The 144,179-nt window shown below is 35.3% G+C and overlaps 5 protein-coding genes and 2 long non-coding RNA genes across 7 annotated transcripts in view; 4 read left to right on the top strand and 3 right to left on the bottom strand.

Moving 5' to 3' along the window:
• The window catches only part of LOC110008367 (uncharacterized), a 2,577-nt gene extending 624 nt beyond the window's left edge, over positions 1-1,953 (top strand). Inside the window, exon 2 of the long non-coding RNA XR_002283206.2 lies at positions 1,730-1,953. This is a non-coding gene — a long non-coding RNA (uncharacterized LOC110008367). The remainder of the gene's footprint in view (positions 1-1,729) is intronic.
• Positions 1,954-20,236: 18,283 nt separating this feature from the next.
• Positions 20,237-20,876, bottom strand: LOC148779593 (uncharacterized). The gene is made up of 2 exons (XR_016045863.1): positions 20,794-20,876; positions 20,237-20,608 (listed from the first exon to the last, which is right to left on the bottom strand). It is a non-coding gene; the product is annotated as an uncharacterized LOC148779593 (long non-coding RNA).
• Positions 20,877-30,866: 9,990 nt separating this feature from the next.
• Positions 30,867-32,639, bottom strand: LOC105421652 (uncharacterized). The gene is made up of 2 exons (XM_011629771.1): positions 31,900-32,639; positions 30,867-31,779 (listed from the first exon to the last, which is right to left on the bottom strand). Exons 1-2 carry the CDS (start codon positions 32,637-32,639, stop codon positions 30,867-30,869), a joined length of 1,653 nt encoding a protein of 550 aa, XP_011628073.1.
• Positions 32,640-34,384: 1,745 nt separating this feature from the next.
• Positions 34,385-46,728, bottom strand: SDF2 (stromal cell-derived factor 2-like protein precursor). The gene is made up of 6 exons (XM_006857114.4): positions 46,353-46,728; positions 45,614-45,754; positions 37,441-37,581; positions 35,473-35,522; positions 34,985-35,114; positions 34,385-34,870 (listed from the first exon to the last, which is right to left on the bottom strand). Exons 1-6 carry the CDS (start codon positions 46,452-46,454, stop codon positions 34,784-34,786), a joined length of 651 nt encoding a protein of 216 aa, XP_006857176.1. The 5' UTR covers positions 46,455-46,728; the 3' UTR covers positions 34,385-34,783.
• An 8,746-nt stretch (positions 46,729-55,474) lies between these two features.
• On the top strand, positions 55,475-74,098 carry ALDH11A3 (aldehyde dehydrogenase 11A3). Its single transcript, XM_088853810.1, has 10 exons — positions 55,475-55,725; positions 56,383-56,576; positions 57,142-57,270; positions 64,002-64,121; positions 64,858-64,994; positions 65,307-65,462; positions 71,780-72,158; positions 72,391-72,507; positions 73,461-73,590; positions 73,738-74,098. Exons 1-9 carry the CDS (start codon positions 55,581-55,583, stop codon positions 73,572-73,574), a joined length of 1,491 nt encoding a protein of 496 aa, XP_088709936.1. The 5' UTR covers positions 55,475-55,580; the 3' UTR covers positions 73,575-73,590; positions 73,738-74,098.
• A 26,329-nt stretch (positions 74,099-100,427) lies between these two features.
• On the top strand, positions 100,428-115,639 carry LOC18447010 (sister chromatid cohesion protein PDS5 homolog D). The gene is made up of 14 exons (XM_006857112.4): positions 100,428-100,598; positions 102,453-102,656; positions 102,793-102,974; positions 104,781-104,907; positions 104,992-105,162; positions 106,745-106,807; positions 106,949-107,788; positions 107,904-108,008; positions 108,861-108,943; positions 112,536-112,587; positions 112,674-112,760; positions 112,855-112,898; positions 114,142-114,216; positions 114,667-115,639. The coding sequence occupies exons 1-14, from the start codon at positions 100,497-100,499 to the stop codon at positions 115,226-115,228; spliced, it is 2,697 nt and encodes an 898-aa protein (XP_006857174.1). The 5' UTR covers positions 100,428-100,496; the 3' UTR covers positions 115,229-115,639.
• A 16,902-nt stretch (positions 115,640-132,541) lies between these two features.
• On the top strand, positions 132,542-139,060 carry LOC18447009 (uncharacterized). Its single transcript, XM_011629742.3, has 4 exons — positions 132,542-132,702; positions 134,546-134,787; positions 135,974-136,507; positions 137,666-139,060. Exons 2-4 carry the CDS (start codon positions 134,605-134,607, stop codon positions 138,707-138,709), a joined length of 1,761 nt encoding a protein of 586 aa, XP_011628044.1. The 5' UTR covers positions 132,542-132,702; positions 134,546-134,604; the 3' UTR covers positions 138,710-139,060.
• The last annotated feature ends 5,119 nt before the right edge of the window (positions 139,061-144,179 follow it).

Raw genomic sequence — 144,179 nt, 5'->3', positions numbered from 1 at the left:
GATTTGTTTTATGCATATATGTCACTGTTAGCAGGCCGTGATAATTTCCAAAAATACTACTTCTGTTGTACTGCGAGTTTGACTAAGCAATTGGAATCCAAATGGCGCAAACCCACCACCATTGGAAAGATTTATGAGTCTATTTCAATGTTCATGTTTACATCTTTCCATGATTCTACATGTATGTAGAGTTATATCTTTTAAAAATGTCAGTAATTCTCTGTAGACAATTTTGGTAAAAATACAGCACTGATGTCTCAGATGTCAAGTGTTTTGACCAAACAATTGAGGTCTGTTTTCATATAAACCACTTCCTTTTGAAAGAGTTTTTAGTAAGCTTTCACGTGTTTAGCACTTTTCGAAATTCTCCTTAATTTGAGAGTTATATGATTAATCGTAACAATATGTCACTATGGACAGCTTTTACAAGACTCAAAATTTATGCCTTTGTCGCCACGGATTTTGACTGATAAAAAGGGGGTCCATTTTCTTCCAAACTATTATCATTTGAATGGTTCATAAGTAATCTTCAATTCACATGTTGAGCACTTTTCAAAATTCCTTCTTGACTGTGAGTTATTGAGTAAATTTTAAAGACATGTCACTGCCTGAAATTTCAGGAAGTGTGACATCGACACTGAGACTCTGATAATGTATGATGTTGATACTGTTACTCTGTGACATTAATTTTCTGTGATATTGATGACATTATCATATGTTACTGATACCGTTACCCTGTGATTGTGATAATGTGATTTTGTTATATGAATAATGAATACTGTAAAATGTCATATGACTGCTACGCAATGGGTCCTCCATTGGTAGTAGACCTTATGTTTCTGTTATATGAATATTGATATCTAACTGCTATGCAATGGGTCCTCTATTGGTAGTAGATCTTTTGTTTTTGTTATATGAATACTGATATCTGACTGCTACACAATGGGTCCTCCATTGGTAGTAGACCTTTTGTTTCTGTTATATGAATACTGAAATCTGACTGCTACGCAATGGGTCCTCCGTTGGTAGTAGTCCTTCTGTTTATGTTATAAGAAAATTGATATTTGACTGCTATGCAATCGGTCCTCCATTGGTACTGGGTATATTGTACCTCGACTCCTATGATAGGAGTGGAGTCGAGATGTAACTGTAAATAACTGGGAGGGTTGTGCCCCCCCAATTTTCATAGGCACTATGTATTAGGTCCTCTAATGGTAGTGTAACGCTTTCTCGCTTGAGGGCATAAGAAGAGGGTTATGTCTTGCAAGGCCGCAGCCTATCGAAAACCCCAAAGCACACTCGGGATTGTGTGCGTGAGTGAGGGCATTATGCAGTGGAGTCTTCACTTATCATTGTCTTCCCTCCTGAATGAGGGTAGAAGTTTCAAGTTCATTAATTGCTTAGCCTGATCGATGTGGCTTCTACTTCAGGAGTAACTTAATCTGTTCTGCTTGTCTGAATTCTGTATTTTGTAAGAACATCTGACTATAACTGTAATATGCATAAAGGTTGGTGTCATCTCGAGAGCAAGTAATGCTCTATTAACTGATTCATACCCTCTTTATACAACATTCATATGTACTCTGATATGTGACCAGACCCTTTGAGATAAATGCGATTTCAGATGAACTATGGGCATGCTATTATGTATTTACTGATAGTCAGGAATGCAAGGGTAGTGATCTACTTACTGGGCTTATTGCTCACTTTGCTTATTTCATCTGTGTAGAGTGACAGTGCTTGACCACGTGAAACGAGCAGCTGATCGGTGATAGCAGGCATTTGGGGTTCTGACAGGTTCAGGATTTCCCTTTTTGTCATTCTCGGTGTTTGGTGGCATTGCCACGTGTTGTTCTATTTGATGTAATGCTTTGGGTTTAACGTTAGGCTTGTAAGCCTTAAACTTTATTGTAAAGTTTTTGGAAATTGAATGAAAGTCATGGTTTTAATTTATTCAGTTTTATTTTGTTCTTGGTGGGTGAGTTTTTATTTTCTCGTGGCTTGCTTTGATTTTGCGTTTTTAACACGTGTTGATGTCACTCCCACCTAAGTACGTGACCTCCGGTCGCGATCCCACACTCTATCACCCTTCGATATGGGACGGTAGGGGTCAGGGGGCAGGGTCGTTATATGGGGACTGGGCAAAAAGGGGATGGTGGTTGGATTATTGCCCTGAAGTTTATTTTATTGCTAATGGTAGGGTGGCTTTCCTGTTGCGATCTGACTATGATGTCTCCAATGCTTTTCGAGAAAAGTTCTATAGAGTTTGAGGTTCTTTGAGGACTTTGGTAGCTTGGAACCCCTTTGTATATTCTTCATGTGTTCAGAAATTTGAATGTTGGGTTCGTTTATGGGGTATACCTCTGTATGCTTGGGATGTGGCCCTTTTCAGAAAATTTATCAGTTCCTTTGGAGAATTTTGTGAAGTGGACATGTGTGTACTCACTGTGACATGAATAATATAGTGGCTAAAATTAAGATTAAGAGATTTGTTGGAGTTCTTTGTCCAAGTAAAGTTGACTTCAAATGGGAACGGATGTTTTCATTGTTGATATCGATTTTGAAGTCCCTCAAGGTGTGCCGACTGTTAAATCTAACTCACATGTAGTACTAAATCCTTAGTTAGTAGACCAAGAGGGAGCTTGGACTCGTGTAGAAGAAGAAAGCAGTTGACAGTACGATGCACATCCATGATGAAACTTCTCATGATTGGAAGCAAGGGGATTTTTCAGGCGACGGTATACAGAAGAGACATTCCCATTGGCAGCATAGGTTCTATCGTTCTCGCAACAGGAATTCAATTTTTAAAATTAAGAAAATGTGGATTCTGGTGGGGCGATTTCTGGAAGTACCACAAGGCCAGTCAAAGGAGGTTCAATATTCAAATTTGGATATGTTGGTAGAGAGAAGAGGTGCGGTTTATAGTGGCAATCGTGATCATGTGGGTTCACCTACTCTTTTGCCTACGGTTTAAGCATTGTCTACACGTGGTATAGAGGAATTTCTGACGAATCCAACGATGCAGGTCTTGAGAAGGAAGAGTAATGATGATCTTCGTTCTGGAAAGGACCATATCCCTGCTGTGAAGGTGATGGAAGCAAATTTCTGCCTCTCTCCTTCATTCCCCTGGCTTCGCCATGTTTCCTCTGTAATCTCTTCTAGTCTCCTCCTTCGTTCTCCCTAGCAAGTTAAGGGACTCAAGGCTAAGTGCTCGGTTTCGTATTTGTTGTACCTTTTCTTTGACTCAGTTGTGATAATGAGGTTCCTACCCTGCCAGAGAGTAGCCAAGAAGAAAATTGTACCTAGTGAGAGGCCAACTTTCTATCCATTGCTAGTGGATTGTTTGGCCATCGTTCCTATGATGGACTCTGATGAGGAAGGTTTGGATGGAGAGATGGAGCCGTTGTTTCTTCCTGATGAGAGCCATGAGCATCTTCCATCTGATTCTGAGTTGGCTATAATGATAATAAAAGACCCTCCTTTGAATGTAGTTTATAATGAAGAAGAAATTCTCGTAATTGCAACCACTGTGGGAGAGATTCTGGTAATGGTTTCCTCTAAGGTTCGGGGATTTGCAAAGGTTGATGTCAAGGAGAGGAAAATGTGGTTATAGTGGAGCATATGGGGCTGGATTACAATGTCCCTATTGTTGTGATCCTAGAGGAGTTTAGAAAGAAGAAAAAGGCTTAGAAAATAGTGAAGGCACAAGATAGTTTGACTCCTACTGTGGTAGAACCTTCTCGTAAGATTGCTTATAAGAAGACAATTGTGAGCTCTGAGAAGATGCCATTGTACTCAGGGTCTAAGAAAGTCAAAGATAAAGTGTTTGCTCCTAGTTGGTCCTCTGCTAGATTGGCCTTTAGGGGCCCTGGTGTGGTTATCAATCGGCCAGGGTGACTGAATCTATTCCAATGGAGGATCAGTAGTGGTGATGCAGACTCATATTCTATATCTTCTTCCAATGCGTCATCTTTGGGGATTGCTATGATGTTGGAGCAGCATTACCTAAGGCCACCACTCGATGGTTTAGGTTCGACTTCCTCTCCCCCTCCATGATTATTCTTAACTGGAATGTAAGGGGTCTAGGCGATTACAGTAGGAAAATGGATATTTTGTTTTTAGTTTGGAAGTTTAAACCTGATGTTTTAATTATGCAAGAAACCAAGCTTCCTAGACCTATTGTTACTAGAATTAGAGAAGTTTGAAGGGCTTAGGGCGGTTTGTTTTAATGGTATTAACTCTGTGGGAGCATTGGGTGGCTTATGGGTGTTATGGAACCCTCGGGTCTTGCAAAGTTTTGAGGTAATCAAGGTGACAGGCTTTTTGGGGTTTTGTTCAATGGTCATGGGTTTTTTATTGGGGTTGTTAAATGTTAATGGACCTAACGTCGTTTCTTTAAATGAAGGTTTTCTTAATGACCTATCAGATATTCTTTCATTGTATGATATTCCTTTTTGTATTAGAGATGACTTTAACTTAATTTGATGGCCGGAGGATTAATCCTATAGATGTGTTATCAACTCTTCGATGAAGATCTTTAACAAATTTATTGAAAATAATAGTCTTTTTTAATATCAATGTTGGGAGCATTGTATACATAGACGAATAATTCTATTTCTGATCTGATTATGACAAAAATCGATAGATTTTTAGTGTCAAATGACTGGCTGGATTCTTTCCTACTATCTTTAGTTAAAGCAATGCCGAGGTTGTCCTCAAACCATTGCCCTCTCCTACTTTGTTCTAATAATTATTTGGGTGGACCTAAAATTCTTTTCAAATGGATATCTGTTGGTTAGAAGAGATTGGGGTAGTTGATTTAATTAGAAGTACTTGGGAAAACATTGTTACTTTTGGCTCTTTAGACTTTCAAATACATAAACAATGGCTTAATGTTAAGCATAAGCTGATTGAGAGGAAAAGTTCAAACAAATATTAGTTAAAATGCAAAGCAAATAGGTGTTTTGAGGATATCAGATCCTCGATCAGGCTATCCAGGAGGATGGAGCCGTCACTAATGCTGTGATGATAACTAGAAAGAAGAAGGTAGATACTCTTAATGAGTGCCGCTGACTTGAAGAAGTTTACTGGCGCCAACGATCACGAGTGAAATAGCTAAAAGAGGGAGATTTAAACACCAAATTTTTTTCATGTCATTGCAAGCGCTCACAAGAGACAGAATGATATATTTGGCTTGACAATTCAAGGGGTTGAGGTAGACGATAGGGATGGAACTGACCATGCTATTATTGACCATTTTCAGAAAGCTTTTACTTCTGAGGTGCGTTTCACTCCTAGTATGGATCGTATTCCTTTTAGGGTGTTGTCTTCGAATGTGATGGCTCAGTTAGAAGAAGTTGTGACTATGGATGAACTAAAAATGTTGGTTTTTGCATTAGCAGGGGACAAAGCACCAGACTTGGATGGCTTTCCTATTTGTTTTTTTCATAAATGTTAGAATATTCTTTCTAGGGAACTTTAAGAGATGGTCAAAAGTTTTATGGTGCATGATGAGTTTTTTAAGGGGGTTAATTTCAACATTTATTAATTTAATCCTGAAAAAGTTTGTACTTGTCGAGCTTAGTGATATTAGACCTATTAGTCTACTGACTAATCTCTACAAGATTGTAGCTAAAGTTTTAGCAAAGAGACTTAAGGAAGTGCTGGATTTTATTATATCAAGCCCCCAAGCAGTGTTTATCCAAAATCAAATTGTAACTAACAATGTTTTGGTTGCCCAGGATTGCATTCACTCTAGGGTTGAGAGTGGGGAGCCAGGACTGGTGCTTAAGTTAGCTATGGAAAAGGCCTATGACAGGGTTGAGTAGAACATCATGTTTGAGATTTTCAAGAGAATGGAATTGGGTGCAAACTAGAGGAAAATGATTTTTAGGTGTCGTTCCTCGACCCATTTCTCAGTCTTGATCAATGGTTGCCTCAAAGGCTTTTTCAGAGCATTGAGAGCATATAGACAAGATGACCCTTTATCACCATTCATGTTCACAAAGTATGCTGAATGCTTTTGCCTTATGATGTACAATGTGGTGAGTAGGGAAAATTTCCATGGCTTTAGGATTGCTCAAGCAGGATCGATTATATCTCATCTTCAATATGCGGATGACACCCTTATCTTCTGTGAGGTGGATAAGGATTAAATCCCAAACATTGGGAGGTTCCTAACTTGTTGTGAGGTGACAGTTGGATTAAATGTAAATTTTGTAAAGACATAAATTGCAATGAGAAGTTGGTTAGTGAATTGGCTGGTCTCTTGGATGTAAGGTGGATGTTTTTCCTATCACCTATATGGGTATGCCCATACCAGATACTCGACTAACCATCTCAATTTGGGATAGGGTGATCCAGCGGGCTCAAATGAAACTTGACTTATGGAAGCCGAAATACTTTTCCTTGGGTGGTACGGATACTTTGTTGAGGTCATATATGGCTAACTTACCAGTTTATCAAATGTCCCTTTTAAAATGCCTAATGGTGTTATTAAGATACTAGAGAAGACGATGCAAGATTTCCTATAAGGAACTGATGGAGATGAGAAAAAGTTTCATCTATTGAGATAAGATAGAGTGTACATGCCAAAAGAAGAGGGGGGTCTGGGTATTAGGAAAATCTCAATTATAAATGAGGCATTACTGTGCAAATGGTGGTGGCTCAGTCTATTGTTTAACGATCACTTGTGGTGCAAAGGTTTTTTGGCTAAGTATGGTATAGACAGATTTGGCATGTGGCTAGGAGGGGGGAAAGATAGCTTATCTAGATTAGTGTTTTGGAAGGACATCTATTTATGCAGGCCTTATATGTGTGGGATTATAAGGTGATGCATCGGAAATGGTTCATCAATCTCTTTTTGGTATCATAAGTGGCTAGGGGATAATCCACTGAAGTATTTGTACCCGATCTCTTCTCTAAAGTTTCTTATCCTCAAGCTATTGTGGCGGAAATTTATGATCGGGTGCATCAACAGTTGCACTGGAATATACGTTTACCATACAATAGAGTCCAGGTTGATGTGCTTTCTCAACCGATCTCTCTTTTGTCTAAGCTAGAAGATATGTGTATTGCACGAGATATAGATGATGAGCTGGTATGGGATCTAAACGTGATGGCTTCTTTTCGGCAAAAGAAATGTATTCCCTTTTGTTCAATGATTGCTAGATTGTAAAAGTTTGGAAGTGGCCAATACCACATAAAGTCCAATGTTTTATCTGGTTAGTGGGAGATTAAGATTCTGACAATTGACAACTTAAGAAAAAGGGGAAAAATTATGCCTAATGTATGCTTGATGTACAAAAAGGATGGAGAGTTGATAGCACATCTTTTAGTTCATAGCAATTTTGTTGCAAAATTGTGGGAATTCTTTTTGAGTCAGTTAAGATAGAGTATTGCTCTTCCTCAAGAATGTTTGGGACTTATCACACAGCTGGCCTTTCTTTTGTTACCAAAAGTAGGAAAGATTATGTGGAAAATTATTAGTGGGGCAATATTATGGGAAGTATGGAAGGAGCGTAACAAAAGCGTGTTTGAAGGTAAGGTTTTACCCACATAAATTGTTCTAAGTAATATCTTGCATAGCTGTTGGAGCTGGCTATCCATTACTAAGGAAGGACGTGGTATTGCTAAGGTGGATGTAAGACTAAATCTTACTAATTTATTTTTTTCACATATTGCCAAGCAAAGATCAGTTGGGCGTTGGAATCCACCCGCTCAGGGCTGCTTCAAATTGAATTTTAATGGCAACTCTATAGGTAACCCTAGTGCTGTAGGTATAAGAGGCGTGGTTAGGGATTGGAATGGTGCAGTGATTTTTTGTTATGCAAGTTTGATTGGTGTGGCAACTGCTAACCTTACCGAATTTAAGGCCTTACTTCATGGACTCTGCTTTTTTGTTGCTAAGAATCTAGACACACTTTGTATGGTGTAAGTGGACTCAATGAATGTGGTGAGATGGTGCAGGAATGAGCAACGAGTCCCATGGGAGTACTGTACAATTTGGTATCAGATCGGGGACATGGTGGGTGATTTGACGATATCTTTTTACCACATGAATAGGGAGGCCAACTCATTGGCAGACGGACTTGTTAAAAGAGGAGTCAATCGGGAGTTTGTTTGTTGTATTGGTGATGTTAATCTTTCATAACCGTCTTTAGCAATAAAATCCGATAATTTTTATCAAAAAAAGTCTTTCAAAAGAGAATGAAGTTTCTATAGGGCCTTTGATTTATGAAAACGAAATAAAGCCTCACTTCAAATCTTTGTTTGGAAAGCACTTTCGGCAACGGAAATCTCTATGATGAATCTAAATCAATTTCCAGCACCGATTATAAAATTTGACACTAAAAAAATAGTACATATCTATAAACACTTAATTTTATGGTGAAATGGATGGTCTAGATAATTTGTTACAAAATACACGATTTTTAGAGCTTAAAATCCTAAATTGTTTTCACAATAATATATGCAAGCCGAGATGATCGATGCAAAACTTTTCCGATGCTTGGACTATAATTTTTTGTAAATTATGAGGCGAAACTTTACTTATTTTGTGGGGCCACAGCCATATCAAAGCGTTTTCCTTCAAAAGAATAGGCTAATCCATGTTTTATTTGTTTGGTAAAGTTTTGCCATTCAGAAAGCTTGATTCTAAGAGGTCAACTGCTTGGAAAGTGTTATCAGCCGTATAATTGGACGTTTGCTTTATTGACAAAAGATATCACTGTCCATTTACACTATCGGGTAAAAATCCAGGAAACGGTTTCTACGCGGCCAGCTCGCATAGTGTAGAAATGCAGGCTTCGCAATAAATATATTTTTTAAATATAATTTGATTTTAATTTTTATATAATATATAATCGTTAACATGAAAACCATGAATATGCAACAAAAAAAATTTGAAAACTAAAAATAATAATTAGATTAAAAAAACATTTGGACCGTTAATTACAATTGTTTTTAGATGGACCACCTATTTGCATCGATATTTAATATGGATGCTTTATACCACTGGACTGCATGTTGTAGAAAAGCGGTCGAGCCCGATATAAATCAATTTCCAAAAATCCATATAGGATTTATTTTAGGACTTAGTTTCTACTCGGCGAAGCCCACATATATAGAAATGCATGCCTCTTAATAAATCTATTTTTGAGATGGATTTTAAGACTTAATTTTTAAAGATATGTAATCTCTAACATGGAGATCATGAATATGAAAAAATAAATAAATTTTAAAAACTAGAAATAATGATTCTAGTAAGAAAATATTTGGACCGTTAGTTTCCATTGTTTTTAGATGGAACACCAACTTGCATCCATCTTTAAAATGGATGCTTTACACTTTCTGTACTGCATATGTAGAAATGAGGTCCAGCATGCAAAAAACAATTTTTTTTTACTTTACGACCACAAATTTTAGAATATCTACTAACCATATGTTAACCTCAATAAAAAAAATTTCCTCATCGTCAATAACTTTCAAAAAAATTGTCTCAAGATTGAATAGAGACAATCCAAGTTTTAGAGGTTGAGATCTAAATGTAAGAAAACTCAAGATTTAATTTTTTTTCTTTTGAGAATAATTATATTTCCAAAATTTCAAATTGAAAAATCCTCCCACGTAAGTCTTTCGACTGAGGAAGTAGATGTACACTATGCTCCCACATGAGCATAGCACATGCACTACCATTGAAGTTAAAATCAAGCGGTCTAAGCGGTAACCGCAAATCGGCCACTAGCCGGTTCTGGTTCGGCCAGTTTTGGTGACAGGCCAAGTATTTAAAAAAAAAAATTTATATCAAATCCTAACAAATAAGAGATTTTATTTGTAATATATTTTTTAATATTTTTCATCATTATGGTAAATATTGGAAATTGTTTTGGCCATTAATACTTATTTCTATATTTTTTTCCTATTTTTTGAAAAATTTCAAAAAACCCCTTGGCACATTTTGAACTTCATTTGGATATGCTTTGTTTGTTTAATCATTCTTTAAAGGGAAAAGTTTATATAGATCCTAAGCTGTAAACAATCAAATTAGAGCCTACCTAAAAAAATTTACTAGAAGAGGTTGTTTTTATGACCAAATATACTCAAATTGATCATCTCGACATCAAGATGCATGGACATGAGAAAAAAATAGATTTCAAGTTTTGGAAATAGTACATCTTGTAACATATTTTAGGACCTTCAATTTTCAAGATTTTTCAAGTGTTCTTAGATCTGCTCGATATATAGTATTTTTTAAGCTTTAAATTTTATAATGAAAATATATTTTAAGGCTATCACAAAGATTTTCAATATTGAAACCATATTTCTCAATACTATTTGAAGGTGGGTTCTAATTTGATTGATTAGAGACTCGACTCTATATAAACCGCACCCTTCTTTAAACACACTTTTCATATTTTATTAGATTTTAAAAAAAAAAGTTATGTTTTTGATACTTATTTTACCGCCCAGCCAAATTAAAACAGCTGAACCAGCCTATTCATCGGTGAGGCCAGTTGAACCGCGTCTAGGCGATATCTGGTTAACCGTCCGGTTAGATTTTTCCTGCAGTGCGCACTATTCTTTATTTCACCATCGAGAGTGACTTAATGCTTTAAGTGGGGAACCACTATGCCCACAATCCCCAAAAATCAAACATGCTCAAAGTCAAAAGTTGCTTGGAATTCAGTCGAGTCGTGTGTAGAGACAGACCTAGAGGGGTGACCTACATGGAAACGAGTGGCACACATTTGATAATCTAGGAAGAAATTTAAGAAGGAAAATGTGTAGGCTTTGTAAGAAAAGAAAAAGAAAAGAATCTCACCGAAAATTGCAGTTTTGTTGCAGGGATACCTTCCAATCAATCATATCGACCTTCACGATGTAGAAAATAAATAAGAATTTCAAATTTTAAAAATAGTGTATGTTAACCCCGTCATCTAAACCATCTATTTTGAAGTATTCACATATCTACTAGATTTGTACCTCGTTTTTTTAACAAATTTTGTCAATGAAAATATATTTTAAAGCCATAAAGGGGGGTTACCTATGTCTGAAGTGTTTTCTAAACCTTAATTTTAAGGTTGAAGCTTTACTTTTTTTTCTCATAATACTTGGGCCTTATAGAAACCACATCCACTTACATCATTTTTCTCACGTAAATGGATGCGATTTCTGATTATGCCTAGACTTCAAAGAACGATTTGGCAATTTTCTTTTGTGATTTGTGGCATTTCAAAGGGGTATCAATTCACGGATCCATTTACATGGGAAGACCCGTTTTGGAGGCTCTCGTGGCACAATCCCGGCCTTATCTTTGCTTGCCTTTATATTTATAGGAATACTTCAATCGAGGCATCGGAAAAATGGCCAAAATAAATTTAAAATAAAGCAGTGAAAATGGTTATAATCTCTGCTATTTTCAGCTGGTAGCAGTAAAAGATCTCTTTTTTAAATTGCTTTTACCATTTTATTGTTCTTGATAAAAATCTTTACTCAGCATTCTGCAGGTACATGGGATTCTTCCTAAAGTTAGCTAGATTCTTTCTAAAGTTAGCCTCATGGATAGGAGCGTTTCAAACCAGCCACCGCACCCCACCCAATCAGATCTATTTACTAAGGCGATTACGGCCCTCCCCTGAACCTCTCCAAGATGCTATTGGATTAGAGTGATTTACATACGGAACCTAAATTTTTTATTAAAATACGAAGTGCTCTATTTATAGAAAAAAACTACAAAGCTCTATTTATAGAAAAAAACTACAAAGAAGACCGGTCAACCCGTATTATTTTTTAAAAAGTTGTCCTTCGGTCCAACGATATAATCCTCGGAACGAATTTTGATTTTAATTTTTTTAGTTTTTTCTCTAATTTTAATTTTAGTTTTAGTTTTCCTACTAACAAAAATACTAAAACAAAAAAGAAATGGAGGAAATTTTGGAAAAAATTTTACAAAAAAAAGTTGACCAACATTCTTTGTAATTTCTATCTATAAATACAACGTTACATATTTTAGGAAACAAATTAGAGTCCGTACATAAATCACTCATTGAATTATATGCAATATCAACACTGAAATCCAAATAGCTTGATCAATATCTGAATCTTATTTGTTTATTTACATTATTAGCAAATAGTAAATACATAGTATCTTGCTTCTAAGATGCCCAGACATACAAATCAAAATTTACGCTTTTATAAATCACAACCTTAAACAATCTAATTAAGGCACACCTCCAAAAACGGTTAAAATCAAGTAGAGATATAAATAAACGTATGAAAATATTGAAAACGACGGTCTAGATAATATATTACAATATGCACTATTTGTAGGACTCAAAATCATTGTTTTTTCATATTCATACATCTCAAAGTAGGGATGATCAATTAAAGGTTATTTCAATATTAAAACAACCTTTAGTTGTGCATAAATGAGGAGTTCTTTGAGATTCAACTATTTGAAGATAGAGGTGCTCAACCACCAAAGCAAGTTGGGAAAACCGTAATGGATGTGAAAGGAAGAGTTAATTTGACTGGGAACTTTTTTTTCCGGCAAGAACAAGTCGAGATGGAATTAGTACCAGAGAAGGAATTTGAAATTTCAAAAAGATGTAACTCCTAAAGTTAGGAAATGGTGGATATCGATTGGCAGGTTTCCAGATTCGTCACAAGGTTTTTTGGAACGTCTGTTTTCTCGTCAGTGTGATTCATCTGACGTTGACAACATGACCATTATTCCCGGCGAATTTATTTCGGATAGCCTTAAAGATAACCGTGGGGTCAACGTTGTGTGTTATGGTCTGATGGTTGCACCGTTTCCCATCAATCACAGTTTTTCGAAAGGCTTGGCGGCGGGCGAATGTTTCCAAGGGAAAAGCTTCCATGTAGGTTTTTCTGATAGGAATGGTTGAGCGGCTCATTATGAGGTCTTGCCCAAACTTTTCCCTTGGAAAGTGGACGACCTTAAAAGGAAACTGATGGCGGTAACTACTATAGTTTCTTTTCTTTGTTTTCTTGCACAGAAGAAGTTCTCGGCGTAGAGTTTGCAACTGCATTTGGTGGTGGTGATCTTGGCTCTCCTGTCGAAAATCAATATGCACGTCCTTCCTTTTCGCTGTGGTGCAATAAGTGAGTTGAGAAGGAGATCAAGATCTCGCTTTGATCCTCTCTTGATCAACCCTCTTGCTTTGCTGGTGATAGATGATGAGGACGTCTCGGTGATCCATGCACCTCAGGCGGAGGAGATTGTTGTTGTGAATGGAAGATTGTTGTGAATGAGGAGATTGTTGTTGTGAATGAGGAGATTGCAGTGCATGAGGAGCTTGCTATTGTGGATATATCGGATGGGGTTGAATTTGTTCTCTCTGAGTCTCCGGAGGCTGTCCCTTTGGTCGCCTTCCCTCAAGAGGAACAGTTGCCACTGTTACTCACTGGACCTACTTCTGTGATGCTTCCTCAGTCGACTATGGTGCTTGATGATACGATCTTGGTGGGGAAGATGATTGAGCATATGGGTATGGATGATGTGCCCCTAAGTGCGGTGATGGTGGAAATTCAAACTAGGCGTAAGGCGAAAACTGCTGTAGCGAATTGTGACTATTTCTGACCCTCTGTCCCCAGCAAAGTCCCAAATTTGTGTAAAGAATAGTAAGAAGTTGGAGTTGGGTACTTGCTCTAGTGAGAAAAAGAAGAAGAAGGTGGAGTCGAGCACTCGTTCTTCTGCTTGGCTCCAAGGTCGAGGTATCATCAAAGTAGTTCCTGCGGCTACTGCAATCAGGTTTCATGACCCTGCTCTGGTAGAGGTAGAGTCGTCTTCCAGCAATGATGAAGGTTCTGCTGTACTGTGACTAGAAGATCATTTTCCTAGCGGTGGTCCAGAAGGACCACATTCTTCTTTGCCTCCTCCTGTTCCCTTTTAATGAATATGATTTCATGGAATGTTAGGGGTTTAGGTAACCTCAACAGAAGACGGGATGTGTTATTTTTGGTTTTGAAATTTAGACCTATGCTTTTAGTTCTGCAAGAAACAAAACTCCTTAGCCCTACTATTTCAGGGGTTCGGGAGGTTTGGGGTAATGAGTCTGTAGGTTTTTGTGGTGTCGAAGTGTGGGGGGCGTCTGGTGGGCTGTGGGTCCTCTGGGATCCTATGGTTTTCCAAAATTTTGACTGTGTTAGTAAGGATAACTTTTTATTGGTTGGTTTTTTTGGGCCTAATTCAGATTTTAAGTGGGATTTTGTGAACGTTTATGAGCCTTCTGTTCTTTCTTTAAAATAAGCTTTTATTTCGAAGTTGAATGATGTCATCCATTCTTTCTCTTATCATGTGGTAGTTGGTGGTGACTTCAATCTTATTCGGTGGCCTGATGTCACACCCCATGAATTTACAATACTATTATTCCTGATATGTGACGGACAAAACATATATACATCTATTGATAGGACAAATTTACAGTGGCGAGGTCTTACATAGTAAATAAAGAAAGCTAGCACAACAACAGTATCTTCCAAGGTTGATCTTGACTAACACTCAAAATGAATCCGTAGTTATCCTGAAAAAAATGTTTACCATAGTTTGATGAGTTTGGCTACTCAGTAAGTGATCATCATAATCCTAAAAATAATCATGATTGAAAGATATCAATATTTTCCAAAATGAGATCTATTAAAAGAAATGCATCAACAGTTTCACTTTCAATAAATGCATAATTAAGTATAATCCGAGTAATTGAAATGCTTATAACACCTTTAACGGCAGTACATAATTCAAAGGATTTCACAAAATACCCTACTGGCGTCCCAAGTAGGTCACCTATATACCCCATCAGCGTCCTGATGGGTCCACTTAATCCCTATAGGCGTCCCAGATAGGTCCACTTAATCCCTGCAGGTCCACTTATACCTCACCGACGTACCGGATGAGTCCACTTAATCCCTACCGGCGTCCCAGATAGGTCCACTTATACCTCACCGGCGAACCGGATGAGTCCACTTGCATACTTAAATTATTTCTAAATCTCTTTAAACATTCGAAAGCCGCAATATCATGTACTCAACATATCACTGAAACCATTAATATGAATTTCACTTAAACCATTAATAACAGTCACTCTCTATAATATTTCAAAAATAACCAATCAAATATTTTGGGCTCAAATTTAGAAAGGTGGCAGTTTGTAAAGGCATTCTAGCATAATTGCCAATTTAATATGTATAGAAAAACTCTTATAAAAATTCAAGAATACCGAATTATCACAATTTATGGAATATCAATTCACAAATAAACATTTCACAACAATACTATAATCAATTGCAAAAATGTCAATTTTTAAATAATAAGGCAGTCATTTGCACATAAATTTTACAATGTCTAAATATTCAAAACAGTAGAAAGAAATATCACAATTTTACTAAAAGCAGAAATATCACATTTATTTCTAACAATAGACAAGAAAAATAAATAAATTTATTTTTCTAATTTACAGCATTCAAAATTTCTAACATAGATAAAATATCACAATTTTTATTAAAAAGATTATTTTTCAAGATAATGAGGTCACGTGCGCATAAAATTTATCACGCCTAAAATTCATGATAATAAGCAGAAATAATTATTTCATTTCATTTTTAAAAAGAATGGATTATTTTTCGAGACAATGAGGTCACTTACACACAAAACTGATAAAATAAAGATCCTAGACGGAAATATCACTATTTATTAAAAATAGACTATTTTTTAGAAAGACGATGTCACTTACCCACAATTATTTGAGAGGGAGCTTCCGATAAAAAGATTCGGTTCGAGAGAGAAGTTCACTGTGTTTCGACCAGAGAGAGAGATCTCAAAATTTTGTTTTAGGGTGGGAGTGCTCACATCCCCTATTTAAATTCTTATAACGTATTATTATATTGTTTTAATACGCTCTACCTCATACCTGAGGTGTCGCGTTAAAAGCAGACTTTTATCGTACGAAAACCACGTCCGCTAAAGGACGTTGCCAGCTGCAAGCAGCAGGAGGCAAAAGAAAAAAAGTAAAGGCAAAGGCAAATCTTTTGAAAATAGTGATGGTCCTCAAGGACCATCATATTCAAAAAGAACATCACCTATTTAAAAGCATATTTTCTCCTCTTTTTTTTTTTTTTTTTTTTTTTTTGAAATTTTAGGATTGTTACATTCTTCCCTCCTTAAAGAAATTTAGTCCTCTAAATTTGTGTACCTGATTACTGAAAAAGATAGGGGTATTTTTCTCTGATTTCGTCTTCTCGTTCCCAAGTCGACTCTTCTCTTGAATGGTACTGCCATAATACACGGACTAAAGGAATCTCCTTGTTACGCAACACTTGCACCCTTCTATCCAGTATCAAAATTGGCTGCTCAATGAAGGATAGGTCCTTCCTGATCGGTAAAGGTTCATATTTTAAGATATGGGACGGGTCGGGCTGATATTTTCGTAGTGAAGATACATGAAAGACATTATGGACATTTGCCAATTCGGGTGGTAAGGCAAGTCTATAAGCGACACCTCCGATTCTTTCCAGGATTTCAAATGGTCTGATGTAACGTGGGCTCAACTTTCCTTTCTTGCAGAATCTCATAATGCCCTTTATTGGTGAGATTTTTAGGAAAACTCGATCACCTTCCTCAAATTCAAGATCTCTCCTTCGGTTATCGGCATAACTCTTTTGCCGACACTGAGTTGTCCTGAGCCTTTCACGAATTAACGCTATTTTATCTGTGGTTATCTGGACAATTTCTGGCCCCAAAAGCTTTCTTTCACCAACCTCGTCCCAACATACGGGTGACCTGCATTTTCTTCCATACAGGGTTTCATATGGTGCCATTTGAATACTAGCTTGGAAGCTATTATTATAAGCAAACTCAATCAGGGGTAAATGATCATCCCAGCTTCCTGTAAGGTCAATAACACAGGCCCTCAGCATATCTTCCAAGGTTTGGATGGTCCTCTCCGATTGTCCATCAGTTTGGGGGTGAAAGGCAGTACTAAAGGCGAGTCTCGTCCCCATGGCTGACTATAGTCTAGCCCAAAATTTAGAAGTAAACCGAGTATCCCTGTCCGATACAATACTGACAGGAACTCCATGCAACCGCACTATTTCCTTAATGTACAGCTGAGCCAGTCGATCCAAAGTGTACGTCGTGCGAATCGGTAGAAAGTGGGCAGCTTTGGTTAACCGGTCCACAATGACCCAAATGCTATCATGTCCCGAATTTGTTCTAGGCAAGCCAGAGACAAAATCCATAGAGATGTGCTCCCATTTCCATTCTGGCACCGGTGAAGGCTGCAACAACCCAGCGGGCCTTTGATGTTCAGCTTTTACTTGCTGGCATGTTAGGCATGTAGACACAAATAGTGCTACCTCTTTTTTCATATTATTCCACCAAAAGGTTTTCTTTAGGTCCTGATACATTTTAATACTTCCAGGATGTATCGTGTAACGAGAATGATGTGCTTCTTCTAAGATAGCTTTCTTTACACTCTCATCATTCGGGACACAAATCCGACCTTTGAATCTTAGCAAATCCTCACTACATATAGAGAATTCATCTCTCTTTCCTTGCTTCACCTCTTCTATAATTGTTATAAACTGAGGGTCTTTCTTTTGTGCCAATCGAACCTGTTGAATTAATTGGGGTTCCGCCTTAATGTTGGCAATCATACTTACCACACCATTAATGGAAAGAGTTGGATGCCAATCCACTATTTCCTCTAACAATCGCATTTCTTGGATCATTAGATGAGCTAAGACTCCCGTAGATTTTCTACTTAGAGCGTCGGCCACAACGTTAGCTTTTCCTGAATGATAATGGATTGTACAATCATAATCTTTTAAGAAATCCATCCATCTTATCTGCCGCATATTTAAATCCTTCTGAGAGAAAAGGTATTTCAAACTCTTATGATCCGTGTATATTACGAATTGCTCACCATATAGATAATGCCTCCATATTTTCAAAGCGAATACTATTGCAGCTAGCTCCAAATCATGAATTGGATATTTTTTCTCATATTCTTTCAACTGTCTGGATGCATATGCCACTACTTTCCCATATTGCATTAATACACAGCCCAAACCTTTATGTGAAGCATCACTATAAATCACAAATCCCCCACTCCCCTCAGGAATAGTTAAAATAGGTGATGAAGTTAATCGAACTTTTAGTTCTTGAAAACTCTCCTCATATTCACTTGTCTACTCAAATTTGACATTTTTCTGTGTCAATCGAGTCAATGGGATTGCGATTCGAGAAAATCCTTCTACAAATTTTCTGTAATATCCTGTCAATCCCCAAAAGCTTCAAACTTCAGTCACATTACTTGGTTGTTTCCAATTAACAACGGCTTGAACCTTTGAAGGATCAATTGATAGACCTTCCTTTGATATGACATGTCCTAAAAATGTCACTTGTTCAAGCCAAACTTCACATTTACTAAGTTTGGCATACAACTTCTTCTCTCTTAATATTTGCAATACCTATCTTACATGCTGCTCATGTTCCTTCTGATTCTTGGAATAAATTAAAATATCATCGATGAATACCACAATAAATTTATCCAAAAAGGGCTTAAAGATCCGATTCATCAAATCCATAAATGCAGCTGGTGCATTGGTTAATCCAAAGGCATGACTAAAAATTCATAATGGCCATACCTTGTTCTGAAAGCTGTCTTGAGTACATCTTCACTTTTAATCTTAAGCTGATGGTATCCAGATCTAAGATCAATTTTTGAAAACACTTGTGATCCTTGTAATTGATCAAATAAATCATCAATTCTAGGTAAGGGATACTTATTTTTCACTGTCACTTGGTTCAACTGTCTATAATCAATACACAATCTCATAGTCCCATCTCTCTTTTTGACAAACAGTACTGGAGCATCCCAAGGTGACACACTGGGTCTGATAAAACCTTTATCTAATAATTCTTCCAATTGTTGTTTCAGTTCTTTAAGTTCTGCAGGAGCCATTTTGTAAGGTGCCTTAGAAATTGGTGCTACCCCTGGCAATAATTCAATGGAGAATTCAATTTCCCTGTCAGGCGGTAATCCTGGCAATTCTTCAGGAAAAACGTCGGGAAATTTTCGGATAACCGGAGTGGTATCCAAATTTATTTCTTCCTTCCTATCTTCTTTGATATATGCAAGAAAGCCTTGACACCCTTTTCGAAGGAGGCGATTAGCTCGAATACAAGAGATAAAATATGATGGGGAGTCTTCTTTGACACCATTGAAGTAAAATACTGGTTGATTCGGAATACTAAAGGTAACAATTTTCTTATAACAATCAATACTTGCATGGTATGCAGAGAGCCAATCCATGCCTAAGATTACATCAAAATCTTGAATTTCCAGGAGTATTAAATCAACCAACAGTTCCTTTTCTTCTATCTTTATTACACATGATTTGTACATTATATTGGTGTTAATTGAATCTCCCATCGGTGTGGCTACCTCTAGAATGTATTCTAATTGTTCTGGTTCTACCTTTAAGTGGCATGCGAAGTGTTGTGACACAAATGAATGAGTAGATCCAGGATCAATCAAAACATGAGCTACTTTTTGGAAGATAGTAAGCGTACCTTGGATCACTGATTTTGAGGCCTGAGCGTCTTGCTTGGTAATCGCAAATACTCTTCCCTTCATCTGAGGCTTCGGAGCTATCTCTCCCTGCTTTGGAAGCTGTTGTGTCTGTAAGCTAGGACATTGTTTAATCTGGTGTCCCAATTTTCCACATTTAAAACAGGCTCCGGTATTCCAATAAAAAGGGCTTGATCCATGATTTTTCCCACATTTTCTACATGGTTCTATTGGGTTTTGAAATGGCGAGGGCCTTGGCTTCTTGTTTGGCCTTTCAAACTGTTGTCGATTAGATGATGTAGGTCTAACATGACTATTCTGATTTTTCGTCTTTTGGTAATCTTCAAAATCTTTTTCGACAATTTGGGCACGATCCACTATTTCAGCATAAGTTCTTAATTTCAAGACTGATATTCTACTTCTAATAGCTGGCTTGAGACCCCTTTCAAATTTCTTCACCTTTCTTGCCTCATTATTAATCATATGTGGTACAAACCTAGCCAATTCAGTAAACTTGGCCCAGTAAACTTGGCCTCGTACTTTGCTACTGTCTTATTTCCTTGGATTAATTCTAGAAATTCCATTTCTTTTTGCTCTCGAATAAAATCTGGGAAATATTTTTCATTAAATGCCTCTAGAAATACTTCCCAAGTCAAGGTTTTATTTTCTTTGACCAATACTCCTTTTGCCATTCGCCACCAGTGTTGTGCCTCACCTTCTAACATAAAAATTACCAAGGCCACCTTCCTATCATCAGGTCATTCCATAACCTCGAATATTTTTTCCAGTTGCATAATCCATCCCTCGACTTCCAGTCGGTTTACAGCACCCTTAAAAGAAGGTGGGTTTAATTTTTTAAATTGTTCGATATTGCTCCCACCATTTCCTGTAACTGACTGCCTGGGTGGATTGTTGTTTTCCATCTGATGTTGCATTAGAGCAACCATATTTTCACAAGCTTTGTGAATTCCTTCCATATTGGCTTCAGCTATTCTGGATCCTGACTTTATCCCGGTCTGTACACACAATAAATGCGATTTTAAGTACATTCTTTTTAAATTTCCTAAGGATCTTAAACCTATTGCTCTGATACCATATTTGTCACACCCCATGAATTTACAATACTATTATTCCTGAGATGTGACGGACAAAACAAATATACATCTATTGATAGGACAAATTTACAGTGGCGAGGTCTTACATAGTAAATAAAGAAAGCTAGCACAACAACAGTATCTTCCAAGGTTGATCTTGACTAGCACTCAAAATGAATCCGTAGTTATCCTGAAAAAAATGTTTACCATAGTTTGATGAGTTTGGCTACTCAGTAAGTGATCATCATAATCCTAAAAATAATCATGATTGAAAGATATCAATATTTTCCAAAATGAGATCTATTAAAAGAAATGCATCAACAGTTTCACTTTCAATAAATGCATAATTAAGTATAATCCGAGTAATTGAAATGCTTATAACACCTTTAACGGCAGTACATAATTCAAAGGATTTCACAAAATACCCTACTGGCGTCCCAAGTAGGTCACCTATATACCCCATCAGCGTCCTGATGGGTCCACTTAATCCCTATCGGCGTCCCAGATAGGTCCACTTAATCCCTGCAGGTCCACTTATACCTCACCGACGTACCGGATGAGTCCACTTAATCCCTACCGGCGTCCCAGATAGGTCCACTTATACCTCACCGGCGAACCGGATGAGTCCACTTGCATACTTAAATTATTTCTAAATCTCTTTAAACATTCGAAAGCAGCAATATCATGTACTCAACATATCACTGAAACCATTAATATGAATTTCACTTACACCATTAATAACAGTCACTCTCTATAATATTTCAAAAATAACCAATCAAATATTTTGGGCTCAAATTTAGAAAGGTGGCAGTTTGTAAAGGCATTCTAGCATAATTGCCAATTTAATATGTATAGAAAAACTCTTATAAAAATTCAAGAATACCGAATTATCACAATTTATGGAATATCAATTCACAAATAAACATTTCACAACAATACTATAATCAATTGCAAAAATGTCAATTTTTAAATAATAAGGCAGTCATTTGCACATGAATTTTACAATGTCTAAATATTCAAAACAGTAGAAAGAAATATCACAATTTTACTAAAAGCAGAAATATCACATTTATTTCTAACAATAGACAAGAAAAATAAATAAATTTATTTTTCTAATTTACAGCATTCAAAATTTCTAACATAGATAAAATATCACAATTTTTATTAAAAAGATTATTTTTCAAGATAATGACGTCACGTGCGCATAAAATTTATCACGCCTAAAATTCATGATAATAAGCAGAAATAATTATTTCATTTCATTTTTAAAAAGAATGGATTATTTTTCGAGACAATGAGGTCACTTACACACAAAACTGATAAAATAAAGATCTTAGACGGAAATATCACTATTTATTAAAAATAGACTATTTTTCAGAAAGACGATGTCACTTACCCACAATTATTTGAGAGGGAGCTTCCGATAAAAAGATTCGGTTCGAGAGAGAAGTTCACTGTGTTTCGACCAGAGAGAGAGATCTCAAAATTTTGTTTTAGGGTGGGAGTGCTCACATCCCCTATTTAAATTCTTATAACGTATTATTATATTGTTTTATTACGCTCTACCTCATACCTCAGGTGTCGCGTTAAAAGCAGACTTTTATCGTACGAAAACCACGTCCGCTAAAGAACGTTGCCAGCTGCAAGCAGCAGGAGGCAAAAGCAGGCAAAAGAAAAAAAGTAAAGGCAAAGGCAAATCTTTTGAAAATAGTGATGGTCCTCAAGGACCATCATATTCAAACAGAACATCACCTATTTAAAAGCATATTTTCTCCTTTTTTCTTTTTCTTTTTTTTTTTTTTTGAAATTTTAGGATTGTTACGTTCTTCCCTCCTTAAAGAAATTTAGTCCTCTAAATTTGTGTACCTGATTACTGAAAAAGATAGGGGTATTTTTCTCTGATTTCGTCTTCTCGTTCCCAAGTCGACTCTTCTCTTGAATGGTACTGCCATAATACACGGACTAAAGGAATCTCCTTGTTACACAACACTTGCACCCTTCTATCCAGTATCAAAATTGGCTACTCAATGAAGGATAGGTCCTTCCTGATCGGTAAAGGTTCATATTTTAAGATATGGGACGGGTCGGGCTGATATTTTCGTAGTGAAGATACATGAAAGACATTATGGATATTTACCAATTCGGGTGGTAAGGCAAGTCTATAAGCGACACCTCCGATTCTTTCCAGGATTTCAAATGGTCCGATGTAACGTGGGCTCAACTTTCCTTTCTGCCGAATCTCATAATGCCCTTTATTGGTGAGATTTTTCGGAAAACTCGATCACCTTCCTCAAATTCAAGATCTCTCCTTCGGTTATCGGCATAACTCTTTTGTCGACACTGAGCTGTCCTGAGCCTTTTACGAATTAATGCTATTTTATCTGTGGTTATCTGGACAATTTCTGGCCCCAAAAGCTTTCTTTCACCAACCTCGTCCCAACATATGGGTGACCTGCATTTTCTTCCATACAGGGCTTCATATGGTGCCATTTGAATACTAGCTTGGAAGCTATTATTATAAGCAAACTCAATCAGGGGTAAATGGTCATCCCAGCTTCCTGTAAGGTCAATAACACAGGCCCTCAACATATCTTCCAAGGTTTGGATGGTCCTCTCCGATTGTCCATCAGTTTGGGGGGTGAAAGGCAGTACTAAAGGCGAGTCTCGTCCCCATGGCTGACTGTAGTCTAGCCCAAAATTTAGAAGTAAACCGAGTATCCCTGTCCGATACAATACTGACAGGAACTCCATGCAACCGCACTATTTCCTTAATGTATAGCTGAGCCAGTCGATCCAAAGTGTACGTCGTGCGAATCGGTAGAAAGTGGGCAGCTTTGGTTAACCGGTCCACAATGACCCAAATGCTATCATGTCCTGAATTTGTTCTAGGCAAGCCAGAGACAAAATCCATAGAGATGTGCTCCCATTTCCATTCTGGCACCGGTAAAGGCTGCAACAACCCAGTGGGCCTTTGATGTTCAGCTTTTACTTGCTGGCATGTTAGGCATGTAGACACAAATAGTGCTACCTCTTTTTTCATATTATTCCACCAAAAAGTTTTCTTATGGTCCTGATACATTTTAATACTTTCGGGATGTATCGTATAACGAGAATGATGTGCTTCTTCTAAGATAGCTTTCTTTACACTCTCATCCTTCGGGACACAAACCCGACCTTTGAATCTTAGCAAATCCTCACTACATATAGAGAATTCATCTCTCTTTCCTTGCTTCACCTCTTCTATAATTGTTATAAGCTGAGGGTCTTTCTTTTGTGCCAATCGAACCTGTTGAATTAATTGGGGTTCCGCCTTAATGTTGGCAATCATACTTACCACACCATTAATGGACAGAGTTGGATGTCAATCCACTATTTCCTCTAACAATCGCATTTCTTGGATCATTAGATGAGCTAAGACTCCCGTAGATTTTCTACTTAGAGCGTCGGCCACAACGTTAGCTTTTCCTGAATGATAATGGATTGTACAATCATAATTTTTTAAGAAATCCATCCATCTTATCTGCCGCATATTTAAATCCTTCTGAGAGAAAAGGTATTTCAAACTCTTATGATCCGTGTATATTACGAGTTGCTCACCATATAGATAATGCCTCCATATTTTCAAAGCGAATACTATTGCAGCTAGCTCCAAATCATGAATTGGATATTTTTTCTCATATTCTTTCAACTGTCTGGATGCATATGCCACTACTTTCCCCTATTGCATTAATACACAGCCCAAACCTTTATGTGAAGCATCACTATAAAGCACAAATCCCCCACTTCTGATCAGTGTCTTGTCGATTCTCATATTACTTACTCTATGAGATTGTTCAATGATTTTATTGAATCTAATTCTTTTTTTGACCCCCTATTGTCGGCAATAAGTTTACTTGGTCCAATAATAGTGTTGTTTTTCTGTCTATGTCCAAATTAGACAGATTTTTGCTCTCGACGGAGTGGTTGGAGGTGTTTTCCTTAGCTACAGTTAAGGCTCTACCTAGACTATCCTCGGATCACTGCCTAATTCTTTTGAATACTGGGGTGATTCGAGGAGGACCGAAACCTTTTAGGTTTGATATAGCTTGGCTGAAAGAAAGGGAGGTGTTTGAGTTGATCAAAATGACTTGGGTCAACACGGTGGCGGTGGCACCATAGATTTCTAGTTACATAAAAAACTCTTGAGCATTAAGCAGAAATTAATTGATTGGAAGAATGTGAATAAGTTTGTTATCAGGGCTAAGATTGATGGGGGTATTATCTGATATTAAATTCTTGGATCATAACACGCAAATGTCAGGGGTACTCTCTGAGCAACAAGTTTTGGATCAATGTGCTAAAGTGAAAGAATTGGAGGATTTGCGTAGGTCAAAGGAGGTTTATTGGAAGCGGCGTTTAGAATGAAATGGTTAAAAGAAGGGGATTTTAATACAAAGTTCTTTCATGCCATTGCCTTTGCGAGAAGGTGTCAAAATGATCTCTCTGGTTTGTCGATCTCTAGGATTGATCTTGACAATGATCACGAGATGGAAGCAGCAGTTATTAATCATTTTAAAAAGGCTTTCTCTTCTGAGGTGAATGAAGCTCACCCCCTCATTGAAGAGAGCCCCCTGTAAAGTTTTGTCAGTGGAGACTTGTTGAAAAGAGAGGTGTCCTGTGAAGAAGTACATAAGGCAGTGTTTGCCATGCCAGGGGATAAAGCGCCTGGTCCAAATGGTTTCCCTTTAGCTTTCTTTCAAAAATTTTGGGATGTAATGAAAGATGAACTCTTGGAGTTTGTGAAGAGCTTCATGAGGAGAGGTCATATCTTCAAAGGGGTAAATTCTACTTTTTTGGCCTTGATCCCAAAAAAAGTGATAATTTCTGGTCTTTCTGACATTAGACCTATTAGTTTGCTGACTAGCTTTTATAAGATTATTGCTAAAATTCTTGCTGATAGATTGAAAGAGGTACTTCCGTTTCTTATCTCTAGCACCCAATCAGCTTTCATCCAAGACCGTCAAATTACTGATAGTGTACTTATTGCCAAAGAATGTATTCATTCTCGTGTTTTAAGTAAAAGACCAGGTATTTTACTTAAGTTGGATATGGATAAGCCTTATGATCGGGTTGAATGAGGTATTCTTCTTGAAATCTTGAAAGAAATGGGTTTTGGTGATAGATAGCGAAGTTGAATATTTGGTTGTCTCTCTTCTGCACACTTTTTGATCCTCTTCCTATTAGCGTTTTCAATGCGTCTAGAGGATTACGCAAGAGCGATCCCTTGTCCACTTTTTTATTTACAGTTTATGCAGAGTGTTTCAACCTGATATTGAACAGAGTGGAGGGATTGGATCATTTTGCAGTTTTAAAATCTCAAATTCTGACCTGATTATTTCACATTTGTAATATGCTAATGATACTTTGATTTTTTGTGATGCTGAGCCATGCCAAGTCTTTAATATTGCTATATTCTTGGAAATTTGTGAAGTTACGCTCGGCCTTAAAGTAAATTTTCATAAATCTTCTGTGATTGGTATCAATTGTGATGAAAATTTGATGGTGAGTTGACAGAGGTCTTGGGCTGTAAGATTGGCTCTTTCCCTATCTCCTATCTGGGTCTCCCTATCTCTGATACGAGACTTATCATTGCAATTTGAACATAGTGCTTGAAAGAATTCAAATGAAATTAGATCTTTAGAAGCATAAGTACCTCTCTTTGGGTGGTCGGGTGACGTTGTTGCAATCTTGTTTATTCAATCTTCCAGTGTACCCAATGTCTTTAATCAATATGCATGTCTCTGTTGCACAAAAAATTGATCGTATGATACGGAATTTTTTGTGGGGTTCCAATGCTGAACAAAGGAAATTCCATCGTTTAAGGCGTGATAGAGTCTGTACCCCTAAACGTGAGGGTGGTTTGGGTATTAGGAGTATCATATTGGTTAACCAGGCTTTATTATGTAAATGGTGGTGGCGCAACTTTCATCTTAAAGATCGGCTTTGGTGCAAAGTTCTCTACGCCAATATGGGATGGACAGATTCGATCTTTGGCTTGGGGGTGGGAGGGGCAACGGTATATCGTCTGTATGGAGGGATATCTTCTCTTGCAAACAGATGATTTCGGGTTATTTTAGATGGAACATTGGAGGTGGTGGACGAGTGGCTTTTTGGCACCACAAATGGATTGGGGAATTATTGTTCCCTGATTTATTTGCTATTGTTGTTAATCCTAATTTGTTGGTATGTGAGGCAGTTGAGAAGAGGGGAATTCAAATTTCTTGGAATATACCATTGCCGTATTCTCGTTTAAACAGTGCGGTTTTTTGCCAATGGTGTTCTTTGATGGAATTACTGGATCTGTTTATATTTTGTCAAATGCTAAGGATGAAGTAGTTTGGGAGATTGAGGGTGATGAAAGGTTCTCAATTAAGTCTTGTTAATTGAGATGGTCATATCCTCCGGTAGTACAGGTATGGAAGTGGCCCATCCCTCTTAAGGTTCATTTCTTTATTTGTCTGGCAGCTTTGAACTAACTATTGATAATCTTATTAAAAGGGAAAATTTTGCCCAATGTTTGTCTTCTTTGTAAGAGTGATGGGGAATCGGGACCACACCTCTTTATTTATTGATGGCAGTTCTCTTGGTAGTCCTAGACCAGCTGGTATTTGTTGAGTGCTTCGAGATAGTTTGAGTAATGTCCTTTTTTCTTATGTTGGTCCTTTAAGTGTGAAGACTGCCAACATCGCTGAATTGAGTGCTTTATTGGGAGGGATTCTAATCTTCACTTATCGTAACCTGAGTTAGAATGCTTTGATTGAAAGAGATTATTTAAATGTGATTAAATGGTGTAAGAAGGAGCAAAGAGTCCCTTGGGAATTAAGATATCTTTGGTTGCAAGTGATGGATTGGACCAACGCATTAGTTGTCTCTTTCTCTCATGTTTACCGTGAGGCAAATGGGTTGGCTTATACACTGGCAAAGGGTGGTGTTTCGCTCCTTTCTCTTGTTATTTTCGATGATGTAATTTTTTTTTCTTAATTATCAATAAAAAGTCGTAACATTTGTCAAAAAAAAAAAAAAAAAAAATTAAAGCAACCTTTTTATATGGATTTTTTAGGTGCATCTAAAATTCTACATTTTAAGGTTGCAACCTTATATAAACTTTTTCCTTTATAAATTCAACAATTTGTGTCTTTTAAAACTTTCACAAGGAAATAAATTTCAACGGCCAATCTGAAAATTTCAAGTTGTTAAATAAAAACCCGACAATAAAATAGTCAAATAAAAGCCAACCTGATAGAGCTGCCAATTGACAATTTTCTTTCCTTTTTCTCAAACAGTGTTTTTCTCACATAATTTGGCTAGGGCTTCATCAGCGCGATCCAGGCAAGGCTACAGCTAGCCCTACAGGGACCAGGGCTGGGCTCATGCTGCCCATTGCCAGGGTTAGTACTTTACAAGTTAGCTCCTTATAAAATCTTTACATTTTTTAAATTGTTTATTTCAAATAAATTTTGAATTTTAACGCATAATTTCTCTTAAAAAAATATATTAAAACTTTGCATTAAAGGGCACAAAATTTACAAATAATGGCCCCCGCAGCTGAGGGGGACAACCCACTGAGGGTGGCCTGTGCACAAGGAGGCGACAGGCAATGTGTAGACAGGGCTGGAACGTAGTCCACGGTAAAATTTCAAGCATTATAAAATTAACTAGATAAATTGCATTGTCCCAAAATACCGTTTCAAATAACATTTTAAGTAGTATTATTGATTATTGTAAAATAATTCTAAAATATCCCATAGTGTTAGGCTTTTTATGACAAAATTCAATATTTGTTGATAATAAGCGGAATTACAAGATTGCAGCGATATCAGCAGAGGAAACAAAAGTAGCAAGATAGGTACCTTTTTTAGCTAAAGAATAAGCCAAATCACTGGCCCCCCCATATACATGTTGCAAGGAGCAGGTCAGAGAGGATAGAAGCTCAAAGATTTGAATCCCGATCCACTTGAATTTCCAGAGCACACATTGCTCTTTTTTACACCATTTAACCACATTCATCGAGTCTCCTTCTATGATGATACCTCCCACATAATTTCTTGCCAGTAATAATTTCAGACCATGAAGAATCACGAGCATTTCAATCCGGTTAGCCGTGGTAACTCCACACGGCCCAACAAAAGCAAGAATAACCTGACCTTGGCAATCTCGGATAGCTCCTCCAAAACCTGTTGAGCCTAGGCTACCCAACAAGCTTCCATCAAAGTTTAATTTTAGCACTCCTCGATCTGGTAATTTCCATCTGAGGCATGGTCTGATCTTTGGCACATCCAAAAAAAAGAGGTTGAAAAGGTTAATCATGGCATCAACCTTGACATGCCCCAGCCGTCCTCAGTCACCGACAACCATGACCATAGGAAAAGTTTGATTTTATTTAACACTATGTCAAAGCTACAAACTCTTCCTTCAAACGTTCTTCTGTTTCTCTCCAACCATACTTCCTACAAAATAACACCTTAAAGAATCTTCTAAATAGAATTCTCAATCTTCGGTAGAGGCACATCAAGTTGGGTTATCAAGTCTAAGACAAATTGTGGTAGGGTTAGGTTAAAGCCCAACAACTAAAAACACCACCACTAAATTCTGGATATAAACAAGCAATGAATAAACAAGTGTGGCCCACTCTCGCCATCTACCTTGCACATGAGACGCACATTAGTGATAATCTTTCCTCTCTTAATCAAGTTATCAACAGTTAAAATTTTGTCTTGGGCAGCTAACCAAATGAATACTTGAACTGTATGTGGAATAGACCATCTTCATATCTGCGAAATCTTTGGCAGAGTCCAACGAACCCTATCAAAGAACAGAAGATTATAGACAGACTTAACCAAAAATTGGCCATCATTTTCAATCTCCCACACCACTTCATCCTCATTATGTTGCGTAATAAAAGTAAGCTCAAATTCTCGTAACATATTAACAAACAGAAGGTAGATATGACTATGAATTCTATCATAAGGAAAAATGATATTCCAGCTAATCTTATCGCTTCTAAACTCCATCACATCTGCTACCGTTGCCTACGGCAAGTTGACCATTTTCATACAAAAGGGGAAAAACATATTTCAAAGGCTCATCTCCCAACCATTTGTGATGCCATAACAAAACCATTGTACCCGCACCCACCAACCATCGAGTGTTGCGATCAACTATCTATCTTCGGGCAAAAATATCTCTCCATAAAGGAGACGTACTTTTCCTACCCTCTCTTCTGCAAATCCACATACCAAAATTATCGACTCCGTACTTTGATAAGAGTACTTTGCACCATAGTTGTTCTTTGCATGTAAGCCTTCACCACCACTACTTACAAAGCAACACTTCATTCTCCTCACCCCTAAACCACCTTCTCTCTTTGGTGTGCAAACCTTATCCCACTGAATGAGGTGATATTTCCTCTCATCACCGAAAAAGCCCCGTAAAAAATTGCGCATCATACATTCGATACGTTTTGTCACAGCCCTCGGCATACGCAACAAAAACATTTGATATATTGGAAGGTTTGTTAAACAATAGTTGAATAAAGTAACTCGACCTCCCAAGGATAGGTACTTAGGCTTCTACAACTCCAGCTTTAATTATACCCTTTGAATGACACTGTCCCAAGCAGCAACCGGTATGTTTCCATCTGATATGGGCAAACCCAAGTACTTAAAGGGGAATTTTTCCACTACATCCAAACCTCAAAGCAAGGTCTCTAACCATATCCTCGTCACAATTAACCCCAATCATAGTCGTTTTCCTAAATTAACTTTTAACCCCATTAACACCTCATAGCAGATAAAAAACCTCTCAATACTATCAACTTGTTCTCTACTAGCATCACAAAAGAGCAATGTATCATTAACATATTGAAGGTGGGAAATTTCGGAGATTATTATGAGATACATTAAAGCCTGAAAATACCCTCTCCACAATTTTACATATCATTTTTACTAAAACATTCAGCATACAAAATAAATAGAAAGGGTGAAAAAGGGTCGCCCTGTCTTAAACCCCTAGATGCCCTAAAGAAGCCTTTTAGGCTTCCATTAATGAGAACATAAAAGTACGTCGTTGAAAGACAACCAAAGATCCAGCTTCTCCATCTATGTCCAAAACCCATTTGTTTCATAATCTTTAAGAATATGCATTATTCCACTTTGTCATAGGCTTTCTCCAAATCCAGTTTCATCAATACCCCCGGTTCTTTGCTTATCAATCTAGAGTGGATACACTCTTGAGCAATTAAAACACTGTCTGAAATCAACCTACTTTGAATAAAGGCCAACTGTGTATCCGAGATGAGCATAGGGAAAACTGTTTTCAGCCTTTCAAGAAGGATTTTAGCTACAATTTTATAAAGACTAGTGAGAAGGCTGATAGGTCTAATATCTGATAAAGTAGATATAACAAACATTTTTAGAGTTAAAGCAATAAAAGTGGCATTTACCCTTTTAAGAAACTCCCCAGTTGTCATAAACTCCCTCACCATCTTCAATAACTCTAGTTTAACCACCGGCCAAAATCTCTTAAAGAATGCCAAGGAGAAGCCATCTGGTCCTGGGGCCTTATCTCCAAGGAGTTTGAACACTGCTAGCTTAAACTCATCCGTCGAAACCTCTTTTTCCAAACTGTCAGCAATAGAAGAAGGGATAGTAAGAAAGGCCAGTCTGTTCAGATTAGGCTTGAAGGGGATTTCAAAAGAGAAAGCTTTATGGAAGTGAGCCAAGACATTGTTTTCCCAAGCTGTATTATCATCTTCAGCCACAACCGAGACCAGGAGACCAAACAAGTCATTATGTCTCTTACGTGCACTAGCAATAGCATGAAAAAACTTGGTATTACAGTCACCTTCTTTTAACCATTTTACCCTGGACCTCTGTTTCCAGTAGATCTCCTCAGCTCTATTAAAGGCATCCAAAGACGACAACAACTTGTTTCTCAACCCAACAGCAGCCTCATATATAAAGCTCATTTGTTGAATGTCCTGATCCCATCTCTGTAAGTCATCCAAGATATTGTCAATTTTAGTTTTGATTGAGTAGCAGTTCTCAGATCTCCAACTTCACAATTTATTTTTAACATTGAGAAGCTTTTTATGAAGCTAGAAATCCATTGACCTAAAGCTAATAGAATTCTCCCAAGTGAATTTGATCAAATCGGCAACACCCATTTCATCCAACCAAGCCAACTCCAATCTAAAAGGCTTTCTCCCATAATTACTTAAGATAGTATTAAGTAATAGCGGAATGTCATCAGATGAAAGTCCCAGCAATGCTTTGACTGTTGCCAGAGGAAAAGCTTTCACCCAATTCTCAGTCATCAAAAAACGATCAAGCTTGGACATAACTAGACAATTAGCATTGTTAATAGACCAAATAAAATTTAGACCCTGCGAGGGGCAAATCATAGAGCCGATGTCACTCAATAAAGGAATTAAACAATCGCATCGAATAGCAATATTCAACAAGGCCTCATCTGGCCAACGAATGAAGTTAAAGTCACCACCAAAACAAATTAACACATCATAAGCAAGCCAGACATCACCAAGATCATTAAGAAAGGCTTCTTTGAGCGAAAGTATCACAGGGCTATAAACGTTAACAATACCCCAAGAATTACCAAAAGTCGGCCCCTGTAAAAAGATAGTCACAAACATATCCCTTCTCTCCACACTCAAACAATGAAAAGAGAGGAAATCCCATAAACTCCAGAGCTCACCTGAGGCCCCTATAGCATCCACACTCTCAAATTTAACTGCCCCATGACCCCAAATATCCTTAATCAAAGCAAAATTTGGAACATCAGATTTAGTTTCTTGCAAGATTACAATATCAGGTTTATATTTCCTTACTAACAGTTTAATATCACTTTTTCGTCTGGTTTCTCCCAAACCTCTAACATTCCATGAAAGAACTATCATTAAGAGTGAGAAGTAGAACATGGCCCTTCCTCAAAGGGACCAGAGTCATCACCAGCAACATGAGGAGGAAATTCATCTTGGTTGTCGCTTGAAAACTGGCTGTTAAATTCTTTCACATGGTCCTCTTGAATTCTGATTCCTTGCACAAGCATGGTCCTTGGGCCCCTAGCAGCTAGATGTGTTGAGAACCTTACAGCACGGTTCTCCTTTTTCGTACAGACATTCTTGACAGGCATCGATGGCTAAGTTTTCCCTGCCTCCAGTTTGGCCTCCTTCACCAACTTCATTCTCTCCTTAGCAAGAGGGGCTTCAAAGGAGAGCCTGCAATCATCAATTAAGGATGACAAAAGATCATCCTCAGCACTATCATCAACCAAACCAACAGATGGAATAAGGACCTCTTGTGGATCTTCAGATACTAGGATCGGGCTTCCAACAACAAGGGTCACAGAAGAGTCCCCTACTCCATCAGTCATCATCTCCAAGCCTACAAATTCCCCAACACTAACAAAGTGGAGGAGCAGGGCTGAGGGAGCATCCCGATCGGCTGCTCCCAGCCTATTTCCACCATTGCCAAGCTATCTCCTTCTTGCAACCCTCTTTCAACCCTCAACAACTTCAGTGGACCCTCGAGAACAAATGCACATGTAGAGGATTGCTTTCCTTCCACCAAGATAGGAGATGAATAGAGATATTCAAAAAAATTGCTAAGACAGCGGCCTACCGGTATCCATCTCTTTTTTAATTTCAAACACTTGGTTTCTAAAAAAACTCCACGTGTGCTCCTCAACCGTGGAACCTGGTACTGACTCTGGTTCTGAATAGACGGGCCATCACCATTGATCGCCTCCTTTTTCTTTTTATGATCAACCACCGTCCACCCCTCATCGCATAAGCTACGGGTTGGGGTTATCTTTTCAGGGGTTGGGCATTTTTCTTCTATCACAGAGACGATCAAAAAAATATTTGTGCCAATCATCAGGTGAATCCTAAAAGAAAAGGGATTCTTCACCACACGCAACACCTTGACACAAACAAAATCCATTGGAGCCACCTTCAACAAATTCCAATCAACCTCACAGTACCCCACACACATTAGTCAGTTTCTGGAAGATAGCAAGTTTCCATGCATGTAGTGAGATACCCCAAAACCGTACCCAGACACATTCCTTTTCAGCAAACAAGCCATGGATTGAGGGCCGCCAAGCATCTAGAGACAAAAGTTTACCGTGGATCCTAGTGAATCTAGAGAGAGGGCAAAATTAACTTCATCCACAAATTTAAGAAAAAATAACACTTTGTTGTCTCCCAACTATCGAACTTCAGACTGATAAGAGACCCCATGCCCTTTTTGCCCAATCAACCAAGCCAAAAAATATCATTTGATGGTGGAGAGAATGAACCCACCACCACTGCACTAGTTCTACACCTAGTATCTTCCACAAGGTTACTGTCTACAAACAACAATGGCACAAGAACTGCCATATCCCACGATCATCTCCTATCTCCATCCTTGTATTTAGTTTTTTTTGGAGAGAGAATAGTACAAGAGAAATGAATGGGAAATTAATAGCATAGGAAGTGAGCGCGTAAATCCATTAAACCCTTTTCCTCCATCAAAAAACCCCTCCATTAAAGAACCGTGAGCTTTATCTCTCAATCTCCCCTCTTTTCCCCTTTCACCTAAACTCCTATGCAACTCTCTCTCCCTCTCTCAAAATGGAACCTAGATCTGCTGCTGCAAGTGAACCAAGAAACAACTCCTCTATCTACAATAAAAAAGCACTTGATCTTACAATAGTTGAGGTAGAGCCTGTACTCTCCCAACATAAAAATATCCTGAAACACCCTTAAGATGAGAGTACAATGAAGAATGGGAGTCATTAAGGGCTATTAACTTGCAAGTGTGCTTCAACTTTCAACACAAGTTTGCATGCATGGTAAGATACACGCGTGTGTGCACGCGTGAGAGAGAGAGAGAGCATGTTACCAAAACTGTGACAATTACCCCACCCATAATGGGTCATACAGAAGGATGATATCATGTAAAAATGGATCATTCTCTGACCACACTAAGATGTTATACCTGGAGACACCCTACCTGAACTGAGTTACAAATATAATGGAGAGAGCCACCACAAAAGTTAACTACTGTTTCCTGAAATAGGAAGGTAAACACCCTCAGCAGCCAACCAAACATTGTCGGGACGTTTTTCTTTGACGCCACACACCTGAAAAGAGTTGCCACCCAAAAAAGAAAAATAAATCACCAGGAAAATGGATTCCCAAAATAAGCAGGGAAAGTTACAACTGCCAAACTGGGTATTTGCTTATTCCATTCTCACCTCTTGTTGACCACCAGCTATTCGAGTGTACTTCTTATCGTGACTGTGCAAGTAGCCACCTGTATCCACGTGCTTCAGTCTTATCCTTTGATCCTGTCTCCAAGTCTTCCCACTCCCCTCAATTTCAACCCTATATAAGAAGCACAGCCATCAAAGAGAGAGGGGGGACGCGGTTAGCATGCGGCCAGCCCACATATTGTAGAAATATGGACTTGGCAATATATATATATTTTAAACCTAATTTTTAGAGAATATATAATCTTTAACATGGAGATCATGAATATGAAAAAAAAATGAAAACTAGAAATAATAATTATATTAAGAAAACATTTGGACCGTTAGTTACAATTGTCTTTAGATGGACCACCTATTTACATCAGATGGATGTTTTCTACCTCTGGACCGCATATTGTAGAAACCCGGTTCAGCCCGCATGAAACAATTGTTTGAGAGAGAGAGAGTTGTAATTAGAGGAATACTAGTATTACCTCCAATAGTCACCAGTATCAGATTCCCCAGGTCCTCCAAAGCAACTAACCTGCAACGGTGAACACAAGTGTTATCATGAAGCATAACTAAACTCCTAAATAGAAACAATGTAATTTCAAGTCGAAATAGGCGTGTGTCGAGACAGTGAAGGCTAGGTTTTCATAGTCTAATGTCTCAAGTTCCATTCCTATGTGTAACCTTGTCAAAAAAAAACAATGTAATTTCAAGATAAAGAGAACAACGAACTATACCTATGTGAGTGCCCACGAGGTTCACGAAGTGCAAGTAAGAACTTTATTCACATGACATAGAGTTTTAAAACATCATCATTGGAGCCATCGCAACCAGAAGCAGCAGGAACAACAGATATAAGACGTCAGCTTATTTATTTGAACGTGTATGGAGGGAGTACAAGCCCAATTAGTTATTCATCTGGACCATGTCATTAGAAACGGAATGTGGGATAAACCCCAAACTTCTCCAATGGGCTCTCCATAGGGTTCACCATATGCGTACATGGGCTCCAATCACAAAGATCTACCTCATTTTCAGGAGCACCACTTTCCTTAATTAACATGTCTCTTATTATAACTTAACTCAGTATATCTCATTCAGTCATCGAAACAAGATTCCAGGTTATTTAAATGGCATCAATATTATCTCCAAGAATGACTAGGTCCTAAAATCTAAATCCCTAAAGCAAGAAACAGAGCTGCAATCAATGCAATTTAACCAGATGCTGGACAAATAGCATTATCCACACATCAAAATTGATTTAGAAACTCCACTTTGTCACTTACAACCATAGGTCAATTTGATACAAAACAAGTGAAGAACATAATTTTTAGTATCTTGATCCTTGACTCCTAATCCAATCAGAAACTGCAAGGACCGTTAAATGGAGATCTCATGATATAATGATTATCATCCACATAACAGGATCATGATACTTGAATTAACTAACCTACCATAAGAGAAACAATGCAAATATTCAATTTGATGATAGTCAATTGGAAACTGATCACTGGGTCAGGAAGAAGCACACCATCAGTTACTAATTAGAAGAGGCTCTAATGCTGCATCATTTAAATCTTTTAGGATTTGTCACCAAAATGCAAACTTCGAATAGGGAATTTCCCTAAAACCTGGCTCCAAAAACCTTCAAAATGCCAAATCAGAACTATAGCATTAGGTTTCCCTCAGATCAGACTGACTTCAGAGGTAAGTTAATTTGAGAAAATATAATCCTTGAGATATACTAGTATGCAAAATGTGCCAATTCAGACATGCTATGTTACACTTACAATGCCACAATCGTTTGACGACCAAACTGATCCCTCACCTAATGGCCAAACTAAGTATGCAAATTCAGAAAAAATGAGCCCAGAAAAACACTGACAAGTATGAGAAGATAAGGTTTGGATGTGTTTACTACAAGTGAACATATCCAATGCATGCTACAAAACTTTGTAGCCACAAAATCAATTAACATATAGCATGGTAGTGGATTTGACCAGTGACCTCAAACCCGCTATCTATTGTGTCAGGTTATCCCCACAAATTTGGAGTGAAATGAGCATGTATTTAGATATCACTGTCATAGGATACACTCCATTTTCTTTTTAATTAGAATGGCTTCAGTAAACCCAAGCCAACATGAGAAAAGTTTAATTCTTTCATTAGAAAGGTCAATACACCATGTTACAGTTCATTTTCTTCAAAAAAATAATTACCCCATTATAGTTCAAGGAAATATAGAAATAATTCTGAAAAGGAATGAACCGTTCAAAACTTGCATATCTATAGAAGTATAGAACAAAAACAAGTACAGTATAATTTGCAATATAGCTTCATAATTGGAAGAATTTATGTACGAAGCCATATAGCATCATCAGGGAAGATAGACATCACAACTCAGCAACTCATAGAGACCAACATACAAGTCCACATTGTAAAAATCTACTAACCTCCATATTTCCAGATATTGGGGATCGATGCAAGTGACTATGCAACCATTTCTGAGTTTTCATGTGCTGCAACCTGATGATAGTTCCACTTTTTATAGGGTCTCCTTGCTTAGCTGATGTATCTGGTTCAGGTTTAACAATCTGCAGAATTTTAATGTCCATTAAGGCCAAACTATTAATTTATTCATTAGTGTAGGGAAAGAAAGCCAAAGAGTGGCATGCAAAGTCAAAAACATGCATGATATAAACATAAGCAAAGAAATATACATGAACAATTCAATGACTGATATAAACTCAATGAAAGCTTCAAATGTAAGAGTTTCGGCCCCAGTACTGCACAAGATACAGCAAAAGAATAGCTGAAGAATAATATGGTCTTTTAAGGGTGACATTCAATATTAAATTAAAAAAACTTTCATAATCCAAATTCTAGGATAATTTAAATTAAATCATCTGATCCCCAAACCTATCCAGATTACAAAGATAAGCCTCACAATAGACATGTCTGCAAATTATTGCTTGTTTACTATTATCCAATATCTGAAAAGAAAAAGCATAAAAAAAACAAAAAAGAGTCAAAAGTTGCCAATCCATCATAGGTTAATATGTCCAAGTGCATTAATCAATTATTTGATTTTGGCATGCAAGTATGGCAGAAAATCCAAGCATATAAATTTCATGCAATGCAGATTAAAACATATAAATTAAAGCATAGCACCACCCAATATTTCAAAACCAGGCTCGACTGGGAAAATTGGTTGTTCGGGAAACTGGTCAGGATTGATGAATCGACAAATACGGATCAGTGGATCGGCCAGCTCGAGCGAATCCGGCCCAAAATAATTTCTTCATCATCATCATCATTTAAGCCTTACCCCAATTATTTGGGGTCGGCAACGTGAATCTTGTTCCTCCATTATTCTCTATCAAGGGCCACACCCTCAGTAATGAGCATACAACATAGGTTCAGGATTCATGATAAGTTGTGGCAAAGTTTTACGATGGCTACCTACTTAATGAAACCCACCTCCTTTGCCCGGGCTTGGGATGGGTTAAGGGAAAGTTTAAGGTACTCACCTTTATAATACCGCCTAAAAAAATTTCAAAAGATCATTAAAATTTCTTAAAGTCTAGTTTTTTATGTTCCCCAAAAAAAAAGGAATATTGCACTATGGATTCATTATTTTACTTAAAATACATAAATACTAACAACCAGTTTCATACCTCAGTGTTTGTTGACCATTACATTCATTTAGATTTTGAGGTTGGTACATGTCATTTGCTCTTCTAGGTCTTTTTTTCTTTACTAAGAACCTGTTTTATGTCTCAGTGTTTGTTGACCATTAAATTCATTTATATTTTGAGGTTGGTATCTGCCATTTGCTCTGCTAGGTCTAATTTTTTATTAAACTGATATTGTTCTTGATGTGATGAGAGGAAAACTCATGGTTTTGAGATGGGTCTTTGATGTTTACTCTTATGGGTCCGCTTTCATGAATCATATGGTATTTATGGAATGACTTTTCATTTTTTCTGGGCTTTTTATCTTCTTAAGTTGGATCATTACTTGATATGCCATGAAATTTTTAATGATGTTGCATAGGTCTAAGGATCAAAGCCTTTTCTTTTCTTTTCTTTTTTTTCTGATTCTTTCCCATCTTTTTTTTGTGGAACTCCCCTTATTTGCTACATTACTCTGTTAATTGCTCTAATTTTACTTTTGTTTCATTTTAACTTGATCTTTACTTGTCCATAAGTAGCTGGTTAAAATGAAGCAAAATAAATTAGTCTTTCCTTTATTTTTTAAGTAGTTGATAAATGTGCCCCCTCATAACTTAATTTTTCCTTTTGCTTTGATTAAATTAAAAGGCATGGGTTTTCCACCTTCAAACATCCCCAATGTGGGAAAACCCTTGCTTTTATTAGTCCCACCTCAGGCACTTTTGTAGATTCCTTCTTTCTTTTTTTTTTGGTTGAAGTGCGGGGGGTTGTGTGTGTGTGTCTGTCTGTGCAAGGCAATAAAAGAGGGTCACGAGTGGTAGGCAGCCCAAGCATACATGGGTTTTGAGGCTGCCTAATTGCATGGAGAGGGGTGGGCCACTCTACCATCCTTCTTTCAATTAAAAAATAAATAATTGAAAATAAATAAAAACAATAAAAAAGGGAACTGGGCAGTCTCGTCGGGCCTAATGCCCCAATTCCCTGACAGAACCAACCGGTTCTACCAAAGAAGCGGTTGGTTCATTCTTGAACCGCTAGGTTCCCGATATTAAGGCAATCGGGCCAGTCCCAACGATTCTTAAGTCGAATCAAGCGATTTCGATCTGACCCAAAATTTCTTAAAACTCTGGTGCCGCCACATAAAATGCAACACCACCCTATTGCTAGGTGTTAAAAATTAAAAAAAATTAAAAATAAAAAAAGAATTTCAAATCAAGCATGTAATATTTGATAGCGTATTGCCACATTCCAATTTCAAGGGCGACTAGTAATAGGAAGAAAAATTCCAGGATAACAATGAAGAAGTACATTCTACATGATTGTTACCTAAAAAATAATTTGGATTCAATTTCTTTATGAAGTATAAAACACTAACACTACCACAGAAGACTTGGAAGAAACTTCAGAGTACGGAACATGCAAAATGTTAGACAACAAAATGTTAACTATCTTCTTTGTGTAACCCTATCCCAAACAACTACTGAACTCCTGACTGTAATAGGAGTAGGTCTTCCTTTTCCAAGCCAGACTTCTTCTTCCTAAGTCCCCATTGTTCTACCATTTGAACCACATTGTTTTCTAACTTGGCGAGTCCAACCTTGACTCCAGCTATTACTTGATCTCATGGTGCTGAGCCCAAAACTTGGAGGCAAATAAAAAAAAATTCCATTTTTACAAAAAACCTCATTTGAACCCAAATTTCTCCAATGGACTTGTTTACGTATATATTTCTATCAGATAACCCAAAATTGGGTAAAAACCATCAAGTTTGTTGGATTTGAGAGATCAAAAAAGCGGCCAAGTTTTGCAAATTCCAAAAAGTTGTGATTTCGTCAGAATAGATGGCCGATCTTTGATGAAATTTGTTCTCGAAGAACATTTATGTGATCTTCTAGCAAGCATAAGCATGTGTGCTTTACAAGAAAAGACAAAAAAATTAGTTTAGACAGATCTTAGTTTCAAATGTACTACTCATGCAAAAGTTTCAAGAGATCAGATCACCTAGATCCATAGAAGTTTTGATTGGGATTATCTAAGGAAGCTTTGATAAGGATTGATGGGATGAATTCACACTAAGCATGAAGATTGGGGATCGGCCTCAATATTCCAGGAAATTATCATTTTTGAAATGTAAATTCATATATTTAATTTATTTCAAGTCAATATCATTCATTTATAATTAATTTTGTATATACTTTTTATGTTTTCTTATTTATGATGATTTTTCTATTAATACTCATTTCTGAGGAACCGTTCTACAACCAATTTTCCATGTTTCTTATATTTCGTTTTTTTGTTTATCTTTTATATAATTTTCATGTTTCTCCTTTTTCGTTGTTTTGACTGTTTATTTCTAAATTTTACCAGGTCTTTAGGATGTTTCCTATTTTTTGGGTTTTCGTTAGCCTTTTGGGTGGCTTAGCATTGATTCAGGTGAGTCAACTCTAACTCCCCTGAGTAACTCAGCCAGGCCAGGGCCCAAGTTTCGAGGCTGAGCGAGTTTGAAAATATTGTTTAAACATGAGATCATGAAATCATTGACAAGGTTAAATTGCAAGGTCAGTAATCTCCTTTGAATTACTAAATTTCTGTGGGCTTTGTTGTACCGCCAGAAAATGTTTTTGCCTATATCAAATTGTTAGTTTTTGCCTATATCGAATTGTTAATCTCTGTCAAAGTTTCTTTTGATTTTTCAGTTTGTCAATATCTCTGCCGAAGTTATTATGAAATGAGATAATCTCATATTGATAAACTTTTGGGTATTGCTGTCATTAGATAATCTCATCATTTTCAATAGTCATTAGATAATCTCATCATTTTCAATAGTCATTAGATAATCTCATCATTTTCAATAATATTAAAAGGAATATGGAATAGTGCTACAAACAAAACGTTTATCAAGCCCTGAAAGGGGTCACATTAATTCTATCCAAGAGAAACAAGTGTCTAATTTGAAGTCATAGGACAATAATTATTTTAAAAAAAAAACAGCCATAGGAACCAATTTACTCAGGACATCTCCAATCTTTCAAATGCTTAAGGCTCCCATCCCTTTCCCTTCCCCTTCCCCTTCCCCTTCCCCTTCCCCTTCCCCATGAAGCCTTTTACAAGGCCTTCTTATAGTAATGATGGATACTTAGTAGTTCACATAATTAAAGACATAATACAACTTGTGATGGAGACTGAATCTAAGACCAAAACAGTGGCTCAAAGCAAAGCATGTCTGAGGCCCTCAACATTGTTCTCACCGCGCTTTGCACATGGAAAAATAACGCCTAACTTTTACTATGTCATTCCTACACCAAATGCCTTACCATGAAACATCTTTGATCTGCTCTTATGCAAGGACCCTCCATCTTTGATCGGCTCTTATGCAAGGACGATATCCCGAATACTAGAAACTTTAAATCTGTATTAGACATTGAATCTTATAATTTTGTCTATGTGAACATTGTCTAATAGTCCATTCCCCTCTTAATGTACTCCACCACTCAGATTTGTTTGCTGATATTTCTAAAAATGCAACCATTTCTCTCATTGTCTAATAGTCCATTCCCCTCTTAACGTACTCCACCACTCACATTTGCTTGCTGATATTTCTAAAAATGTGACCATTTCTCTCCCTCCACTAGGCTACAGTTAAGGCCTAGTGGCAACATCCTCAAAGAAGATAATCTAATTCAAGGAAAGCACCAAATGACCCCAAGCTACAAGCCTAAAAGTCCCTTTCATTCTCAAGAAGTGCATTAACAACGTTTCCATTATGAAGCCCTAGAGGAAATTTTATGGAGACAGTGGTCATATTGCCAATTTGGATTTTCTGCTATCAATCATTCAAATGCAACCATTAACCTTTTTTAGTTCTTTTAGGGGTTTCAGGAATTGGGGGGCGGGGGAGGGGGAGTGCTAGGGAGTCCCAAAACTATCCCCGCTTGCCACCAAGACCTCCCCTTGTCATTGGAACTACAGGAGAACACTCCCCTATGCTCACTAAGAGGAATCAGGACCACTTCTAGCAATGCGACCTTACTTTGCAATCCTTGACCTTCCTAATAACCCATCTACATCCATGATAAAGCATTTAGTCACCATTTCCTTCTCTCAAAAGAAACCATTGCACAAACCTTCCTATACAAACAGATTCGACCCACGATGTCTCAAAACACAGATCCAGGCACAGACTTGGGCAAGTACCAACCTGAGCCAGCCAGTTCGACTTAGTCAATTTTCAACACGACTCAGCTGAGCCTGCAAAAATAACAAAGAAGGGCCAAAAAAGTATGACTCAGGTGAGGCTTGATGCACTGGATCAGGATTTACCAGGGTCCTTAACCAAGCCGTCTCAGGTGAGGCCTAGGAAGGTTCAACAAGTTTTTAAACAATGACCTCAGACAACATTCGCAGATATCTTTTGTGAATAACCAATGCGATGCAATCTTTGAAATGGGTAAAACAACTCATTGTGTTCACGTATGTCTCAGTAATGCCCAACTCAAGGAAGCTTCAGTCTTTCTATCGGATTTTGTTTCCAACTTTTCATGCATTGTGGAAGGCCACACTTTTGTTTTGTATGATTGCGAGTGACCATGGCAAGATTGCAAGTGTCACCTAGATATTATACCGATTAGAAAATTATAATTTAATAATAAAGCTAAGCAGATTTTCAGGGCTAGCACATGACTAGTGTTTCAAAAAGCGCTAGGCGGCACCTAGGCAGCCGTGGGGGGTCTAGGCCGCCCAATGCCTAGGCGGGCGCCCAGAACCTGGGCTGCCCAATAGAAAGAAAAATGTTAGAATTTTGATATTCTAACCATAAATGAGGAGAATTTTGATATTCTTATCACAAATTTTAGAATTTTGATATTCTATCAGTAATCATATTTGATATTTCTATGAATGAGGAGAATTTTGATAGTCCATAATCCATATTTTCATACCATGCTAAAACCATACAAGCATACACTGATACACACAGAAGTTAGATAGTAGAAACCATTAAGTAAAAAAAAAAATATACAGTCTAGGACTCAATAGTCAACACTCAACAATCAAAACCAAGAGTCAAGCATCTTCAACTCTTCATTCTTCAGTCATCATCATCATCAGAAGGAGTAGGGTAAGCCTCATCATGTGCATCAAATTCGAGGCCATCATGATTAGAGTCATCTACCTCTTCAACATAATGCTCGTCTTCCTCTGTTTCTTCTGAATTTACCTCTTCCTCCTCTTCTTCTATCTCCATCTTACTCTATGAGGATGAAGCCCTAGGAGTCTTGGCTGCTCTACCCTTTTCGATCTTTTTGTGCTTCTCTAAAGTCAAATATTGTATAATTTTCTTCCTAGTAGCCTCAAGAACATTTTTACAAAGGGCAAAACCCCCCTTAATGCTAGCAAAGTGTTTTTTTAACCAATAAATACCCCCATTAGTATCCTTTCCACAATAATTATATTTACTACGATTTTTATCATTCTGATTCGGGTTATAACCATACTTCCAACCCGGATCACCACTTCTAGAAGAACCTGAACAAGATATTTCTATAGAACAAGGCTCATTTACAAAAATTACACCTTATACAATTTTTATCGTTTGGTTTCAGGTTATGACCCTACTTCCAACCCGGATCACTTCTTCTAGCAAAACTAGAAATAGACCTATCCGAATGACAAGGATTTTGTTCCTGTTTGAGTTTTACTAAACTCATATAATCCTCTCTAATAGCTTCAGGAACATTTTTACAAGGGGCAACATTCCCCTGAATACCGGCAAAATGTTTCTTAAACCGGTTTATGTCCCTTTTTGCACCTTTTCACAATAATTGCAGCTTATGCAATTTTTGTCATTCGGATTCGGGTTATATCAATATTTCCAACCCGGATCTCCACTTCGACTAGATACGGAAGAAGACATCTCAAAATAAAAAATAAAGTTCTGCACTTACTTTGATTGCTCGAACTCCCTATGAGATGTTTTCTGGTGCGAAAATATTCAAAAACACCCTCTAATAGGGCTAAAAAAAACTTCAGAACTAAATCTAATATTGATGGGTGATATTTGGATCCATTTCCCGTAACTTTGGGAAACACTTCAATTCAATGAAAATCACAAAATCTGAAAATCACAAAATCTAGTTTTTTTGAAGTTTCTCTCACTAAAATGGATTCTTGTGGGCTTAGGTTTCAAATGAACATAAAAACCACCTTTAAAAGCATTTTTTTTCAAAAAAATTGCAAAAAAACCCTAAAAAAATATTTTTTTCCACCCCTGGATGGGGCGCAGCGCGGCAGCCCCCACCGGTCGGCCTACCGCCCGCTTGGCCGCCCACCTAGTTGATGGCGCCTAGGCCTTCTAGACCGCCTAGGAGACCTCCTTGGCCACCCGCCTAGTTTGGCCACACCCAGGTCTTATGGCCTGCATTCGCGGCCTCCTAGGCACTAGGCGGTCCATTTTTTTACTCACTGCACATGACAAATGCAATTTAAACAATGCAAATGCACATTTTGGCAATGTCATTTGGCAGAAAATTATCGATGCCACGTTCTTGGCATAGTTGATCTGGAAGTCAAAGAGAGATTGAGACTAAAGTCGATTTACTCCCTCTTACCAGATTATCCTTTAAGACTTTGTTTGCTGTTTAATATGTTTTCTCCCAAACGTTTTATGTTTTGTGCTTGTATGTGCCTTGGGGTTTGACTAGGTATACCGTCTACATGCCCATCATAAGTGAAAAGCTAATTATCATAAAAAAATGAAATTTAAATAATTTATAAACCATGAAAACTTTTCTTATTGAATCATGCAACCATTCATAGATCAACTACAGTGAAGACGATGCATTAAACAATTTCAAGCTACCAATTACATGCCATAGATAGCCAATTGTTCAACAAAACAAAATATCGCATGCAGAAAAAATACAAACACCAACAAAACAGAGCAGTAACTACCTACCCAGTAACTATTTGAGTCATCAACGTTAGGAAAACCAGTAACAGACTGCTGCCCACTTCCAGACCCATACGGAACATCATGAGAATGAAGGCGGAATTTTGTCTTCTCGTGCGCCAGCTTCAAAACTGTTCCATAAGTTATCTGTGGCATTTCATAAAGAACAATCACATAAGAAAAATAAACCATGAAAAAGTCACAATTCAAACGAAAGAGCACTGAAAAGAAAAAACCAACTCATCACTGGTCGGTGGAGCCCAATGTAATCAGACAATTAAATAGGAGGGTAACTCCATTACCAAACCTAGAAAACCTTTAATTACCAGAAGAAGTGATTTTAAAGTCAATAACACCGAGAATAACACCTTGAAAACTTTGTATGTTTTCGTCAATTGCCAAAATGAACCCACGACAATCACTTGGATCTCATACAAATCCGGCCATAACTTTGCATGCTAAGGGATTTCATATATTGACGACTGTCAAGGTTAACCATGACAAGAAATAGATGAGAAATCCATGAGAATCACCAAATCAGACTACCTTTTAAACCTAAGCAAAAACTTAGCTAGTTTCAAATTCAAAAGGCAAAAACAAACTATCATCACATAACAAAGCAGACCTCGACCACCAAAAACACAAAAGAAAAAACCTTAAGAAAATGCTAAACCCAACAATTAACACAAGAACGAATCAAAACCCCTTCTCCAGAATTCACAGAAACAAAAAGGAATTCAAATACCTCAACACCTTCTTGCGCCGCAGAAGCAGGGAAAGGCGACCCCTCTTCGAGATCAAGCCCTAGCAACAGGAAAAGCGCTAGGGCAAAGAGAGAGAGAGCCATTAAAAAGAGAAGAATGAGAAACCAGGTTTGCTGCCAAAATGGAAGATCAAGGGGTAACCGATAAACGATCCTTGTTGAACCAGATTCAAAAGGAGATTCCTTAATCGATGATTGCGTATTTCTCCTTCTAGAGAGAGAGGGTGAAGAGACTCCTGCGCTTGAAGGAGCCACGTTGAAGTTTCCTGCAAAACCAGAGATGAAAACTAGGAGCTTGAAAGACACTTTCTCTCTCTACACTTGTTTCTCTCTCTCTTCAGATTTCGGAGACTGAAACGTGTATTTGGGGCTCTGGCGCGGGTTTTACAGGGAATTGCCGCCACGTTTCCGTAGTGGTCTAAGCCAATAAACAAGCGAAACGTGGCATTTTGCTTATGTGTCCTTCTCTCATTTGCTAAGACATAATACGAACCACACCCCCTTCCCCCTTCCCCCTTCCCCCTTCTCTCACGCTAATGGTGTTTCTACCACGCTTAGGGTAAAAATAAATGAAAACAAGAGAAATATCTATAGTGGCTTTAAAATCAATTTTCAACACCAAGAATTTTGAAGCTAAAAAATAGTATAGATCTTGGGAATTAGTTCATACTTATTTTTAGGGTCAAATTAGGTACAATACATAATATTTTAAGGGTTTAAAATTTTTCTTTTTTTTTTTACAATCATATCTGCCAAAGTCGATATGATCAAGGGGTTTTTATATCAAAAATGCATTTTTAGATGAGTTTTAAAGTGATGGTTTACTTATTTTGATAATAATGCGGTTTTTTATAAGGTCGAGGCCTTACATAAAAAAAAGTAAAACCTCACCTTAAAACTTTATCCAAAAAACATTTTGGGCATGAAAAATCTTGTGATGGCTCGAAAATCTATTTTTACTTTTGATAATGAACTTGTAGCTCAAAAAATGGTACACTTATTATAGGACTTGAAATTCTAATATTTGTTCATATTCAAAATGGTTAATATTGAGACGATTAATATGAATGTTACACGACTCCAAAACTATAATGTTCAGTGAGATTTGAGACATGGCTTTACTTTTTTTCATAATGCCTAAGCCGTATTTTTTATTTTTTCCATATATAAAAGAAGCAAAGAAATTAAAAGTGATTCTAGGAATTTTTTCAACAAAAATTGCTGACTTTCAAATCTTGATTCATCTCGAGTAATTTCAAAGGAAATTGATGAATTTTGAGTCACTGATGTGTATAGGTCAGGTTTTCACATGGATGAACAATCATCTGGATTTATCAAGCGCTGGTCCATATATAAGGAAGAATCAACACACAATGGCCTTATAAAAAACGATGAATCGGCAAAAAAAACATGTTAAAAAACAGTGAATCAGCCAAAAACTAATTCGAATCAATGAATCAGTGGTTTGGATAACCGTTTAACTATAGAGAATAATTGTTTTACTGTGCTGAACCATCGATTCTCTTCTAGACTCGATCATTTTCTTATATTTATGCAAAACCAGAGTGGGGGTGACCAATTACTAGATCGGACCGAGCGAATCCATACCAACATGCCATTGTTTCAACAACTGATTGCATGATTACATTCACTACATCTTTTTCAACAAAAATTTGTTTACCACACTCTGGCAACTTTAACCCTTGCAGCAAACACCACCTAAGCTTCATTTGTTGTCATTTGCTTAGCAACTCCATAAATATGTCTTGCATAATCCCCCCAACCTGAATTCCCATACAAACAACGATCACATTTAATTTGATAAACCTCATTTAAGGTGCCACCCAAGCATTCGAAATATGTCATTTTTCTTTTTTTAAGAGAAATTCATAGCTTTATTAATCAGTGATTAAAAGGAAATTCCGGAATCCGAGACCAAAGTCTCAGTTAAAGCAAAGGAAATCCGCCAATACATTGGCCTCACGAAAAACATGCACAAGGGAAAAAAGAAAAAGACTAGACATGTCCCAAATTTGTAGCAAAATGGACCAAAATTCCCAAGGCGATTTTGGTTTCCTATTACACCACTTGATGGCATTCTTTGAACTACCTTCCACAATAGAAGTTTTAAATCATTAAAAAGAGCCAAGAGTTCTGCACAGTTTGCAATTTTCTCTCCTAGAGGGCTTGCATAAGAAAAGACAACATATTCATTCCAATCCCTCACCACTCCTCCAAAATCAGCTAGACCCGGATTACCTAAGGAGCTACTATCGAAATTAAGTTTAAATATCCTTTCCAAATAAGGTACCCATCTCCCCTTAGGCCTACACTTAAAAGAGCCCAATTGGAAAATATTCGATAAGTTTCTCCTAACATCCACTTCCATAATATCTTTCCCAACTTTTGTAATTGAGCATCAGAGCCAAATAGAGTATAATATTTTCTTCAAAATTCTCTTAACAGACATACAAATTCCATCAAAAACTCTTCTATTTCTTTCCTTCCAAACTTCCTATAGTATCAGTCCTCTCTCAATTTGCTAAATCACCACTCCTATATGTGGAAGCATAGGTAATGCTAAGTTTGAGATTATCCTCTTAACTTCCAACGGCATAACTATACCAAACCCAAGTTGGTCAAAAAAACCATCGCCAAATTTTAAAAGTAGAAGAACAAAGGAAAAATAAGTAAGCACCTTTTTCAGCATCATTCTTATACATTACGCATATATTAGGCAAAATCTTACCTCTCTTAATAAGATTAACAACAGTGATAATCTTATCTTGCACTGCCAACCACAAGAGGGCTTGAATCTTAAGCGGCAGAGGCCATTCCCAAATAGTGGTAATTTCAAGCATAGACTCATAGAAAAGTAACTTATACATTGATTTCACCGAATATAAATCATCTGACTCAATCCCCCAAACAACCTTATCAAATGCATTCTGCGGAATATAAACTTCCTGAAGTAGTGTCAATAGTTCAATGTACTCCTCAAAATCTGGTTCAAAATTCTATTATAGGGGAGAAAAATATTCCATACAATCTGATTGTTCCTAATTTCAAAAATATTAGCAATAACGCCATTGGAATTATCCATACATCGAAAAAATAAAGGGAAGACGTATTTCAAAGGTTAAGAGCCAAACCACTTATGGTGCCAAAATGAGATATTACAGCCATCTCCCAAATTCCATCGAATGTCCATGCATATCAAATATTTACATGAGTTAATGGATCACCAACAATAGGGCATCCCCCTTGTACCATTTCTCAATCCAACCCACAATTTATATCTGTCATCTCCATACTTAGCAAAAATAACTTGATACCATAGCTGATCTTTGAAGTTTAAGCTTCTCCACCACCATTTACAGAGTAAAGCCTGATTTACAATTCTAATTTTCCTTATTTCCAATCGGCCTTCTTTCTTAGGAGTGCACGCTCTATCCCAACGAAGAAAATGGTACTTTTTTTAATTTTCAGAAGAGCCCCAGAGAAAATTCCTCATTAAAGATTCAATTTTCTTGGCAACTTGAGGAGGAATCTTCAATAAGTCATCTTTCTTTTTAGGAAAAAGTTTATATAAGGTGTCAACCTTATACGGTAGAAGTAAGGTGCACCTAAAAAACTATCGAAGAATGTTGGTTCATTACTAGAAAATTCTCCAATTGATCATCTTGTCCTCCATATATATGGATATGGGAAAAAAAATGAATCTTAAGTCTTAAAAATAATACATCTTACAATATATTATTTGGACCGACTATTTTTAAGATTTCCAAGTGTTCATAGATCATTACCATTTTTGAGCTTTCAATTTCATAAAAAGATGTGAAAAATAGACTCTTAGGCTATGATAAGAGTTTCTGCACCGAAAATACATCTTTTAATGAGATTTTGAGGCGCACCCTATCGTGATTGTTTAAGGTTGACACCTTATACAAACCTCACCCTACTTTTTATCCTAACCACCTATTTTAGATTATAGATCGAGATGATCAACTGGACGGTTTTCCAACTTTAGAATGCTTTTTCCTACTTAATTGAGAGAAAGTTGACTGCCCAAGATGGAGTGCAGGTTCACTATACTTTGAATAACATTCCCATATGAGAAATAGTTCCAAAGTACTGTATACAATGGGATTGTATATTATGCAACCCACCTACTTTTCGTACAAGGAAGCCGCAATTATTTTTAGCCATTGGATGTGAAATCTAATAGATTAGTGAATCACAACATTCGAGAATTTTGTTTTAGATTTTGTGCCCAATCAATTACACATCATCAACCACATGATTTTATATCCAACAGTTAATTATGATTGTCACCACCTTGTATCAAAAGCAGTGCTCGTAAAATCGAATTGGACCGATTAACTAGACATGGGGCTGCGAGCAGTTAAAACTAGAATCAGACTAATCGGGGGCGGTTAACTGGACTAACCGATCAAGTATATTTTTTTTAAAAAAAAAGGGTAAAAAACCCCCGAAAAAATAAAATAAAAATTTAAAAAATTGAAAAAATTAGATTAAGTGTATATGATCTTATTACATATATTTATCTTACAAAAAAAATTCAAACAAATTTTTATATAAATTAATATTTGAATACTATAGTCTTGTACAAGATCCCAAGCAGGTCACATAAATCTATTTGTTCCTAGAATGAAGTCTGATAACAAGTTTACAAAACCTTACCACATGTATATTACCCCAATGTAAATATGTACTCTAGATATTCAAGTGTTGTAAAAACATTACATTAATTTGTGCTTATTACTAAAAAATATAAGCACACATATCTGTTTACGCACTCCAGTTTCAAGTTTTACAACACTTCAAGATATTGTTGATCACAATTAGAAACAATTGAAAAGAAATTGATCCACCAACTTTTACATGTCCATATAAAATTTCATCGGTAAAAGACAAGATGCCCGATACATATAGATTTTGTCATATTAATCAAAACAACATATTTTTATCAAAATAAATAATTTTATTAAAAAATACTATTTTATTAAGAAAAATAGAAAAACACTTTCTATATTCATCAAAAATAATATTTTTATTAAGAAAAAATAAATTTATTTTGAAAAATTGATTTCTCAAAAACTTCTAAAATCGAGTAACATTTCAAGCAAGAAACGACCATCAATCTTCAGATAATCAAATAATCAACACACAAGTATTGTAAAAGCTTCGACCAAACTTTCAAATGCACCAAAAATCGTAAAAAAAAATATTTGGTATTTTTTTTTAATTGAAAATATCAGATTTGTGAAATTTATATAAAAATATTTACTCAATAATAAATAAGCATACATATTTTATGTGACAAATGAAGCCTTGATGATCAAAATACACAAATCATTTTGATAAAAAAAGATCTAAAGTCGGTTTTTTTGCATTGTTTTTCGAACAACAGCTTTTCGGGCCAAAATCAACCTCTAATATTTTGTTTTTTGAACAAATTGAAAGAGGTACATGGTAGATGATTTGATTAGGATTAAAAACCCTCAAATTTCAGCAAAAACCTTTGACTATTGAAGATGATATTGATGAAATGGCGGAAATTTCAAAAGGCGTGAAAATATGATAATTCAATCCACAAAATCTCTTGATTTTTCAATCTTGGATTCAAATTTGCTTGTTTTATAGAGAATAAATAGTGTTTTACAGCTATAAAGCATGAAAAAGGCCAAAAAATAACAAAAAAGAAAATAAAAAAGCTTGAAAAAATCAACCTGTGAATCCCTGCATCAAATAACAGCTTCAATTGAAAATAATTGGCGCTATTTTAACTGTAATGCTATTTTTTCATAAAACCCGTTAGATTCTCTTACCCGTCCGGTTAGCATAAAAACCAGTCGGTTAGGCCAAAACACGACCAGTTCGACCCCTAACTGGCCTATTTTGGGCCTCAAATTTTATGGGGTTGTACCCTAGGCTAGGAGATACCCAAACCGCCCCTAATCAGACTCGGAACCCTAGCGGTTCCGAGATAACCGGCTGGTTTTTCTAACAATGATCAAAAGTAAATGATACAACTAACCCTCCTACCATTATATACATTTTTTCAAAACGGGACCCTTTTTATATGCCACTACCATCTCTTAACCATCTAATTTGAATGGACAGCTATGATAGTTTCAGTCATAATGTCACAAGTAAGTCTTTGACTGTTTGATCTTAATCAGACAGCTCAGAGTATTTTATTTTTAATTTATTTTCTACAAATCGTTTGATCCTAAAATTCGAGGGATGTCATCCTCTCATAGAGCGCTATTAGAAAAATCTAAAAATGTATTCTTGACAAAACAAAATAACAAAACTACCCTTAAAAGTCTCAAGGATAATTTGGTTATTTTATTTTATCATGGGTATTTTGCTATATTTTTCTTAGACAAGCCCCTATTAGAGGATGGGACCCCCAAATTTGGTGTTGATATAATTTGTAGAAAATTAAAATAAAATAGTTTTTATGCATTACATTTTGATTGAGGCCATCTTGGCCACCTAATCAAATCGTATGGTTGGGAGAAAGTCGCATACATAATTTCCCAATACCAAGTGGCATATAAAAAAGTTCCCTTTTTAGCTCAATTTTTTAATAACATTCTGATAAATCGTCATTTATTTCTCTATTTTTTTATATAAAAACTTTGGACTATCTCTATTTATATCTATGTTCAAACAAAAAGAAAATTGAATAGTTTGATGCCTGAAAATTGTTCTAAGATAAATCATCATCATCCGAGCCCTATCTCAACTATTTGGGATCGGCTATATGAATCCAAATGCTCCAGAATCCAGACTAAATCCCGCTCAAAGATTAACTCCCCACTATTCCTATGAGAGTTTCACAAAAATGTTTGGTGAGTCGGCCAACTCACACTATTCTTGTGCAGTCTCTCTACAAAATATAGTTATAAATGTATTCTTAATCCAAAATTTTAGAGTTCAATAATCTCAACTATGACAATGATCTAAATTTAGAGTTTTTATTTTTCAAAATATAGAAATGTTATTTTTTTAATTCCTTTCTTCACCGTCCATTTTAACTTTTAATGGATGTTACATCCATCTTAGAGATGGACATTAGATAGACAAAAGATCGCATGTTAATAAATGAGTCTGCTGACTCACCAAAACCATATCCCAAGTGGGCCACCTTCCAGCACAAGATGTTATAAGTCTTCAGAAGTAACGTTACAACTACCATTAGAGGGACGTAGTCATAGCTCTACCGTCTCAACCACTGATCACTACTGGTAATTATGGTTCATCACGACCGTTCATTGTTGAACTTAGATGGTAGATAGCAATCCTGTGTATTTTAGACCTTCACTGTATCTATTACTGTATAGTTCCCTCAAATATAATATATCATTTGGAGGGAGAATCGGTCAATCTCTCTTTAAATGTCAATCCTATACTATTCCTCCGGTTTCATTCGTATGTAAATCTGATCCTTCTTTCGTGGTAATAGCTAGTGGACTTGCAGAGCGAGTAGGACTGGTGACTATACCTATAGATCTGGACTCAGCCTTTCCTTGATATTGTTAGTGCTTGGTGTTGCTATTGCAATAGATAAAAAGTGAGCTCTTACAATTCACGGACACCATAAGTTTTAAGATTTGATGGTGGATTGATTCCCCATCTTTATATAGTGTATCATACACATTATGTGTAAATGCCACGCTCTCCCAAAAAGATGTGTATACTAAGCCAGAGCAAAAAACCTAGCCGTGCGTTAGCCCGAGTACGGACTAAACCGTAAACCCTCCACCAGCTGGTCATGGGCGTGATAAGCTAACCAATAAGCACCCACCAGCAAAATAGAGAATGTTTTGTTTACTATGACTACTGGGAAGTTTGCTGCAGTAATACTAACCCCACCCAATAGTCACGGGATTGATTGACTGATTTTGTATTAATATCAGAGTAATTTTTTGTACGGACTTTAAATTTTTTTAAAACAATACGAAATAATTCATGTAAAGGTAGAAATTATAAAGAACTTTTGCTTATTTTTTTTCAAAAATGCCCCACGGTCTTAGGATTCTATCGAGGATTTTTTTTTTCGTTTAGTTTTTTGTTAGTAGGGAAATTAAAATTAAAATTAAAACTAACGAAAAAACACAAAAATTTAAAATTAAACTTTGGTCTGAGGGAGGATCCTCGGACTGAAGGGTAATATATATATATATATATATATATATATATATATATATATATAGGTTGACCTATCTTTTTTGTAATTTCTGCCTATAAACACAATATTTCGTATTTTAATAAAATTTTAGAGTCTATATGTAAATCACTCCTAATATTATCGATTCAGAACCCCCATTGAACCAGCTAGGGTTTTGGTATATCCAATATCGACTCGATTGCCTGTTGGTAGTCCAATTGGCTAGAACAAGGTCTTTTAAAAAATAGTAAAATAATAATCTAAAGTATGAAATATATTTTTAAAAAACATGTCTAATTTTTAAGCTCATTTGAGCCAATAAAAAAACTACTTCACCCTTAGTTTTCAAAAAATTATTTCACATCGGCTGGACCGCATTTCTACAATATGCAGTCTAGAGGTATAAACATTCATCTTAAAGATGGATTAAGATGGATTGAAATAGATGGTCCATCCAAAAGCAAATGTAACTAATGGTCCAAATGTTTTTTTAATATAATTACTATTTTTAATTCTCTCTAAAAGTTAAGATTAAATTATATTTAAAAAATATATTTATTATCAAACCCGCATTTTTACTCTGACTAGCCAAGATACAATCCAGCCAGGTCTTTGATAACATTACATACTTTTTGGGGGTGAGCAACACATCGCAACCTTCCCCTGTTCACATGTAGGGCTAGGATGATGCGATGGAGTTGTGGGAAACTCCACTGATATTTCTTACAGGAAGCAGATGCGAAGGGAATATTCCCCATTTACCCCTAGTCACTGACGCCACAAGCTAACCCATGCTTCATTTCTCTCACCTACAACGACTTATGATTGATGGCCCATTTCATCGGAGATGGGTGGCTCTCCTCTCTTTTTATAAATACCCTTCTCTTTCATGATCTCTACCATCTATTCAATACTCTCTCTCCTCTTCACTGAAACATTTCTTCTTCCTCTTCACTGAAATTCTATCACTTCTTCTTTGAAACCCTAACCCTAATTTAGCAGTAGTCATGGCGGGTACAGGTGTTTTTGCTGAGATTTTGGATGGAGATGTGTATAAATATTATGCAGAAGGGGAGTGGAAAAAGTCGAGTTCTGGTAAAACTGTTTCAATTATTAATCCCACTACTAGGAAGCCTCAGTATAAAGTTCAAGGTAAGATTACGGCTTTGCTTGTTTGCTCATTTTAAGTTTTTAACTGTAACTTTGCCCGTTTATTTTTTTCAAATTTTTCTGTAATTTTATCTCTTCCCTTTTTGGATTTAGCTCTGCTTCTTGTTTGAAAATTGAAGTGCTATGGAGCTTTTCTGAAGTGTTTGCAGAGTAAAGTTTTGTAATTTGATGAAAATTATGAATTGGGAGAAATGTTCACTTAATGTTTAATTGTTTATTACTCCTGCAATGCTGAAACTTATTTTGAATTTATTGTGATTTCTCTGGTGTTTTAGTTGAATTCAGTCTCTGATTTTAGCTCAATTTCGAACCAAAACTAAGATCCTTTTCCACTATTTACAGGAACTGGGAACTCTACTTATTTGCTTTAACAAAGCAGATGTTTAAGAAGATTTTGATCCTTAATTTTTACCTTCTGAAACTAACTGTATTTAGTCTATGTTTCAGAAGTTAAAATAGAAATCGATGAATTTTCGCATAATTAAAAGGTAAAAAATAGCTAAATAATTTTCTGCATAGGAAGTTCCTGAAAAATATAGAAAAAAAAGAAAAAGTAAACCTGGAGAAAACAAGTGAGAGAAAATAAACGAAACTTTTTGCTGGCAAATCTTACTTTTTCGTTTTTTTTGGTTTTTGAAGCTTGTACACAGGAGGAGGTAAACAAGGTAATGGACACAGCAAAGGGTGCTCAAAAATCATGGGCTAAAACTCCTCTTTGGAAAAGGGCAGAGCTTCTTCATAGAGCTGCCGCCATTTTAAAAGAGCACAAAGCTCCCATTGCTGAATGTCTCGTCAAAGAAATCGCCAAACCTGCAAAAGACTCTGTTACAGAGGTTGCATGCAATTACATCTCCATTATTACTTTCATTTCTGAGCAATAGATTTCAGGTCAAAGAAGAAATTCTTTTTTTTGGATATATAGAATGAAAATTCTCATGTTTTTCCTCCATTGTTTGCTCCATTTTAGAATAAACCCAAACTCCATTTTGGTTAAAAATAAAGAAAAATCATATATTTCCTCTAATGTTTGCTATATTTTAGGATATACCCAATTGAACAAAAAAAAAAAACGCCTCTTTTGGTTACAATTAAAAATAAAAAATAATAATCTTTTTGCTCTTTGATACCTGCTCTGAAGAATGAAGAACGCAAAAAATTGTTGTTCCAGAATTGAAGTTGAATCAAATGCCAGTATTTAGAAGATTCAATCAAATGCCAGTATTTAGAGGATTCTCTCAAAAAAACCAAATGCCAGTATTTAGAAGAAAAAACAGTAAATTTTTATGGTGATTTCATTGGCATGCTTTTCATTTTTTTATTTGTGGAATTCAGCTTATAGTATATTATGGTTTCATTGGGGTGATTTTTGTTTTTTTTCATGATTATTGGGTGAGGAAGGTTGTGAGATCAGGTGATCTGATTTCTTATTGTGCGGAAGATGGAGTGAGAATACTTGGAGAAGGGAAGTTCCTGGTTTCTGATAGCTTTCCTGGTAATGAGAGAAACAAGTACTGCCTTTCTTCTAAGGTAAATTTCCCCCTGTTCTTTCTCTTATGCTTTTTGAGCCTTTCAAAAGTTGGCGCACCTTAATCGAAAACCAAGCTCAGATCTAGGTCTCGGGTCGCCAGTGCAGGCCCGACCCCACCCTGCATAGGTCTGGCCTGGGCTGCCGGTGCAGGCGTGACCCTACTCCTTGTTGGAAGGTCTGGCCTGCGCCCGGCCAGGCCAAGGAGGCCCTCGTTCAAGCCCGGTCCAAGCCCTGGTCCTAGCCCTCTTAGGGCCAGGCTAAAAAAACAAGTATTGGCTCCGACTCTAGCCAATCCCTCTAGTCACATTTTTGTGGCCCAAAACCTAATTTTTTGGTCCAGGACGGGCCACCTGGCCCATTGCCACCCTTACTCAATTTAATAAGGTGGGATACTTTAAATGGAAATTAAGATTGCATCTTTTTTAAAAAAAATTGGAGCAATCCTATGTAAAAAAAAATGAAGCTCGAAGCACCTGAGAGACATTTTTCTTTCTTATTTGGTTGGTTGGAAGTCAAATTGCATATTTCAAGGGTAAGGGTAACGACTGAAAATCACCCAATTTTTTATTAAATGACTACAATACCAAAGGGCTTCGTTAACTATTAAATTACACCGACTTTTACGGTACATTTAGTACGCGTGAAAGAAGTTGCTCGTATACTTAGTTGTTGGAGTATTTTCGAGACCGATTAATCCCCGCATATAGCTTCACACCAAATGGCTACTTCGGATTCTACCCAGTATATGCCAAGTGTCACATCAGTAGTTGTATAATATGTACCCCTCTTGGTCCACGTTTCCAATGGTTTATGAATTAATTCATGCGTCATGGTTTATTTTTTTTTATTTTTTATTTTTCTGTTTCCCTCTTCTTTAGCATGCGGGCAAGCCACAAACGCGGGCTCGGCAATAAATATGTTTTTAAGAATCTGGTTCCTATATGGCCAAGCTCACATATGTAGTAATGCGGCCCTCTTAATAAATCTATTTTTGAGATGGATTTTAATAGTTAATTTTTAAGGACATGTATTCTCTAACATGGAGATTATGAATATGAAAAAATAAATAGATTTTAAGAACTAAAAATAACAATTCTAGAAATATAACATTTGGACCAATAGTTTCCATTGTTTTAGATGGAACACCTACTTGCATCTATTTTTAAGATGGATGCTTCACACTTTTTTGACCTCATATGTAGAAATGCGATCTAGCCCGTATGAAATAATTTTTTATTTTTTAAATATAATTTGATCTTAATTTTTAAATAATATATAATCTTTAACATGGAGATCATGAATATGAAATAAATAAATAAATTTTAAAAATTAGAAATAATAATTATATTAAAAAATATTTTGAGCTAGTATTAAAAAACAATTATTTTTAGATGGCCATGTATTTGCATCCATCTTTAAGATCGGATGCTTTATACCTCTGGACCACGTATTGTAGAAATGCCGTTTAGCCGTGCATGAAACAGTTGTCCTTTTCTCTTCTTTTGTTTTAAAGTAGTCTTGGCGTGCTCTTGCGAGAGCATGATGTATGTTTACTCCTTAGTTTGGTATCCCTATTTCTTTTATGCCTTATTCGGTTCCCGGTAAATGGATATTTTGGGGAGATACCTCCGTTGGAATTGGTATCTCCTAGAATTGACATCTCCGAAATTATAAATGTATGTTGTTTGGATAGCTTACGGTAAGAAGCCTGGAAATAGTTGTCTATTGTTTGGATTGTCCGGAAGATGTCTCTTGAAAATTATATAATATGATAGTTTATTATATATAATTAATTGTGATTATAATATAGATAATATAATTATATATAATTATTATATAGTAATTATATATATATATATATATATATATATATATATATATATATATTACAAAATGTTATTGATAGAGTAAATGACAAACTATGATTCATGTATCCGATTTCAAATAATTGAAAAAAAGTTGTGATGATGGTGATGATTTATATAGCTCTAGGGTTTGAAGTCCTTTTTATTGGGTGGGCCTCAACCAACTCTATAAAATATAACTTACACAAGTTTTTGGGGCCCATTGCTCTCTTTCAATCTCCTGGAAATATTAATTCTACTTATTTTGATGGAATTGATATTTCCACAAAAAAAATACTTAAAAACGTCCAAATCAGTCTCAACGTATAAATGGGAGGGCATCCGAACAACCTATATGAGGTGATTCCATGGAAATGGGTCTACCTATCTCCATGGAACCAAACGGCCCCTTAAAAAAAAAAAAAAATTGAACTTTTGAGTTCCAAATACTCAAGGCAAAAAGTTTATATATGTTGTCACGTTTGTACTGTAGAAGTAACTGTAGAAGTAAGGTGTACCTCAAAAACCACAAAAATGCATACTTTGGTTCTAGAAATCAATCTAATCGATCATCTAGATCTCGATGTGCATGGATATGAAAAGACAAAAAAATGATTTTAGGTCATGAAATAGTGCAACTAATAATATATATTATTTATACTGCTCATTTTCAATATTTTTAAGTATTTATAAATTTGTTTAATCTACACTATTTTTTAAGCTTTAAATTTTATAATTAAGGATGAAAATAGTTTTTTAGATAATTACATAGCTATTCGGCACTTATTATGCATCTTCTAGCATAGTTTAGACCTTTTACTTTGATTATTAATGGCTTTTTTTTTTTTTGGGTAAGTTTTGATTATTTAAGGTTGATGCTTGTAGAAACCACACCCATACTACAATCCATTTATCTATAGTTAGGCAATTCGGCGATTAGTCGCCGAATTTTTCAAAAAATCAGAGAATTTTTTGAAAATGTTGTAATCACTGGTTTTTTGAAAAGTTTGTCAAAAAAACGTGTATTTTTCATAATATCGTTAAAAATGTGATTTTTTGAAAAACTAATAAAATGGGACAAAAAAATGAAATTCAATGAAGATCATAGACATATACAAAGAGAGGAACATTGAAATCACATAGAGCAGAGAGAGAGAGGAATTATTTGAATCTTAGAGAGAGAGGAGGTGGTGGATTGATCTTGGTCTTGATACGGGAGTAGAGGTACCAGCCAATGAGATGGCAAAGGCCACACTCAACTTCAATAAGAAGGTTTCATCTCTCTTCTTTCCTTTCCCCATCATCCATCCCTTATCTCTCTCTAAACTCCCTCACCCAAATCCCCCTCGTCCATCAATGCCCCAGTTTTAGAGGGAGAAAGAGCCGAAACACCTTCAAACTTAAACAAATCATTCATTTTCTCTCTCTAAAACTCCAACAAAGAGGAAACAAATTGTATTAGAGGGAGAAAGAGCCGAAACACCTTCAAACTTAATCAAATCGTTCTTTTTCTCTCTCTAAAACTCCAACAAAGAGGAAACAAATTGCAGGACAGAGAGAACCAAGAAAGTTGGTTCGAGAGAAAAAGCGACTTTGTTAAATAAATAAATAAGGAAGACAATGACAGGAGCACATTGAGTGGAAGAGAGAGTGAGCTTAATTCTAAAGTGAAAAGTTGGGTGAAAAAATTAATGAAGATTTAATTTAGAGATAGAAAGTATTGTTCAACAAAAATTAGAGAGAGAAAGAGAGATGCTTGCATAGTTTATTCTCCACTTTCAGCCCGTGTACGTTAGAGACTGTGTTAGCAATTCCCTCATTCTTTCATTCTCTTCTCCACGCCTTTTCTCTCTAGAAAGTAAAAACAGAGGACTCAAACCCAAATGCAAGCGTGTATATAAAGTATAAACCCTAATCACTAAACATAGTTATAAAGTTGTTATATCATAGTTAAAGTATTTGATGATAAAAAAAATCGTGTCTTTTTTGATATGTACTTAAGCGGGTGCGATATTTGCTAAAGTAGTTAATGAGAAAATTTATATGGTATATTTTTTTTTATATGTATTTAAGTAGGTTTGATATGTGTATTTTTTTTATATGTATTTATCCGATTTTTTTACTCCGATTTTTTGACCCTAGTCCGATATATTGGTGATATGTTTACATGAAATATTTTTGCTGATTCATATTTTTTATCCGATTTTTTCATCCGACTTTTTAAAATAAAAACGATTTTTTTCTGATTTTAAGGTTAACCGATTTATTGAAAGTCCCCAACTTGCTAACTAGGTTCAAACTTGTTACTTAGAGATTGGGTTGTTTGGTTGATTTAAGTTTGATGACCAAAAGTTGGGATCCTAAAATACTCTAAGATAGGGTTTTACTCTCGAGTGAATCAACAGTGCTAGGAAAAGAGCAGGGGCTTAATTGGTCAGCGCTCGGCGATCTGCAACTCTACCTACTAGGCTCAATTCTTGCAAAGGGTAGGGCCATCCCTACTTACTCACCCAAAAGAACATGTTAGTCCCTTGTCCATCTAACGTTCGAGATGGATGTCAAAAAAAAAAACATTACATAGGGATGTCAGAAAACATTACATCCACTTGATGTCAAAAAGCATTACATCCACCTAAAGTTTGAACGGATGGTGAAAAAGGCCACTTAAAGTTTAAACGGATGGTGAAAAAAGGAATTCGAAAAAAAAATTATGTTTTTTGAAAAAGAAAAGTTTTAAATTTAGATCGTTGTCATGATTGAGATCATTAAACTCTAAAATTTCGGATTGAAATTACATCTTCACATATATTTTGTAGGGTGACCATATGAGTCGGCCAACTCACCAAACACTTTCCCTAAAAAATAAAATAAAAAATGAAAGAAGTCAAAATCAAGAGGATTCTATCAAAGAGATTTTAGGTAAGTGCGTATCATGAAGTATTCTTTTCAAATAAAATGTTTCTACTTAGAAGTAAGAAACAGTGCCTTTGTTTAATTTGAAATGTAATCTCAAATAAACTTTTTTTTTTTTTTTTCTTGTCTTCAAGGACTTTACCCACGGTTAAAATAAACCTTAGACTCGTGGGATATAACTTCTTTAATGTGAAAATAACATACACTATGCTATTATAATATGCTTTCCCATCTATTATAGGCCCTAAGTTATCATTATTCATATAATAAGCATATTTTTTATGGATGAGGTTTCTATAAGGCCTAGACTTTAAGAAAACAAAATAAATCCTCACCTCAAATCTCTAAAATCAATTTCCAACACCGACAACAAAATTTGAAACTAAAAAATGGTACAGATTTTGCGGATTTGTGATTATTTTACAACAAAATGGACAGTCTAGATAATTTGTTATAATATATACTATTTTTCGAGCTTTAAATCCTATTCTTTTTCACAATCATATTGTTCAAGTCGAGATGACCGATGCAAAAGTTTTCTAATGCTTGACTTGCAATTTTTGATGAGTTATGAGGTGAAGATTCACTTGTTTTGATAGATCTGTGTCAAACCATTTTTCATTTTTTTAATTGAATCTTAGCATCTTTCACATTGCTCACTCAAATGGGAAAAAAGAAAAGGAATGAAAATATTTGTTGCTCCACGGCAGTGTATTGTTCATTTGCTCCTTCGATTGAAGCCCAAACTAGGAGTAATTTTAGGATCCCAAATTTGGGGATGAAACCTATTGCACCTAGCGACTAACCTTAAAAAATAATAATAAAAATAAAAATAACATCTCAAGAATGAAGAGGAACTTCTTTTCTTGGAAGGCAAGATCTAAGCATTGAAGAACTCGAAATCCAATTTCTTTTCATGGAAATAATCGTCTAGTAATTCTTGGTGGATCAAAAAATTTAAGGTAAAATAAAAATCTCCCTGGTAACTTTTTTGCCTTAGTCTCCAGTATGCTCCTGGGGATCATACCATATACGCCAAACAATTATTCTCAAATTCAAATAGATTCATTAAGGAGGGATGAGGTTTCTATGAAGACTAAAGCCCCACATCAAATCTTCATCCGGAAAGCACTTAAAAAAATAAAAAATAAAAGAGAAGAGAAGAAGAAGAAAAGAAAAGAAAAAAAAAAGAAGGCAAGTCAGTGGGGATTTAGGTTCCTGCTTTTGGTGAGGGTAGAGTCAGAGATTTCATCATAGGGCTCGTTGGTACTACTACCTAGCACTTTAGGTAAAGGAAATCTCCATTATGGCTCTAAAATCAACTTCCAACACCAACAATAAAATTTGAAAATAAAAAAATGGTACAAATCTTGTAGATTTGTAAACACTTATTGTTAGGGAGAAATGGACGGTCTAGATAATTTGTTACTATATACATTATTTTTAGAGCTTGAAATCTTTTTTTTTTCATAACCACAATGTTCAAGCCAAGATGATTGATGTAAAGGTTTCCGATGCTTGAATTGTAATTTTCGATGAGTTATGAGGTGAGGCTTTAGTTACCTTGATAGGGGGCTGCAGCTCTATCAAACCATTTTCGTTAAATGTAAGTGAACGTGTAGAGGAAATGAGCGAATGATAACAAAACTCTATCTATATAACATTTATACATAGTACCATACATAATCTAACATTCATTGAATCACCAGTTTCAAGAATAAAAATGCACTTAATATGCTGACTTCAAATCTTCAATACTTCAGTTAATAACCAATCCAATTTCAAATTCTTGCTCAATTTTCCTAAATTTTGATAAATCTGTGCTTATCTTAATTCATACATTGTCTCATCTTTGAATTTTGGAATTAATCATCAGAAAGTTTAAACTATGTATCCTTTGATATCAATTAGAAAGAGAGGGCAAGTCGTTTTTCTTTTAACTAAAAGTACTTACTTCTGCCAATTAAATGCAGGTTCCTTTGGGTGTTGTTCTTGCAATTCCACCCTTTAACTATCCTGTTAACTTGGCTGTATCTAAAGTTGCTCCTGCTCTGATTGCTGGAAATGCAATTGTACTTAAGCCACCAACACAGGTATGCTCTCTGCGGCAACGGATGTGTATGTAGGAATATCCTTCAACGAACCCAACTACGTTTATGAACAGGATCGTGTTCTTGGTAGCATGACACATTCAATAAATCTTTTAGAATACAGAATATATGTTCATTACTTCTTCTGTTTCTGAACTTGCGAACACATTTGATTTTAGTTTTTTTTTTTTCGGTGAATACATATAAATTTAGTTACCAATTTATACTTTTTGTTGTTATTTAGTTATAAATCTATGCATGCTCATCTTGATTCTGAGTACCAATAATCAGGGTCCAAGATTTACTTTTTCTTGCTTTAGTATAAACATTTGGATGGTTCGTATTGACTATTTCATGTAGTTTAAATGTGGGGTTGAAGTTTAAGATTAATGTGATAGTTAAATTTCTATTTAACAAAGTTCTCAAATTTCCATGCCCAATCATTTGGGGTGCTGGTGCGTAATCCTGATTAAATTTGTCCATTACATGGACTAGTAATCTCCCCAAGACTCAAGTTTATAGCCATCTTAATATCATCCTGTTTGGGAAACATTGCTGAATCTTGGACTGAAATTTGTGGGCTTTTAAGCAAATTCTAACTTAAACTTATCGTATTTTTTTCTTGGAGTTGGTCAATTTTGTCCAAATTCCTGTTATCATGAACCAACTTTTGGCTGGTGGAGCTTTCCCATTTTCATAGCCATTAATAAATAGGTTAACAACCATGCTTTTTCCTCAGGGTGCTGTGGCTGCTCTACACATGGTACATTGCTTCCATCTTGCTGGGTTCCCTAAAGGCCTCATTAACTGTGTCACGGGTAAAGGATCCGAGATAGGAGATTTCCTCACCATGCACCCTGGCGTTAATTGTATAAGGTAGACGCATCCCAAAGCTTCTGAACTTTTCCTGTATTGACTGTTTTGCTATAATTTGAAATAGAGAAAATATTGATTTGATTTTCTTCTAAAAATTTCAGAGCAGCTAGATTCTGGATTTCGACCATGTAACCTATAATTTTACTTAACACTATTTGCAAGAATAACTTGAGCAGAAAGATGGGCTGAATCTCTCATCTTAAAATATCACTTTGGCCTCTAACCAGAGTTGTTTGAAAATCCTGAAGTTTTAAAATCTTGGTTAGTAGCCATGTGTTTGTCTAATGTTCTCTTGATCTATTTCTCTTATAGTTTCACTGGTGGTGATACTGGAATTGCAATTTCGAAGAAGGCTGGAATGATCCCTCTTCAGATGGAATTGGGGGGGAAAGACGCCTGCATTGTGCTGGCAGATGCGGATTTGGACTTGGCTGCTGCCAACATCGTCAAGGGAGGTTTCTCGTACAGGTTGAAAGTTTTCTCCGGTCCCCTTTAAGTTTTATTAGCAATGGACACCATGGAAATGTGATGCAGGGAGAAAATAAAACCAGAAAATTGACAATAAAAAGAAGGAAGGTTAAGAGAAAAATACCCTCTCTCAAAGGTCTGCAAGGGAATCCACCCCCAAAAAAATCTCTTTCAAGAGACCAATTTTTATTCAATTCATAGATTGATTTACAATGAAAGGAGATGTCCCTTTAAATAGATTAAAATAAAAAAACTAACAAAAAGCTTCTCTCTACACCTATCCCTATTTTCTCTCTCTCATATTCACGGGCTTCTAGATAGCCACGTTTTCCCTCTCGTGTTTTACCCAAAAACACCTCCCAAGTTTTTTATTGTTGATACAGATAAACTCTCTTTTAAATTTATCCTTATCCTAATTATATCCCTCAAACTAACCCAATCGATACACGATAAACACAATATGAACTCTAAAGTCGCCATGCTAATTATCCCTGTTCACTCCCTAAACAAAAGACTAATTAAAATAATCATAATAAATAATCCTAATATTTTTTCCTTATTACGTCATTGTCCTTTCTTTCCCTCTTGGGTTCTGCGACCCTTCTTGGGCCCAGTCACGAAGGGCCATCATTCCCCCAGTTGAAAGGAACTCGACTCCGACGAGTTGGCTTCAGTATATATGCGATATAAGTCTAGATCCACTCTTTTGAACTCTGGCTCGGAAATCCACGTGCTATCAGAGTATGGCCTGCCTTTTCATTTGACTAGAAATTGCCGATAGGAACCCTTTCGAGTTTGAAAGCTTTCAGTCTTCAAAACTTGCTCAATTTCATCATCTTTCTTCCTTGGTAATTTCTTCATCATATCAACTACATCTTTTGTGATTTCTAGAGGGTCTCTATGAAACTCAAATAAGTCAGCAACATTAAATATCGGGGAGATATCCAATGCTTTTGGTAATTCTACCTTATATGCATCGTTCCCATATTGCTTCAAGATGCGGCAAGGACCCACTTTCTTGGACTTGAGTTTATTATACGTTCTCAACGGAAACCTTTCATTTCGTAAATACACCATTACTAAGTCACCCTCTTTGAAAATCTTATCTCTTTTATGCTCATTTGAGGCTTTTTGATACTTTGCATTGCTCTCCTCAATTTTCTTCTATATTTGGGCTTGCAAATCTCGAATATGCTCAACAAAAGCATTGGCGTCATCACTTATCTTGCGTGGCATGGGTAATGGCACTAGGTCCAACACATGATTAGGCGTCCGCCCATTAACAATCTCAAATGGTGATTTTCCTGTAGATCGATTTATTGAACTGTTGTAAGCAAACTCAGCCTGACGCAAAGCGAGGTCCTACTGAGATATGTTATCTCCAATAATACTCCTCAAGAGGTTACCAAGGCTTCTATTCACTACTTCGGTCTGCCCATCTGTTTGAGGATGATAGGCAATAGAAAATTGAATTTTAGTTCCCATGCGCTTCCATAAAGTGCGTAAAAAATGACTTCAAATTTTTTTATCCTGATCAGATGTAATAGACTTAGAACCACCATGTAGCCTTACAATATATTTGAAAAAGAGATTCGCGATATGTATAGCGTCCATAGTTCTTCTACAAGGAATAAAATGTGCCATTTTGGAAAACTGATCAACAACAACAAAAATAGAGTCCATACCTCGTGTGATACGTGGAAGTTCAAGTACAAAATCCATAGAAATATCAACCCAAGGGGCATCTGAAACAGGAAGAGGAGTATAAAGACCTGTATTTTGTGTGTGACCTTTAAATACTTGGCAAGTTCGACATTGGGTCACAAATCGATCAACATCTTATTGCATACGTGGCCAAAAATATTTTCTCCAACCATAGCCATAGTTTTGTCATTCCCAAAGTGTCCACCCAAGCTCCATGATTATCTTCTCCCTTAAGGAGCAATCAGGTATACATAACCGCATACTTTTAAATAAACAATCATCATGCACGAGATACTCACCCATAGGTTCTCGCCCATCAACACACCTTTCAAGGACCTTGCTGAAAATTAGATCAACTTTATATTGATCTTTTTTCACTTCAAACCCCAACACTTCCATAGACAAAGTTCTAAGTAACACTACCTTTCTACTTAAAGCATCAGCTGCCTTATTTTGTGTTCCAGCCTTGTGCTTTAATAAGAAGGTGTATTCTTGAAGGAAGGCCATCCACTTAACATGTCGTGCATTCAACTTTTTATGGGAACTCAAATACCGGGCTGCTTCATGATCTGAGTATAGATCAAATTCTCTATGAATCAAGTAGTGCCTCCAGTAGCGTAAGACTTGCACCACTGTATAAAACTCGAGGTCATAAACCAAATACTTTTTACGTGCATCATTCAATTTCTCACTAAAGAAGGCCAATGGTCGTTCCTCTTGACTTAGAACTGCCCCTATGCCAACATTTGATGCATAAGTTTCAATTTCAAACACCTTAGAAAAATCTAGTATGCATCATCTTTTGTTTAATTAGAGTGAAGCTCTTTTCAGCAGCGGGATTCCATTAAAACTTTCCAGCCTTCATACAATCAGTCACTGGTGCTATTAGAGTGCTGAAATTTATGATAAATCGATGACAAAAAGTCGTTAGGCCATGAAAAGAACGCACCTCAGTGAGTGACTTTGGCACCGACCACTCAGCTATGGCTTTCACTTTTTCTCGATCCACCTTAATTCCCTCAGATGAAACAACATACCCCAGAAAGACGACATTGTTTATCATAAATGAGTATTTTTTCAAATTCACAATAAATGATTCCTTCCTTAGCACATCAAAAATTTGTTCTGAGTGGTTAAGATGATCATATAGGTTAGCGTTAAAAACCAAGATATCATCAAAATAAACCACAACAAATTTTCCAATAAAAGGACGAAGTACCTCAGTCATTAAGCGCATGAATGTACTTGGTGCATTAGAAAGGCCGAATGGCATCACAAGCCACTCATATAGTCCATCTCGAGTTACGAATGCAGTTTTCTATTCATCTTCAGGTCGAATCCAAATTTGATGGTACCCACTCCTTAAATCAATCTTTGAGAAAACCTTGGCTCCATTAAACATATCTAACATATCATCGAGCCTAGGTATGGGAAATCGGCATTTGATTGTGATTTTGTTGATTGCACGACTGTCCACGTACATCCTCTATGACCCATCTTTTTTTGGAGTCAGTAATGCAAGGACGGCACATGGACATGCTTTCTCGAAGCAACGCAACAACTTGTATGTGCAACTCCTCATGTTCCATAGGGCTCATTCGATAATGGGCCAAATTTGGTAGGCTAGATCCGGGCACCAAATCAATGTGATGCTGAATATTTCTCATTGGAGGAAGACCATCAGGTAATTCTTCAAGCATCAAATCTTTATACTTATCAAGTAGAGGTTCAAGAGACTTAAGAATTGCAGTCGGTACAGAATTTTCATTTGCAACCAATACATAAATCACATCGATATCTTTGCTGTCCTTTTTTAATTTTTGAACATTAAGCAACTTTGCACCCTCTTCTTTAGTGGATTTGGGTGTAGGACGTTGCTTCATAGGGTGGAGTATTATATTAATACCATCCTTAACAAAAGAATAAGTGTTTGGCCTAGTTTTATGCACTATATCATGATCATAAAGCCATGGTCTACCAAGTAATATGTGGCATGCATCCATAAGTGCTTCATCACACCACACTTTATCTTTGTAATTAGCACCAATGGAAAAAGAGATTAAACAACGAGTAAGATCTGATACATCACCTCCTTTCTTGAACCACTGGATGTGGTATGGGCGTGGGTGCTTATGTTCCTTCAATTGAAGTTTAACCACTATCTCTTTAGACACAATGTTTGCACTGCTCCCGCCATCAATTAGTACTGTGCATAACTTGCCTCCTGATGTGCAAATTGTTCAAAAAATATTATGTCGCAGCCACTTCTCATCCTCGTTAAGTATTGGGGTTGATAACATATTTGCTGGACAACTAAGACTTCACCCTCTTCATCTCCATACAAATCCTCAACTTCACCTTTGATAGACCCAGTCCCTTCATAAGACTGGCTCGTCCCAATATCACCTTGGCCTTCATAGGTGTATCCTTCATCAATTTCTTCTTCATAATTTTCTTCAGCCAAATTAACTTTGACAAGTGGTTGACGTGAGGGGCAATTGAATGCCATATTTACAGGCTGTTGGCACTTGAAACACACTATTTGTGTATTATCACGAAGTGTTTTAGGTGCTCCCAACCTCCCAACACCACCTCTCTCGCCTAGTTGGAAAATTCTGAGAAGTTTGGTTTTCACGCCCTACAGGTGGTCTTCTAAAGGTTAAAGTTTGTTGCCCCTGTATTGAAGTAAAGCCTCTTGTCACTGAGCTATTTCTCCCAAAGCCCATATTGACTATTTCCTCTTCTTTGAGGGCCAAAGTATAGGCATCAAACATCTTATAGACATCTTTGAAGGCCAATTCATTTTGAATGCCTTGATTTAGCCCATTCAAGTAACGACTTATTTTTTTATCTTCATACCCTTGTAAATTTTCCCTAGATGTCAAAATATAGAACTCTTTAGTATAGTCATTTACCGACTTTTCACCTTGCTTGAGGTTTTGACACCTTTGGTACAAAGTTCGGGCATAATTTACTGGTAAAAATTTTCGACGCATCTTCATCTTCATCTTTTCCCACGAATTAATCTTTTCGTTGCCTTGTCGAAGACGATCTTGTTGCAAATCATCCCACCAAACCAATGCATGGCTAGAAAATTTTGTAGCTACTAATTTTAGTTTTTTGTGATCGGCAATATCTTTGTACTCAAATACTTTCTCTACTTTGCTTAGCCAATCAAGAAAATCATCTGCATGCAATCGACCATTGAACTCTTGAATATCAATTTTTATTCCAGGTTCTCTTTCTCGTTCCAACAACCGAATAAGTCGTTCATTGAATTCGTTTTTAGCCGGGCCACCCGAGGTTGGTTAGGAGCAAGATGCATACATCTTTCATCTCCGTTGCCTTGAGTTCCAATGCCAGTCTCCGGATTCCTTCCATCCTGAAGTTGAGCGAACGTTTGCGCAAGCTCATCGACTTTTGCAGCTACAGGCATGAATTGGTCTACTCTCTCTGCTAGGGCTTAAACTAATCCAGTCAATACCTTTAATCCATCGAGGGGTGTCTCTTGTGAAGCCATCGGAACCTGGCTCTGATACCAATTGATGAAAAGAGAGAATAAAACCAGAAAATTGACAATAAAAAAAAGGAAGGTTAAAAGAAAAATACCCTCTCTCAAAGGTTTGTAAGGGAATCCACCCCCAAAACAATCTCTTTCAAGAGACCAATTTTTATTCAATTCATAGATTGATTTACACTGAAAGGAGATGTCCCTTTAAATAAATTAAAATAAGATAACTAATAAAAAATTTATCTCAACACCTATCCTTATTTTCTCTCTCTCATATTCACAGGCTTCTAGAGAGCCACGTTTTCCCTCTTATGTTTTACCCAAAAAATACCTCCCAAGTTGGTTATAGTTGATAAAGATAAACTGTCTTTTAAATTGACCCTTATCCTAATTATATCCCTTAAACAAACCCAATCGATACAAGATAAACACAATATAAACTCTAAAGTTTCCCTGTGAATTATCCCTGCGCACTCCCTAAGCAAAAGAATAATTAAAATAATCTTAATAAATAACCCTAATAATTTTCCTTTATTATGTCATTGCCTTTTTTTTTCCTCTTGGGTTCTGCGATCCTTCTTTGGTCCAGTCATGAAGGGGCATGGCTGTCATCAAAATGCTAACAACAATTGACTTGGGAAGGGGATTGATCGGTTAAGGTGTGGACAATTAACACTGTGTCCCACGTTTGAAACCTACTGCTGCACTACTCAAATAAAGAAAAAGAAAAGCTAACAGCCAAAAATGCACCTAAAAGATGAACAAAAATTGTAGTTTATAATCATTAAAAAAAAATCTAGTTTACAATGTGGCTTGCTTATATGCCTCTCTCTTAGATTCAACGTTTCTTTATATTTTTATTGTAGAAAAATAAAATAAAAACATTAGAAAAAATTGCTTGCATGAAAATGTTAGCTTGGTTATAAATTTTTAGAATGTCAAAGTTCTAAATAATCTGCATTCATTGAAACTTCATGTCTCCTAAACTGTTAGGGAACGAAATACCTCCTTTGATTTTTCAACATGTTCTTTTTTTTAGTGTGTTCCTCTCTTTCATGTTTTTCATCAATTTCTAAAATTTTGCCGGAATTTGGTTATACAGTGGCCAGAGATGCACTGCGGTTAAGGTGGTTCTAGTGATGGAGTCTGTAGCAGACACTCTGGTGGGGAAGGTGAACGCCAAGGTGAGCAAACTCACAGTGGGTCCACCAGAAGAAGACTGTGACATAACGTCAGTGGTCTCGGAGTCATCTGCAAACTTCATAGAGGGGTTAGTAATGGACGCAAAGGAAAAAGGGGCCACATTTTGCCAAGAATACAAGAGAGAGGGCAACTTGATATGGCCATTGCTCTTGGATCATGTTCGCCCCGACATGAGGATAGCATGGGAGGAGCCATTTGGACCAGTGTTGCCAGTCATAAGGATCACCTCTGTGGAGGAAGGCATCCACCACTGCAATGCGAGCAATTTTGGCCTTCAGGTATGGAATGTATACTCTACACATTGTATGTTTGGCATCACCATCCATTCTTGAGATAGATGGTTTGATTGCGCTTTTGCTATTCAAATACCCCTTCAACAAATAATTTGATTTAATCTAAGTCAAAACTTTATTATGGTGCTGTTACATTGTGTTTGAAATGAAATTTTATTATCATAGTGCAAATGGTGAACAATCCAAATGGGTCCCTAAGTGATTTGCCTCTATTTAGGGTTCTGTATTCACAAAAGACATCAACAAGGCAATGTTGATAAGCGATGCAATGGAAACAGGGACGGTTCAGATCAACTCTGCTCCTGCACGTGGGCCCGACCACTTCCCTTTTCAGGTAACCCTTCCCATATGCTCCCTTCTTTTTTTTCCTACAAGCACAAAAAGGATGATTTGTCCTAGGTCTGAATTGGAAGTTTAGATGCAACATTTTATAAGACACAAGGATAATATAATATGATCCCCATTATCATTGCAACCGTAAACCTTGACCATGTGATTTATCACCGTTCGGATCAATTGGTTGGACCTTGCTAGAGAGAAAGTTAAAGTGGGTCACATACAAAATTGAATCATATGGTAGGATCCCCTCCTCCAGCAGATCTTCATGGTCATTGATTTATGCTGGCCATATAGATCACATTATACTTTGCCCAAAAACATTATAAATTTTAGAGATGACAATGGGCCCAGTGAGGCCAAGCCACGGTATGCTTAGACTCATCGGCCACTACATATGAAAGCTGTGGGTGACGCTAGGCATCCTAGCCCATTGCCATCCTTAATTTAATAATTATTATAACCAAAGCTATTAGAATTGAATTGGTTACTAAACTAGTTGAGGTCTGATCTGCTCAAAATCAACCCAACAACCAATTAGTCCAGTTCAACATGATATTTTGAGAAATAAAGAAAATATAGGAAGAATAACTCAAAAAATTGAAATATGTTGGAATGGGAAGTTGCTCAACATCACGTGGCCAATCCAAACTGACAAAATGGAAATATCGGTTTTGATTATTTTTAACCAAACTCAATTTTTGTTCTAGACCAAACCAGCCAAAGCTTCTGAAACAATCCAACTAGTTGGACCAACCAGGTCAGTCCGGTTTTCATAACAGGAGTCATACAGAACCTAATCGTTAATGACTTTCTCTATACAACTTCTTGGATGACAATATGTCAGGCCATTTTAACAATAACGACCAAATACCATTATAAATTAATGTTGTTTTAAGTCTTTTTTTTTTTTTGGTGTCACCTTTTTAACTTGATTTGTTGTTTGGACAGGGTTTGAGGGACAGCGGCATAGGGTCTCAAGGAATCACCAATAGCATCAACATGATGACCAAGATCAAGAGCACTGTTATTAATTTGCCATCTCCTTCTTATACCATGGGTTAATTTCATAATTAAATAGGTATTCATATTACGCAGTTTTCTCTTTCTTTTTAATAACTTATATAAATACTAGTGAGGTAGAGCTATCTTGGTTGTTCTTTGAGTAGCATTATGTATTTTTGTATATTTTTCTTAGCGACCATAACTTGATTTGTTGTTTGGACAGGGTTTGAGGGACAGCGGCATAGGGTCTCAAGGAATCACCAATAGCATCAACATGATGACCAAGATCAAGAGCACTGTTATTAATTTGCCATCTCCTTCTTATACCATGGGTTAATTTCATAATTAAATAGGTATTCATATTACGCAGTTTTCTCTTTCTTTTTAATAACTTATATAAATACTAGTGAGGTAGAGCTATCTTGGTTGTTCTTTGAGTAGCATTATGTATTTTTGTATATTTTTCTTAGCAACCAAAAGTGTCGAGAAGTTGATTCTCTATGTTTTTTAACCTATACATGAACACTAGTTAGGCAAAGTTATCTAAGATTCTAATAAGTGGTTCTCTTTTTACCAACTTTCAATGGTGTCCAATGTGTCTAGCTTTTCCTTGTCTATAAATTGATGAACTCACTTCTCGAAAGGCAACAATATGACATAAACAAGTATAAATGAAACTAATGGGTCGTTTTGTACCTAGGAGATGCAGATCCTTATTTTGCAAATGCAGGTTTTGACACCCTAAGGTATATTTTTGGAGATTGGAAATTTACATTCTCAAAACCTCTCGTATCCAGCATTTGCTCATTCTAAAAAAAGTTTGGAATGAGCAAATGCAAGGTTTGAAAAAGTTATCTTTTGCTTTGGGGTGCATGCCATCTCCTCTTTTTCTTTCTCATTCCTCGCAATAATGATATTATTTAAGAAAAAGTGCACAATGAGACTATTTATTTTGGAAAATTATTTTATGCGGGCTGGAGTGCATGACTACATATGCGGTTCAAAAAGTGTAAAGCGTCCCATCTTAAAAACAATAGAAACTAAAAACATCCATCTTAAAAGATGGATGCAAGTAGGTCTTCCATCTAAAAACAAAAGAAACTAAAGGGCCGTTTGGAAACATGGAAATATATTGTCTGTGAAATATATTACTGGTGTAATATATTACTGCATAATACATTACGTGCAAATAAATTGTTACTGTTTGAGTAGTATTTGGATGCAACTTGAGAAATACATTACTATTGTTTGGCTATGTCGGGAAGAAATATGGGAATGCATTACCAACATTTTATCAACACTTGCTTATAAACTATCATTTCTTTCTTTCTTTGTCACAAAATTTCATTGAAATGCGGAATTAAAATCATCATTACACCATTCCAAAAAGATTTTCTAATAATAACATCATCACTATCTCAAAAAGATTTTTTAATAATAACTTGTACTATTCTAAAGTCATGATGACACCATTTTATATTTATTTTGCATGACTTTGGCGCTTACATGGAATCACATGTCTTCTAACATGATTAGACTTTGGTTTCAACATGATAAATAATTGGAATAACATGATTTTATTGTGATATGCCTTATTTTTATTTATTTATTTATAAAAGTCTTTCAAATGTCTATTTATATAATTTCAAATTAACAATAAATTTATGATACCAAATTCAAACATTTTATAGTACAAGTTAAAAAATGGGAAGAAGTTTGATTAGTAAACTAGATTAGGTAATTGCAGTGGAAAATTTGGAGGCGTTGGAGGCGATTAAATATGTATCTTGTTTCATTTGAGCTTTTACTAATCTCTTATAATGATTATGTTACGTGAAATTTTTAAATTTTATTATGATTATGTAGGGCTTACCAAGACTCTCTTGCTTCTCTCTTCAGGTTAGCTACTTCTCTCTCTTCAGGTTAGCAGCAAAAGTCCAGATAGAGAAAGAAGTTATGAAAACTAGTTATTAGGGCTTGAGAGATGTCTCTCTTCAGGTTAGCTACTTCTCTCTCTTCAGGTTAGCAGAAAAAGCTCAAATAGAGAAAGAGGTTATGCAAACTAGTTATTAGGGCTCAAGAGATAGAGGTGCACTGAGAGAGGAAGGGCGCACTTATGCAAACCAAAGGTTTCCCAAAGATATGTTTTAAAGCAGGAATAGGGCAGAGAGACGCGAGCGAAATATTTCCTTACCCGTTGACCCGCGTAATTGATTTTTCACCCCGCGTAATGGGTTTCAGATTACCCGTGAAGGCGCTTAATAGATTTTTCACCCCCGCTTAATGGGTTTCGATGCGAGCGAAATATTTCTCAAAGATTACTCGTCAAGATGCGTGATAGATTTTTCACCCCGATTAATGGGTTTTGTGATTTTTGGAGAAATCTCGGGTAATCTCTTTCCATTTCCTTACTATTAAAGTCTACCCAAACAGTGTGTCATATTTTCTTGTAATCTATTGTCATGTAATTGATTTCAGGTACGCAGACGGCCCATAACTGTCTTATTAGAATTATTATTTATAGTTTTTAAAATTTGCTTATTATTTCATATTCATGATCTCCATGTTAAATATTACATGTCCTTAAAAATTAAGTCCAAAATTACATCTCAAAAATATATTTATTAATAGGCCCGCAGTTCTACATATGCGGGTTTGGCTGCATAGCAACCGGGTCCATTTATTTTTGGTACAACGTGGTCACAATTTTATCTTGACCATTGGATATGAAATTGGGTAGCTACATTTATTCCAATGACCAAGCTCAAACTTCGAAAGAAATTTTTCGAACTTTGTGATACACCTAAGCTATCAAATTTCACATCGGATGGTTGTAAGTATTTGTGACCACCTTGTACTAAAGACAAATGGTTTCATTGTATACAATCCCATTATTTTCTAGTTATAGAATTTTATATTGAATATTTATTAATATTAATATTAATAATAAATATTTAATAATAATATTCTTATTATTATTATAAAACAGTATTATTATTATGTAATAATACTATATTATAATATATAATATTATTATAATATAATACCAATATTAATAATTTAGATATTTCATGATAAATAATATTATTATATTATATTATTATAATACTAATATCAATAATGTTGGTGATATTTCATAACAAATATTTGGAATAATAATAATAATAATAATTTTATTATGTCATTAAAAAAACAATAGGTAGGCCCAAAAGGATATGGTTGGCAGTAGTGAAAAAAAATATGTGGATTTATAGCCTCACTAAAGGTAGTCTTTGATAGAGCAGAATGGTAGATCAGGATTCATATAACGGGTTCAAAAATAGTTGAGAAAATGTTCTAATGATGATGATGATGACGACAATATTTATTATGAAATATTAACAATATTAATATTAATACTATTATATCATAATAGTATTATTATAATTATGATAATAATACATAATTATATTATTTACAGGTACTACTATTGCTATTATTGTTGTTGATAGTATTATTATTATCTTCTATGAAATATCATCAACATCATCATTACTACTATTATTATTATTATTATCATTAAATCTAATAATATTATATGACCAAAACCTGGTTTTACATTTAGAGGAGCCAAAGAGGGAATTTTTTATATTCCAGGTTAATACATAAGCTACTACAGTTGTTCCTAAAATCATGTTTTATAAATAGTAGAATTTGTATAACCAGGATTTGATGTATAACCAACTTTTGCAAATACCTGGCCCCGAATAATATGAATGTAAAGATCAAATAAAGAGGATTATTTTTTATTACTCAGAAAAGAGAAAATTAGAAAAGAAAAATCTAACAAAGGATGCTATTTGGATGGATAACATCAAGGACATAATCCTCCAAACTTTTTGGAATTGCTATTCACTCACCAAAAAAGGCGAAGGGCTTCCTAGGGCAGACATCTTCGTTAACTCAAAAAGTCTAACTTCCATAAAATTAAACCTTGTGGCAGATGGAAACCTCCCCAAGAAGATTCCTTCAAAGTTCAAACACAATCTTGTTGGGAGCGCTTGTGTGAGCTTTGGCTCAGTTCTTGGGCCGAGAGAGATGTTTCGAAGCTTAGAAGGTACTACCAAGTAAGCCAAAAAGTACTTTGAGTTAGATGGAACAGTGAGAAATCAAGCTATAGATTGACAGTAAAAATGCCACAAATGAGGTGGAAGTGCCAGGGAAGGGACCTGGAGTATCCTTGGGTAGCTAGAATTAAGGGCATTTTGAGAAATCATGAAGGTGCTACTTTATTTTCACACACTGATCCTTGTGGTAATGTAACAGCTAATTATGTTGAGATTTGCTCCCTCTTGCAAGGTTTGGAGATTATTCTTAGCAAAGGTATTGTGCATAATATGATGGTTGAAGGAGACTGTTCCGTTTTCATGCTTTTTGGCTGAAAATCTTTGACATTTGTGTTACTCTTGGTCTACAAATCTTCTTTAACCATGTTTACCTAGGGGCTAATGATCTAGCTGACCCACTGGCTAAACTTGAGAGTTCTTTGTCTTCTTTGTATGTTTCTAATGTATTAATTTCTACCATGTAATTTGACGTTGTTACAGCACCTATCAATAAAACCTCTTAACCTTGTAAAAAAAAAAAAAAAAATTTGTAGTAATTTTTTCCTCCACTTGTTTCATAATACTAGCTAGCACTACACATTGGTGTTGGACGCGTTGTCAGCCCGCTTTTGTGGAGAACGCTGCCAAATGGTGTGTATCTAATTAATGAAGTTGCCAGGTCATCGAAGCGTTCTCAAAAAGTATTTGCATTCACATGCATAGGGTGTTCATCCAACAAACCACTAACCAACAACAATAAATTTTGTTGAAAAAGTTTATATATAGAGGTGCACCTCAAAAATCGATAAAAAATGCTATTTTGATGCGAAAAACCCTCCAATTGATAATCTCAACATCGAAATGTACGGTAATGAGATAAAAGGATTTTGAGTCTCTAAAATAGTGCATCTTGCAACACATTATCTAGATTGTCTACTTTCAAAATTTTCATGTGTTTAAAAATCTAATTGAGTTAAAATATTTTTCAGAGTTTAAAATTTAATAAATAGAGAGAAATTGTAACAATCCTAAAATTAAAAAAAAAAAAAAAAAGAGAGAAAATATGCTTATAAATAGGTGATGTTCTGTTTGAGTATGATGGCCCTTGGGGACTATCACTGTTTTAAAAAACTTTTGCTTTGAATTAACTTTTGCTTTGCCTTTACTTTTTCCTTTGCCCGCTTTTGCCTCCTGCTGCTTGCAGCTGGCAGCGTCCTTTAGCGGACGTGGTTTACGTACGATAAACGTCTGCTTTTAACGCGACACCTAAGGTATGAGGTAGAGCGTAAAAAAATAATATAATAATACGTTATAAGAATTTAAATAGGGGATGTGAGCACTCCCACCCTAAAACAAAATTTTGAGATCTCTCTCTCTGGTCGAAACACAGTGAACTTCTCTCTCGAACCGAAAATTTTTATCGGAAGCTCCCTCTCAAATAATTGTGGGTAAGTGACATCGTCTTCCTGAAAAATAGTCTATTTTTAATAAATAGTGATATTTCCGTCCAGGCTCTTTATTTTATAAGTTTTATGTGTAAGTGACATCGTCTTCGTGAAAAATAGTCTGTTTTTAATAAATAGTGATATTTCCGTCCAGGATCTTTCTTTTATAAGTTTTGTGTGTAAGTGACATCGTCTTCCTGAAAAATAGTTTATTTTTAATAAATAGTGATATTTCCGTCCAGGCTCTTTATTTTATAAGTTTTGTGTGTAAGTGACATCGTCTTCCTGAAAAATAGTCTATTTTTAATAAATAGTGATATTTCCGTCCAGGCTCTTTATTTTATAAGTTTTGTGTGTAAGTGACATCGTCTTCGTGAAAAATAGTCTGTTTTTAATAAATAATGATATTTCCGTCCAGGATCTTTATTTTATAAGTTTTGTGTGTAAGTGACATCGACTTTCTGAAAAATAGTCTATTTTTAATAAATAGTGATATTTATGTCCAGGATCTTTATTTTATAAGTTTTGTGTATAAGTGACATCGTCTTCCTGAAAAATAGTCTATTTTTAATAAATAGTGATATTTCCGTCTAGGATCTTTATTTTATCAGTTTTATGTGTAAGTGACATCGTCTTTCTGAAAAATAGTCTATTTTTAATAAATAGTGATACTTCCGTCTAGGATCTTTATTTTATCAGTTTTGTGTGTAAGTGACCTCATTGTCTCGAAAAATAATCCATTCTTTTTAAAAATAAAATGAAATAATTATTTCTGCTTATTATCATGAATTTTAGGCGCGATAAATTTTATGCGCACGTGACCTCGTTATCTTGAAAAATAATCTTTTTAATAAAAATTGTGATAATTCCGTATTTTTGAATTTTTATAAGAGTTTTTCTATACATATTAAATTGGCAATTATGCTAGAATGCCTTTACAAACTGCTACCTTTCTAAATTTGAGCCCAAAATATTTGATTGGTTATTTTTGAAATGTTATAGAGAGTGACTGTTATTAATGGTTTAAGTGAAATTCATATTAATGGTTTCAGTGATATGTTGAGTACATGATATTGCTGCTTTCGAATGTTTAAAGAGATTTAGAAATAATTTAAGTATGCAAGTGGACTCATCCGGTTCGCCGGTGGGGTATAAGTGGACCTATCTGGGACGCCGGTAGGGTTTAAGTGGACTCATCCGGTACGCCGGTGAGGTATAAGTGGACCTGCAGGGATTAAGTGGACCTATCTGGGACGCCGATAGGGATTAAGTGGACCTATCTAGGACGTCGATAGGGATTAAGTGGACCCATCAGGACGCTGATGGGGTATATAGGTGACCTACTTGGGACGCCAGTAGGGTATTTTGTGAAATCCTTTGAATTATGCACTACCGTTAAAGTGTTATATGCATTTCAATTATTCGGTTTATACTTAATTATGGATTTATTGAAAGTGAAACTGTTGATGCATTTCTGTTAATAGATCTCATTTTGGAAAATATTGATATCTTTCAACCATGATTATTTTTAAGATTATGATGATCACTTACTGAGTAGCCAAACTCATCAAACTATGGTAAACATTTTTCAGGATAACTGCGGCTTCATTTTGAGTACTCGTCAAGGGCAACTTTTGAAGATATTGTAGTTGTGTCTAAGCTTTTTTTTGTTACTTTGTAAAAACTCGTCAGTTTAAATTTATCCTATCAATAGATTTACATATGTTTTGACTGTCACATCTCAGGAATATTAGTATTGTAAATTCTTGGGGTGTGACAGAAATAGATTTTCAAACCATCCTTAGAATTTTTTACACTAAAATTATGTCTTCTGATAACATTTAGAAGAGTGCCTTAGGGCACGTTTGGTACGTATAACAGTACTTCCGAGAAAGTATTTTCACACGAAAAAACTCCCTCATGTGACTAGGTGTTAGAGTTTTTTCACACCAATTGGTCCCAATGCATTTTTCACATCATTTAGCAGTCATTTGATGTGAAAAACTTCCATAACCAAATCACATGAGGAAGTTCTTTCATGTAAAAATACTTTTGTAGAAGTATTTTCATGTGTACCAAGCGTGCACTTACTTTAATTGTTTGAGAAACCACACCCTTCTAAGACTGAATACCAACATCAAATGGATATACCTCAGAAAGATATCCACAACAAATGTGAACTGGGGTTAAAACACAATATTTAAATGACATTAAAAAAAAAAATTTGTTGGGATCTAATAATATCCATAAAAGAGAAACCCATTCTTCATTGATTCTATAATGTCAGCTGGACGAATTGCTCTATGGTCACGGTCCAAACTCATTGAAATGGAAGAAAATAAGGGAAACATGTAAAATGAGCAATTATAGTAAGCACAAAAAGCTTCCATGTATATTTCTACTCTCACACCGTCGGATGTCAAAAAATGATGACTGGGGATGTCGGTTATGGTGATATCCAAAATCACATAAAATAAGAAAATTTAATATTATGTAGGATTGTGATTGATATTGATAAGTGTCTTAAAGCAAATAGAAATCCAGAAAAATTAGGACTCTTGGTTTTTTATACATGTGTGACATCTATGAGAAATTTCTTGTTTTGTGGGGATTCATAATCTTCCGTACAGAATAACATAATGTAATAAAATTACAGAAAAAGGGAAATCCCATATATATTTCAAGTAGAATTCAAAATCTCAAAGAACTTTTACCAAAAATAAATAAAAAAAATCAAAGAACTAAGCTCATAAAATGCTATATAAGCTCACCATTATGCTCTCAAAGAGCTAAGTAATGTCAACATCAAGCGATCAGAAGACCACAATGCTCTCTCTCTCTCTCTCTCTCTCGATCAGAAGACCACAATGCTCTCTCTCTCTCTCTCTCTCTCTCGATCAGAAGACCACAATGCTCTCTCTCTCTCTCTCTCTCTCATGCCTTGTGAGTTTCTTTTGTCGTTTTCTTTTATGATTCTTGTCTTCATTTTACATTCACTTCTCTCATTCTCTTGTTCTTCTTCCTCTACCAATCTCTATAAAGAGAGAGATATTATTATCATTATCTTAAATAATGGTAATCCACGCAAAATGTGGGAGAGGTGCACATATTTCATTCTCTATCATGATAAAATTTGATATGTAATAAATCAAGAATTCAAGATAATATTGAAGGAATGTTCAAAAAAAAATTTAACAGGGAACTTATATAAACTTAAGTTTGTATCATTTATACTAAGCACCCCAAATACACTAAAAAAATACTTCATTCATCGCATTCATTCGTATTTAAGAGAAAAGTTCCCCCATAATTCCTTGTGTTCTTCTGTATTCAAGAAGCCTGAGAAGTTTGCTCTCGAGGAGCTCGACAAAGCAGCATTCTCTAGTTTTGAATGTGACCTTTTCATTTTCTATTAATGGAAGAAAGAAATTGATCATGGTTTTCTTTCTTTCAATTCAATGTAGTAGAAAATTAAACATAAGATACCTAGTCTTGAGGCGATTCTCTTTGGAAATTTTTGTTCTTCTTTTGTTTTGTTGATGGGTGGCATTGATTCCTGCAAAAGAAAACAAATGAAAAGAATAAAAAACAAAGGTTGATTGTTAATTATTGTTCAAGAATAGTGTTTTGCTTGTTCATTAAGTCTAGGTACCTTGATTAAAATCTCGTTATTAATAAATGATGCCCAAGAATCAATGCAAATCAAAAGAAAAACAAATGAAAAGAGTAAAAAACAAAGGTTGATTGTTAATTGTTGTTCAAGAATATTGTTTTGCACATAGTTCATTAAATCTAAGTACCTTGATTAAAATCTCGTTATTAATAAATGATGCCCAAGAATCAATGCATCACTAACCGCAAGAAAATTTTCAAGATAATAAGCGGAGATGAGAATTGCAAGAGAGAGAGTCCTACAAAGGGGACAAGTCCTAGGAGCAATAGGAGTGTCCTATAACTAAGATATCCAAAGTAAACGGAACTCTCTTTAGCTTTTGGGGTCATTCTATCTCAACAAGATTAAGGCTTATAATTACTCGATCGACTCCTAAAACTTGCTCCCACTTTCTTCTTTTATGTTCTCCATATTCATCCTCATTCTTATTGTTGATCAACTTCAGCAATTCGCATCATAGGTTCGTTGCAAGAATTAGGTATGCTACGTTTATTTTCTCTTAATTTTTTTTTTTTTAAATATCGTTCTATGGCATTTTCATACATTCAAAGGAGGCCATGAAAATAGGATTTCATGCATTCAAGGGTACTTTTTTATTTTCAAAAAGAATACAGGGATCTATTTTTAGTGAAATTCTCCCTCTTGTCTTGGATGCTTAGTTCAACCACATTCATAGTTTGTATGGTTGGCTGAATATTTGGTGCTTTTACATGATAATGGTCCGGATTATTGAGATTTTATTTTCTTGCACTTGTTTTTGTGCATTGTATATTTTTATTGCTTATCCTTGCATTGTATTTCTTGAATGTATTTTTTTTGCAATGTATTTCTTAAATGTATTTTTCTTGCAAGGTATCATGACATAGTTTTTATTGCTTTTCTTTTACAAGTTTATACAAGTGAATCGCAATTCCTTCAAAGGAGAGCCATGCAATCTAAATATCCTAGAAAGAGTTGTATAACAAGAGGAATCATTGTTGAAATAAAGTACCTATCAAGTAAAATAGGAGACCTTATAACTGAGGTGTGTTATATAAACTAAACTCTCTCCCTAGCCTTGATGGATTATTCTTACTGAGTAAATGTTGTTATTATTACCCATCCTCCTACCATAGAAAATATTCACCCATTATCATCTCAAACTCGCCCCCTCTTCCATCTCTTTTCTCTCTGCACTTTTTGTTCATCTACATTCTGAGCAACTGATGCAATGCTCATCATGGGTTTCCTACAAGAACCACATAAGTTATGTTTGTTCGTTGTCAATGTCTTTTTTACTTTTTTATGGTATTTTCAAGCATGTAAAGAGCCCATGAGTTTAGGATTTTATACAATTTTGATCATGGTTTTCCACATTTTTCTTTTACCGTTCAAGGGTACTTCTTTTTCTACATATGGAATAGAGTGGATTAATTTTTATTATATTTCTTGAATGTTTGATGTAGCCACATTCATATTTTTTTTTTTGAGGACTTGGTGTTCTTACATGATAGGCTAGGTTTTTAGTTGTTGTTTTATTACGGGTCTGATCATGCGTATTCATTGTTCCATGACATATTGTTTACATCTTCTTTAATTTTTATAAGGAAAATTGTTTTATGCGGGCTGGACCGCATTTCTACAATATGTGGTCCACCTTAAAGATGGACGCAAATAGGTTGTCCATCTAAAAACAATTGTAACTAGCCGTCCAAATGCTTTCTTAATATAACTATTATTTCTAGTTTTCAAAATTTTGCTTTTTTTCGTAATCATGATCTCCATGTTAAAGATTATATATTCTCTAAAAATTAGGATCAAATTCTATTTTAAAAATATATTTATTGCCAAGCCATTTCTACAATATGTGAGCTGGCTGCATAGAAACCGTGTCCTTTTTATAATGAAGAAAATTGGTTTATTTTTATTATTTAAATGTGATTTTGTAATAATTATTATTATTATAAAATTATAGAAATTGAAAAATTCGTTTTTCTCCTACTTATATATTTCAAGTAGAATTCAAAATCTTAAAGAACTTTTACCAAAAAAAAATTACAGAATTAAGTACATAAAATGTCATATAAACCTACCATTATGCTCTTAAATCAAAAGACCACAATGCTTTCTCTCTCTTTCTCGTACCTAGTGAGTTTGTTTTATCATTTTCTTTTATGATTCTTGTTTTCATTTTATATTCACTTCTCTCATTCTCTCATTCTTTTTCCTCGTTTAATCTCTACAAAGAGGAAGATATTATTACCATTATCTTAAATAATGGTAATCTATGCAAAATGGGGGAGAGGTGCATGTAAATTTCATTTTGTATAACAATAAGATTTGATATGCAATAATAAAAAATTCAAGATAATATTAAAGGTGACATTAAAAAAAAAGAAGATAAAATTAGTGGAACTTGTATAAACTTATGTATCATTTATTCTAAACACCCCAAATACGCTAGAAAAAAATTTCACTCCTTGCATTCATTTGAATTTAAGAGAATAAGGTCCCTCATAATTCCTTGTGTTCTTCTATATTCAATAAGCTTGAGAAGTTTGCGCTCGAGGAGCTCAATAAGGCAACATTATCTAGTTTTGAAGGTGAGTTTTCCATTTTCTATTCATGGAAGAAAAAAATTGCTCACAGTTTTCTTTCTTTCACTTTAATGTAGTAGAAATTTAAGCCTAAGATACCAAGTCTTGAGGCGATGCTCTTCAAAAAAATTTGTTCTTTTTTTTGTTGATGGGTAGCGTTGATTTCTGCAAAAGAAAAACAAATGAAAAGAATAGAAATTAAATGTTGATTATTGTTGAAGATGATTGTTGTGCATTGTTCATTAAGTCGAGGTACTTTAATTAAAATCTCGTTATTAATAAATGATTCCTAAAAATCAATGCATTAGTAACGCTAGAAAATTTTCAAGATAGTAAGCAGAGACAAGAATTGCAAGAGAGATGGTGTCCTACAAAGGGGACAAGCCTTAGGAGAAATAGGAGGGTCTTGTAATTAAGATATCCAAAATAAACAAATTTCTCTTTAGCTTTTGGGGATTACTCTCTCTCTCAACAAGACTAAGGCTTATAATTGCTCGTTTGACTCCTCAAACTTGCTCCCACTTTCATCTTTTGTGTTCTCTAGATTCATCCTCATTCTTGTTGCCGATCAACGTTGGCAATTCGTATCATGAGTTTGTTACAAAAATTAGGTATGCTATGTTTGTTTTCTCTTAATTTTTTTTTTTTTTTTCAATATCATTCTATGGCATTTTCATACATTCAAAAGAGGCCATGAAAATAGGATTTGATGCGTTCAAAGGCACTTATTTATTTCCAAAAAGAATAACGATATCAATTTTTAGCAAAATTCACCCTCTCGTCTTGAATGCTTAGTGCAACCACATTCGTAGTTTGTATGGTTGACTGAATATTTAGTGCTTTTATGTGATAATGGCCTGGCTTGTTTAATTTCTATTTTCTTGCACTTGTTATCTTGCATTGCATATCTTTAATGCGTTATTTTTGCAGTACATAATGACATATTGTTTATTGCTTATTCTTGCATTATATTTCTTGAATGTATTTTCCTTACATTGTATTTCTTGAATGTATTTTTCCTATATTTTATTTCTTGAATGCATTTTTCTTGTAAGGTATCATGGCATATTCTTTATTGCTTTTGAAATTTTATTTTACAAGTGAATCCTAATCCCTTCAAATGAGAGTTGTGTAATCTAGATATCCCTAGAGAGAGTCCTGCAACAAGAGGAATCCTTGATCAACTAAAAGACCTATCAAGTGAAATATGAGACCTTATAACTGAGGTGTTCTATATAAACTAAACGCTCTCCCTAGCCTTGATGGATTATACTTTTTGAGTAAAGGTTATTATTCCATCCTCTATCACAAAAAATAATCACTCATTCTCATATCAAACTCACCCCCTCTTCTATCTCTTTCCTTTCTCTACTTTTATGTTCATCTACATTCATAGCAATAGTTGCAATTCACAGCATGAGATGTAAGTTATGTGTGTTCTTTCTCAATTGCTTTTTTACATTTTTATAGTATTTCAAGCATACAACGAGCCAATGAGATTAAGGTTTTCTACAACTTTTTCTTTGACAAGACTAAGGTTTTCTACAACTTTGATCAAGGTTTCCTACATTTTTCTTTTTCCATTCGAGGGTACTTCCTTTTCGGCATGTGGAATAGGGTGGATTAATTTTTAGTATATTTCTCAAGTGTGTTGTAGTCACATTCATAGTTTTTCTTGAGTTCTTGGTGTTCACTCTTTGTTTTCTTACATGTCTGATCATGCATATTATTGCTACAGAACATCTTGTTTATATATGATTCTAATTTTTATAATAAAGTATTATTAATAAATATAAAAAAATATTGAATATATTGAGAAAATACTCATATGTATGAGTACCCTACATGGAGCATTAAATGCCACTAGTGTGCTCCATGTGGGTGATATCATACCCCATATAGATAACATCACACTCCTCCTAATGACTAAAAGTTCCCTTACTAAAAAAGTGTTTATTGTACAAAACAATGGTGTGGGTGTATATATATATATATATAACCTAGGCCCTAAATAATCAAATTAGAGCCTACCTCAAAAATTTCACTAGAATAGGTTGTTTTAATGCCCAAATATCCTCAAATTGATCATCTCGACAACAAGATGTCATGGACTTGCGAAAAAAATGGATTTTAAGTTTTTCAAATAGTGCATCGTGTAATACATTTATAGCCAATCAAAATTTAAATTATTCAAGTTTTCATAGATATGCTCGATCTACATTAATTTTGAAGCTTTAAATTTATAATTAAAGATAAAAACATATTATAAGGCTGGTCAAAGATTTTCAATATTGAAACTACATTTCTCGACACTATTTGAAGGTGGGTTCTAATTTGATTGGTTAGAACCTCGACTCTATACAAATCGCGTACACGCGCACATACACACATATGTGTGAGTGTTTGTGTGTGTGAAACAACCTTAAAAAACTATGTTAGACTCATTTGTTTAACTCTAAGTTTAAATGTAAACTCTTTTCAATCTATTGAATAAGCATAAAAATGCAAAATTTGAAAACACACCCTGGAATATGTTTTTTAAGCCCAACTAATATAGGCCATCCATTTTAGTGAGATGCTTAGATCTAGGTCCTAGAAGGTTCTTTTTCCTTTCCAAAATTTTTAGATAGCTTCAATTTAATTAGTATGTAGTTGTGGCAACCATAACTATAACTACTCTTCATTTCTTCACCAGTTTGGGGATCCAAAACACTAGAAAATTATTATCTTAACCCTTAAGAGTAATTTATTTTAGACAAAAAAATTGATTTAGAGCCCTATAAATGCTTCTTCTTGACTACAAAATCAACATTTGATTTGTACTATTCTCGACACTAGATCAATAAGATTTGTACCATTTTATGAACTCCAATTTGATCTTGGAGTGACAAAAATAGATTTTAAGTGTTTAGGATACTATTTGAGTCCTTAATCCATTGAAAATATAGAATTTTGAGGATGAACAATTGTAGTGGCGTCTATTACCACTATACAATATATGAACTTACTATGTTTTATTTCTAAAATAATTACCATGGATCAAAACTATCTTACTTAGTACTTATATGGAAAGAAATATAAAAAAATAGATTTGAAAACCATGTGGAATATGGGAAAGACCAAAAAAATGAACCTAGAAACATTCTTATTCATCTTCCCATTAAACACGAATCAGGTAAACATTAGATCTCTCTAATAGTTATATCTGCCTAATGTGCACAAACTCAAATATCATCTTTCCATATTATAACTACCATCTTCAACTTATTGTTAGGATGAGCATTATTCATTTACTATTTTCCACTATAAAACAATAACTTTTCTATCTTTAATTTAAATATATTTAGATACTGTAGATAAAGACGAATGCCACAATACCAGAACAATTCGCTTCTCAAATAGTGTAACAATATCACACTAGCCCAAGACTCACAACCAAATAGAAAAGAGAAGAAAAACCAGTATGAGGGGGAATAAGAACATTGATTGAAGAAAAATATGGGGTACACAACGGCATTACAATCTTGAAACCCAATATTAACTTTAATACATGTATCTAGGCGTACACAAAGGCATTACAATCTTGACTCGCAAGATTAACCTTAAAATATGTGATCCAATGTTCCCACCACAAACCTCTCTTTTAAATAGGCATTTTTACAACCATATTTCATACAATAACTATCCACTTACAACTATACCTACTAACCACCTAGTAGTTTCATAACTTCTTATTACAAAAACTTACAAGTACAACCTCACTACATCACTCATAATAAAATAACATACAAACTAATATGGTTTCTAGAAAATACATTTTAACAAATTTAACACTCCCTCTTAAAGTGATTTTCTAAAAAGGAGACCGTGCATATGTGATCATCTCCATCATTTCCTTGAATAGGAATAACATAGGGAATGCACTCCCTCTTTAAACCAAGAATGATGTGCCATTTTATTTGTGCCTCCGAAATGGGTTCCTTTGGATCAAGAAGAGAAATCTCCAAACAAAGATTCTTGATCTTCAAGAAAAATTGGGAAATGGAAAGATCACCTTGAGTTTAGTTAGCCAACTTATTCTTCAACAATTGCAATCAAGCCACATCTTTCTTATTGAATAACCCGTCAAGAGTAATCCAAATATCACAAGCCAATTTACAGTTCACAATACGATCAATAGATTATGAGAAATAGATCTCTTCAAGATGGACTCAGCCTTTGCATTTGTCACGCTCCATTTTTTTAATGCATCTGTACTTTTCGGTGTAGGAGCATCATCATCATTTCCACCGACAACTTCCCATAAGTCTTCACCAACAAGGTAAAACTCCATACATGACCTCCATATCTTGTAGTTTGATTGGTTGAGGAACTCAATGCTAAAACCATTTATTATTCCAGTCGAATTCATCTTACGAAAACAATAATCTTCTTCACCAAGGGAATCAAGACTCACCACCACCCTTGTGGCTTTGATACCATGTAGTGAAAGATGGATGCCACAATACCGAAATAATCCGCTTCTCAAATAGTGTAACATTGTCACACTTGCCCAAGATTCACAACCAAAAAGAAAGAAGAAGAAGAACCAATAAGAGGTGGAAGAAAAACATTCATTAAAGAAAAACACGGGATACACAAATGCATTACAATATTGACGTCTAAGATTAACCTTAAAACATGTCAAACAATATTCCCATCACAAACCTCTCTTTTAAATAGACACTTTTACAACCATATTTCCTATAATAACTACCAACTTACAACTATCACTATTAGCCACCTAGTAGTTTCATAACTTCTTATTATACAAACTTATAAGTACAACCTCACTACATGACTCATAATAAAATAATATAAAAACTAATATGGTTTATAGAAAATACACTTTAACAAATTTAACAAGTACAAGCACTCCGTTTTACCACTATTACTGCTAAATCTACATAGTGCCTTGGTGGAATGAAATTTAAAAAAATGGGTTCAAGAAACCACGTGGATTATGGGAGCAAAAGAAAAAGAAAAGCCAGAAATGAACGTGGAAACATTATTTATTCATCTACTCATTCAATACATATCATTGCAAAATATGAGTTCTCTCTTCTAGTTATATCTACCCAATGTGCCAAAACTCAAGTATTTTTTTCCTTTGTTACAATCATCATCTTACAAGGTTAAGTATTTTTTGTCTACTCCCCTCCCTTCCAAATAAGATGAGGAAAAATACTTAACAAATAAAAAAACAAAAATCATCTAGTAAGTATAATCTATGATCTGTTAATTATGTTTCATATTGTATCACTAATAATGTGTATTTTTTGTCGCAAAGAGAGAGAGAGAGAGAGAGACCAAGTTTACCTTATACTATTGATCTCGTTTTATTTTTTAGTTTGTATTTCAATCTTAAAGGATGAGATTAATCTTGTTGATTAGAAAATAAGAATCTATTTACCCAAAAAAAAAAAATCTAAAAATACAAATAATGAATCATAGAGAAAGGAAAGGAGTGGCTAGGTTGTTGCTATGTAACTATTGCTAGTAAACTTGCGAAATATGGACTTTAAAAGTGTCGTGCTTAAAGAGATAGTGACAAAAAATATTATGGAAGCGGAATATAGAAAAAAAGTTTTTATCTTTCTCTTGCTTTCTCAGTCCTCTCCTGCATATAGTATTTTATTTGGTTTTTTTTATATCTAGTTTTTTTCCACTTAAGCAACAAATAGAACTTGGAACTAAATATAGTTAAGGGGAGGGATATGCACCTATATATGTTCAACTTGGATGCCTGAACCAAATTTCTTGTCTATATAGGGACAAAAAGTTCAATATTTTTAAAATCAAATATGATAATAGAACTTCAAAATTAAATAGAAAGTTAAAATAATAAATAATAATTATGAAATATAAATTATCTATTAGTTTTTTGTTTATACTAAACATAATCATTATATTTTATTAGTAAAGAAATGTCATGGATGAAATTTAAAAAGATAAATAAATTAGAAGATAGCCAAATTCTAATAAAAAATATAATACAGTACATCAAACATAATTTAAATAATAAATTAGATATATGTAAAAATACATTCAAAATAAACTTAAAAATTAACTAGAAAGGTAAATGTAGTATATTACTTTGTAATTAAATTTAAAAAAGATTAGTGTTTGACAGTCCATTGCTAACACGTAGTTAGGGTTCAAAAGACATCTTTGGAGCAACTTTTCATATATAATTTTGAAACCATCTTTCTTTATCCCCAATATTAATTCCATATCCAAAAAAAAAAAGGAGGGCATGGATCTTAAAAATTTACTCTAACGTTGTTTCCCACTTAAAGATAAACTTTGAAATGCCCATTTAAGGATGACTAAATCTAGGGTTGTAGAGATTAAAAGTATTTCTTTTAATTGTGATATTCTTAACATGGTGAACCAAAGATGGTGAGAAATGCTTTAGATAAAAAATTCACCCTAATTCTATTTTCTAGATACCTATCCATGTATTGATAATGAATTGCCAAATTTAATATGCTCTTATTTAGCAAAATATTTCAAGGCTCTCTTTTATCTAATATATTGGAGAATTGCACAATGTACCTACTTTTAGCTAGTAAACATTGATCACTAAAACCAATATAAAAACTACAAAATATATCCAAACAATGTTTTTACATATAAGAAGTTAGGGGAGGGGTTTGGTGAGATAGTTAATAGATTGAGAGGTATGCAGTCAATTTTATATGGATAAAATGTAAGTTTGCATAAAAATGCATGTATGTGTGTGTGTTTGTTAGATATTTATAATAGTTTATGTAGTTTCTCAAGCGCTAGTTTTTGGAACTATATTTGTTGCAATCACTCCATCCTATATAAGTATATTAGCTTCTGTGAGTATTGCATACGTGAGTGTGAAATCTAAAAACAACTTCTAAAAAAAATTAAACAAAACTTAGATATATAATGTATGTTAAATAACTAAATTTGCCTCTATATATGTCAATTTATTTAACAAAATCTCTCCCCATGAAAATCTCTCTCTCTCTCTCTCTCTCTCTCTTACACACACACACTTACACACGTTTAAAAAAATGGACTAGTGGGTCGAACTAGTAATCCACTGGTTTGAGTTGAACCATCCAAGTCACCAAATCAGCTAGCTTAGCTACTTTTTAAGCAAAATAAAAAATAATAAATAAATAAAAATATAAATCAAGTATTTTATTTTATAAATTAGTAGGCATAAATCAAAATCAAATAAAAATTTAAAATAAAAAATACCTTAGTAAGAAAATGATAGAAAAAACTGGCCAAAAAAATAAGAAAAAATGATCTCAGATATTTTTACTTTTGAGAAAATATTGTTAGGCTTTTTGTAGATCAATGTACTGGGAATATTTTTTAGATAAAATTGAATAAATTTGGAATAAGATAGAAATCAAATATTTTTAAGTTCAAGTTAAAAAATCCCAATTTTTGAACCCTCGATTTATTTTATTTTGCTTTTAATCCAACAAGTAGTCGTGGGACTGCGTTAGCATTCTGAATCAAATTGTAGATGATTTGAATGAGAAATGAGAGAGAAATTGCAAAAAAGGCAAAAAATGTTTCGTAACTAAAAAGATTGCATTTTTTTTTTATGAAAAATCTCTTTTAATTACAAATTTTGATGGAAATAATGTTTTTTGGGGCAAAGAGGGATTATTTGTATCCACTTCAATCAAACCGGGGTTAGAAATGCATTATCAATTAAAAATAAATAACGAAGATAAAAAATTTTTGTGTCTTTTTTATTTACATCAAAAGGGGCTACTGGTTGGCTCGCTCAGTTTAGTAAACTAAGATGATACCAATTAGACTAAACTATTTTTTTTAACACTACTCACTATCATACATCTTGTACGCCAAACTAAAATACATTCTCTGCCTCCCTCCCTCCCTCTCTTTCTCGCTCTCACTCTCACTCTCACTCTATCTTTGTCTCTCTGCTCAAACGTCTATTTTTCTCCACATGAAACTACAACAAAAACTTGAGTTCTAATTGATTTATATATTGGGTTAATTATTTGGATAAATCGGGTCAAATGATAGGCATTATTAAAAGTATTATGTTAATTTCTCCTAGTTCAGGTGATCCTATCATGATAGAAAATATTTACAAGTTATTGAGAGTCGAAAATTTGATCTTGAAATAGAAACCTAATATAATTGATAAAATATTGTCCCTACTTCATAGAAACAAGACTTTGGAAAAGATCAATGACTCAATTTTTAATTGGGTTTGTTCATCTGGGACAAGAGACAACCACGGTATTGTCCCTTGGATGAGAGTTTTATAATATTCTCTTATAGGTTGCATAAAATTTAGAAATTCTGAGGGAATTCAAGCTTTGCTCATTGACATTGTTGAAATCCCCATCATCAAGCATCTAAAGCTTATAATGTCAATGAGCAAAGCTTGGATTCCCTCAGTTAAATTAGAGCTCATATTGCATTGCTTCAAGAAAATGCAAAAAATCGGTGCAAAATTCATGCACAAACTTATAATTCTTCCATCACTTTGATTCCAAGGGTGCTTTTGAGGTTTATGAAGTAAAGGAGAAGACATGTTGCTCTACGAGCATTTTGCCCACTAATTGATAATAACCAACCTCACAAAATTGGGAAGCTGAATACGGCTTGCAAGTTTTTGTGTAGATGAGAGGAGAAACTAACAACCAAGTATTGTAGCCTCTCTCTTTCCATAACCTTAGATAATGCTTGCAGGTTTTTCCATTACGAATGTGGCCTTTACAAAATTCTCTCTCCCCCTCGACCTCGAAGAAGGTTTGCATGCTTTCTATTATAAGGACAATAGAAGTCATGATCGTTATTGCATGCGAGAGGGAGTGAGAGATTTGGGGTAGAGAGAAAGTGAAAGGGATATACTCTTTTATTATTATTATTTATTAGTGTTTTGGTTCAACATACATTTTACAAAAACCACATTGTGGGGTTTTTACATGATAGCTAGAATTTGGGGCTTATGTATTTGCACATAGAGGGTTAGGGTATATAGTCAAATATTGATTGGGGGTTGAACACTTGACATATATTTGTCTCCCCAACCCCCTCCCCCAACAACTTAAAAAAACAAAAATGAAATAAAGAACAAAAGAAAGAAAAAATAGAAGAAGAATTGGCTTGGATAATAATGTTGTCAAGAAAATTATCGTTGTATCACGCAACTACTTATATTTCATTACTTTTAAAGAGATAGAGAGGTTCTGGCTTTGGGTAGATGCAAGATACCGTGAAAAGTTGGGCCTTTCTGTAAAAGAGATAAACTTTTGGATGGGGGAGTGAATTGCAAAAGGTGGGCTGCAAGGAAAGTAAGAAAAGTGGGTTTTGCAAAGACGGGGAAGAGCTCTTGGTTTTGTTGGTTAGAGAGAGAGAAGGTGTGCAAATGGGTTTGTTGGTTAGAGAGAGAGTGAGAAGCGGAAGATGGAAAGAGGGAGTTTGGGTGGGAGAGAGGCAGCAAGAGAGAGAGTATGATGTGGTTAGCTCCGATATTTGAAGTACTGGAAAACAAAGAGTAGCGTACTTAACGCCGGGCATGAGGGCAACTTCTCAAAAAAATGCCGCAAGAGGGCGGGTGTTCTTGTAGTTTTAGGCAAATGATTACCCATTTGATAATTGACCCCCTTAAAAATGTCTGTATGTAATTTGCTCCAATAATTTGCCACAACTTACTCTATACTATAAATATTTACAATATTTACCACTCTTTTCCAATTTCAAACTGGTTAAAACTTGATTACCTTTATCTCGTATTGCGGTACCAGAACCTAATGTTCAATAGGGCATTTTAGTGATTTGAAGTAATTTGATCTAATTGTAGCTATCAAGATAATGTTTTCTTTTATTATGAGCTACTGACACTTGCTTTCTTTAAAATTCTTTTGTTCAAAGTTTGGATCATGAAATGATGAGATATTATTCAGCGATTCGCCACATGTTTTATTTGTGGTGATTTATTGCAATAAACTCCATTATTATTTATTCTAGAATTGAAACTAAATTTCTTTAAATTTATTGTGTTCTAGTTCTGGAATTGGGAAAAGGGAAGCATAAATTAATTATTTAAAGTTATTGGACTCACTCGAGACAATTTTCTATTCTACCCTTCACTATTAGTAATTCCAAAATTTGAGCATCAACATTCCAAAAATTAATTTATTCTAGGCATGAAATTTGAAATAGGGGATTTTATTTAAACAATAATTTGATTTTATTGAGGCAGTTTACAATAACACCCTCCATAATTTTCGATTCTTTGCTTAAAACAAGGAAAAATCCTTAAATTTGTTATGTAGATAAGGAATCCAAAAAAAGAGTGTATTTCATAATCCCGACTACTTGATTCAATAACGGCAATTTACTCAAGTGCTCCCATGTTTGTTTCCAGGCTAAAAAAAATGAAATTTAATTTCCTTGATCTCTTGTTTCAGCTTTGGATCCCAAAGTTTGTGAGCGTATTTAGTAATTTGCAATTATTTGATCTGACCGTGGCAATGACAAAAATTCCCTCCTTTTATGAGTTCTTGACCTATAAACAACTACTGTGTTAAATTTCATGTGTTTTGAGATTAGAACCCGAAAGACGACATAGTATTTATTGATTTGCCACTTGTTCCACTCGAGAATGACTTAGTGATAACTACTATTCGCTCGTTCCAATTCTAAACTGGGTAAAACTTGATTGCCTTGATCTCTTGCTGCAGTTTCAGAACCCAATGTTCGATAGGACATTTTAGTAGTTTGTAGTAAGTTGGTCGTATGGTGGCTATGACAATAATATCTTCTTTCATTATAGGCTACTGCCAACTACCTTAATTAAAATTCTTGCATTTTGAGTTGCAATCCCGAAACATTAAGATACTATTTAGCTATTTGCCGCATATTCCGTTTTCGGTGATTTACTACAATATTATTATTGATTCAAGAGTTGGATAACTTAAATTTCTTGAATTTGTCGTGTTGTAGTTGTGGAATTGGGAAAAGATTAGTTTTACTTAACAATTACCCACTACTTGATCTGCTCGAGTCAATTTACAATATTACCCTCTATTATATTCCAAAATTAGAACATTTAAAATTCTTGAAAAAATTTATTCTGGACAAGAAATCCCAAATAAGAAAATGTAACTAATAATCTGCGATAACTTGATCTGCTTGAGGCAATTTATAATAATACCCTCCATAATTTTTCGTTTCCATAGTTAAAACAAGGGAAAATCCTTAAAACAACTATATTATTGATCATGAATCTATAAAAAAGAGTGTATTTCATAATCCATATTACTTGATGCAATCAAAGTAATTTACTAAAGTACCCCCATGATTTGTCTTTAGGCCAAAAACATGAAACCTAATTGCCTTGACTTCATGTTTCGGTTTTGGAACCCAAAGTTAGAGAGGTTATTTAGTAATTTACAATAATTTGATCTGATCATGGACATGACAAAAATTCCCCCTTTCTTATTGCTTCTTTAAATTTCTAGTCTTTTGAGAGTCGGACCCAAAACATGACATAGTATTTACCGATTTGCCCCTTGCTCCACTTGAGAATACCTATAGCTCTACTTCCACCCTGGAGGCCGAGAGATGGAGGAGAACTACAATCACTTTTTGGAGGAATTAGAAAGGGGGAGGGGAACCAGAGAGATCAACCTACGTTTAGGCTACCAATGGCACGGAACGACCTAATCCGTGACCGACAAGCTTTCCGAAGAACTGAATTGTTACTTTCCAAAAATAACTAACATTCATTATTTCCAATTCCACACTAGGTAAAGCTTTATTGCCTTGATCTCGTGTTGTAGTTTCAGAACCCAAAGTTCGATAGGGCATTTTAGTAATTTGCAGTAATTTGATATGATTGTGGTCATGACAGTAATGTGGTCTTTTACTATGAACTACTGACACTCGCTTTCTATAAAATTCTTGCATTAAGAGTTTGGATCCTAAAACATTGAGACATTATTTAGCGATTTGTCACATGTTCCGTTTGTAGTGATTTACTACAATAAACTCCATAATTATTGATTTCAGAATTGGATACTAAAGTTCCTTAAAATTGTCGTGTACTTGTTGTGGAATTGGGAAAAGGGAAATATAATTCAATAATATGCGGTTACTGGAACCGCTCAAGGCAATTGCCATACTACCCTCCATTATTCCTAATTCAAAAATTAAAATATCTAAAATCCCTAAAGGTATGTTTGATAAAACTAAATTTTAAAATTTAGATTTTTAAAAATTTGAATAAAGGTATTTCTAGGTTTTCCATATATTAAGATTATCTATTATCCATAATCTATTTTTTTTTATGCATGTTTGACTGTCCCGCATATATTTGAAAGAGAGACAATGATTTTTTATCTCTAGGTTAACTAATCTTAGTCTTTGACAATGGGGATTTAAATGGTCATTAAAATGGGTCGTGCTAAAGCTTGAAATCATCAAAGACACTATAATGTTGTTATTGAAAAAGTTTGACATATGGGTCACTTTACTTTCCATCCGCCATTAAAGCTCAGAGCTTAAGCTTCAACAAAGATAGAAGAACATATGACCTATTGTTTACAGAGAAAAGTGGGGTAGGCAGCTACAACGGCCATTGCATGCAGCTAGTTATTATTTGAACACAGTTTTTTTTATGTTGACAATGATATACACACAAATGATTGGATTTCATAATTGTGTAGATGTGTTAGTCCCTTATCTTGATATCCATGATATTATATTCGCTGATGAGCCGATAAATTATAAATGCTCATTAAAGGCTTTTGGGAGTCCAATGGCGATGAGGCAAATGATCAAAATTGATCCAAGTACTGTAGTAATAATATTATTAAGTTCAAGTTCAAGTAATCAAGATTCATTTTTATAGTTCTATTATTTATTTATGATTTTATTCTATATATTTGTAACCAATTGGTGGAGCCAACAAGGCTGTAGTTCTCCAAATTTACAAAAGTTGGTCATTCAGATCTTAAACTTAACCACTTCTTTATCCGGTTGTAAGTGCAATTTGAGTACTTTTGATGGGGTAATGTCGTAAGGGTAATTTATATAATTGTATTAGTAATACATGAACTATAGCTTTTAATTAGTTTCATTTGATTTTGTTAAATTCATACAAAGAGAAGGAACATGCTTAGATCAAACAGGCTTCATGATTTAGCCTATGTCAAGTATAATAGATTCTTGAAGGATATGTTTGTTAAGAGAGATAAGAGAGACATATCAGATCAAAAAATATTGTCAATGCGATGGAGTGGTTAGTTGATGATGATGAGGTCAATGTGCATAAATGATTGACATGAGACATGATCATAGATGCTTCAGGGACATTAGCTGAACCTCCCAGGGCCACTAGATCTTCTGCATAGAGAATGAGGGTGAAGGAGGAAGATGAGGAAGAAGAGGCATATTCAGAAGAGACGGAGGAGGACGACCAATATGTCAAGGAGGGTGACGACTCCAATGAATATGATGCTAATGCAGCTGACCCTAATTTTTCTGATGATGAATGATGAATGTTGAATAATTATTAAACTTTAAACTTTTACTGAACTATGAATGGTAACTTTTAAGTTTTAATTGGATATGGATTATGGACCAACATATGGTTATGTTTATGGAGGGTGTGCTAATATGTAGTATAATTTTAATTATGATGTGCCTTAAATATCTAATTCTTATATTTTATACAATATATAACTATAGAATCCTTTTTGGATTCAACTAGGCCATCTGGGTACCCGCTTAGGCATTGGGTGGCCTGGACCCTCAGGCCGCCTAGGACCCGCCTAGAACTTTTTGAAAGTATTGTATTTACTGATTTGCCACTTGTTCCGCTCAAGAATGACTTACAACCATAACCTCCATTATTCTTGATTCCATAACTGGAATAACTAACAGTCCTTAAATTTGTCGTGTTTTGGACGTGAAATCGGGAAAAAGGGAAGTCATCGATTTACAGTTAATTGATCCGTTAAAGGCGCCCCTCCGTCATTCTTGATTCCAAACTTAGAACATCTAAAATTGTTTAAATTGTCGTATCTTGGGCACGAGATCCAAAATAAGGGAGAGTAATTTAATAACTAATGTTACTTGATCCGCTCGAGGCAATTTACAATAATAGCTTCTATAAATCTTGTTCTGGACTTTAAAAAATTGAAATTCTTTAAAACTATCATATTTTGGGTACATAATCCAAAAATAGATTATATTTAATAATCTCGATTACCAATCTGATCAAGAAAAATGGTAAAATGCACCGATATTTTTGGTTTCAGACAGAAAACTGATTTTTTTAAAAATTGAGTTATTCTGTGTGAATTAGAATGTTTTATAAAAAGATAAACAAGAGACAATTACTTAGATATATTCGTATGTACATATCGATTTTCAACAAACAAAATAGCGATTTAACTATTTTATTTTCGTAGACACAGTTTTGTATTTTCGAAACTTCTATATCTTCATCCTGCATTCTCCCCAACCTCGGAAGAACCATATTTCAAACAGGTCACATGGTAAATAGACTAAGAAACATCAAATTGGGAAATATTAGCAATATATACACAAAAAAATCACTTTTTAATTAGTTAAAACACCAAAAAAGCCGAAAATAAAAACCAAAACAAAATTCAAAACTACACCGGATTTCAAAGCTTTCCCTGAATTACATTCCATAGACCCAGCGGAATCCGGGCGGATCTGTGGATTCTCTCAAAAACGCCTCAATAAATCGAATTCTCTCATTTTTTCTCTCTAAAACAGTCACTCTCCCTCATTTTCCTCTTTATTCTCTCTCCTTCCATCCCCTTTTCTCCCTCCGTTCCCCATTCATTGTATTTCATTAAAATGCCAGAGAAAAATCCCTGCATATGAGGAGGAAAAACGCTATAAAAGTTTACCTTGCATTGCTTTCTTCCTCACCTTTGTCTCATCATTTTTTAGGGTTCTTTCGATTTCCTTTTCCTAGGGTTTCTGCAGTGGTTGTTCCTCCTTATTGCCGTAGAAGTGTCGCAGGCTGTTTGTGCTAGGCTTTTAGGGTTTTTTTCAAAGGTTTGTTTGGCTTCTGAGGTGTTCGGTGAAATGGTTGTTGATTCTTTTTAGGGGAGCTTGGAGATTTAGGGTTTTGTTGAGTAGAGATGACAACTACAGAGCACGAGTTGGAGGAGCAGCTTCTCGAGGCCGGGAAGAAGCTTGAGAAGCTTCCTTCTGATCCTTCTGAGCTCCTCCCACTTTTGGAGGTAAGGCTTTTGTGTTTCATGGTTTATGTTTGTTTTGCTGGCTTTGGATATTGGAAATAGCTAAATCTAGGTGTATTTTCTGTGTTTCTTGTTTCTAGCTGGAATGAACTCTATTATGTATGTCTCAGGTTCCCTTTATATGATTCTATCTGTGTTTTTCATTTCTATGTTTCATTGTGTGTGTTCGTCTTCTATTTGTATGCAAAAGACCCATTTAAATGCATAATGTGTCCTTTCGATGTTTCTCTTTGTGCTTTTAGTTTTCATTGTTCATTTGCTCCGAATTATGTTACTGCATGGCATGCGAATCCCCCTCCATCTCTCTATCTTCCCCTATACATATCATTTGCATGCAAACATATTTGTTTGAATGGAATCGTTTACCAGTGATGACATTCATCAGGGAATTTTGATTTCCTTTAACGTTTTCTATCTTCAGTTTGAAACATTTAGTCGGATGCGGTTGATTTTATTGATTATATGTCTTAGGATTTTCTTGGTATGAGCATCTTCAGTAAATGGGTTGCATGGTACATCTGTTATTGAGTTCCCTTTATGTGTAAATATTGCTCCTTTTGTTTAGCCTGTTTACATTTAAAAGCCTGCAAGTTTGTTATAATGGAAGATGCAGGAGATTGTTTATTAAGGGTTTAACATGTTATATTGTGGTGCATGTCTTTTAATCTGGGTATGCATCTCCAAAGTGAGCAGTAGCTTGATGGAATGCTTCATTAGCTTTAGCCTATTGCTTATATTAATTTCAAAGATAAATCCAATTATATGTTATGCATACATATGGTAAATACATCCAATGATGTGTAAGTTTGAGGCTTAATTGCAACAGTGCCGTGAACTGCATTAGATTCTTAAATGGACTACCTTTACTGGTTAAGGATAATGATAAGGATGCTGATTGTACCCCTTGTAGTGCCTGAGGAACTAGAGACAGGGATCCCATATGGTTGTCTCCTTTTTCTTAGTGTGAGCCTTGATACCACTTGTCAATGTTGGGAACAATGCATTTGATTATCATGCAAGAAAGAGTTCTTTGCGGCCCCCTAGTGTAGCAATTTGCAACATCAAAGCCCTCTTAAACTTGTCTGTGCTATGCAAAGCAAAAGTTTGAGAATGCTTTGCATAACGAGCAAAGGACTCTTGAACTTTTTGTTTGCTCGCTGCGAAGCCCTAATGTTGCATGCTTTGATGCTTGAATAGCTTCTAAAGTGCAATTCCTGATCCTATTACTTTCATATGCAGTAGTTATTCATATCCTATAGATTAGAATATACAATGGAAAAGGGTTTCCAATGATGGTATATTATGAAGGATTGAAGGAAGGGATGATCAAGGGTTCAACTCACCGCTCCTCCACCCCTTCCTCCCGCCCGCCCGCCCCCCCTGCAGACGCACCTTGAGGGCTGCATTACCTGCTCTAATTCTTCTCTGGTGTACTGTATGGGCCTTTCTTTTCTGTTGAGGTTGGGTTTGCAGGCCCAGTCCAAGCATGTTATTACGATAGATTTAATAGATTCTCTAATACTTAATAAGGATTCTGCTGGGTTCCCTCGTTTGTTCTTGTGAGATATGGTTTGAACCATCTGTTAGGTGGGGCTGAAGTTTTACAACACTTCTGAAACTGGTTGAATCAGCTTTTTCTTCATGTTAACTCGGTGAAAAGGAAAAAATAAAACTGTACTTGTTGATATTGATCCAATTAGGAAAATGGAACTTGTTGATTCATTTGTGTTTCATGCCTGGTGTATAGACAGTTTGGCAGGCATATCATAAATACATTGTTTTAAATTTATGTATTTTTGTTATTGGTTTCATTAACTTGCTGATCATCTTTTGCAGAAAGTAGAGTTTTGTCTGTCAAGGGCAGAACAGTCTCCTTCTAAGTCTATGTCAGATGCGCTCGTTCCATCAACAAATGCATTGGTTACTTCAGAGCTTTTGAAACATCCAGACAAAACTATTAGAGTTGTTGTTGCCTCGTGTATCAGTGAGATCACAAGAATAACAGCCCCAGAAGCTCCTTATGGAGACGACTTGATGAAGGTCACTTGACTTGCTCTTTTTGTATTATTAAAATCTTATATATGGTTGTTGTTTTGTGAGGCTTTTATTTTGGGCTTTCAGATGCCCCTGAGTTTTTGATTGGGGATTACAATCTTGATTTATTTATTTGTTGCAGGAGGTCTTCCAGATGATTGTTGCATCATTTGAAGATCTCTCTGATAAGTCCTCTCCATCATTTAATAGGCGGGTTTCAATTCTTGAAACTTTAGCGAAGGTTAGGTCATGTGTTGTGATGCTGGACCTTGAATGTGATGCCCTGATTGTTGAGATGTTTCAGCATTTCCTGGAAACCATAAGGTGGCATCTATTACCTTTTTCTTTGTTACTCTATGTTCTTTGTTTTCCTTTCTCAGTTATGAATTTTATTCTGTAGTGTGTTGGTATGGCCTTTCCTTTCTCAGTTATGGTTTTAAAATGATTTGTCCTTCTAACTTTTGTGTCTACTATATATTTGCTTCGATATCATTGGGTATGTTTTTATATATTTTTGTATCTTAGGCTGCTCTTTCAAGTATGTTATTGATTTCAGCTCTAACAATGTCAAAGACAAAAATATAGAAAAATGTGTATACCTAATTGCTTAAAACTTGAGTTGGGGAAACTCCTCCTGAAGTCCACCATATACCTTTCTCATGTTGATTTTATGATGTTGTTATTCCCAAGTACCGTCCTCTTGATTCCATCGAGATTCCTGATCTAGATGAACAGTTTTTTGTTGTGAACTAGTGGTTTACAAAGGCATCCTTTCTCATCCTTGGAAGTTTTTTTCCTGATCATTATTCTTTGAAAATTAAGTTTCTGCACTCGTCCATTTCCCTCACTTTGCTTATGGAAAACTACATCCTTCACTGTTCTCTCATTTATATTCCAGAAGCCATTCATCAAATTTTATAAACTTGGTTTTGAGATACATCTTGCCTCCCCAAAATCTCTTCTCATTTCTCCCCCAAGTCATGAATAAATGTCCTTGTTCGGCATTTGCTGTCAAGCCTGTGATGACTCACTACAGAACGAATGTCCACTATGTTGGCGGCTTTGATGTGCTATCTGTGAATCAAGAGTACATTCTGTGTGGAATTTGAGAGCTTTAAATTTTCTTAAAGATGAATATGGATATTCTGAGCTTTCTTGTTGCTGAGTGGTTTCGGTTTGGAATTAGTTTGCAACAGTTATGTACAATCACAAGTACTTATTTTGGTTTATATTCTCTGCATTCTTTTATTTGTTCTCTTTTTCTTTTGACCGTATGATACTTATTTCTTTGTCAATCTAAGATGATAACTCAAATTTTTTTTGATCCAAACTGATATTTGTTTGTTGGAAGGATTATCTGAATTTTTATTGTCAATACCATTAAATGCAATAGACATGTTTGTGTTGGATCTCATTATTACTAACAGAGATGGAGGCTTTTAGTTAAGTTTGTAAGGTTGCAATGTAAATGGCGTGAGACCTGAAGAATTGACACGGAAATGAAAAATAAAAAAGGGGAATCATAGGTTTATAGGAAGGATGCTCTTGGTCACCTCCCGTGTTGGATTGTGATTCTCCATAAAAGACACCTTGTACTGTTTGTTTGTACAATACGAGAGCACAATTTCCATCTCTACCCTCCAACAACTGCTGCACAGGACCTTCTGTAGGAAGGATGGTGGCAGTATCATCTCTAGGGAGAACGTACTATATGCTCCCAATAAGAAATCAAGAGGGTAAGTTAATGGAGGGAAAGTAATCCTCAGAGTAGAGAGAATTCTCCCTGATATCCCTCCCTGGTGAGGGAACCCTCTTTGCTATTTGCCTTTAAGCACGTGGGCATAGGGGTCTCTTCAATGATGCTTGGCAAACTTCAGTGATTTGTGTCTTTGCACTTGCATATCTAATGACATGAGGATAATCATCCTTTACGATTGGTGGGGTCAGATAAAAGTGGAAGAAAATCTTTTGGATGGTTAGGAGAGTTCCACTTTTACCTTTGTTTTCCCATATAAATCTACATGCCTGGGTTGGGTTTGTTTGTTCAGGAGTTTCTATTTCAATATTCTGTGTTTTATGTGCATAGTGGGCTTTTTTTAGTATTATTGGCTTATTATATTTTGATTTCAGGGAGGACCATCCAGAAAACGTGTTCACATCCATGGCGACGGTTATGACGCTTGTGTTGGAGGAGAGTGAAGACATCTCTTTTGAACTAATATCTGCTCTTCTAAATTGTCTTATGAAGATAAAACAGGTAAATTACTTGCTCTTTCTTGTTGTATTGTTACTTTCTTAGTTAGATTTGCAACTAATCTTTCCTAATTTTGTTTTGTTTCAGAATGCTTCATCTTTTGCATCCAAGTTGGCAAAGAAAGTTATCAGTAACTGTCGTGGTAAGCTTGATCCATACATGGATAAGGCATTGGAGGAATTGGGTATCTCATCTGCTGAGTTCACCGAAGTTATGGAGCAACCATCTAAAGTTCCAAATTCCTCTGATCAGAATTTGGTATGGATCGCTTTCTTATTTCACTATAATAAGAAAATCACTCTTTTGGCATTTGCTAGCAACCCAATGTTGCACTTGTCTGTTTCCTGCGAATAATAGAAACCAATATTTAGGCATTTCTGAAATTCGAGAAGCTCCTCTCTCGCATCTGGATGAGTGTTTTGTTTCTGAAACTGGATATTCATGACTTCCTTATTTGGTTGGCTTTTTACTTGTTGTGGATCAGTAGAAGTACGGTGGTTCCGATGTTAATTTAGAAACTTAGATATTGTGATTACTTCTATTTCTTGGCATGACTTATTTCATACTAATGGAAACTCCACTAAATTGAGTTAAGAGAGATATTTATGTGAGAATGTTTGTAGTATCAACTAGTTCATCTTGTGACGTTTGACTATTATAAATTCAATCATGTTATGTCCAAGGAACCTTCATGATTTTGAGATGATAATGGCACATGATATTAAAGAAGGAAAAATACAATATCAGCCATTCCCATTATGCTCAAGGAACTTGGTAGAAAGTTGTGGGGCTATCTGCAGCCACCTTTGGAATATACTGAAGGGTTATTGCCTGTCTTCCTAGCACTATGTTTGTCAGGGGTGCTGACAGGAAGAGATGCAGAACAATACTAGGTTTTAAAGGATGCAGATTTGATTGTGATGGATGTCTAAGTTACAAAATGTTGGGGATTACCCAATGCTACTCGTGCTACTTCTATTCTCGTTTGCTCATTTTTTAGTGAGAAATGTCTGGTCTTTCCTCATGCTGGAGCTTAAGGAGCTTGGTTTGTGAAGCTTTACCTCTGCTGAAGAATTTTCCTCATATTCTGGGACCTTGATAATCCAGCTATGTGGTTTCTTGATGGAATTCATTACTGATATTTCCCATGTAATTAACTTGGTATTTACAGTTATTGAGAAACAATGGTAATTGATGGCAATATTGCATACACACTCGTAAAAAAGTGGCACCTTCAAATTCTGACATTTTGAAGGACACATTACAGATCTATTATGTTTAGTAGTTTAGGTAGTTGAGTTATGATCATCCACCTTTTTTTCCTGGTAAATAAAATATCAGCATACTTCCAAATTTAGGAAGGGTGTTCAAGAGCGATGTGATACAAATTTCTTTTTAGCTGCTACTGAAAATTCCTACATCCTTTTGGGTTGTATTTGAGAATAAGAGCTGCTTTTATTTTGGGTGTACTTAGAATGTCCTGCAACTAGAGAGTTTTTGCACCTTGCTTTGGTTCAAGATTGTTTTCATCAGTGCTTTGTTTTTGCCACATTGGTTCATCGTTTATGAGAGCATTTGATTACCTTTTTTCAGAATTCACCACTTCAGTACTTATAGTTTACCTCTTTTTATGAGATTTTTGTTTGGAGACCTCGTTCTTGTTTATGGATGCTCTGTTGATGTACAGCTTTATCAGTTTCTTGGTGTGCACGTTTTTTTGCTTTCAGTGATGCCCTTATGGAACATGTGGCCACTGTATGATTATGTAATAGAGCCTATATGTGATTTTTGATGTTATAAAACTAAATTTTCTTGGTCATTGGACTGGTATTTACTGCAGACAGATGAGTGCAAGAAATCGGAATCTAGCGGTACGCTAGAGCCGCCTCCGGCACCTCACCCAGTAAGTCCTAAAGAAAATTTCTTTTGCACTTCTACTGAAGCTTCAGATTTCTCATCGTAATGATTTTTGTTTTTCTTTTTGAGCTGTTCTCTTGTGGGAAATGTTATTATTTATTTAACACTGTTTGTTTCTTTGCTTTAGGGTCCGGAAAAGCAGGAAGGTGAGCCTGCACATCATGAAGAAACGGGTGTCGTTGACATAACTTCCAAGGATAAAATGAGTAATGGCACTGCTAAACTTACTGAGGAAGACACACCTGTGGATACTGAGGTTCCTAAGTTGAAGGCTGATCGTTCTCACCGTGGTACTTCATCAACAACCAAAAATAAGAAGGAAACTTTGGACCCTCGAAAGAGCACCGAGCTCGAATCTCCTCGTAGTCAAACTACTGAGAAAAAGAGGGGACGGAAGCCCAGCATATTGTCCCCTTCATCTGATGCCTCTGAGGATACTCGATTTGCTAATGAAAAGGAAGATGTCGAACCCTCCAAGAGGAAAAGGCAGCGGCAGAGCAAGGGTTCGGAAAATGCTCCTTCTGACGCTCCACAGGGCAAGGAAGCGGCAGCTTCTTCTGTAACAGTGAAGAAGCCACAACTTCCTTCTCCATCAAGATCCAACAATGAAACTGCAGATGTTCCATCGCCTGCAACGGAGGCTTTGCCTTCAGAGATGGCTCGGCCTACGCGACGCAGGTCAAAAGTTAGCCAGAAAGATGATAATAAATTAGAATCTGATGTCTCAGTCACACCTGGTGAAGCAAAGGAAACTTCTACGGTGGATCATGGTGGAGATAAATCAAAGTTACCTAAAGATCCTGTTGACAAGGCACCCAAAATGAAGTCCAAAGCAGAAAGTGAAGGTGATGCTCATCCTGTAGTGAAGACATCAAAGCGTTCAAATAAAAAAGGAAATGCAAGTAAGAAGGAAAGTAATGATAAGAGCAGTGAGGAGAAGAAACCAGCTGGCGATTCGAGCTCCAAGGTGGTTTTGATTTCGTTTGTTTTGTCTTCATCATGAAGAGTGCATTTGTAATAGTGATTGATATAGAGTGTAATATGCCTTTGGAGATCCCTATTTATTTCTTTTGGTACTGCAGAAATTAGACTCAGCTTCCAAATCAACAACTGAATCAGCAAGCAAAGAGCGCACACAATCGGATGCCCCAAAAACAGCAAAAAGGAAAAGTAACGAAAAAGATGTGGTAACACTTCCAATCCGAATCACTCTTCCAGTCCGAATCGCTGGTTCAGTAATTGTTCGATTGTTTTGCCACGTGTTTTTGTCTCCCAGTTTGTCATGTGTGTTGGTTTTGGTTTTGTAATGAACTTTGGGCCATCCTTTACTCAGTGCATAGCTTAGTGAGATTACATTTTTGTTTTAGCAGTGACATTATTATTCTTGTGATAATGAGCCAGCATGACTTTTTATTAGTTAGCTTTCTCAGCACAACCATAACACATGCAGACACGCACAGACACAGACTTTCCCTTTTTCTGTTTATCTATATACATTGGGTAGCTATGATAATATGATACTTTTTTCAGTTTTATTTCATCTGTCATTCTATATTGGATGTCTCTGTGAGAATCTTACTGCAGGATGAGCATGACATATCAGGTCATGCCATCCATATTTTATCTCTTGCACTTGTAAACTGTTTCATGCCCAAATCATTCACATCATTTTGTTGGAGAATCTGTAGCATCTTGTCAATGTTTTTTGTTTCATATTAGTTTTCTTGTATAATCTATCATTTGCTTTGCTTTTGTATTCAAGTGCTCTTGTATCAACTTATTAAGTGTATTCTGTGAGGATTTTGCTCAAGATCTATTTTGCTTTGGTGCAACGTTTTTATTTTATGTTTTTGAAGGTGAAAGATACCATTTTATTTAGCACTGAGTTCATACAATGAAATCCTTCTGTATGCTAGTGTTGAACTGGTGGCTGGTTCATTGTGATTTGTAATTGTGCGACGTAGTTTTAGTACTGGATCTATGTTGTTGTCATGATATATATTACACGATATGTGAAATAATTGTTTCCTTTCTTGTAGACTCCTGCTGTTCATGGTGAAAAAGATATTGACGAGAGTCTTGTTGGGTCAAGGATCAAGGTTTGGTGGCCACGTGATAAACAGTAAGGGCTGACTTGCAGTTACTTATCTATTGCTATTGATTGGATCCTTGTGCATATTTCTCTGGCTTTCGTTTGTGTTTTTCTCATGGTCTTATGAGCAATATAATTTTAGAAAATTATCCCAATAAGCATATTTTAATGGCATCATGAGTTCTGAACTACGAAACAAAAAAAATTCAAGATGGTCACTCAAAGAACAAAAGAAACCATTTTGTTCTACGTGTAATTTTTCCTGGAGATGTTATATGTGTTGTATGTTCAGTCCTGAGTAGTTAAATAAGAAACTAATCTTTTCAAGAAAATTGGTTCGGGGACCCATGAACTGTCAGTTGATTCATGTAGTGAACTTCCCATTTTGGCCTCTGGTACTGTTTCCTGAAATATTATTTAATGTCCAATAATGAAAACATTAGGTAATATAATAGATCTTTGTTTGCAATTATCAAAAATGAAAAAAGATTTCTACTTGTGGCATGTCTATGTAGGTCTGCTTCCATTAAGATTTTGGTTGAAGGTAGCTCGGTGAATTCAGCGTACATTCTGTGGACTAGGCATAGTATTTCAATGATATGGTGACATTTGTGTTGTTTCGTATTATTTGTTTCCTTGGAATTCCTCCACGGTGCATTGAATTCTTGACGTGACTTGTTTCTTCTTGACATGGAAGATGCTAAGCTAATCAGGATTTTCATTTATCTGATTATACTATTCATTGACATTTGGATAGTGTCATCTAGCTGACAGTATTTGGATAGTCTCCATGATTCCTGGAATTTTGGTTGTGTTGTACGAGAAAAGTTCAAAAAGTTTTTAATTTTTTGTCGTTTCCTCATGCATATTGTTTTTGTTTTTGATTAATTGTCAAACTAGTACAATATATAAGTTTTTATATGTGATTTCATTATGTTTTGGACGTTAGCTTTTCTTTGCAATGCTGGCTTCTTGATAAAGTATTGCTATGGTAAGGAACTAATTCAGAGTGGTATATTGCAATGTTTTTTTCACCAAACTAACTGAAAAGTAAATTTTGGTGAAGAACTGATTCATTTGTTTGTGAAGAATTTCTTGATTATACAATTTCTGATGTTGACAATTTGGAGAAACTGTTGTTTCATGATAGGCTTATTTCACATAGTTCAGTGTTTTCATTTGACTCTATAAGTGGGGGAGATGTGAGGACCCATTCATTAATTGATTGATAAATGATCTATTTGTGTCAGAGATGGTGTGACTTATTTGAGTTAGTTGATTGCCGTTCTCTTGGATTAATAGTTTGCTCGACCTTGTTGCATTCAAAAATCAGATTTAGGTGCTGATAAGTAATACTACTAGCTTAACCCTTCTAAAAGAATCATAATTTTTTTCTCACCAACTGGATAGGGTTGGAAGATTTGTGTTGATGGCTCTATAGATTAGTGGGACTGATAGTATGTGGTTATGACCCATTGGAACCTATTGTGAAGATGTAAAAGATAGAAGCTTGTGGATTCCACCTAAAGTGGTACTGCTCCAGCATTCCTGCAGACTAATCTGCAGAAAAACACTGAGGTGGAGTAACAGGATGGGCTTATTTTTGTCAATGGCATGCTTAGGAGTGTGAGTGTTGCATATAAAAAGGCTTTTATATGTTTAAAAGCTCGTCTTGTTCTGTGCAATGTGCTGGAAGTTGGGTTCGCACCCTGGAGGTAGATCGTCAAAACTGGGAGTTAGGATGAAATGCAGTGTTAGAGGTCAAAGGCTTTTCGGGCTGGTGTTCTTGCTTTGATTTTTTGCTTGGTGATCTTGAGTTTGGTTACTAGTGGCAGTAGTTTAGTGAATATTTAGTGGTGAGAACAGTTTTTAGTGAAATATTTCACTTTAAGAAAGTAAAGAAGAGGTGAGAAGCGGGTTAGTCGGTTAAACATGAGGCTACTAGGTACTAGTGAAGATTTAGATGTGTGGGAGTAAAGCTTTTAATCGTTTGGGTAGATCTTGGGCACTGAAGCTTGTTGGCCTTGTAAGGAGGAATCCGAATATGCCCTCCTGTTTGGGTTTCCAAAGCTGAACTTTGACGACTGCGTGCTCAGAAATCCTGTTCTTTATTGTGGGATTGTAATTGGAAATTAATTTTGGCATATTGCGAAAGTAATTTGTAGGATTGATTCGGGTGTTTGTATACTGGTGGTGGCTTTAGTATTATTTAATTGGTTTAGTGTGTTCTTGGCATCCCTTTCCAAAGAATGTGGATTTGATGTTTTTGTTCCGTTCATCACATTGCACCTTACTTTGTAGTGTGTTTACTGTCCCTATCTCACATAGCGACAGAAGTCTCCAACAATAAAAGTTATTAATAGGGCCAGTTTGGATGCATGATCTAAGATTTTTCTCAATAGAAAAAACTGACGAGTTTTTCATGCTGAATTGGAAAACCCTGTCATTTTATTTTATTGCTCTTGGATTGTTTGGGAAGGGAAGGATCATAAAGTGGCAGATTTGGCATGAAGTAACTGGTAAAATGGGGGTTTTGAATTGGGTGAAATTGTCCTAATTACTGCAAACGTTCATCTCTCTAGACCCATTCTCTCTTGAATATATCCTGAAGTAGAGGAATCTCTCACCTTGCCCAACACATCTATTTTCTCTAGAGGAGGAATTCTCTCTTTAGATCCTAGAAGCAGAAATTCTCTATTTCTCTCTATTCAAACCCCACAAGCAGAATCTCTCCCCCTCTCTCTGTCTATCTATACAGGATCTCTCTATTTCCCTTGTTCTATATAACAGGTAAGACTTCATATTTCTCTCCCCCCCCCTCAAAGATTCGTTTAGAACGGATCTTTCGTTTAGAGGGTACCTTTCTGGTTCCAGTTCTCAGGGTTTCGAGGAAGAAGTAGCATATCCAGCTGATTTTGATTTTTGGGGAGGCAGGTTATTGGGTATCAAAGAATAGCATTTCACCACTGATTTTGAGTTTTAAGAAAGAAGTGATTCTATTTCCTAGAGTTTCGAGTGGAATGATGGTGCATGTGATAGCTGATTTTGATGTGTGTGCGTGTGTGTGTGTGTGTGTGTTTGTGTGTGTGAGAGAGAGAGAGAGAGAGAGCTCCTGTGATTCTATTCCCAGGGTTTTGGATAAGGAGAAGGATCGTAGCATATCTCTGTGAGAGAGAGAGCATGAGCTCCTGTGAACCCTTCTCTCAGTTTTTCTCTTGTTTCCCATTATCAAGGGATGTTGGGTGTGACAGAGAGATGCCCTGATAACTCGAAGTCGTAAAATAGCGAGCCAAAAAAAATTCTAGTTGGTAGAATTTTTCTGCACACCATTTTTTGGCATGAAATTGACACATTTTTTAATTTGTGTTAAAACATGCAATAATCAAATGTGTCCAAGTCCCCCACAAGATAATTATTTTGCTTCTCATCCAAAATAGCTAGCAGATTTGGGTCCGTATACATTTGGCTTAAGTATCTTTTCATCTCTCCCCTATATTATGTCTTTATTTGATAATGGCATGCTTTTCCATGTTTACCCAAGTTTATATCAATATTTGTAGAAATAGTTTAGAATATCGCTCCTTATGATGCAACTCATGTGCTTGTATAACTTTTGTTGCAGGTTCTATGAGGGTATTGTTCAGTCATTTGATTCGGAGAAAAAGAAGCATACGGTAAGTTGGTTGATATTGTAAAACTGAGCATTAATTACTTCTACTTTGTTTCTGTTGTGGATGTGATAGTTCTCAATGCTTTATAGGTAGCATATACTGATGGTGACGTCGAAGTACTGAAGCTTGAAAAGGAGCGCTGGGAATTAGTTGAAGCTGATGCTGAACCTGAAGCGGTATAGCCCTCGCCTCTTGTACTTGCCTTCTGGATTTTGATTTGGGTTCTGCCTGATAGCTGACCTCTTGTGACTTGTTCCAATATGCTAGCAGGGACCGGCAACTGCTGTTACATCTCTTGATGCATCTCCTGTAACGTAAGTCTTCATGCTATCTGTGGTGTACCATTCAACATTTTCATTTTGAAAAAATGGCATATTTTTTTTCCCTTTTCTCTTTTTTTGATAATGTTAACTGTTTTATTGAAAGAGAAGAAAAAGTGCAAGGGTCCAGAGAGAGCGCCAACATACTGGGCCTCTCGGCAAAAAATAAGCTAACCTTAGTCAAATAAGCGTATACAAAAAATGAGAGGGGCTTATAACATTGCTTGATACAAAGATGTACACAAGTTTTTTTTTCCTTTTTCTTTTTTAGCCAAAGTAATACTTCTTTTGAAACAGCACGACTTTATAAGGGGGCTTCCAGCATTATAAACGATTGCAACATTTTCAAAAATATTGTTGATGGGTAAAATAAGGCTAGCATGAGGTTCCCCTGCATTCATTTTGCATTGTTTACCCATCTTTCCATTTGGTACTCTTAATGCGTTTCATGCATACTACTGTAGTCCTGAAGCATCTTGGTTGTCGGTGGAGAAAGAAAACATGAGGTTACTAACTGGTTCTCGAAGGTTCCCTGACCTCCTTGGCCACCCCTGCATTTCCATTCCATCCAAACATTTAGTACTTTTTTACTTCATTACATCTCCTGCTGCTGAACTATGAGATGTTGTGGTCCTTTTTCTCTCTCACATCCACCACCAGCTACAGTCTTAATTAGAAGCCATTCCTAAAAATCCTGTAGCTTGATGGGACCCAAACATGTTTTGAATTTCTCTAACTTACCTAAATTTCATCGTACATATTTGTTGTTCAATAGTAGTTACTTATGTTAACTTTTATCAAAAAAAAAAACTAGTTTCTTAATAGGTAGGGGATTCAAAGTCGAAATGATTGGTTGAATCTGAAAGCTCTGAAATCTATGCCACCAGGTCGATAACTGTTTCATTTTAGTCTTTTCAACTTCTGAATATTTATGATGAGTCCCTTTTCATAAGCTTTTCCCCACTGTATTTCTCTTCTCAAGCTGGTCCATTCATGCTTGCAGTAAATGGACATAGGACTGTGCTGCTAAGTAGAATAATTTGCTATTCTCTCTCGATTAAAGAAAAAGTTCTCTGAAGGATTGCTCTTGCTGTCAGCTCATGGTTGTTCTCTGAAGGATTGGACAATTTTTTTTATGCTGTTTTTCTTTTTTGGATTTGAAAATAGAAATTCCACTCAATTGTCATTGGTATTTCTCTAGCTTTCTTTTAATGGCATCTCTGTGGATTTTGATCAGGCCTCCTCGGAAAAGGTCAAAGAAGAATGCAGGTTCTTCAGTCAAAGAGGTCAAGACAGAAGCTCCAGTAAAAAGGTAAGAGAAGATTTTACTTGATGGATAACTATCAGCATTATTTGTGGATTCAATTATTGTCGGACTCGGAATAGTGGTTCCCATCCATGTCTAGCCCTTCTTGGCTGAATTTCTGCATGTTTTACTTTGTGGATTTGTGAAATTTTTGTTTTGATCAACTGAAAGTTGGGTATTTTTTGTTCCCTGAAACTGATTTCTTGTATTTGGTTGAGATGCTGTTGAAAATTTAGACAAAGTAGCATTTTCTTCTTGCTGATTTTCCTTTATCCATATGAACCAAATTACTGCTAATCAATCCTAATTTTGGTAATGTTTGTCCCGATCCTATGATTGAAATTTTGCAATTTTCATCTCCACCCCCTCTCTCTCTCAAATATAGAAGCTCTTGGTTAGAATGAATTTGGCTGAAATTAACCTGAAATCTGAGTTCTGATGAACTTTGGCCCCTAGGACTGAAAGTTCGTCTGGAAAACAAAGGGGTGGTGCTTCTCGGTCCGGTGAGAAATCCAACACAAATGGCTCTTCTTCAGCTAAGGGCAAGCCTGGTTCATCCAACAAGAAACCAGAGGCCATTGACTCAGCTACTAGAAAGGTTACAACACCAATCAACTCAGCCATCAAGAAGCAAGAGAGCAATAACTCAAACACTAAGAAGCCTGCCATTGAGAACTCGGAATCTAAGAAGCCTGGAAGAAAGAAGGGAAGCGGCTCTGCCATTAAGCAGGAGAGCAATTCTAGTGATAAGAAGCAAGAGGGAAGCTCAAGCAACAAAAAGGATATTGATTCAACTGATAAGAAACAAGAGAGCAATTCATCGACCAAGAAGCAAGAGAGCACATTGGTCACGAAGAAGCAAGAGAGCGCATCGGCCACCAAGAAGCAAGAGAGCACATCGGCCACCAAGAAGCAAGAGAGCACATCGGCCACCAAGAAGCAAGAGAGCACATCAGCCACCAAGAAGCAAGAGAGTGTGCCAAAGTCTAGTGGGAAGAAGAGACAGAGGAAAGCCTAGTTTTACTAGTGAAGGCTTTTATACACAAGCTGGAAGATACTTATGGCCCTGCTCGCCCACTGTTCCCGGAATATGTGGTATCTAGTCTCCTCCCTTGAATTCTTTTTTGTGGGTGCTGCATATATTAACCATTTCTCTCTCTCTCTCTCTCTCTCTCTCTTTTCTCTCGTTCTCTCTCCCTAATACTGTGCACACCCGTGTTGTGTATGTGTTGACAGGATAGGATGTAGATGATGTGCAAATGGGTTGGGGAGGGGGGGGTTCTCTTTTTCTCTTTTTCTTTTTTATCCCCTCTTTATTCTAGCTGAGTGTGTTTTTTTGAGATTGAAACCACACAAACTTTTAGATGCATGGGTCCTAAGGTTGATGTCTTATTTTTATGGCAATAGGCATTAGCACTCATTTTTGTTACACTCCCATCTGCTCTCTTGTTTTCTTCTTTTGCATTTTGAAGATTCCCCTTCTGTGCGCTGTGTGCGAGAGATGAGTTTGCATTTGTTTTGGCGGAGGGTCCAAATGAACAATCTGGACCTTTGGGTCGGCTTGTACTAATATGAATATGCTAGGGCGGCGATCGAAACTCGCCTTAAAAGAGTGATAGAGGGATCAAGAGGGGGTCAAAGTCCTCTCTGCACTGTCCTTGTCCCTGCCGTTTTTCTCTCCACTGTTAGTGGTGCATCTTTTGCCTTTGACTCGAACCCAAAGGGTTGCTCTTCTGTAACCCCTTATTTTTACTTAGTAAGACCACTAAAATGGTCAAACCACTTCAAAATTTCAGTGCGTAGACTAGAAATAAAGTGCTTAATATCTTTATACGGTGTGAACCTTATACTATCGAAGTAAGGTGCCCCTCAAAACTATTGCTGAAAATGCGGTTTCGGTGCTGCAAAGGTTGGCGATGATAAGAAAATCTATTGTTGTTCCCAATTATGAAATTTGAAGTTTTAAAGATGGTGATGATTAAGCAAATCTGTAAACACTTGAAAATATTGAAACTAGATAGTCATATGATGTGGTAAAAGATGTGAATTATTTGTGGTAATGGAATTTTTTTATTTTTAATGTTTGTTAATCACGATGATTGATTTGAGTTACACTTTATATGAACCAAAATAATTGGTTAAAAAAAATGTCCAAATTGTTTTTGTTTAGGAGTTGGAACTTTGGATTTGTAGGGGTAAATCGATTATGTAAACAGTCAGCTCGACCTTGACTTGGACTTGACCCATCGAATCCTATGGGTGAGTTCGGACTTGGAATTTGGTACGGCATGTTGACCGAATTGTTCATTACACTCAATTTAGAAATTGGGCTTCACTTAAGTACACATGTGCCTCCTCTTCTTGGGGACAAACAATAATTAAGTTCTTTTAATCGAGGAAAAGTATATAATGAAACCATTTATCTTCGGCACAAGGTGGTCATAATTAATCTTGCACAAGGTGGTCATAATTAATCTTGACCATTGAATGTGAAATTGGGGGGTTACATTTATTGTATTGATTAAGTTCAAAGTTCAAAAGAATTTCTGAATGTGAAATTGGGTGGTTGCATTTATTGTATTGATTAGGTTTAAAGTTCAAAAGAATTTCTTTAGAATGTTGCAACACATTTAGGCAAATAGTCTCTTTGTATAGAAACCTTTTAATTAAATGGTTTTGTACACAATGAGACTTTCAATTTTATAATTAAAGGTAAAAATATAGTTATTATAAAGATTTTCAGTCTTGAAATCACATTTCTTAACACTGTTTAAAGGCGTGTTCTATTTTGATTGTTTAGAGCTTTGGTTCTATATAAACCGTACCCTTAATTCAAACCTCGTCTTGGGTTCAAGAAGAGAATTTCATTTGGCTTAGGACAAGTGGATTGATTTGGATCATCATTTGAAAAGTACTTTGGACATTGGAAATCTTCATGGTGGCTTTAAAATCAATTTTTATCATTGATTATGAAATTTGAAGTTAAAAAAATGATATAAATCTTACAAGTATGTGAATACTTATTTTTAGGGTGAAATAAACGGTTTAGATAATATGTATGTACATTACTTTTAAGGTATAAAGTCATTTATTTTATTTTATTTAATTTAATTTTTATAACCATAATGAGTAAGGCCAAATGATTGATTTGAAGGTTCTCCAACGGTAAAACTTAGTTTTCATTAAGTTTTGAAGTGAGGTTTTACTTGTGGGGTTGTATACTATGAGACTTTATTTTTTGTACAAGAAGGTCACAATTTTTTTTAGCCATTGGATGTGAAATGTAACATATTAAAATATACCATAGCTTTTGAGAAAATTTGTTTTGGACTCTGTGCTCAAGTAGTGACACGTCACCACCCATTTGATTTCACATCCAAAGGTTGATAATGATTGCGACTTTTGTGTAGCAAAAGTAAATAGTGTCATGCATTTTCTTTACTTAATTGACATGGCTATCGCCCTATCAAAATATTTTCCTTTTTATTATTAAAAAATCAATTGTCCTGCTGTCGCCCTATCAAAATATTTTATTTTTTATTATTAAAAAATCAATTGTCCTGCTGTGAAGAGGAGGCATTTATGTTATTTAAATCAGGTCAGTTAACTGGGTAAAGTATTTGACGTATCCCTACTTATTAGGTTCCAAAGTAATTGACATATCACTACTTATTAGGTTCCAAAAGCGAAATAATTGGAGAGGTACTTGATTGAAAACAAATTTATAACATAACCACTCTACCAACTTGGTTGTTCCTCATTTTTCTGAAGTGGTTTGATCGTTTTCCCTGTTTTATTTGTGGTTATTCTTGTTTTGTGTCGAAGCTCAATAATGGAATACGGAATGCCTTTCTTCTGTAGTTTCTCATATTCTACTATTTTTGGTCATTGTCCCAAATGTTTGATTTAATGCTCAAAAAAAAAAAAAACGGTTGATTTAATACCATGTTTGGCCGCCAATGATTGACTTCAAAAACTGCATTCTATTAACCAGTTTTTTGAAATCGGATGAGAAAGTTGGGCGATTCGGGTTAATGATCCTTAAAATCACCCAGTTTTGCATTTTCCCTAGTTTCGACCAATGAGTAATGATTCTATAGCACCCTTCCTCACCCATGTGTGTAGGACTTCAAAGGATCACCATTAAATTTGACATTGATATTTAGAAAAGTCAAGTCCCACACCTATGTAATAACTTTTCTAAATATTTGTGTCAAATTTAATGGTGATCTTTTAAGGTCCTACACACATGGGTGGGAGATGGTCCTATAGGATCATTTCTCATATACATAACTTATCGAACAGTTGAACAATTTACCAATTTTCAACTAGTCCAAGTATTTTGAAATTAAATCAAAAGATACGGATAAAATGCTAAAAAGTTGAGCTAATGTGTGCTTTTTGTTAAATTTCCTTTAAAACATTGATATTAAAAGTTATAAGCGTCATTTTTTTCTTCTTTTAGTAAATGCAAGTATTTTGTTTTCTTCTTTTAGTAAATGCAAGTAATTTTTTTTGCAAGTAAATGCAAGTATTGCTTAGCAAGAACTTAGGTTATTATTTTTTCTTTTGATAAATGTAAGTATTGGAATTCGTGGTTGTTTGGGTACTAAATTCGTAACTGCAGCCACTGTTGAATTATTTTCAAGTAGATTACTTCTAAGTGGATGTGATGATTGTAATAAATACCTTTAGACAAACGAAAAACCTGCCAAAAGATTATGTGCTTACGGACTCTTATTTTAGAAAAAAACTATTTTCTTGTTACTATTTTCTTTTTTTTTTTGCTACAAATAAAAAGATTAGAACTTATCATTTTGATGAAAACACAAAACTCATTTTTTTTCAATTTTTTTTGGATTTTTTGATGATCAGAACTTATCATTTTGATAAAAACACCTAAAGGAATGTTGGATTTTTTGAAATCAGTTAAAGACTTGGAGTTTTTAAAGTTTTTCTTGCAAACCTATAAAATATCAAAATTTTCCTTTTCAAATTTATTTATTTATAAGTTTCTACCTTCTTGTAATGCCTCATTTTAAACTTCATTCAAAATTTTGTCCTCTTTTTTTATTTGAACTGTTTGAGTTTTGATTTTGAGATGAGCTTACAAAAGTGAGATTCAATCATGAATCTTAATTTAACAAAACATTTTTTTAAAAATTCATTAACATATTCCTATGAATAAAAAATAGTTATTGATTAAGGAAAAGAATCACAAGAAAACATATTCTAAAGAAAAAAAAAGAAAAAGAAAAAAGAAATAAAATCTTAGTTAGGGGAAGAGCAGCCAAGTAAAAACTCTTTCTTTTTTTTCTAAAGCAAACGCATTATTGCCAAGAGGGAGCGAACGTAATTGATTCAATCACTACTAAAGATTCAAGAAGTTGGGAATGAAGGGTGAGGTTCAAACATGTGGGTTTCATTGGTCTACAAAATACAAAACTTTGGAAGGACCATTCTTCCTCGTATTGGTGATAAAGGGGCAAAAAATAAGAACAAACTAGTCGAACTCCCTTATTGTTTTAGATACTCAAAGTGTTTCCTCAAGACGATATTTGGCCGTATTCAATACTGTAAATGATGTGCATAAGAAAAGGTAATTAGTCATCGATATACCAAAAATAGAAGGTCTCTTGCAGTAATTTTAAGTTTTATGTAATAAGAATGATAATGATATAGAAAGATACGATCATTATCTAGAAAATTATGATCATGATAAGGATTAACATGATAAAGATTATCATGTTAATCCTTTGCTGTAATCTTCTCTTTCTATATCTGTACAAATTTGCTGTAATCAAATCTTGGATTGAGTCAATCAAGGGTGCGTACATAACTATTATAAATAGAACACACATCCCTCTCTATGGGCGTGGAGAATTTGACACAAATATTGTTCTCTTCTTCATGGTATTAGAGCCAAGGTTCCCTCAATACTTTCGCAAGTCTCTATTTTTTATTTAATTCAAATACATTATATTCTCTCTCTAAAATAATACAAGCCCAATTTTTCTCGTCTCTTTCTCTGTCTCTCTCTAAAAAAAACAAATTTTTATTATCTCGTCCCTCAAGTAAATTTTTTTTTGCTTTTTGATCGTCCTTCATAAGTAATTTTTTTTTTTGCTTGTTGATCGTCCCTCAAAAAAACTTTTCTCTCGTCTCTCAATAAAATTTGCTCTCGTTCCTCTCAAAATTTTCTCTTGTCCCTCACAAAAAATTTTCTCACATCCCTCTCAAATAATTTGCATCATAAATTTCAGCTCTCATCCCTCAAAAAGTTTTTAGCCTTCCTGATGGTTCTACATTAGAGGCCCCTAAGTTTTTCCTCTCTGATAAAGATGTTCCTACTTCGGAATATGAACAGTGGTACACTCATGCTTAACTCATCATCGTATGGATCAACTCTACGTTATCCCTTGATATTTTGGCATAAGTTCTTAATATTGCCACTGCAAAAGATCTCTGGTCCACCCTTCATGATTCCTATGCACAACAATCTGAGGTGCGATTGATGCATCTTCGCACCGAGCTTCAAAATTGCGCATGTGGGGCAAAATCTATTCAAGAGTATTTAAATAAGATGAAATCTCTCTTTGCTTCACTTATGGCTCGACCACCTCTCCCATCATATACATCTTTCCGCCCTCTCTTACTTGAATATGAGTTCTTGTTCAATCTTTCACATATGAGAGACAATGATTCAATTAGTGCATCTGAACCTACACATGCTGTTCTATATGCATATTCTCAAATGCCTAAAGGTAGAGAAAAACGACGAAGTTGAGGAAGAGGAAGAGGATGAGGACTTGGTAGTGGCAATCTTATCGATGCTCAATGTGTTCCACCACACTATGCAGGTCGAGGAAGATGAATGTTACCAACACCACCAACACATCCTTTGAATAGGATTAGTGTTAAATCTTGTCAAGTCTGTGGTCGCACAAACCATCTCGCTCCTCAATGCTATTATCACCACTCTTGATAGAACTCTCAGGACAACCCTAATACTTTGACTCACTCTCTCGAGTCTGTCTCCCATCATACCTTCTGAGGCAAGTTGACTTGTGGACACTGGAGCTACAAATCATGTAGCTGATAATTCAGGTATGCTTGTTAATGTCATTCTATATTCTGGTTCATATCGTATCATTATGGGTGATGGTTCCTCATTCCCTATCTTACATATTGGTATTGCCTCTGTTATTTTGTCTATGGGTTTCCTAAAAGTGTTTAATATTTTTTTTGCCCCTAAATTTCAGAAAAATGTACTCTCTGTATCTCAATTTGTCGACCAATTTAATTGTTCATTCTTATTTACACTTACTTTTCTCCAGGAAGCTCATCGCTAAAGGAAAACGCCATGAAAATCTCTATTTCATTAAAAATGATAAAGTCCATGCCTTGTTTGTTGATGTCCTAGCCTCTACAAATAGTCCTATAGTCTCTGTAGAACTGTGACAACATCTGTTAGCTCACACCAACTATGCTATAGTAGACCATTTGAATAAACTCAAGGCCTTGCCCTCTTTATGTAATAAAGTGTTGCGTATCTTGTTTGCAAAGGCTGTCAGCTTGGAAAACATCACCAATTATCTTTTTTTAGTACTAGTAAGCGTACTTTTCGCTTTCTTGAACTCATTCCTACTGATTTATGGGGACCATCTGATTTTCTGTCTCTTTATGGCTCTCGCTATTATTATATTAGTTTTGTTGATGATTTCACCTGCTTTACATGGATATATTCTATAAAATCCAAATCTGAAGCTTTTCAAGTTTTTCAGTCCTTCAAATAATTTACTGAAAAACATTATCAACTACGAATGAAATTCCTTCGTAGTAATAATGATGATGAATTTACTTCTAATGCTTTTAGATTATTTTATCAAACTCATGTATTACACAACAATTCTCTTGTCTACATACATTTGCTCAGAATCATGTGGTAGAGTGAAAACACGGATGCATCAATGAATTGGGATTGTGTTTAATATTTGATAGTGGGATACCGATGTATTTTGGAGTGAGGCATTTAATACAGCTGTGTTTGTTATTAATAGGTTACCAACTTTTGTTAATCCAAACCACATGTGCCCATATCAAATGCTCACAGGAAAAGTTCTCCATTATTCAATTTTGCATACTTTTGGCTGCATGTGTTATGTTTATATTGTGTTTATCAGTTACAGTGATGAGCATAAAAGGTATCGATGCTACTCTCTTGCTAACATATGAATACATGTTTATCATTATGTAACCTTTGATGATGAACGATTCTACCAGCAAAAAAAGAAAAGTTGCAAGGAGGATGACTCACATCTTTTATTTTCTTTTATTATATCTCCTGACGGGGATGCATTATTTGCTAGATCTCAATCATTGCAACAGAGTAGTTCTGAGTCCTGGAAAGATGAAACTATTCGCCACGTACCGAGTGGTGGTGACAATGTTAATTCCTCTATAGAAAGTATTTCAAGTTCACCAACCCATAATAACAAGCCACATCGGTCTTCTAGAGGTGTTCTACTACGAAAGTACTTTCAAATAGCGGATTGGGCATCATATAGTGATCACTCCCCTGAACATTATTCATTTCTCATTGAATTCACTAAGCATACAGAACCAAGTACCTACAGAGAAGCCATAAAAAATCCCAAGAAGGTTGAGGCCATGAATGAAGAATTGCTTGTTCTTCATCAAAACCACACTTGGAATATTGTACCTAGATCAAAAAATAAGAATTTTGTTTGCTACAAATGGGTTTATAAGATCAATTACAAGGCTAATGGTACTATTGAAAGATATAAAGCGAGATTGGTGACTAAATGTTATAATTAAAAGTATGGGTTGGACTATGAAGAAACCTTTAGCCTTGTTGTGAAGATGGAAATTGTAAAACTAGCATTAGCAATGACTAATCTCTATAGTTGGAGATTACATTAGTTAGATGTAAAAACTGAAGTTTTGCATGGTGATCTCTAAAAAGAAATCTACATGTAGCAACCATCAGGATATGGAGAATCCAAACGGTCTAATCTTGCGTACAGATTAACGAAGATGATATATGGTCTCGAATAAGCCTCACGAGCATGGTTTGAAAGTTTCTGCAAAGCTCTTCTTATAGGAGATTATTTTCGAAGTGTTGCAGAAAACTTACTATTTCGCAATAGGAAAGGACAAAAGCTGATAATGATGTTTCTCTATATTGATGATATCAATGTAATAGGGAATAATGAGGATAAAGTATAACAGCTAAAGATGATGCTCGGAGCACAATTTGCAATGAAGGATTTTGGAAATATAAAGTATTTCCTAGGTGTGGAAGTTGAGCACACGAGACAAGGTATGGAATTGACACAACACAAGTATGCATTAGATTTGTTGGAAAAATTTGGAATGGGTAACTGTAAACCTTCACCAATGTCAATGGTAACAAAAAAATTATCTGCTAGAGATGATGATCATGTTCAAGGTCTAAAAAAATATAGAAGTCTTATTAGTAGTCTACAATACCATTTTCACTTGATCAAATATCATTCATGCTGTCAATCAAATATGTCAGTTTGTGCAAGATCCTCATGAGATGGACCTCATAGCAGCTAAAAAGCAAATGATTGTTTCACGCTCAAGTTCAAAAGCAAAATATCGAGCAATGTCTTCAACAACTGCTGAAATCACTTGGTCTCTCCACATTCTATCAGAAATGGGTATTAGAATTCAACATACAATTTTTCGTTGTGATAATCAGAGTGCCATAAAGCTTGCCTTTAATCCAGTCCTTCATGCACGAACCAAGCATATTGAACTGAATTATCATTTTATTTGAGAAAACGTTGAAAGTGGAGAGATAGCTCTTGATTATGTTTCAACTACAGAACAACTTGCTGACATTTTTACAGAAGATCTTCCTACATCACATCGTTAGATAGCAAACAAGTTGTCCATGTATCACATTGGTAATAGTTTGAGGGGGAGTAATAAGAATGACAATGATTTAAAAAGATATGATCGTTATCTAAAAAGTTATGATCATGATAAGGATTAACATGATAAGAATCATCATTATACATTGTAATCTTCTCTTTCCATATGTCCAGATTTGCTGTAATCAAATCATTGATTGAGTAAATCAAAGATGCATACATAACTATTATAAATAGAATATACATTCCTTTCTATGGGTATGGAGAATTTGACACAATTATTATTCTCTATATTTCTTCACCATGCACCCGAATAAGAAGCCTATTGTGTAGAGCACCAGAGTCTTGTATTTTAGAGAGAGAAATAGAGAAAAAAATGAGTAGAGATAGAGAGAGGGATGGGTGCGCTGTTCTATTTGAAAATTCGTATGGAGAATGATATGCATTATGTATTTCTAAAATGGGAAGAAAACCTATTATATAGAGCTCTAAAAGACTGCAAATTTATTATTGAATATGTTACATACACCACCAGCAGTCACCTGTTACATGCACCATCCTTAATCTTTATGACTATGATATATTACATTCCTCATGTCTTCAACGGTTAGAGATCATTGGATTCTCACATGTGCCACACTCACAAAAAGATATCGAGTATCGAGCCCGACCTATACACGTGCTCGGGCGAGGGGCGCCGATGCAAACTGCAAAGTGTGCCATCAAGCACCCTTGCATCTACGCCTACACGTGCGCGTGTGCGTCACACACTTTCCATGTTCTGCATGTGTATGCATTTATTCTCATATTTGTTTTAAGAGTATAAAGCATGAAAATATCATCACCTAAATACAACTCAATCTAGACTCTCCTATTCAAGGTGGGATTAAAAACACACAATTATCTCTCTACAAACACACAATTATTGCCACAGGTGCATATATGTCAACATAATTGATGCCCCTCTTTTTTATTTAAAGCCTTTGGCTATTAATATCGCCTTCTATTTATTAATAGAATCATCAACGTTATGTTTTCTTTTAAAAATCCATTTACAACTTATGAGTTTAGAACCAGGTGGAAGATCTACCAATTTTCAAGTTTTCTTTGCAATTCTGGAATCCATTCCACAATTTATAACTTCTTTCCAAAAAGTTGCATCTAGTGATACCAAGACTTCACTTGATGATATAGGATCTTCTTCCACATTTGAGATTATTGGTATTGAATTTAGTATTTTATTATGATTAGCCTCAAATAGATAAATATAAAAATCTTGTTCAAAGTTATAAAATGGATCACTTCTAATTCTTTACTTCTTAATGGTTTTATTTTCTCATCATCTTTATTTTGTACATGTTCTTCATCAACATTTTGATCAGTCTCATGATTATTTTCTCTTTGCAGACTACTTGTTTTATCTGGTTCACTTTTATATAAGTGAGATTTTTAAAAAGTTCAGCATCTCTTGATTTGATTATTATATTAAAATTTAGATCCCAAAATCTATATGCTTTACTATTTTGTGTATATCTTATAAATACACATTTAATGGTTCGATGATCTAATTTATTTCTTTTAGGATCTGGAAACCTAACAGATGCAATGTAACCCTATACTTTAAAAAGTTTGAACTAAAGTTCATAAGGGGTTTTATTACTATTTTTATATGTAATTGTATTCAAAATATAACATGTTGATAATAAAGCTTATCCTCATAAATTTAATGGCAAAGAAGAAAAAACTAACATTGCATTAACCATTTCTTCCAAAGTTCTATTTATTTCTTTCTACTAATCTATTTTGTTAAGGGGTATAAGTAGCAATCACTTGATAAATAATGCCATTGTTTTCACAAAATTCATTAAAATCATTTGATAAGTACTCTCCACTCCTATCATACACTCCACCCCAATCACTTCTTAAAATTTTAATTTTCTTGTTAAGTTGATTTTTCACCTATGTTTTGAAAACCCTAAATTTTTTGATCCTCATCTTTATGTCTAAGCAAATAAACAAAAGCATATTTCAAAAAATTATCAATAAATGTGGTGAAATATAATGAAATATCTTTTAACACCTCTAGTTAGAACATTATCTAAATCACATATATCTTTATATATAAGTGCTAACAATTTAATATTTCGTTTTACTTTATGAAATTGTTTTTTAGTTATTTTAGCTTGTGGACATACTTCACTTTTTATATTAGATAATTCATCAAAGTTAGAAATCAAACCTAACTTAACTAAAGGTCTAATAAAAGAATAGTTAACATGTCCTAATTTACCATGCAACACATTGCAAGCAGGTACAATATAAGCTGAAGACTTTTAACAAAATCAAGTTGAAACATTATGTCGCAAGAGTAACTCTTGCTAACAAACACATATTTTTTGGTCAACATAAGCTTGTCAGACCCAATAGCCATTTTAAAACCCTTCTTATTTAAGATACATCTCGGCACAAGATTTCGTATCATATTCAGCATGTAGTACACATTTTTAAAGGTAAAAGCCTTGTCCGCACTAAATTTTAGTTCTACTGTACCCTTTCCAAGCATTGTGGTGATAGCCCAAGCTCTAAGTTGAACTGAATTTCCATAGCCCACTTGTTTAAAGATCTTAAATAGATCTCTATTATTAGACATATGAATAGTATTGTCGGTATCGACCCATCATCCATCATCTTTATTGATCGTGTTTATTTTTGTGACTATTGCTATAAATTGCTCATCAGTAGTTTTACTATCTTGGTTTCTGTTTGAAGTCGGCATTCTCTTAAATAGTGTCTTGATTTTCCATATACAAAACAAGAGCTTTTTCTTTTATTTTTGTTGGCACTAAAATTGTGGTCTTTAAATTTCATCATTTTGGACTTTAGGAAAGAAATGTTTGATTTTTGCTCAATAAGGTTTGCTTTAGTTTAAAATTCTATCTTAATATTCCTGAAATCTATTATCTTCTTTAATTTGAAGAGACCTCTGAAATTGTACCAAACCAATATCCACTTTCTTATATTTTATTTGTTTTGATATTCTTTACAAGATGGGGATAGCTTGTGAATTGTAATGTTTATTTGAAAAGATTAATTTAATTGAGTACCACAATATTTAAGTTCATTGACTACAAGCTATAACTTGTATACTTGAAGAAAAATTGACTTGTTTTTAATGAATTCAAAGTTCAAAAAATTAGAGATAAGAAACCTTTCTTTTATATAGTCTTTTGTAATATACTTGGTTTCAATAAGCTTTTATAATTATCTTACCATCGCAAATGATGTATATATATCATTTATGAGATCTGCCAAAGCATTGAGAATATAACCTTTGCAGAAGTAGTCATCCTCTATCGTCTTTCGTAAGCTTGAGTTTGCTCCTTGATGGACTCTTCAATTGGTGGCAGTGGTTCCGATATAGCTTCAATGACTATGTAAGCCATTTTGAGAGAAGTGAGTAAGAAGAGCACCTTTTATTGCCATCTTTTGAAGTTTGTTCCATTAAAGAACACGAGTCTTGTGAAATTGTGATTAATGACTTTCAAGGAAGTCATCGCAGCCTCCTTGTTTTCACCCCATGCAATATCGTATTGAAATATTGGAAATTGGTTAGGTGAAAAAGAGAAAAAAACAGAGAATAAATTAGTTGAACTCCTTTATTATTTTCGGGCAGACAGAGTGCTTTTTAAAGACGCCTTTTTAATAACGTAAATGGTGTGCATAAAAAAAAGGCAAATTGTCTTGGGATAGAGGAAAACAAAAGGTCTCAGCACTTCTAAGTCCTATGCACCCAAGCTAGAAGCCTACTATATAGAGCATCATAGTCTTGTATTTAAGATAGAGAAAGAGAGAAAAAACGAGTAGAGAGAGAGGGATGAGCACTTTGTTCTATTTAAAAATTTGTATGTGGAATGATGTATATTGTGTATTTCTAGAATGAGAAGAAGACACGTTATATAGAGCTTTAAGAGGTCGTGAATTTATTGTTTGAAGGGGTTACATAGGCTACCAACAGTCATATGTTACACATACCGGCCTTAATCTTGACGGATGTGATTCGTTAGAAGCCTCTGTCTTCAACAGCTAGAGCTTTTGCGAAGTTCAAAGTGCGTCCTCGAGCCCATGCCCTCACCCGTACGCATGTGTGTGTCGTATGCTTTGTGTACCTCGCACATGCACCATCATTATCACTTTTCTTTTAAGAGTATAAAGTATGAGAATGTCCACACTTAAATACCACTCAATTAACACTTTCCTCTTCAACCTGGTACTAAAAACCCACACGATTCATTCTCTACAAAATAAAGCTTAGAAAAACCTCACAAAATATATATTATTTTGAAATACACACTTATATTTTACAAAACCAAATATACTAACAATTCCTATATCGAGTTTTCTTTGGCTAGCAATCATTTACCTTGGGTTGTTGTTCATGTTATTTACTAATGTTATTGTTGTTATTTTATTGTGTTCTCTCAACAAAATCATTATATGTTTTGTGTGACAACACTATCAGAAGCATGCCATGTTATTATGCCAAAGGGAAATTTAGATAAAAATTTGTTAAATAGACTAGATGCTACCAAGTCATGACATAAAATTACTTTTATGTGAATTCATTGTAACCTCACAATAATTGTCAATTGGAGATTTATTTTTGTGTCCCTCTATACATACTTAATTGTTTTAGCCAAATCCTAAATATTAATTATTTTTTAACTTACTTTGTTTTTTGCATTCCTATTTTTTGTATCACATTTTGAAAAAAAAAAAACCTTGATATACAACCAGTTTATTAATTTGCTGATATATTTTTATTCCCTGACTTGCTAACTATGGTTTGATCATAGGAGTTTCAAACCTATGAGTTGTCCGTGTTTCATTGTTAGACGTAGGTTCTGGTTAATTGTAGCTCGCCATGCATGTTCCCTTCACAAGAAAGGTTCATTCATGCATTGGTTGGGCATTCCTACTGTTTATTTTTTGTTTTTTCCATGCAGTTTCATAGTAACAATAATATACTTGGGCAGTGCTAGCCAATTGTAGTATTTTTTTGGCTTTTTTTAAAGTATAAAAAGCTTTTTTTTAAAGAAATACACCTGGCAATCTACACCCCCCACCCCACCACCACTCGAAAAAGAAAGACTTTTTGTAGTGACTTTAGTTATACATAGCATATGATATAAATGGCCCCTTCGGCTTTCACAATTTTTTTTTTTTTTTTTTTCACACTTACGAATTCTTTGTAAAAAATAATTACGAATTCTTTGTAAAAAATAATTACCAGTGAAAATATCTGATAAATCTTATCTTAATTGGAAATTATAGGGAGTGAGTATGTCATAACTATGATGATTCTTAGGTACTAGCCCGTTTCCACCGGGCTATAGGGGCGAGAGAACACGAAAATCATTTGAAGATATCAGAGAGACTTTTGGTCAAGATCGGCTCGGTCGGTCCGACCTAAGAATACCACGGCCTGGGCCATGAAATGTGATCCGAGGGCCGGGCATACACCAAGCCTAGACCAGCCTGGCTCCGATGGACAAGGACCGGACTAGGGCTAAGGCTAAGGCTGGACCAGCCCATTGCCAACCCCACATCAGCAACCGCACATGAACCTTAAATATCTTTGTTCTTAATGAAGGAATAAATTTGGTAGATGCCAAGGGTATTCTTGTCTATAGGATTTACCAAGCAAGAACACATGGTGCCGTCTAGGAAGAAAAAGTGGTCTAGGTCCAATATACAGGCTTCTAAATTTAGAGGCTCTCTAGGATTTGGAAAAGGTTTATATAGAGCCGAGGCTCTAAATAATCAAATTAGAACCCACATACAAAATTTTATTAAAAGAGGTTGTTTTGATGCTCAAATATCTTCAAATTGATCATCTCGACATCAAAATGCATGGACATGAAAAAAAAAAAAGGATTTTAAAGTTTTGAAAATAGTTGCATCATGTAACACATTTTTTGGACTATCAATTTTCAAGATTTTTCATGTTTTCATAGATTTACTTGATCTACACTATTTTTGAAGCTTTAAATTTTATTATTAATGTCAAAAATATATTTTAAGGCTATCATAAAGATTTCCAGTATTAAAACCATATTTCTCGATACTATTTGAAGGTGGGCTTTACTTTGATTGTTTAGAGCCTCGGCTCTATACAAATCGCACCCTAAATTTTTCATTAAGAGAGAGAGAGGACTAAACAATAGAGCCCAAAAGATATTGTACTCCAGCAAGAATATATTATTTAGTATTTGCTTGTGTAAAACCCTATCTAGAATGAATTTTTGGCTCCCAAATTTTAGGGGTGTAACCTCTTCATCCCATTGATTACTTCAATTTAAAGTATTTTATAATTGCACCATCTATGCAATTAAAAAGATAATGTCTCGAAATTGCTTAGAGATCATCCAATTTTTAGATGAAAGATCTAAGTTTTAAAAAACTAAAATTTTAAAATGTTTCTTTTGATTATAATCATTTAGTGATTCTCAGGTGGTTCGCAATATTTCAAATAAAAAAAATCCTCCCAAATAAATCTTCTCACCCAGGGAGTAGAAATAAACCATGCTCTTGAAAGAACATAGCATATGTACTGATAATGGAAAGCACAAAACACGTGGCGACAGAAGAGCTTTTACAAGGCAAAAACCTATTTAAGAGTTTTTTTTATGACTTTAAATTTAGGAAAAAAAAAATTTCTGCCTCTTTTTTTTTTTTAATTAAAGTATATAGAAAGGAATGTTCTAACTCAAAATATAAGGACGTAACCCTCTCAACCGATCAAGCAGCAACCACCGTTGAGACTTATAAACCAACCTCAAGAATTGCAAACAACGATCAATAATTGTACTAGAAAATAGGATTGCATGCTATAAGATTATTTGTTCTTTTGGTACAATGAAGTCATATACCCATATTATAAAATGTATGGCCAGAAGGTATCACATAATTGAAGAAATTTATTTTAGATTTGGAAAATAGTTTGGAAAAATTATTTTAAATTAATCATCTAAGCTTGAACATTATGATTGTGTAAAAAAAAAAAAAAAATTCAAATTCTAAAAATAGTGTATATTGCAACATCTTGACCATCCATTTTGCCCTAAAACTAAGTGTTTATAGATCTTGTAGATCCATACCATTTTTTGAGTTTCAAATTTTATTGTCGGTGTTGAAAATCAATTTTAGAGCCATCATGAAGATTTCTAATGCGAAAGTGCTTTTCAGATGAGGATTTGACGTGAGGCTTTATTTTGTTTTCATAACGTTTGGGCCGTATAAAAACTTCATCCTTTAGATTTTGTGTTAATAAGTGATATACCTTTAGCCACCGGGTTTCACATCTAACTGTTATTAGTAATTGTGATTTTTTGTATCAAACATGAATGGCCTTGTATATATTGACAAAAAAATTAGTCTCTTAAATATAAATAGAGACCATTCAATATTGAACGGTTAGATTAAGTGTTTAGGAACCAAAAATATTTTTTCTTCAATTACTAATCACTAAAAAGCTCATGCCAAATGTCAGACAAAAAATATCTTCCCAAGTAGGCATTTTGCCTAAGGCAATAATTGGCGGCAATGGGCCTGGTGGCTCGGCCTGCCCTGTCCAACCAGCCCAACCCTAAAAAGTAAAGCCTAGGACACAAAATATGACCCCGAGCATAGGGTAGGGCCGGGTCTGGCTAAAACAAAACCCTAACCCTAACCATTTGTTGCTCTTTATAACCGAAGAGCAGCAGCAAACATATGCTAGTTGAGGTGAGATCTCAAAAAGGAGGAGGTATCAATTCCCTGCATTGCAAAATACCCGAAATTTCGTCCCTAAAATCCGAAACTTTAAAACCTTGGCGACATCTCAAGGAATCTTTGAGCCTCCTGGCCCCCTTTCCATAAAAAGGCCAAAAACGAAAACATTTTTAAAAAAAGAAAAAAAGAAAAAGAAAAAGAAAAAAAAAGAGATATCAAACAGTACAATTTGTTCAGTCCCCCTCTCTTACAAAAAGACAAATAAGAGGCGTCACGTTTTGACGCCTACAACCTAAAATTGACGCCAGGCGTCAAGACACAAAATCTTCTTATTCCTTCGAAGACAGAATCTTGGTTTGAAAGAAAATCAAAATACACTGTTTTTCTAAAACTAAAAAATTTGTAAAAAACTAAAATTGTTTCTTCTTTTCATCCAATGGCGTTCTAAGAACTGATCTGAACTATGCCACGTGGAGTTTATAAACGGTTCCACGTGTACCAATCTAGGTCATCCTGTCTCAAAAGATCGGCCCACTTCCTAGATAATCGCCGATATTTTTACTAACTTTTCTTCCTTTTTTCTTTTTTAAGCTTTTTGTTTGATTAGAAAAAGGAGCTTCTCTGTTTTACTGTTGCTTATTCTCTTCTGGTAAAGATAAGGCGCCAGATTTTTTTGGGTATATTTTTGTACGGGAGATCTTGTTCTGCTAACATTTTTGCGATTAATTCCGCTGATTTCTTACTAATGGAGAAAGGCTTTGGATTGGATCTAGTTGCTTAATATCACTGAAATTTTCAGGTGATTTTTTTTTTTCTTTTCTCTTTGTTGATGGGTTATCTCTTTCTATTGTTTGTTTGTTTGATTTGTCATTTGTTAATTTTTTTGATATGATTCTTTGTTTTTGTTCTGATTTTTGGGTTTTTGAGTTTTTTTGTTTTTTTTTTCAAATATCTATTTTCACAAATTACTTAATCATTTGGTGGTCTTTGGTGAGTTTTTTTGCTTATATAATGGTGAATGTTGGTTTATGGATCTATGTATTTGGGATTGGATTTGTTGCCCCGATTTTTCTATTTGGGTTTTCTTAGATCTCTGGGTGAATCCATTTTTGTTGGATTTGGTTAAGGTTTTTTTATTTCAATATTGTTGCAGAGATTTAAGGCGATTGTTATGGTTATCCTGTTTCCAAGTTTTCTTTTTTGATAGTTAAGTTGGGGTTTGGGCAAGTTCCTTACCGGTCTCTTAATCTGCTTAAAAGAGTACATAATTTGTATTTTAAATCTCACTAATCACCTTTACATTCCACAAAAACTCAAAATTTCCCTAAAGAGAGAGTTGTGAAAGTGTAACCCTAGGTCAGCAAATGTTTCCTCATTGGTCGCATCAACACGAAACTGTATAGGATAACCATTTGCATTTGTAAAGGATAGAAGTTTGTGAATGTTGAGACACAGCCTCATTTCTTGTGAAGCCATGGCACGAGTGCATGCAGAAATTTTATTTCTTTCCTTTATAACTAGTTCTTTCACTTCTTTGGTAACACTTGTTGAGTTTTCAATTTTCATGTGACAAGTATCAATTAGTGTATCATTTGAAGGTTGAAACTGTTTTTCTTTTTAAGTTTTTCTTAACCGATGCAGGTTGACGTGAAATTTTCAAAGGTTAAATGTGAGAATTAAGCAGTACACTTTGTGCTTTTGCCACTTGGGCTTAAAATAGTTCTCATTATTAGCAATCAAAAGAGATATCTCATTACTACTCCGAACACTTCCACGATTTGATTCAACTGTAACTAATGAATCAAAGGCATCTTTGTTCTTAATAAATGCTGAGTAAAATTTCTTAAATAAACCAATGGTGAATATGTATATTGGGCATTTCCTTGTGTTGTTGCAAATGCAGGTCATAAACACTGAGGAAAATAAATAAAGTGAACCCAGTAGAGTTTTAGAGCTAAGAAATCATTAAGGAAAAGAACATCCCTGATGTGAATGCATTGTTGTTGGATTGGAATAATCTTGAGTCCATGTGCAACTACAGCACCTCATCCTCTGATCCTTAAATCGTAATAATATCATTAAACATCCAGGTTCTTATCTGCATATAAGGCATGATGTTTGCGGTGGACAATGCATTATGACATGCAAAATTCTAAGCAAGTGAATTAGATTTCCAACAGACGCACAAACACCCATCATGTTTTTTAACATGTCTCATGTAGTATGAACTTTGCTAACATAATAGCTCCCATTTAGACGGATGTTCACAGAACAAAAGCCCCATTTTACCTGTAATTTCTGTTCTACCCTTTATGTATGAAATAACATGCTCTGCTCAAAAATTATTTTGCATGATGCGGTTGGCGTGTTTACTGTTCCATAATCTTGGGTGTATTAATAAAGGTCCTGCTGTCCTGACTGTAAGTTTTATACTTGATAGAGTTGTGTCCCTTTGGATAACTTGATTTTTTGTCACTATGCACTGCTGTGAGTTAGTTTATAAATCAAAGTGATAGTGATTCTAGTTTTGAATGGTATTTATCCTGACATCTGGCCTTTATTTTTGTCACCAGTTTTGTGCTTTCATCTTGCAAGTTTCTTTTCTAAATTGCGTACTTGATGTTGATCTGTGCAATTCTCAGGGATGTAATTGTTGGCACTATCCATAAAGTTGTTGCTCCTGCATACTGAGCTGGAAGATATGACAAGCATGGAGATATCTGTTAATATTCCAGATAATTGCAATGCAAATGCAAATGCAGAAATTGGTCGAAATATTTTTTGCATATTCAGTTCGAGGGAGGCTACGCATAATATTTCAATGGAAAATATGGAGAAAATCAGAAATATAATGATACAACACGAGAGATTATTCAAAGAGCAGGTTTGGAGCATCCTTGTTGCATAATAGGATGCCTTGGGTTACTTGAGAAATACTTGGACATTTTGTACATGATGTTGTATCTTAATCATTACGTAATTTCTATTTTCTACTGAACCTTTTGCTCGGCATTATTAAATTTCTGATGTAGTCATGAAGCTATAATAATCCCAGAGGGTAAAGAGAATTTTAATGATATACCCATTCTTAGTTGAATTTTGTACATGGTGTCTTAGTGCTATGGTTGGCGATAGTTCCTATTTGTATATTAGTAAAGTATACTATAGTCCCATTAACTATGGATAAACAGTGGTCAATTGGCCATCAATGTCCATCAAGCTAGTGGATGGTGATGGAAAGAGAGTAGGACCCACCATTGGAATCATGTCTATTCTTGTTGGGTCTCTGATTCTTTCCATCACCGTCCATCATTTCAACTGAAGGTGATGATCTAATGGACAATGAAATGATTTTGTTTTAGGAGATTCGATTATGCTTATCCCATTCCCAATGTTTCCCCTGCTCCTGCACAATGTCCCTCACCAACCTAGCACTTGTGAGCATCTCACTTTTTTGTTGGGAAAACAACCATTGGCCATAAGTAGATGTAAAAGTTTAAGTTCAAGCTTGATGTTCTTTTGCGTGTTACAAGGATCACTTTGAGGCTCAAGTGTTTATTCTTTGCCCTGTTCTCCTGACCATATTGATACCCTGATCTCCTGACCATATTGATACCAAAATCCTTTTCTCCATCACCATCTTACTAGTGCTGAGTCCTCTGGATTATTAGATGCCAAATTGCACCCCTGTCTGCCACCTTTAGAAGCCCCCATAAACACCAACAATCTCCCTGAGCTTGCAACAATTAGGAATGATATCAATGGCTCCCAACAGATTTTGACCATTAGTGTTACTCAAATCTAGTGCCGTTACTGTTGTTTTACTCATGTATTATTCTGTATATGTAAAAGTTTATGCGTGACTTTGTCCTATTGTATGTGTAGATCCCTAGTATTTAATATTGTAGATCTCTTTATTGACTGCATTCTTGCATTTAGTTGTGCGTGTTGCAGATTAATGCATTTTTAACTTTGTATTGCAGATTATTTTTCTGTGATACGACACATATTGATTTTGATTTTATTTTATGCCTTCACAACTTAAACTGTAAAATGTGTTTGTTTGCCAGGTGCGAGCATTACATAAACTCTACAGCATCCAGAAGTTAGCAATGCAAGAAATAAAGACCATGTTGTTTCATCCAAGCAAGCTGTTCTCATTTAATTCTAATGATCCTCAAATTCCTCAAGCCCATCCCAAAGAACCTCATGCTTTTCCAGTTCCAGACTTCTCTAACCCACAAAGCCTTTTCTGGATGGGTCCCAAAGAAGTTGATCCTTCCTCCATCAGTAGAAGAGATACGAGGTGGGGAATTGATCTTGAAAGGCCACCTGAAGAATATATGGATGAACTAGATTATCAAGTAGAAAATAAGCCTGATTTATCAGACAGAGATGGTGTAATACCTGGTGGTCTTGCAAATAATTTTTCTCGCTCATTCATGGGAATCAATCAGTTTGCTTCTCAAGCAGGTGCACAAGCACAAGCTCAGAGTTCGAGTCCAAGACCAGGTTCGGAAAGAAGGGATGGGAGCAGCTCTTTCGCTAATGTATCAACTCCTTCGCTCGAGTCCAATGGAGAACAACCCTTGTGGTTCCTTCAGGTTAAATACTTAGCTTGCATTAATCTTCAGTTTATATGCTTACCCTCTTTGATGTTTATTGGACATTTTGGAACCAATTTGAAAATGGGGGTTTCTTCTTTTTATTGCATCACTTTATTTTCTGTTTGATTTCATTGTTCTCTTCAAAATAATTCATTTTCTTTCTTCTCTTCAGAATAACTTGTTTCTTTGCCAGAGTATAATATTTCCATTTTCTTTCTTGATGGGAGTTTTTGTTTTACGATTTCGATATTAGTTACTGTTCGTTAGCCATAAAATAATTCTCTTTCTATTTTGAACGCGGTGTGGTCAATGGGGTTGGCTTAACTTGTTAGAAACTTGAGAGAGCATCTTAGAAATTGAGTTAAAAGAATATGACTATGATTTAGCTTAGACACCGGCAAAATGAATTACAATACGAGGTATAATGTTCCTAAGTTCCTATTTGGGTTATTTAAATGTGGATTTTAATACAAAAGATTTTGGAATGCTGGTTGTGAGCCACAAAAATGTGACATGTGAACTATCCTAATATCTATAGATATTTGGAACTATTTTATTTCTCACGTGAATTATTAGTAATCTCCCCATTTATAAATTCTAATTGGAAGCCTTCAATTTCAGTTTCAGTGCAAAATTTGTTGTCAGCCGCACCTCAAGTTCTCAGAAACCTTTGTTAATTTTTCAGCTTAATCCAAAAGAGTTCCTGGCGAACTCCTTCTGGAAGCTCACAATCTTGAACACTTTAACCATGTTTCTTCTTCAAAGATCCAGAAAATTATTCGGATTAGGACCTTGGATCTCGTATATAAGAAGACAAAAAGATGAACTTTCCCCTTTGCATATGCATAAACTGGCAAAATACATTAGCTGACATTCTGCTTCCCATATCTAGTGCTAAAAGTTTGGTTAGGGAGCTGCCATCTGCTTTGTGAACTCTTCTGCTTTTGTCTCAATAGTTGCTAGTTTGTTATAAATTGTACAAGACTACAAGGTTAAAAGAATTATATAAATTATGCCATCTTTTGTGTTTGTGAGTTCGTTAAGAGTGTCGAAAATGCTATTTCAGATTTTCCTGAATAATGAAAATAGTAAGAAGCTTAGCTTTTAAATTAGTTTGTGATTACTGCCTGGACGAGGCTGACAAATCTTTTGCAGGCTTCACCGTTGCTCACTTCCCAAAGGCAAACTTGTGCACAAACTGCAGATATAGCTAAGATCGAGGGATTGCAGAACCAAGGAAACCCGCCCAATTCACAAACTACTCAATCTTCTTCTGTCACCTACCTATCAAGTTCAGCACAAGTAACAAATGGTCAGTTCTATCAGTATCCAGCTCTAGAAAGTATGAACAATGTCGCAAGTCCCCTACAAGATCCTTTCAAGATTGTATCACCCCAAATGGGTTTGGCTCCATTCAACCTTCAGAGCCATCAATCCCCTCCAGCTACACTTCAAGAAACTAGGGGTCCCAACAATCCTTCCTCTGAAAACTTTCCTCTCTCAGATATGATTTTGCTTTCTAGAAAACCTACAAACAATAATGAGGTCATGAGAACAGGAGAAGATGAGAAGAACGAGAACCCAAATTGTTCTGGTCAAGGAAGCAGTAGTCCAGTGTCAGAAAGTGTCAAAGTTTGGAGAAATGGAGATGTCAAGAATGCAAGAGATGGTATCGATTGTGAGCATATCCACGCAGGCCATTGCTTGACAAAAGGAGGCCTGTCAACCCACGAGGACACACCCCATTTTAGTGGAGAAGCTTCTATCTCTTCATCTATTCCAGGTTCCATGACAGATCAAAGGAATAAAGCAAAAGAGAAAAAGATGGTGAGAGATAGTCTTATCACAAAGATTGAATCCAAAAGAGAAATGGGCATTGGAGGAAACGGAGAGGATTCTGATGAAGAATCTACCTTGGAAGAAGGGAGTGAAAGCATGGCTGCCATGATACTGCTAAGCCTAGCTCCTGAAAATTCACAGGCCAATGGTGGGTGGCTTGATAGTCTTAAGCAAAAAATGGAGGGTGAGTCTAGTCATTCGAGTAGAGATAGTACAAGCCAACAAAAGAAACAGATACGGAGTACAAGGAGAGCTTCAAATAGAGTTGATGAGGAGGTTACATGGACCAAACCCATAAGGCGAAGAAGGCGGAGGACATGTCGTGTCAGCAACCGCATACCACCATCAAGAAGGCGGTAAGACCACTTGTTTTGTGCATACTTCTACTTTGGCTTCTGGTTCGCTCCGTCTAGGTATCATATATAGGAAGATAAACAACTCTGTTATGAATACGAGTACAAAACACAGGCCTGGTTAGTTTAGCAGCAGTTCTATAGTAACTTTCCTTTTGATCAGATCAGGATTTTTCTATTTCTTGAGTGGTTTTCCTGGTTCAAGGAAGTCCGTCCGACCTTGAATTCTGATCATCAGTAATGAAATGAACTTGTTTCAGTACAGGGTTATTGATTAGTTTTGTAAAGTGGGTGTGGCAATTGGGTATTATGTAAAACAAACACAGACGTTTATGCAGTGCATGTGAAGATTCCCTTATTGGTTGCATGTTGCATTTCCCTCCCTCCCTCTGTGTTGTCTATGCATGCGCGCATGTGTGTTTCCACTCATGAATGTGTTGTGTACATGCATTTGCAGGAATTTCAGAAATGCAATTGAAAAAAGCAGTTTGTTGAAATAATATTTTAAGCATAATCAGTACCAAAATGAAATACGATGGAGCACGTTTGGCCATTTTTTCCCTTTATAGTTTTCTATCAAAGTATAAAATATTGAGTAATGATCCTATGAGACTTTTTTCCACTCTGATGTGTGTAGGATCTCAAATGATCACACTATTAAATTTGGTACAGATCTCTAAAAAAGTCAAGTCCTATACCCATATGATAACTTTTTGTTGGAGTCAATGGTCTCGTAGGATCATTACTCAAAAATATTTAGCCCAACGATTTTTGTTACGGTTTTTATTTGGCCAACAGATCACTTCTACGTAGATTGTATTAATGGAGTTAAGTAGTCAATGGCTTACTAAGCTTTACATTTTAACAATTTGTTTTAGTCCAAGAGGCTTATGCCTCTCTTGCAATGGTCTAAAAAACGGATCGGTGATCCGGATCGGGCTTCCAAAAAATCGATCCGGATCGACGAATCGGCGATCCGGATCGGGAATCGGGTGAATCGGTCAGAATAAAGCTTAAAAAAAATTCGAAAAAATTATTAAAATTTATTATAAATATTGGTTTTTAGGAATTCAATAAAAAATGAGGGTACTCCATTAAGAATTTTCATGTTTTTGAATGAATATGCGAATATTGATATGTTCTTTCCTTGTATGAACCGCCATTCAGCATTTAATTTACAGTATTTCGTGTTCATCCCTACATTGTTGCTGTTGGGACTCGATATGTGAATAATATGGTTGGGATAGGGTGGCTTCAGAATTATCATCTCTCTCGTTTTCTTTTTGAATAATATGGATTAAAAAAAAAAAAACAAATTTTCAAAAAAATCGATCATGGATTAAAAAAAAAATCACAAATTTTCAAAAAATTCTATCATGGATTACAAAAAAAAATTCGATCATGGATTAAACAAAAAAAATCACAAATTTTCAAAAAATTCAATCATGGATTACATAAAATTCGATCATGGATTACATAAAATTCGATCATGGATTACAAAAAAAAACAAACAAAAAAAACAAAAAATTCAATCGTGGATTACAAAAAAAGAAAAAAATAGTTCGATCATGGATTACAAAAAATTCAATCATGGATTACAAAAAACTCTATCATGGGTTACAAAAAAAGCAAAACACAAAAAATTCAATCATGGATTACAAAAAAAAAAACAAACATTTCGATCATGGATTACAAAAAAAAAACAAACATTTCGATCATGTATTACAAAACATTCGATCATGGATTACAAAAAATTCTATCATGGGTTACAAAAAAAAAAAAAAAAATCGATCATGGATTACAAGAAAAGAAAACAAACATTTCGATCATGGATTACAAAAAATTCTATTATGGGTTACAAAAAACCAAAAAATTCGATCATGGATTACAAAAAAATCGATCAAGTATTACAAAAAAATCTATCATGGATTACAAAAAAAAAAAAAAATTAAAAAAAAAAAAAAAAATTAAAAAAAATCCGTACGGAATCGGCGATTCACTGTACAGAATCGTCCGGTTCTCTCTAGAACCGGACGATTTCCTATTTTTGGGCGATCCGGTCCCCTTTTCACGATTTCCGAGTCGAACCGGGCGAGTCCGGTTCGACTCGGCGTTTTTTAAAACGATGCTCTCTTGCTAATTATATCATATGCCAATAGAATCCACTTTGAGAGTAGTATACTAAGTTCCTTGTGGTACAGTCCTAGCCTAGCTAGAAAGACTATGGCTTTTGTCTCATTGAGAGCTATGAGACCCTTTCAAACTGAATCTTCTCCCATATGCACGCTTGAGAAACCTTGGCTCTACAGCAGCCCTTGCATACTCAGCTGGTTTAACTCGAAACCGAGTATTAGAATTCGTGAGAGTATACATGCATAGACATTGAATGGATAATGGAGAGAGAAGAAAATATAACATAATATTTACGTGATTCAGACCGATGTCTTATGCCCACGGATTCAAAACCCAATAGGCTAGATCTTCATTATTTTGGATAAATGTTTACAATCAATAAGTAGTACCTCTATATATAGAGAACAATTACACAATTATAAGTTTTTATTTTGTCTCTTCTTTTTTTTTTAAATACCTAATCTTATTAATAGATATATAGCACTATATTCATAATGATGTATATCAATATGAACCCGAGATATCCATATCTTAATATTCCCTCTCAACCTCAAGATGTTTTGACACAAAACAGTTAGAGTTTGAACAATACAAAGTTGCAAAAAACGAGTAGTGATATTTAGATTGTTTGAACAACAAACACATATTGCAGTAAGCCTCAAGACCAGATGACCTCAGGAATCGAGTAACGAAAAAACTCCATCAACAACAGATAAATAGGCTTTCAGAACATCGAGTAACAAAAAACTCGATCAATAACAGACAAATACTTTTTCATAATCTTCAGGATCGAGTGATGAAAAACTCGATCAATAGACATGATCGAATAATGGAAAGAAATTCAATCATCTTATAGAATGGAGCAACGGAAAACTCCATCATCCAATACGATTGATTGAGTAACGAAAAACTCAATCATTGAAACATATGCATTTGGAACAAACAAGATCGAGTAAACTCGATCATCACACATGATGGAGTAACGGAAAACTCCATCATTAAACAAAATTAAGTAATGAAAAACTTGATCATCAATCAGGATCGATAAATTCGATCATCAAACAGAAAGCACAATTGGACCTTAGATTCGGAGTTTAGAGTAGTAAGATCCAAAACAAATCAGCCCAACCGGGGTGGCTTTTTTTTAAAACAACTCGAAAATGAATAGACTTTCGGCACCAAACACATGCATACAATAACAACAAAAGAATTAAGACTTTTTAGAGAGAGAGTGTGTGTTCTATAAATCAAGATCAAAAGCAAAGAAGATCAAGAGAGAAAAAATCGATATCTTTGGAGCGGGTCTTTGGGCAATTTTATTCTTCTCAATATACTGCTTCCTTAACTGAGCCTCTATAGCAACCCTCCTCTTCGCCTCTCGCTCTTCAAGCATTCAACCAATTCTCGAGGTGCCAAGCTGCTTCAGAACTTCTTCGTCTATTCATTGCGGTATTGGATGCTGCAAATGAATCCTTTGCTTCCAAGGTTGAAAAGTGGTTGGATAAATCTTGTTTTTGGAGGAGATCAATTACAAGTGGGTCCGAGATGAATGAGCATATTTGGCAAGAAGCCACCCTCTTGAAGGCCAGAATACTAGAAACTAGGGTTGCTCGAGCAGCCTTTCTTCATCTGTGACATCAAAAAAACCAGGTGGTGGCTTCTTCTCAAAGGGTATCTCTGCATTGTAGTCAATCCTCTTTCTCTTTCTTTTACTTTGTCGCCCATCAATCCCTGCTGCCTTCAATTCTAGCCGTTTTTGCAACGAAGCAAGGCGTGCTTTGGCCTCAGAGAGCATTTCCTTTTCATCCTCATCCATGTCAACAGGGTCCAGCCTGCTGGACTTACGGTTGGGGTCAGTCTCACCTGGACGAAGTTTTCGTGGGTCATCAGATGGTTCATAGTTCTCGTCTTTCAGACAGGCTGCATCTAAGAGCTTCTCACATCGCTCCAAACACTGGGATGGTGTCCTGCCCACGATTGGGGCAATGAATGGTTCACCACTGTGCGGGCATAAGTTCGGCAAGGTGAAGAAGCTTCTCATCCTCTTCTCTTGTCCATTGTCTCTGCTTCTCCCTTCTTTCTGCTCCACAAAGAAAACCGTGAATCCAAGGGACGTCCGACCAAGGAACTGATCTTTGAAATTTCCATTTCCATCCTTATGTCCACATATTCGTCTTCACTATTTTGGATAATTGTTTCCATCAATATATACCAGATTCGTTTTTATTATTTTGGATAATTGTTTACATCAATATATACCTTTAGAAGATAATCAATAAGTACTTATATATAAGAATCACAAAATTATAAGTTTTGATTTGATCTTTTTTTATTTTTTTAAATATCTAATCTTATCAAGAGATATATACTCATACATCCATATTTTAACATCGGGCACTAGCCGATCCAATTTTTGGCGGGTTTTGGTGGAGTGGCTAGGTATTTTAAAAAGTATGAAAAATAAATTATATAAAATATCCCAAAAAATATGGGATTTATTTTGTAATGTGTTTTTTATTTTTAAAGATAAAATATATAATGAGATTATTTATCTTAGGTACAAAGTGGTCACAATTAATCTTAACCATTGGATGTAAAATTGGGTGCCTGCATTTATTTCATTGATCAAGCTCAAAATTCAAAAGAAATTTTTTCGAACTTCGTGACACTCAAGCTATCAGATTTCACATCGACTGGTTGTAAGTAATTGTAGCCTCATTGTATACAATTCATTTGTTAATATTATTTTATTATTTTGGCAAAGATTGTTTTCTCTTTTTTTTTAAATTTTTTTTAAAAAAATACCTTAGGGCACAAATCAATTTTTTTTAAAAAATCAATTCTTTTATTTTACTAATTTTCAATTGAATTTGGATGGCCTTTGTTTAATCATGCTTTAAATATAGTTTTCATATTTTTTTCGGATTTTGTTTGTATTGTTTTAATTGTAATTAACACTTTTTTAACGGCTAGGACTTGCCAAGTTTGGCCGGTTAAAATGGCTAGTTCATCCGTTACTTAGAATCGGCACTTGACCGGTTTTTGGCCAGTTCGATTTCTTGACTGGACCATTAAGGCATGAACGCTATAATGGTGATTCCTTTATTTTGAACTCGCGAGGAAGAGAAGGAAAGAGCTCGAGCTTAATTAGTTAGCTTTTAAAAGATTCGTTCGCAATGCTATTTCACTTAAACCTTTAAAAAAACCATTAACCATTTCACAAAACAGGTCGGGGCATGTATTCCTGTTTGAATTATCCAAAGAGATATTGTTTTTGGTTCTTGACTCTATTGTTAAGGCTTGCATTCCCATTGACACTTTGAAAGACCACTAACCATTTCAAC

Source organism: Amborella trichopoda, chromosome 12 (genome assembly GCF_054954075.1).
Source record: "Amborella trichopoda isolate Santa Cruz 75 chromosome 12, AtrichopodaSantaCruz75HAP2 v2.0, whole genome shotgun sequence".
Taxonomy (NCBI): Eukaryota; Viridiplantae; Streptophyta; class Magnoliopsida; order Amborellales; family Amborellaceae; genus Amborella; species Amborella trichopoda.
Note: the sequence above shows the minus strand (reverse complement) of the source record. Positions and strands in the feature narration are given on the sequence as shown.

Coding starts and splice junctions, on each gene's coding strand:
- LOC18447010 (XM_006857112.4), top strand. CDS start 100,497: ATGACAACTACAGAGCACGAGTTGGAGGAGCAGCTTCTCGAGGCCGGG. Junction 100,599..102,452: donor AGCTCCTCCCACTTTTGGAG/GTAAGGCTTTTG, acceptor CATCTTTTGCAG/AAAGTAGAGTTTTGTCTGTC. Junction 108,944..112,535: donor TGGTGGCCACGTGATAAACA/GTAAGGGCTGAC, acceptor CTTTTGTTGCAG/GTTCTATGAGGGTATTGTTC.
- ALDH11A3 (XM_088853810.1), top strand. CDS start 55,581: ATGGCGGGTACAGGTGTTTTTGCTGAGATTTTGGATGGAGATGTGTAT. Junction 57,271..64,001: donor AGTACTGCCTTTCTTCTAAG/GTAAATTTCCCC, acceptor AATTAAATGCAG/GTTCCTTTGGGTGTTGTTCT. Junction 64,995..65,306: donor CCTGGCGTTAATTGTATAAG/GTAGACGCATCC, acceptor TTTCTCTTATAG/TTTCACTGGTGGTGATACTG.
- LOC105421652 (XM_011629771.1), bottom strand. CDS start 32,639: ATGATAGTTCTTTCATGGAATGTTAGAGGTTTGGGAGAAACCAGACGA. Junction 31,780..31,899: donor TTTAGATTGGAGTTGGCTTG/GTTGGATGAAAT, acceptor TAAATTGTGAAG/TTGGAGATCTGAGAACTGCT.
- LOC18447009 (XM_011629742.3), top strand. CDS start 134,605: ATGACAAGCATGGAGATATCTGTTAATATTCCAGATAATTGCAATGCA. Junction 134,788..135,973: donor AGAGATTATTCAAAGAGCAG/GTTTGGAGCATC, acceptor TTTGTTTGCCAG/GTGCGAGCATTACATAAACT. Junction 136,508..137,665: donor AACCCTTGTGGTTCCTTCAG/GTTAAATACTTA, acceptor AATCTTTTGCAG/GCTTCACCGTTGCTCACTTC.
- SDF2 (XM_006857114.4), bottom strand. CDS start 46,454: ATGGCTCTCTCTCTCTTTGCCCTAGCGCTTTTCCTGTTGCTAGGGCTT. Junction 35,523..37,440: donor CAATATCTGGAAATATGGAG/GTTAGTAGATTT, acceptor TCACCGTTGCAG/GTTAGTTGCTTTGGAGGACC. Junction 34,871..34,984: donor TAGCTGGTGGTCAACAAGAG/GTGAGAATGGAA, acceptor AACTCTTTTCAG/GTGTGTGGCGTCAAAGAAAA.